The sequence below is a fragment of the Phyllostomus hastatus genome, unplaced genomic scaffold, assembly GCF_019186645.2.
Source record: "Phyllostomus hastatus isolate PE091 unplaced genomic scaffold, TTU_PhHast_1.1 phas_contig_38, whole genome shotgun sequence".
Taxonomy (NCBI): domain Eukaryota; kingdom Metazoa; phylum Chordata; class Mammalia; order Chiroptera; family Phyllostomidae; genus Phyllostomus; species Phyllostomus hastatus.
The window spans coordinates 17,584,479-17,701,756 of record NW_025333869.1 but is presented as its reverse complement, the minus strand read 5'-3'; the positions used below and the strand labels follow the sequence as shown (position 1 = coordinate 17,701,756).

General features: G+C 42.5%; 3 protein-coding genes and 2 pseudogenes across 6 annotated transcripts; 1 reads left to right on the top strand and 4 right to left on the bottom strand.

Annotated features, from left to right (window-relative positions):
- Positions 1–6,856: 6,856 nt before the first annotated feature.
- On the bottom strand, positions 6,857–9,883 carry LOC123820969 (annotated as a pseudogene).
- Positions 9,884–22,094: 12,211 nt separating this feature from the next.
- On the top strand, positions 22,095–66,736 carry SFTPD (surfactant protein D). Of its 3 annotated transcripts, none has more exons than XM_045842139.1 (8): positions 22,095–22,224; positions 44,953–45,154; positions 61,754–61,870; positions 62,134–62,268; positions 62,587–62,703; positions 63,056–63,172; positions 63,799–63,882; positions 66,167–66,736. In XM_045842139.1, exons 2-8 carry the CDS (start codon positions 44,956–44,958, stop codon positions 66,541–66,543), a joined length of 1,146 nt encoding a protein of 381 aa, XP_045698095.1. In that variant the 5' UTR covers positions 22,095–22,224; positions 44,953–44,955; the 3' UTR covers positions 66,544–66,736. The 3 variants fall into 3 exon arrangements, with proteins under 3 accessions (XP_045698095.1, XP_045698096.1, XP_045698094.1); XM_045842138.1 differs by lacking the exon at positions 22,095–22,224 and adding an exon at positions 42,729–42,843; XM_045842140.1 differs by lacking the exon at positions 44,953–45,154 and having other exon boundaries at positions 22,107–22,224.
- LOC123820959 lies at positions 30,122–30,438 on the bottom strand (annotated as a pseudogene).
- Positions 66,737–81,736: 15,000 nt separating the features above from the next.
- Positions 81,737–84,768, bottom strand: LOC123820974 (mannose-binding protein A-like). Its single transcript, XM_045842171.1, is given in 4 exon segments — positions 81,737–82,188; positions 82,861–82,935; positions 84,072–84,188; positions 84,588–84,768. Coding segments are annotated over 4 exon segments (732 nt in total). The 3' UTR covers positions 81,737–81,829.
- A 20,227-nt stretch (positions 84,769–104,995) lies between these two features.
- Positions 104,996–108,729, bottom strand: LOC123821029 (pulmonary surfactant-associated protein A-like). Of its 2 annotated transcripts, XM_045842302.1 has the most exons (5): positions 108,238–108,729; positions 107,207–107,401; positions 106,804–106,923; positions 105,957–106,034; positions 104,996–105,492 (listed from the first exon to the last, which is right to left on the bottom strand). In XM_045842302.1, exons 2-5 carry the CDS (start codon positions 107,376–107,378, stop codon positions 105,116–105,118), a joined length of 747 nt encoding a protein of 248 aa, XP_045698258.1. In that variant the 5' UTR covers positions 107,379–107,401; positions 108,238–108,729; the 3' UTR covers positions 104,996–105,115. The 2 variants fall into 2 exon arrangements, with proteins under 2 accessions (XP_045698258.1, XP_045698257.1); XM_045842301.1 differs by lacking the exon at positions 108,238–108,729 and having other exon boundaries at positions 107,207–107,455.
- Positions 108,730–117,278: the final 8,549 nt, after the last annotated feature.

Below are 117,278 nucleotides of genomic sequence, written 5' to 3'. Positions count from 1 at the left end.
CTTGCATCCCTGGAATGAATCCCACTTGGTTATGGTGTATGATCTTTTTGATGTATTGTTGGATGTGGTTTGCCAGTATTTTGTTGAGGATTTTAGCGTCAATGTTCATCAGCGATATTGGCCTGAAGTTTTCTTTCTTTGTTGTGTCTTTATCTGGTTTTGGAATTAGGATGATGTTGGCCTCATAAAAAGAGTTTGGGAGATTCCCATCTTTTTGGATTTTTGGAATAGTCTGTGAAGGATAGGGGTTAGCTCTTCCTTAAATGCTTTGTAGAATTCTCCTGTGAAACCATCTGGTCCAGGGCTTTTGTGTGTTGGGAGTTTTTTGATTACTGCTTCAATTTCTTTTGTTGTTATTGGTCTGTTCAGGCTTTCTGCTTCTTTTTTCATTGAGTTTTGGAAGATTATATTTTTCTAGAAATTTTTCCATTTTATGTAGGTTTTCAAATTTTTTGGGCATACAGTTCTTTGTAGTAATTTCTTACAATCCTTTGTATTTCTGTGGTATCTGTTGTAATCTCTCCTCTTTCATTTCTGATTGTGTTTATTTGGGTCTTCTCTCTTTTTTTCTTGATGAGTCTGCTTAAAGGCTTGTCAATTTTGTTTATCTTTTCGAAGAACCAGCTCTTGGATTCATTGATCCTTAGAATTGTGCTTTAAGTCTCTATATCATTTAATTCTGCTCTGGTCTTGGTTATTTCCTTCCTTCTGCTTGCTCTGGGCTGCCTTTGTTGTTGTTCCTCGAGTTCTTGAAGACTTAGGGTTAGGTTGTTTGTTTGGAATGTTTCTAACCTGTTTAGGTGGGCCTGTATCGCTATGAACTTCCCTCTCAGGACTGCCTTGGCTGTGTCCCATAAGTTTAGGGTTGTTGTGAGTTCATTTTCATTTGTTTCCAGAAACCTTTTGATTTCTTCCCTAATATCATTCTTGACCCACTCATTGTTTAATAGCATGCTATTTAATCTCCATGATTTTGAGTGTTTATGGTTTTTTTCCTTCGGGTTGGTTTCAAGCTTCAGTCCCTTGTGGTCTGAGAAAATGCTTGGTATGATTTCAATTTTCTTGAAATTCTTGAGGCTTGTTTTGTGTCCTATCATGTGGTCTATCTTTGAGAATGTTCCGTGTACATTTGAAAGGAATGTTTATTTAGCTTCTTTTGGATGGAGGGTTCTGTGTATATCAGTAAAGTCCATTTCATCAAGGGTATTGTTCAGTGCCACAATATCTTTGTTGATATTTTGTTTAGAAGATCTGTCCATTTTTGATAGTGGGGTGTTAAAATGTCCCACTATAATTGTGTTGCTGTCCATATCTTTCTTGAAGTCCTCTAAGATTTTCTTTATGTATTTCGGTGCTCGTATGTTGGGTGCATATATATTTACAATATTTATGTCTTCTTGATGGATTCTTCCCTTGAGTATTGTGAAGTGACCTTCTGGGTCTCTCTTTATGGCCCTCTTTTGGAAGTCTATTTTGTCTGATATGAGTATTGCTACCTCAGCTTTTTTTTCCTGTCCTTTTGCTTGGAAGATTTGTTTCCAGCCCTTCACTTTCAGCCTGTGTAGGTCTTTTATCCTGAGGTGGGTCTCTTGTAGACAGCAGATATGTGGGTCATGTTTTCTTATCCAATCAGCTATTCTATGTCTTTTGATTGGAGCACTTAATCCATTTATGTTTAAGGTTATTATTGATAGGTACTTATTCATTGTCTTTTATGTAGGTGTGTTCCTTTCTCTTTCTGTCTCTTCTCCTTCCCTTCCTTAAAGCAGTCCCTTTAGAATCTCTTGCAGAGCTGATTTGGTCGAGGTGTATTCTTTTAGATTTCTTTTGTCTGGGAAGCTTCTTATTTGGCCTTCTATCTTGATTGAGAGCCTTGCTGGATATAGTAGCCTTGGTTGCAGACCTCTGGTTCTCATTACCTGGAGTATTTCTTGCCATTCTCTTCTGGCTTGGAGTGTTTCCATTGGGAAGTCAGCTGTTAGCCTTTTGGGGCTCCCTTGTATGTTACTTCCTTTTTCTCCCTTCCTGCCTTTTAGATTCTCTCTTGGTCTTGAAATTTTGCCATTTTAATTATGATGTGTCTTGAGGTGGGCCTCTTTGGGTTCCTCTTGATTGGGACTGTGTTTCCTGGATTTGTGTGACTTTCTCTCTCATCAAAGTAGGGAAGTTCTTCTTCATTACTTGTTCAATTAGGTTTTCAATGCCTTGCTCTTCTTCTTCTCCTTCTGGTATCCCTATTATATGGATATTATTACGTTTCATATTGTCTTGCATTTCTCTTGATCCCTCTTCATTCTTTCTGAGCCTCTTTTCCTTTTCTTGCTCTTTCTGGATGTTGTTTTCTACTTTGTCCTCCAGCTCGCTAATCCGATCTTCTGCTTCATCAATCCTGCTTTTCATTCCTTCTTGTGTGTTCTTCAGTTCAGAAATTGTATTCTTCATTTCCTCTTGACCTTTGTTGAGAGTTTCTATTTCCTTTTTCATGTTTATATAGTTTGCAGTGAGATTGATGTAGTTTCCCTCTAATTTCTGATAGCTCATTTTGAGTTCATTGAACTTCCTGATAATCATTGCTTTGAACTCACTATCTGATAGTTGAGTTGCCTCTATTTCATTTAGCATTTTTCCTGAGGCTTCCTTGTTTCCCTTCAATTGGGGGTTGTTTCTTTGTGTCTCATTGTTTGTGTGTTTCTTCTTTTTTCTTCTTGTTTGTTAAATTGATCTGTTCTGATTCTCTGTAATTATGGTGTGAACTTCTGTGGTAGAATATTTGTGAGATTCGGTGGTGCAATCTCCTGCGTGTATCCTGGTGTTCACAGCTTCCCCCTACTCTTTTTTTGTGATCATTTGGAGGAGTAAGGCAAAATCATTTAAGACAGTAAGACAATCTACTATGATATTTACATAAGCAGCCAGTAGAGAAGAGATGGGTTATCCTTTGGCTCCTTATAGTGTTAACTGTGATCCTCCACCCCACTATCCACGTTTTAGAAAGGATGGAAAGAGGGTAAGACTCTTATTGGGGACGAGAGGATTGTTAGTTGGATCTAGAAAGCTGTGAGGCTGTGAGAGGTCAGATTCTAAGGTAGGGTTGGATTAAAGATTAGTATATAGGAGTAGTGTGTAAAAGAATAGAGACAATCCCCACAATAGTATAGTTCAGAAAATTGCAAATTGGGCTGAGATCAGGTAGGGGTATTGAGTAGTATTTACAATTGTATAGACTAGGTCTTATTAACAGTAATAGTAAAGTGACAGTCTTGTGGCAGAATCGATGAGGTCTAGATAACAAGAATAAAGAGTATAGAACCTTGAGAGGTGTACTAATGGAACACAGATGAAGGATAGTAACTTATCAATACATTGTGACTGAGATACCAGGGGGAACCTATCAAATGACAGTATAACCAGCCAAACAAAGAAGATTATACAGAAAGAAAAAGAATACCAAAATATTATTAAAATAAAAAATGTCTGAAAAGTGAGAAAAAGATAATACAAATTTACAGTAACTTGCAAGATTGAAAAAAAGGAAAGAAAAGCAGAAGATATAGTGCAGGAGAGATAAATTTGGAGTGGAAAGAATAATATTAGGATGAATGGAAGAGAAACATAACGGATTGCGAGGTATAAAAATAATACGAATTGAAAAATAAAATGTCACATAAAACACAAAATGAAATCAATCAACCAACAACAGCCACAAAAACCAAACCAAACCAAACCAAACCAAACAAAACAAAATAAAAAAAACCTCTTGTTGGTTTCTAACTGCCCAGACCAGTTTTTCTGATCTTGCTGGCTTCAGCTGGCTGGGGGACCTTTGAAATGCTTCTCTCTCTTCCCCACCAGATCTCAGCAAGTCTGTCAGGTACCCTGGGCGCTCCCGAGCACACTGGCTCTCCGGATCTCACTTCCACGTTCTTCCGGACTCCGGGGTTCTGCAGGGTTCCAGCTGTATGATCTCAGGAGGCACCTGCGACGTTTTGTGATTCACAGTGCCCCCCGCCCCCAGGAATCGTAAAAGGGCACACCCCTCCCTCAAACTTTTGAGATTCAGGGTCTAGGATTGCCCTAAGCACCTCGCCACGACCCTTCCAGGTTCACAGCACACGAGAGTCAGGCTTCCTGATGGTGCGGGAGCCGAGCCCTTTCCGGCTCCGTGTTCCCCGCTGAACCGCACTCCAACCGGGCTAGGGGTTGTGGCGCCTTTCCCGGCTCCCCCAGTTGGGCTGGCTGGAAATTTCTGAGCCACTAGGGTAGGAACGCACCAAGCGCCATGTCCCTCCCGGGATCACAGCCCGTGATTCAGGCCTCCCTATGGGGCGCGAGCCCAGCCCCTCCCGGCTCTGTACTCTCCACCTATCTGCACTTCCACCGGGCTAGGGGTGCAGGTGCCCTTCCAGGCTGCCCCTGGTCCTGTCGGCTAGAGTCCCTCACTTCTCCCAGGTCTCTGGGCGGATGTTCATAGTCCCTGGGCGATTTTTTCCCAGTCCAACTGGCCAATCTGTTCCTTCAAGCAACACGTTCTCCCCTGGAGTTGCTCACCTCCCATATTCGGGGGAGGGAGCAGCGACTCCACTCTCCCGGGAGTCCTGAGGCAGACCCGGGAGCACCGGGCCTGGGGCCTGCACACCCCTAGACACTGCGCTGATCCCTGGGTCCCTTTTGTCCTGAAGCAGTTTCATTACCTTCTGGTTTTTCAGTGATAGCAATAATTTTTGATGTCCTGCTTTCAAAAGTGATTCGTAACCTAGTCCACTTGCTCTGTTTCTCCACCAATCAGTAAGTTTCCCTCCTCTTCACAGAAGCCGAGAAAAACGCTGCCTAGAGTAAAGCCACCATCTTCCGTCTCTCCATTTTCTATTTGCCTTAATGCATGGTTTGATATGTGTCTCTACACTTTAAGCAGTTTCCCATTCCTTTGGTAAGCAGTGTGGATTTGAATTGAAAATAGTGAATTGTTCTGCTCTGCATAACAAATTTTTTTTGTCTTTACCCCAAGTGCAGGGGTTAAGAAAAGAGACTTGTGGGGTTAAAAATTCAGTGACATGACAGTTTAGGTATGCTAGAGGGCATGGGCACAGGTCCTGTCACCCTCACCCTGTAGCCCTAATGGCTTGTACATGTCCCAATCCAACTCTCAGCCTAGACCCAACAGTTCTGCAGCAGGAGGGCACCTGGAAGAGATCTCTCCCTATGTGCACTCCTCGCTATTCTATCCCCTCATCCATTTGGGGATTTTTGGAATGAGTGTACCCACTCAACAAATACTCATGAAGCACTTACTAATTATGAGGTGCTCTCCCTGGTAGATGAGATACAAAGAAAAATAAAGTGGAAATGAATTTTAACAAACATATTTCATGAAGGGCCCATTTCCCAAATCTCGTATTGTGAATGGCATAGAATTGGAGCTACGATCCACTCTCTCCCCACAGTGTGCTGCATGGGCTCTGCAGAATCTCAGCCCACTGACCCAGGGGTTGCTAAAAGCCATGCAGGGTCATGAGCAGGACTGTGGGCCTACAGTGTCAGAGTCCTGCTCAGAGGGAGGTTTGAGTTGCTGACTGGGTGACCCACAGGGTGTGAACCTCACTTTGGGGAGTTTTTCCTCCTGTCTCTACCAATAAAGGACCCATTGACCTATAATGGGATGAGGATGTCACAGAAGGAAGCGGTGCTGAACACAGAGAACCTGAGACCAAGAGTGCCCTGTGAAGAGGGTAGTGAGGAGTCTGCCTGACCATTGGCCTCCCCAGTGATGATGCTGCATGTGCCACAATGTCAAATCGGTTTCCTAAAATATGCAGGAAGGGAAGGCTGCCTTTTTTTCCTCAAGACCACCCTAGTGACTATAAGGAGATCATAGCCACTTGGGCAGGATGAGCAGATTCCTGAGACTAATCACTGTCACCTACACTGGTGTGGAAGAAAACATTCTATGGAAAGTATCTTTGCAGGGATTTGTGATCATATATTTCTAAGAGGGAAGGCCATGGTGAATAGTCACACTGAGGCATGCAACTTTTTTAGTAAAAGGTTTACCTTAGTCTTAAGCAAGCTGTGTCCATTGTTTCTGGGCATCTAGGGTAACACACCTTTGAAATGCCTATTTTCAGACCCCTCAAGAGAAAAACACCCTCAAGAGGATACATAATCTTGTTAACTATCTTGTAATCCATTCCCCACCTTGCTTTCATTCACCTTTGTGTAATCTTCCTTACCTTCCCTCCTTAACTCCAAATGCATAAAAAGAACCTGCAGAGTGTCATTCTGAGAAGCATGAATGCTTCTCAGAATGTTGTCTTGCTTCAAGTATCCTTTGTTTGGTTCAAATAAACTTTTATAAAAATTCTCTACAGGTTTGGAAGTTCTAAGATTGTAATTGCATACTGCCAGGTGATACATTCTGGTGGTGAAGGGTGTTCTGGTGCAGCTGACGAACAACTAAAGACAGTACCCGTGTCATAGATAGGGCTGGGCTAGCCATGGGAAGGAACCAAGGGTAGGAGACTTTGGCATCAATAGTGGTGGCACTTGGACAAACAGGAATTGGAACTTTTGGAGGCTGAGATCTGCTGCTGACTCTGACACCCATGTGGCCCTTTATTGGTTCCTCTGGGGGGTTTGTAGTGTCCTCACTGGAAAGGAGAGGGCTAGCCTGGGCCCTTTCTATGGTTGACTGTGACCCAAAGCTGTGCTCTTAGGCAGGACAGAGGGTGTCCTTTACCACAAGCAGGACCAGAAACCTTCATGTCCCACTTTTAGCCACTTTTCACTTCCTCATCCCACAATCAAATACATCACTTCCTTTTCCTCCCAACCACGCGAAGGAATGAATCAACACTGGGCATGAGAAAACCATCACTGAATTCTCTTGTAGAGCAGCAGAAAGCTCTGCAGAGGGCCAAGGATGGGTTGAGGTATGCCTCTTCAGGCTGGGAATTCAGACAGCCAGGTAGGAGGAAGGGCAGGAGACATCATTCCATAGTCTGTCTGTTCGAAGGGCCACACAGTCCTCCCCTGAGCCATAGTCGTTTGGCTCATCTTTCTTCCAGTTGCTGTAGGTCAGTCCCCCTCCTGTCATATACACAAACTGGCCTTCGGTCACTTCATCTGTGATGCCCAGGAAGGCACTGTCCTCAGCCACATGCTGGATGGCCTTGTTTTCCTCAGCACTCTTGGGGGTTGCCACGGTGGCCTGAAGCTCAGTGCACAGAGCCTTCACCTTGGAAAAAGGCATTTTTTTCACCATTGGTCACATAGAGCTTCTTTCCAGATCTTTTGCCCAAGGAGAATGTTTGTACTGAAATCACAAAGGAGGGAGGGGTTGACTTCACTTGGAGGCCAGCCCAGGACAGCAGGCACAAGGGCCCTTGACTGGGTACTGAGGTCTCTGAAAAAACAGCCTGTGCTCAACCTCCTGACCACCTGAGGTCACATCCTAGTAAGGAAGAGCTTCTCAGTGGTGGAGCAAGGCCCTGGCAGAAAGCCTGATTTCTCCTGAGATGTCCTACCCTTGAGACAGTCCATGCATTACAAACTGGGCTGGTGCAGGTGTACATAGGAAAACATATTTGGGCCTGATATCATGCTTAGATACCAGGATAAGAAAGAGGCATGGACAGCCATCTGAGTACAGTGGATGCTGAAGAAGGAGCAAAGATTCTTGAGTCAGCCAACCTCCATGCAATCTTTTCTTTATTGCTTCTCAGCTGTGTGCTGTTGGATGAATTATTTATGAATCCTAGACTGTTTTCTGTCACTTGTAAATAAAATAGGTATAATACCCACAAACAGTGTTGGTGAGAGGATTGAATGAAACCATATTATGAGAAAATGCAAAACTAGCCCAGGCCTTGTTATAGAATAAGTATTCAGATATGTTAACTCCCTTCCACCCTCCTGAAATCCTAGAGCAGTCTGAAGAAAAAGGCAAGAGTTAGGAATACAGTGTGTGAAGAAAGAAGGCTTACGTTTTTTCATGTGGTACAGTTGTGACTTCAGGTGCCTTATCTCTCTCTCTACGTCAGCCAGCGTAGTCTCAGCAACTGCAAGGCAATGTGGAGAAGGGTATGTATTGAGAAAAAGACCCTAAATTGGAGAGCACAGTATTTCTGTGTGTGGGGGAAGCTCATTTAGAAGTTATGCTTATTGCAGAAAAATAAGAAAATAAAAGGAAAAGGGAGAAAATAAAAACTGTATTCCTGCATTTGCAGATATAATTCATAACTCTTATAAATTATATGTCTGAAACTAGTAGTACTAACAACAACTTCTAAACAATTGGTCTGGATCCTTTTCTTCACATAGTGCTTAAATATTGTAATACTATAATTATTTATCAAAAAATGCTTCCCTGGCCAGGTGGATCAGTTTGTTGGAGCGTTGTCTCCTACACCAAATGTTTGCGGGTTCCACTCACCTAGGGCACATAGCTAGGTTGTGGGTTCTGTCCCCGCTTAGGACACTTTCAGGAGGCAACTGATTGATGTTTCTCTGTCACATGGATGTTTCTCTCTCTCTCCCTCTCTATCTTTTCCTGTCTCTCTAAAATAAATGAACATATTTTTGGGTGAGGATTAAAAAATAAAACCTAACTCATTCCTTTTTTTGAAAAGTTTTCTTCATCATTCTCTCTTACTTGTTATTCCAGGCAAACACTTTAATATTTTTATAATAGTGATAGGCCTGTGGACAAATATTAATATGTGGTCATCATTTTTCTTTTGTTGTTACTAATTACTTTATTTCACTCTGAATCAGTTGCTTTATTGAGTTGCTTTATTAATTACTGTATAGAAGCAGAGCTGTTATGAAGCAGTCCATTTTCATGCCACTCTTGTGACAATAGACTTAAAGTGAACACCCTAGAGGACCTATTTCCTCCCTCGCATCCTGGAGCCTCACATTGCACTGTTCCAGCTGAAGAAGAGCAGGGGTCCATCTTCTGCAATGGCCTGCTCAGGGGGTGTGGTTGACAGTGGTGGGGAGTCTGTACTCAGGCACCCATGGGAATCCCTTCAGGCCCCAAGTAAGACTGGGAGGAATGAGAGTGCTGGGTCAGGAAGCAGAGGTGAGCATCTGCCAGTGGGGCATCAAGAGAAGGGTCACCTCCCCACTAGCCCTCAAGTTCCCAGGGCTCTGGGTCCCCTTAGCTCACACTGTGCTGGGATGAGGTCCTTACCTGAACTGCCTCCATGATCTCCTTTTTGTCCCTTTAGTCCTGCTAACCCAGGAGGTCCTGGAATTCCTGGAGGCCCCATTTTCCCTGGAAGGTCCTGCAAGCCTCTGGGCCCTTGCCCTGTTGGAAGATGAAGGAGATGTGACCCTGTGGCTGTTGCTTATTCTCTTCCATCAAATGCCCTGTACTAGATTCACAGGAGTGCAGAAACCACCAGCACAATAGTGGTGACCTGAAAACAAAAGATCCTCCTGCATCCCAGGAGCAGGTACCCAGACAGGCAGGACACCCCTCGTTAGGGACAACCACACCTCATTAATTCCCGTGTGGAAAGGTGGGATCCAGGAGAACCACAGAAGCATTTTTGTTTTGGAGAGAATGAAATTGTACAGGAATTATTCTGTTATTCACCACCCATCATAATGGAAGGTGAGCCTGCTCATGGCTCTTTGCTAGTTCCCTCCTAGGGAACAGTCTTTTCTTGGGAGTAGAGATTTAAGAATCAGACAAGCCTGCTGTACCTGGTTCTCCTTTTTCTCCTTTGGGTCCATCTCACCCATCTCTGCCTGGAGACCCATTGGTGACGGGGATGCCACAGGTAATTACTGAACAGGTCTTCTGGACATCCCTCACAGGATTTTATTTCTGAGCAAGACACTGTCACAGAAGGACAGGAAGTGCTGAAAACTGGAACATGGTCCTTACCTGGTAGTGGAGTAAGTCAAGGAAAATAATTTCATCTTATTTCATTTAGTCAACATTTGCTACCCCTCTGGTATGTTGGGCCTATGCTCAAGACAGCACACACAGAAGGGAATTCACAACCCTTGACTCTGAGTTACTCCCAGGCTACTGAAGAGACAGACAAGTAAAATGTGTTAGAATTAGTTCAGTGTTAAAGCAAAGGTAGATGCAAGAGGACTGTAACAGGAGCCTGCTCTCCCTGGGCTTCAAGTGCCCCTGTGGTACAAGGTATAAGGTTAGGCAGTTTGTATGAGAGCCGATGGGATCTGGACATGACAAACTAGCTCTGTTCCTGGGGGTCTCCCACCAGGGGAAGTTCATTACCTGTGTGAGCTTTGGCTCCTCTCTCAACTCCATGTTTTGAGGACCAGTTGAGGCTGTCTCCCTCTTCTTCCCCTTCCTATGGGCCCTAAATCTAGACACAAAATATAGCAGGTGACATGAGGTCCCACAACACCCATTTCTTGGTGGGAGCTCGTTTATGACATCCGTTCTTCCATTTCACATAGAAATCCCTATTTTATACTTTGGTGCTCCACCTACCCTCAGAACCTCAGCTGTGCTCCAAGAACCTGTCATACATTTTGTCTAAAGTCCCTTTAGACAGGCCCTTGCTGGGTGCTCAGGACCCAGAACACCCCGAGGCAGGGCTCAGAGCCTCAAAAATAACAACAACAACAACAACAACAATAATGACTTCTTTGACCATTGATTGTGGTCTCATGGGACCTTAATTTGCTCTATTCTTTTGTTTGAAATTTTCTACTGTGAGAATTTATTTATTTACTTATTTATTTAGCCATCCAGAACCCAGGCTCCTAAAATTTCTGTTCACATTGGGCCTGGTAGGATTTTAGCTCCTGCTTCTTCTCCTGCCAGGATCTTCTTCTGTATGCCACCCAAAGATTACCCCACCTCAAAATTTCTCTCATTGCCCAAATTTGAGCATTCAAATAAATAATAGTATAAATGTTTTATAACATATTAAATAAAAAATAATTCAAAATTAATGCTGATATCTCCAACATTAGACATAAAAATAAGTAAAAATTGGATGGGTGAAAAAGGGAAACTCTTTTGAAGAAAATGCCAACTAATACATGTCTTTGTATATTGATTCACTCACTTAAATTTATTCATTCATAATTGAAAAGAAGTATTTATTTTATTTTTTTAGTTACCAGCGATCAAAAGAAGAAACAATAGTGACATAACCTCTCCATTCTTGTTTTCCTTCTGCTCCTCAAGGAACTGATTAGAAGGATGTGAATGAGTCTTTTGTTTTCCATTAATGATTCCAAACCAAGAACAAAATAGGTGTCAAGTAACTCAACAATGTAAGTTGATGCACTGGACCATACCTCTAGGGTAAGATTTCACTGAGAGGCTGGAGAGGCCACTGGAAAGAGGCACTAGTGTGCTGTGGCATTTCCTATCACAAGTGAAGCCCAAAGAACAGCTTCAACAGAACCACTTGGAGAGCATGACAAGAGTCCCCTGGAATTTGGGGGGAGGGATTAACATGATTCAAAAGTTGAAAGACTGCTGACTTTGCCTGATGGGTGCATAGCTGCGCTGGGAACAGCATGCACTAGTGATTTCTAAAAATTGATTTTAGGATAGAGAGATGAGAGATGAGAGAGAGAGAAAGAGAAAGAGAAAGAGAAAGAGAAAGAAGTTGATTTGTTGTTCCACTTATTTATGTATCCATTGGTTGCTTCATGTGTGTGCTTGGAACAGAGATCAAACCCACAACCTCAGCATATTGGGACCATGCTCTAAACATCTTATCTACCTTTCCAGGGCCTGCAGTTGCAGATTTAGCCCAGTGATGGGACAAAGAAACTATTACTATGAGCCATACAGATCTTGTGTAAGGGCACTGGATTTGGGTGGGATTAAAAGGGACCCAGGCCTAGAGGCCTGACTAAATGGAAGAAGAGAACTCAATAAAGGAATTTTCCCCCAATCATAGGCTCTGAGGAGAAACTGCAATGGCATATTGGAGGATGTGTCTGAAGAAACCAGAAGAACTGCAGAAGGGAGATCCCAAGTGATGAGTGGTATCCTAAAAACCAATGGGAACACCTCCAGAGAGAAGAGCCAACACTGGTATGCAACATCCATAGTGCCCAACTATCAGCAGATCACAAGGCAGACTGTGTCCTCTTGCCCCTATGCTTCCACCACCCTTAAGGGCCACAGGCAGCTGATAGTTAATAGGAAATAAGGGTGGGAGATGAAATATCAAATAAGTTCTCTTCCTCACAGCAGGATCCTGAAGCCCTGCTTGATGAAAGCAGACACTCTGAATAGATAAAAGTTTACAGTTTTAGTAAATTGATTGGACTAGACTGGAAAATGTCACAAGGAAAATCTACTCAACTGCTTCAGATTTCATCCAGGCCTAGGGTGGGAGACAGATAACGATCTACATGGTGAGTGTATTTGGAGAGGGGTGAGAAAGAATAAAGCTGGTTTCTGTTCTTCTCCAGGAAACTCTAGCTTATTTAGGACTTCGGGACAAGATGGAGGCATTGGTAGATACCCTTTGCCTCCTTGCACAACCAGAAGAAGGACAACAAATTTAAAAACAGAAGACAACCAGAACTGCCAGAAAATCAAACTGTATGGAAATCCAACACCTAAAGAGTTAAAGAAGAAACATTCATCCAGACTGGTATGAGGGGTGGAGACCAGCAGCTGGGGCAGAGGGGATGCATGGCAAGGTGGTGGCAGGAGGACTGAATGAGCAAGGCAGAGAGTGGTGGTCCCACATTTGTATGCAGATAAACCAGGAGGAACAACTGGGGAGCAAGACAGACCACACAATCCAGGGTTCCAGCACGGGAAACTAAAGCCTCAAAAACTTCCGGCTGTAAAAACCTGTGGGGTTTGAGGCGGCAGTGGGAGAAACTTTCAACCTCACAGGAGAGCTTTTTGGATGGTCCACAAGGTCCAAGAATATATGTAACCCCCCACTCCCCACTGGGAAATTAGCACCAGAAGGACCCAATAGTTCTGGAGCCCTCTTTTCTCACAAGACCCAGCACTTCACATGCTCCCCACCAGGCTACTAGCCAAAAGTCTCAAAAGCTTCCCATGTCCTTATCTGTGCAGGATCTGAAATATGTGGCCATCAACCTATATATAATAGTTCAGGAAAGCATGTGTCATGTTATTGTGGATCACAGTGAAACTCAGAAAAGGCACAAGTCTTAATAGTCCAGGTAAAGTCTAGGTCTGCAAGGCAGCATCTTGCAAAGAAGTCTTTTGCAGTTCCGGAGTCAGCTAGAGCAGACACAATGACAGCAGCAGTGTATGGCTTAATTCCTTACTACAGACAGCATGTCTCTTCCCTCACTATTGCTCCCAGAATGGCCAAGAGGGCTTTTGCTTCCCAAGCTACATGGTCTGGGAGCTCAGCGCAGCTCCTACATCCTGCTTTTCTTCTCCTTTCTAATCCGTGCCAGAGAGAGAGAGAGAGAGAGAGAGAGAGAGAGAGAGAGAGACCCCTCATGGCTCTCTTACTTCCTTCCAACTACATGGTCAAAAGAAAGTGGCTGCCCCACACTTGAGTTTAAATCTCTGCCCAGGATCTTCCTCCATAACCCCATTTCCAACTCCTCCCACAACCCGCTGTACTTGCCAGCCCTCCCTTATCTTCTTCCTTTGTCTGGCTGCCATTGTTAGTACAGGCAGGGGTGGCCTGGTGACAAAGGGGAACTTCTTTCTTGCTCTCCTGCAGGTACAGCAACAAGGGAGCCACCTTCCTCCTACATCATGGGTTAAAGTCATGCCCGTCTCCCAGAGCACAGCAGGCAAATTATTTAGCATGACTATGAAGTTAGCCAGCTATCACTGATATGCAAAGTAACTCTCAATTGTACTCTGTTTCTCCCTCCCTCAGGCCAAGTTTATGGGGAATATTCTCTATATTCCCTATTACAGTACCTGCTCCCACCACCAAACAGGGAAAGACCCTGGCTTCTCAGGGTCTCCAGCCGCAACGAAAGGTGCAGGCAGCCCAGTGCACTTGTGCTTTTTTCTGGGATCTAGTCTTCTCTCCCTCAGCTCTGAGTGCGTTGAATGGAATGCTCGCTCCCCTTGCTGCCTTTATCGTGTAATTGCCAAAGGAGAGGGTGATAACGGTGAACCAGAACAGACTGCCCCTCTGGAAGTAAGCCTCATTGCCCACTGCCAACCCCATCCCTGGGAATACACGGCAAGGTACTGCTTTGGGTGGATGTGGAGGCTGGGTTGGGGGAAGGGGCTGGCCGGTGCTCCTCCCTCCCTCCCCCCTCCCTTCTCCCCTTCCCTTCACCTCCTTGCTGGCATCATCTGCAGAGTAGACCCCCCTCCCCCTCAGTGTCACTTGGCCACGTTTAAGATAAAGGTGTGGAAATAGGTGGTGCCTTACGCACACATCTAATAATCACGAGTCTAATTTTTGAACTTCAGCTCTGCTGGTGCTGTGACAAACAACGCTGTTCCTTTTGATCAGACATGTGGAACCACAGGGCCAGCAGTCAGGACAGGGGCTGTGGAGTAGGTATCCTGGGCTTAAGCCCTGGTTCGGCGGCCAAATTTTTGTGTGTAAACTTAGACTAGTTAGGTAGCCCGTTTACGTTTAAATTTATCTCCTAACTCGCCCTTTCTGCCCTTTCCACATGTGACAGGGGCAGCTAAATTCTTTATCCTCCAGGTCTGCTGTATTGCCATCACCTCCCGGTTGGCAGAGAAATTGCTTACCTCATTATATACTTTATCTCTCTCCCCTCTAAGTGAATTGATTAATGACCTAAACATTGAAAATAGTGAAGAAAATATGGAGAAGAATTTTACAACTTTTGAGATAGGGGAAAGAAACTTGAGCAAGCAATTAAAATTTAAAGCCAATGAGGGAAAGATTGAACACTTAACTGCATCTAAATTTAAAACTTCATTCTTATGAAAGTCACCATAAAATTGAAAGACGTGGATGAATGAATTCTTTAACTCGTATAATAGACAGATGAGTAAAGGATATGAATTGGATATCCTTAAAAGAAAAAACATGAATGGCCAGGAAACATGAAAAGATGTTCAACCTTAAGGCAGTTTGGGAAGTGCAAAATAAAGCAAAAGTAAGATGCTGTTTTTCCCCATAAGACTGGCCTACAAAGTATGAGGACACACTATAAACAATGGCAATTAAAAGTGGTTGGTATTTGAAACACAAATTAAACTTTCCATTTTAAGTCAATGGAAAATGATACTCCAGAAATAGATCTGACATACAAGGAGAACCAACCATTTATTTTATGATAAAGCTAACATTTCAAACTAAGGTGGAAAGCATGAACTATTCATTCAATTTTTTCAGATGATTAATTATCTATTTGGGAAAGATATTTTATATTCTACCCTCAACCCAACATCAAAAAACAAATAATACAGGATCATGAGCTGAAGAGGTAATAGCTGCTTAGGGGATGGGTATGTGCGGGTACAGCAAAAAACCTCACACTTTCCCAGGAGCACGGAAAGTGGGAGTAATCTAAACACATTTATGGGAATATGGATATCATTGTGTGTCCAGAGAATTAGGATCAATTTATTGTTGCAAGAAGAAACAATATGAAATTGAATGAAGGAAGGTAAAACTAAAAAGGCAGGTAGTAGTGTGCTGGTCATTAATGGCAGTCAGTGTCAAATTGAGGAGTTTGTTTTAGTTTTTCCCTTTATTTTTATTGTTGACACTAATACAGATGTTTCCATTCTTCCCCCTGCTTCACTTTGCCATCCTCTACCCATCCCCCGCTGTTCATCCCCTCTGGTCATCACTGCACTGTTGTCTCTATCTACAAGTTATGAATATATGTTCTTTGGAAAATTCCTTCACCTTCAGTTATCCAGTCTTTCAACTCCCTCCCTTGTGACAGCTGTCAGTCTGTTCCATGTATTAATACCTTTGTTTCTATTTTGTTTGTCAGTTTATTTTGCTAATTAGATTCCAAACATAAGTGAGATCATATTGTGTTTGCCTTTCTCTGACTGGCTTATTTCACTTAGCATAATACTCTCCATGTTCATCCATGCTGCTATAAAGGGTAAGATTACCTTCTTCTTTTCTTTTTTTTTAATCTTCTTTTCTTTTTAAGATTTCATTTATTTATTTTTAGAGAAAGGGGAAGGGAGGGAGAGAGAAATGTCAATGTGTGGTTGCTTCTCATGCGCCCCCGACTTGGGACCTGGCCTGCAAGCCAGGAACATGCTCTGAATGGGAGTCAAACTGGCAACCTTTTGGTTCACAGGCCAGTGCTCAGTCCACTGAGCTACACCAGCCAGGGCAGATTACCTTCTTTTTCATGGCTGAGTAGTATTCCATTGTGTAAATGTACCACAGCTTTTTTATCCACTTATCTACTAATGGGCACTTAGGCTGTTTCTAGGTCTTGGTTATTGTAAATAATACTGCAATAAACACGGGGGTGTATGTATGTGTTTATGTATTTATACATTTATTTATTTGTATTGTATTTTTTCCATTGCCATTTATTCCCCTTATACTTCTACCCCCACAATCACCACCCTGTTGCCCATGTCCATGAGTTCTTTTCCCTTTTGCTCAATCCCTCTATCCACCAACCACCTCCTTCAAAAGCTATCATCCTGTTCTCCATGAGTTTGTCTCCATTTTGCTTGTTAATTCAGTTTGTTCATTAGATTCCACATATGAGTGAAATCACATGGTATTTGTCTTTCTCTGACTGCCTTATTTCACTTAACATAATGTTCTCTAGGTCCATCCATGCTGTCACAAAGGGTAAAATTTTCTTTTTATGGTTAAGTAGTATTCCATTGTGTAAATGTCCCATAGTCATTTTATCCACTCATCTATTGACAGACACGTGGGCTACTTCAATATCTTGGTGATTGAAAATAATGCTGCAATGAACATAAGGGTGTTTTTGTTCTTTTGAATGAGTGTTTTAGGTTTCTTTGGATATATTTCCAGAAGTGGGATCACTGGGTCAAAAGGCAGATCCATTTTTAATTTTTTGAGATATCTCCATACTGCTTTCCACAGTGGTTGCACCAATCTGCATTCCCACCAACAATGCAAAAGGGCTCCCCTTTCTCCACGTCCTCACCAGCACTTATTGTTTGTTGATTTATTGGATGAGAGCCATTCTGACAGGTATGAGGTGATATCTCACTGTAGGTTTAATTTGCATTTTTCTGATGATTAGTGACATTGAACATCTTTTTTTGTCTGGGCTCACTATTTTATTTTATTATTTAAAAAATTTAAATGAATTTTAAAGTATATTTTATTGATCATGCTATTAGTTTTCCCAATTTCTCCCCCTTTTTCCCAACTCCACCGTGCACCTCCCCACCCTCCAGCATTCCTCACCCCTTATTTGATGTCCATGGGTTGTACATATAAGCTCTTTGAATTCTCTGTTTCCTATACCATTGTGACCTCTCTCCACTTATTTTATGCCTACCAATTATGCTTCTTCTTCCCTGTACCTTTTCCCCTCTATGCCCCCTTCCCTCCTCCCCACTGAAAACCCTCCATGTGATGTTCATTTCTCTGATTCTGTTCCTGTTCTGGTTGTTTGCTTAGTTTTTGTTTTCATTGTTTGTCTTTTCTTTTAGGTTCATTTGTTGATAGTTGTGAGTTTGTTGTCATTTTACTGTTCATAGTTTTGATTTTTTTTCCTAGATAAATCCCTTGAACATTTCATATAATAAGAGCTTGGTGATGATGAACTCCTTTAACTTGACCTTATCTGGGAAGCACTTTATTTGCCCTTCCATTGTAAATGAAAGCTTTGCTGGATAGAGTAATCTTGGATGTAGGTCCTTGCCTTTCATGACTGTGAATGTTACAGTACAAAAGGGGGGGCCAAAGGCAGTACAGTACAAAAGGGGGGGCCAAAGGCAGCCAAGGCAATATACTGTTACCCGAAAGGAACCCCCCAGGTTCGTTATGTCCACTGTCAGAGGAAAGACATCTGTCAATGCCCGAGATTCATGAAAAGGAAAGGAATTTATTATTCATTTGAAATAACACAAAGTAAAGTTCCCCACAAATGCACACAGTCCTCCCAGCACCCTCCATGTGGCAAAAGGGAGCACTTCCAAAGCCTCATGATCCTCTCACCCAAGACTCATGGTTCCAACCAAGACACCAAAGCCATGTAGTCCTAAAGAGAGGCGTGGTCCCCAAAAGAGAGATGCCCAATGGCTGCTGTGCCTCCGTTTAAATCCCAGCGCCAATCTTCCTCTGCAGCCCCATTTCCAGCTCCTCTCACAATTGGCCACAGCTGCCAGCATTCTGGGCAGGTGTGGCCCTGTGGTATGGAGCCAATTATCTCCAAGCTCTTCTGGACCCTATTATGAATCCCTATTTGGGGCTCCTTCTTGGCTGCACCCTGTTACATGAATACTTCTTTCCAGCTCCTTCTTACCTGCAAGGTTTGTTTTGAGAAATCAGCTGATAGTTTTATGGGAACTCCTTTGTAGATATTATGGCCTTTCCTCTTGCTGCTATTAAGATTTTCTTTTTATTTTTAATCTTGGGTAACTTAATGATGATGTGCCTTGGTGTGTGTGTTCCTCTTTACGTCCAACTTCTTTGGGACTCTCTGGGCTTCCTGGACTTTCTGGAAATCTATTTCCTTTGCCAGATTGGGGAAGTGTTTCTTCATTATTTGTTAGAATAAGTTTTCAGTTTCTTGCTCTTGTTCTTCTCCTTCTGGCACCTCTATAATTCAGATATTGGAATGTTTTAGGTTGCCTCAGAGGTTCCTAAGTCTCTCTTCACTTTTTTGAATTCTTGTTTCTTAATTCTGTTCCACTTGATGTTTATTTCTTTCTTTTGTTCCAAATCTTTGCTTTGAGTCCTGGTTTCTTTCCTGTCACTGTCAGTTCCCTGAATATTTTGCTGTATTTCATTTTGGGTATCTTTCATTTGTTTTTCATTTTTTTGACCAAGCTCAATCAGTTCTGTGAGCATTTTGATTACCAGGGCTTTAAATTCTCCATCAGATAGGTTGGCTATCTCCTCATCACTTAGCTCTCTTTCTGAAGTTTTGCTCTCTTCTTTCATTTGGGCTATATTTCTTTGTCTTGGCACACCAGTCTGGTTGTTCTGTTCAACTGTTTCTTTAATTCCTTGGTTGTCAGAGCTCCAAGCAATTTGATTTTCTGGCACCTCTGGTTGTTTATTGATTTTAGATTGGTTGTTATCCCTGTTTTGGTTGTGTGAGGAAGTGAAGGGTTTCTAGCTATGCCTCCATTTTGGCTGGAACTCCTCTAAACATCTTTTTATACATCTATTGGCTATCTGCATGTCTTCTATGAGGAAGTGTCTATTCAAGCCTTTTGCCCATTTTTAAATTGGATTATTTTATTATTATTATTATATTTTTGGCATTGAGTTTTATACATTCTTTATAAATTTTGGATATTAACCACTTATCAGATGTATTGGCAAATATGTTCTCCCATTGCATGGGTTGTCTTTTTAATTTGTTGATTGTTTCTTTGCTGTGCAAAAACTTTTTAATTTGATGTAGTCTTATTTGCTTATTTTTTGTTTTCCTTGTCTGAGGAGTTGTATCTGAAAAAATATTGCCATGAACACTGTTTGAGATTTTACTGCCTATATTTTCTTCTAGGATTTTTATGGTTTTGGGTCACACATTTAAGTTTTTAATGCATTTTGAAGTTATTCTGGTGTGTGGTGTAAGAAGGTGGTCTAGTTTCATTTTTCTGCACATATCTGTCCAATTTTCCCAACACCATTTATCGAATAAACTAATCTATGTCAAGTATTAATTGATTATAAAGGTGTGGTTTTATTTCTGGGCTCTCTATTATGTTCCATTGATCTATGTGTCTGTTTTTATGCCAGTACCATACTGTTTATTAAAATGGCCCTTTAAAAAATATATTATTGACTATGCTATTACAGTTGTCCCATTTTTTCTCCCCTTTATCCCTCTCCACCCTGCACCATGCCTCCCTCTAGTGTCCCCCACCACCCCTCTTAGTTCATGGCCATGGATTGTGCATGTAAGTTCTTTGTACTCTCCATTGCCTATACTGTTCTTAACATCCCTCTGTTTATTTTGTGCCTACCAATTATGCTTTTTATTCCCTGTACCTTTTCCCCATTCTCTCCCTCCCCCTCCCAGCTGTTAACCTTCCAAATGATCTCCCTGTCTATGATTCTATTCTCGTTCTAGTTGTTTGCTTAGTTTTTTTTTTTTTTATGGTCAGTTGTTGATAGTTGTGAGTTTGTTGTCAATTTAATATTCATAGTTTTGGTCTTTTTCCTAAATAAGTCCCTTTAACATTTCATATATTAAGGGCTTGGTGATGATGAACTCCTTTAACTTGACCTTATCTGGGAAGCACTTTATCTGCCTTCCCATTTTAAATGTTAACTTTGCTAGATAGAGTAATTTTAGATGTAGGTCCTTGCCTTTCATGACTTTGAATACTTCTTTCCAGTCCTTCTTGCCAGTAAGGTTTCTTTTGACAAATCAGCTGATAATCTTATGGGAACTCCTTTGTAGGTAACTGTCTCCTTTTCTCTTGCTGCTTTTAAGATTCTCTCCTAATAGTGTATTTTGCTATTAGGTAGCATGATTCTTCCAACTTTGTTCTTTTTTCTCACAATCCTTGTTGCTATGCAGGGCCTTTTGTGGTTCCACATAAATTTTTAAAATATTTTTTTCTTGTTCTGTGAAATACGTCATTGGAATCATGATGTAAATTGCATTGAATCTACAGATTGCTTTAGGCAGCATGGACATTTCTCAGGTAGCGTCAGGTAGTATATTGTATTAGTTAGGGTTAGATATGGCTGTGAGAAAGTAAACCCTTATTCCCCCCCCCTCAAAAATCCAGATGTTGACTTCCAGGGCTGGTTTGGGGGCTGTCATAGGGTGCTGCTGCCTGTTCTTATTGTACCCCTACCAAGCTGGTGTCTTGTGGCTGACCCTACCAGGCATCCTCCCTCCTGGGTGAATAATTTTATACTTTCTTGTGGAATATTGCTACACATTTTATACAATTTGACAGAAATTAATATCTCATTAGTAAACAATATTTCCTTATAGGGTAGGGAAGAAAGGAAGCAAAAATGCCTAATAATTTCCCTTTGAGCACATACATTGAGAGAGAAAGAGGAAAGAGTACTATCTATGGTCTTTGTAAAAATAAAAACAAAGAAAAAAATGACCAAAGTTTGGCTATAAGAAACACATTAGTGCTAATCTCAGCATAGAACAATGGTGTGAGTTCAGAAATATTTATTGAATAAATGAGTGAGTCAAATATCCTGTTTCAAACATCTATATAATAGGAAAATGTTACATTTTTGATGTAGGCAAACTGAAGGCTATGCAGATTTTGGGACATTTAAGTTTAACTTTTAATGTCAGAAAAATAATGGAGAAAATAAATTAAAAATTCATGGGATACAAAAGTGGAGATCAAGTCTCAACAGTCTTGGGCGGTGGGACCCAGGAGAAAAATATTTAAGGAAAATGAAGTTACTTTACACAGTAGCCAATCCCTAAAATTACCTGTTGTTATTGTTGCTTAAAAAAAAACTCAGATGATCGTTTTAATCAAATTGCCAAGTTGATCAACTTGTGTTTGACTAAAGTATTTTCTTCTAAAGTCTCTTAGGACTTTTCTTTGTATTGTTGGGAACAAGGAAATTAAGAACTAAATTTAACCTTAATAGACAAGAACCACATTGTAGCTAAAAAGAAATGATAAAAGAGACAAAGTACAGTTAAAGCAAACATCCTGTGTCTAGCAGACGCTCTCCCCTGGGTAGGCTAGATAAGCAGTGCTTTGTAGTTTTTAATGAGAAAATAGAAAACTAGCTAGCTAGAGCCAAGAGATTACTAGGTTAATGAACAAACATCCTGCCTTCTCGCCTTATGAAAGAATGCTTGGTTTGAAATTCCCGCGTGTGGTCTTTGTAAGTGAATTACTAACTGCCACGTCTGCTTCTGTATAACGCTTGCTTGCCCGCCCATATATAAGAACGTAGTTGTAAGCACTCGGCGCAGCTCTCGTTTGCAGCTCCTTGTGGGCACTGTGTCACTGGACACTTTGAGAGTTCGCCCCTGCGCAGGTTAAACTTGGCCAATAAAGTAACATCTTTGATACCCTGAAAGTCTCTGATATTTGTTCTCGCGTTTGCTGGATGCTACATTTTGGAGGCCCCAGCGAGATCACAGGTCGGAGACTGAAGGGACGGTTTGAGCCGGGTGAGTAGTGAGGATCCTCTTTCTGTTTTCGGTTTCGACTCCGGAGTAAGGAAACTACCGTGTGGTGGTAGGCGGGATGCCGCCTGGGAGTTTTTCAGTTACTGGGAAAGAAAGTTCAGTGACCGGTCACATTAAAGAGGGAACTTTTGCGCCACGCCGCACTGAGATTGAAATATTTGAGTGTGTGAGTGAACGAGCTTGTGAGTGACTGTGTTTGTAGCCCCACGGGGAAACCTACAGGGCATGAGAGGGCCCTAACCTGTGGTTCTGTTACGGGGTGCAGCCAAGAGGGGGGGGACCCCAAATAGGCATTTGAAATGGGGTCCAGAACTCAAGGTGTCCAGGAGATTTTAAGATGTCTCCACCCCCCTCCCCCACGGTGTGGGTTGGGGGAAGGGACAAATGGAGCAGGGCCATTGAGATCTGTTTTGCATAGCAACAGCCTTGCAGCTACCCTCTGGCGTGGTCATTTAACATATCTATAGCCTTTGGCTGGTCGCTTAGATATGTTAAATAGCTGTGATCATCTCTGAGCCAGGGGAATGGAAGTAACTTCCTCACCAAGACGTGACTGGGGTAGATCCCCCAAGCTACAGCACCTGCGTGGGAGCTCAGAGAAGATTGGCTCCAGGACATGGGGCCACACCTGCCCAGACTCATGATGGCAGCCCAGTAAAGCTGGAAGGATACGAGTTCTGGCATGTGAAGCCGAGTGTGGGAGGAGTCGGAAATGAGGCTGCAGAGGAAGACTGGCCGCAGGGTTTTAAAACCCAGACTTGGCGGCCATTGGAGAGAGAGAACCATGAGGCTTTAGCAGAATGGGGAGGACCTCAGCCATTGAGAGAGAACCATGTGGCTGTGGAGGTGCAGAGAGGATCACGGCCATTGAAAAGAGAACCATGTGTAGCCCTGAGAAGGAGAGCCATGCACAGCCTGAGAAGGAGAACCATGCGGCCATTTGAAGAGAGAACCACGCGGCTTTAGCAGAGTGGAGACTCCCGCATCCCAGAGAGGGAGAACCACGTGGCCTTGACAGAGTGGAGACTCCCGTGGCCCTGGGAGAGAGGACCACGTGCCTGTGCCAGAGTGGGGACCCCCACAGCTTTAGAAGGGGGGAACCACCACCTGGTTTTAGCAGAGATCCTGGCGACTCAGCCGAGGGTGCCGGGGAACCCAGGGAGGTCTCCCAGTCGAGATGGAGGACTAACTAAGAACCAGAGGACTGCCTGAGCCATGGACTTCTATTTCCTTTCCTGAGATACGGTACTCTGGACTGGGCAAAGGGGGAAGGAAGGAAGGACTGTGACTGTGTTTGTGGGTGTTTTAAGGGACTTTGGGATTTTTGATAAAGACATTAGGTCACTACTTTAAGTTAGTATAGCATTAAATAAACATTTCCTTTCCTTTTCACGAATCTCTGGCATTGAGAGACATCTTTCCTAGGGCGGCGGACATAACGGACCCGGGGCCTTCTTTCAATAATAGTATATTGTCTCAGGCCCCCCTTGTTGTGTTCTGTAACAGTTCCTGTGTTGGGTCATACGGCATAACGGCTGGCAGTCTAACCCGGACTCTGATCGGGCAGCCTTAGCCAAGATCGACATCACCTCGTGGGAGGGCAGGCCAGGCGGGCGAGCGACTGTGTTCTGTGTCTTGTTTTGTCTGCGTGTTGTGTCACAAGTTGACTTCTGAATTACATGCCTAATTCGTGTGTGAGGGATATTGCCTTGTCTGTCGCCTTGTTGTTTTGTATTATTTGTCTCTTCTCCTATCTCCTGGACCTCATCAGAATGGGCCAACAGGAGTCGGTGCCGGGATCCCCACTTGATTGTCTGTTAAGGAGTTTTTCCGATTTCCAGCAGCGAGCACGAGGGTATGGAGGACCCCCACCAGATCCGGAATTTTTAAGAACCTTAAGCCAGCTCGAGTGGCCCACTTTTGATGTTGGATGGCCCTCGGAGGGGACCTTTGACTTGCCCACCCTTTTTGCTGTTCGAGCCACAGTATACAGGGTTCCCCATCCAGATCAGTTCCTCTATATAGATGTCTGGGTCGACATTGCCACCGAGCGGCCCGATACATCAAGAAGTGTCAGGGTGGAAATCAGAAAGGGAGGCGGGCGGTGTGCCTAGCATCAGTGGGGAATAAGGTAAAAGGGAGGGGAACTGAGACCCCGGTCACCGCATTAGGCGGGCCCCCGGGACGGTCGAGACTGTACCCCGTCTTACCAGGGCCACTGGAGGACCATTTAGATCCTGTGAATGCACCCCCGCCTTATCCCTGGAAGGAGGAGCCTGATTCTTCCTTGCAGGAGATAGGTGGATTTTCCAGCCCGCCACATACGTGAGGGGGAACTCGCTATGGAGTGGCCGTGGGAGGTGCCGCCATCTTGCCACTCCGGGAAGCGCCCCTGGCACCGGATGCGCCGCCGCAGGCACCCCCACGGTTAATCTATGTTCCCTTTTCCACTAGTGATTTGTATAATTGGAAGCACCAGAATCCCCCGTTTTCTGAGAAACCCCAGAGATTGATTTCCCTCCTAGAAACCATTTTTAGGACTCACCAGCCAACTTGGGATGATTGTCAGCAGATTTTGCAGACTCTCTTTATATCAGAGGAAAGAGACCGTATTATAAGGGAGGCAGCAAAATCTGTATTAGGAGAGGACGGGGAGACAATAGCTGGTAGAAGTGAGATCGAGGACATCCTCCCCTCTCAACCCCCTGCTTGGGACCCTAATACTACTGGGGGAAGGGACGCGCTCCTCCAGTACTGCCCGGTTCTGTTAAGGGGATTAAAGGCAGCAGCAAGGAAGCCTACCAATTTTAGCAAAGTCAGTTAATGGCTCAGAGAAAAGAAAATTTACATATGAAAGATAGAAGGTCAGAGGAGAGGGGCCAAGAAGATCTAGGTATTAAGACTGCTGCAGGCTGGTCAGAGTTCCTGCAGCCCCAGCCGATCCACACCTGTGAGTGAAATGGGAAAAGTGCGCCTGAACTGGCATCGCTATCTTGAATCGGTCAAGAAACCAGATTCAGTGGAGGAAAAACCCCTACTGGGGCAGGGCAATATCCTTTTGGGAGAATTTTTTAGTGAGAGTAAGGCCAGAAGGCCAGTCTGCTAGATGTTATCTGGCACATACTCTGTTTTGTACATTGAATCTGTTAAACTGGAAAAACTCAAACCCTTCTTACGGACATAACCCTGCTAAAATGACTGATTTGATTGTGTCAGTTTTTTTGCCACTTATCTTCTCAATTGGGCAGACATAGGAGCCTTATTGAATTCTTTGCTTCAGTAAGGGGGGATGAGCAGAGGCTGGTGTTGGATAAGGCAAATGAAAAGGCTTGGAGATTAAACCAAGAAAATCCAAATGGGGCTCTGGGCCTTCCCAGGGCAATACCTATAACTGAGCCTAACTGGGACCCTTAAGGGGATGGCCTTTCTCTCTTAGAGCATTATAATGCATCCCTAAACAGAAAGTCTAAGTACTGAGTTTAAGTATAATCCTTCCCAGTGTGGGAAAGGAACCAGGATTAAAAAAAAAAAGATTAATGGTTAAATCTGAATGTGTAAAAATTATGTGTAAAGAATGTGAAAGTTTTAAACCTGGAGTAAAGGAAACCTGAATTGTTTTCTGGTTTTGCAGGAAACGAGCAAGATTTCTAACATTGGTGTTGTTTCTAATCAGAAACCTTCTGTACTTTAAGACCTAGGAAAGGTTGCCTGTAACCTGTTGGGGAGGATGCCTTTGCCACTCGGGACCCAGGCAGGGTCATTTGGGGCTGATAAGTGCTTCAGCCATGGGCAAAGCAGCATGTCTCTGCCAAAAGACCGGGCCTGAAGAAGCATGTCTCTGTGCAAGAGAATGCCCCTACCTGTGTACTGTTCTGGAAACTCTGTGTTTTGGATTTTGCTCTGTATCTGCTCTAAAAAAGAAATTAAAAATTCCAGGGAAGGTTAAAACTTCACACTCTATAGGAAAGTAAATAGGAAAGTGAAAGATACGTAAATGAAAAAGGTGTATAAAAGAAAGAATAAAAGGTTTGTAAATGTTAAAAAGGTCCGTGAAAAACTGTAAAGATAAATGGAAAAGTGAGTTTTAGAAAAAAATTTATGTGGTATGTGTTAGTAATGAAAGGTGTAAGGCATAAAGATACAATCTTGGTGAATATCAGAAGCTGTATAAAATAAAGGGTTGTGAATGTTGCAGAAGGTCTGTGGAAGTGAAGGTTTTGAGAAGCCTGGTGGATATCAGGAGGGAAAGGATTTTCCTTCACGCTTTGTATTTTTCTCCCTACCTGATCCCTCCAGAATTTGGCATTCTGAAGGAGTGAGTGATAATATAAGGTTTCTTTGCATAAAACCAATAAGACCGGTCGTTAATAGTGGTTTTGTTAGCTGAAACTTTGACTGGAATGTCACGCCTGAAGGAGGCATGTATGGGTTCTGGTCGTCACCAGAAAGCCCTGAGGAACTGGGATTGACTTGTGAAGCTAGCATAAGCCCACGAAAAAGCCTGGTACTTTGGTTGGCTGTGTGGTTCATGGCAGTCTTTCCAGGGAAGGAACGCGGTTGCTTTCATGAAAGATGGCCAAAAAGGAACCTGTAAGCACAATTGAAGCATCAAGGATTTGAGTGAAACAACTGGTACAGGTGAAGCCAGATGGCAAATGTGTGACTCTGCTTCTGTGCTCCACGGGGGTGGACTGAGAAGTCAATCTAAAGGCTCCCTGTGTGAGTTCCAGCAAGGTAGACTCAAGGATCATAAGTGATCCAGGCTGCTCTTGGTGTGTTTATGCAAACAAACAGTCAAAATTAAAAGCGGGACTCAAAGTAATCCCCGTAATAAGTGAGGGTGATCTTAAGGAGAAAAATTGTGGTTCAAGGAAAATCACAATGCTTAGTATTGGACATCAAAATGGTGCAGCTAACTGTCTTAAAAGTTTGTTTTCATTTGAAAGTTGAAAACTGGGTTTGTAATATCACCGAAGATGTACAATTTACAGGTATGGAGGACCTGTGAAATTGCCATTGCTAAATGTTATTGCAGGAAGGACCTTGCAATTGAGTGTGTTCCCAAAAGACAGTCTCACAGGCACAGAGACTGGTTTGGGGATTGTTGTGTGAATTTAACCTGTATGTTCTTCTGTTTTCATAGGGCATATGCCTATGACTTCATTACCTGAGTAACTGGTTGAATGAGTGAGTGAATATAAACCTCGCTTAGGGAGCCCATTTTCATCATCACCCCCTGAGACTCAACGGTTTGGCTAAACTGAGTGGTTGGGTTAGCAAATGGTTTGGGCGGTCTGTGGGCTTCACCTAAAACTAATTTTGCCTTTTCTGTCTTGATGGCTTGGACAAAAAGGGCCCAGGTATCTGAAAGGAGGGAAATCCTAACATATTCCCCTCAGCCCGAGTGAAGTATAGCAGGCCACAAGTTTCGGATAGGTAAAGCATGCCTAGTACACCTTCCTCCTGATAAGCCATTCTTTACTTAAGCCCCTGCCTTTGTCATTTAGTGGTTATGATTTAATTGTGCCTTCCAACTCTTTCCAAATCTGTCACCTCCAGAAAATAATCAGGATGCCAACAGTCCAGTAATGCCAGCCTTTGGACACCGAGCCTGCGACTTCCTAGTGACAGCCAACTGACCAGGATTCTGTAAGGTCCATCCCCTTACAGGAAGGACTCCCTCTGTGCTGCACACGCCCCCCCCCCCCTTTCAGACACCCCTGACCCATGGGTGGGTAAAACAATGTCCATTTTCCAGCCGGAAGCAGTTACAAGAAGATGAGACCTTCGTCCATTGTCCTTTAAAAGAATTTAAAGTGGGTATATCTAAAAGGAGGGTGCACCCAAAGGGTCCCCAAATAGAGATTTGGAGGACAAAATCCCCAGAAAATCAATTAGAAGAAAAGTAGACTGGACCTTGGGATATACTCCTGCTAGCAATCACTATAGGGCCCTACATTTTAAATAGGGTCATAGCCTTTATTAAAGAAAGAATAGAAGTAGTAAAGCTAATGGTTGTATCCCAACCCTATACTATGATTCCTGATGATGAAGAGTCAAGGGTTTGACAATCCCCAAGAGAAAACGGGGGAATGTTGGGAACAAGGAAATTAAGAACTAAATTTAACCTTAATAGACAAGAACCACATTGTAGCTAAAAAGAAATGATAAAAGAGACAAAGTACAGTTAAAGCAAACATCCTGTGTCTAGCAGACGCTCTCCCCTGGGTAGGCTAGATAAGCAGTGCTTTGTAGTTTTTAATGAGAAAATAGAAAACTAGCTAGCTAGAGCCAAGAGATTACTAGGTTAATGAACAAACATCCTGCCTTCTCGCCTTATGAAAGAATGCTTGGTTTGAAATTCCCGCGTGTGGTCTTTGTAAGTGAATTACTAACTGCCACGTCTGCTTCTGTATAACGCTTGCTTGCCCGCCCATATATAAGAACGTAGTTGTAAGCGCTCGGCGCAGCTCTCGTTTGCAGCTCCTTGTGGGCACTGTGTCGCTGGACACTTTGAGAGTTCGCCCCTGCGCAGGTTAAACTTGGCCAATAAAGTAACATCTTTGATACCCTGAAAGTCTCTGATATTTGTTCTTGAGTTTGCTGGATGCTACAGTATCACCTGAAGGAAATGTATAGGTCAGGAGGGCAGAAAGTATGTTAGTGCCTGGAAATAGCCTAGCTTGATTAGAGAGCTAAGAGTTGGCAGGAAGCCACAGAGATTAGAAGGTGAGGCTGAAAGGGAAGTAGTGGCCGGTCATGAAAGTCCCTCTTAGGCACTCTAGTAAGTTCTCACTTTTCCTTGCAGGTGGTAATTGGGAATCAAAAACATAAAGTTTGCTGGATGTTGGTTTTCTGAGAGCAGAGCCTACATTTGCAGGGCTCAGTATACACCTGGTATATGTTGGGCTCTTGCTGTTATGAGGTATATGTCAAAAGCACAAGGGACTCAGTGGATATCCCTTGAAGCCAAGCTTAATATTAAGGAAAAGAATATGAAGGGAAAAATGACTTAGGGAGGAAGATTAACCATAAGAGTGAGCAATTTAGGAGCTAATTTGTTGACCTCTGCCAGTGAGATCTAAATAATGGAATGAAACAGAGGCACGATAGACTGGGGTTTCAAAAAGAATGTAAAAGCAACGAAGTGAAAGTCTGGTAAAGTGTTTTGGAAGCAGCTTGATGGAGAAGGCACCAGGAAGGTCGCCACCTGGTGTGAGCTCAGGGTACTGAGAAAAAATAAAACCAAAAAGAGCTGATCTGAATTTTGGATTGCTGGGGGAGAAAAAAAAAAGCTAGAGAAATTAGTTTAGGTTCTACCTTATTTTTGGTTTGCTCTGCTCTTTTAGTCTTCAAAGTCCTTCAATACTTACAGCTCCTCAGATATTCTTCTCAACTACCTCAAAACACCTAGTACTGCCCAAATGGACTGGTTGTCCATTACAGGCCAGCTGTCACGGCCTGTAATTCCAAGCAGCAGCATAGGACCTATCTGCAGTCATGACTCATTAAAATGACCTCCCATATTCCCTCTGTCCATCAAGTCTGCTCCTCATGCTTCTTCATTGTCATTGGGGAGACATGACCTATGCTGGAATCAAATCAGACACATGGGTACTCCCTCCACTTGCACATCAGCCATTGACTTCCCCAGTGAATAACCTTACTTTCACCTGCTCTATGTTCCTTTGGCATTTTCCTCTTCTTAGAGTTTGACCTCAAACAAGTTAATCTGTCTGTCCTTCCTTTTCCTCATGTATCGGAGTCCTTGGTGATTTTAATGCTCATAGTGTTTTTGGCAGCTAGAATTAAATTATGTATTTATCTGTTTATTAATTTTATTTTCTGAACAGGTTTTATTACACAGAGGGCATGGGGCTCAGTCCTTCTTGGTTGCTGCCTTCCTCATGGCTGCAAGGACATTACTTAGCTCCTCTCTTTTCCTCTTGGCATGGATGTGTGTCCCCACCCTTTTATGATGAATTTCAGGGCCCTCTTGTCCTTAGAGACCTCAGGCAGCTCCATACCATATTGTTCATAGGGGGGAAAGCCACACACTTCTCTGATCATGTCCTGCACAAACTTTCTGTGCTTGATGAGGTGCCCTTGGCGGTGGTTGTATCTAGGCTTGCTCATGTTCTTTGTCTCTTTGTGGCCCTTGTTGAGGCCCATGGCCATGGGGTAGCAAAGAGCCATGGCTGCTGTTCCTCAATGGCTGCTGTGGCGAAAGGGTATTTTATTAAATTTATTGGGTGACATTGGTTAATAGAATCATATAGGTTGCAAGTGTATATTTTTATGACACATGATCTGCATATTACATTGTGTGTCCACCACCAACCCAAAGTCAAATCATCTTTTTTTTCAATTATTTTTTATTGTTGTTCAGTTACAGTTGTCCTTATTTCCACCACTCCCATTACTCTCCCCTGCTGTGTCCAACTCCTACCCCTGAAGACAATCCCCAGCTTATTGTCTTTGACCATGGGTCCTTTGTACATATTCCTTGACTTGACCCTTCCCCTTCTCTTCCCCATTATCCCCCTCGCCACTCCCCTCAGGTCACTGTTGGTTTATTCTTTATTTCTATGTGTCTGATTCGTTTTTGCTCATTTGTTTGTTTTGTTTATTAGGTTCCATTTATAGGTGAGATCATATGGCATTTGTCTTTCACTGCCCGACTTATTTCACTTTGCGTAATGCTCTCCAGTTCCATGCATGCTGTTGCAAAAGGTAGGAGTTCCTTTTTCCTTTCTGCTGTGTAGTATTCCATTGTGTAAATGTACCAGTTTCTTTATCCACTTATTTCCTTATGGGCACTTAGGCTGTTTCTACCACTTGGCTATTGTAAATGGCACTGCTATGAACATTGGGGTGCATAGGTTCTTTTGAATTGGTGTTTCAAGATTCTTAGGGTAGAATCCCAGCAGTGGGATCAGTGGATCAATAGGCAGTTCCATCTTTAGTTTGTTTGAGGAAAGTCCATACTGTTTTCCACAATGGCTGCACCAGTCTGCATCCCTACCAACAGTGTACCAGGGTTCCCTTTCCCCATAGCACTTGTTTGTTGATTTGTTAATTCTGACCTATGTGAAGTGGTATCTCATTGTGGTTTTAATTTGCATCTCTCTGATGCCTGGTGATATTGAGCATCCTTTCATATGTCTCTGGACCCTCAGTATGTCCTCTTTGGAGAAAGGTCTGTTCAGGTTCTTTGCTCATTTTTTAAATTGGATTGTTTGTCTTCCTGGTGTGGAGTTGTGTGAGTTCTTTATATATTTTGGACATCAAATCTTTGTCTGGGATATCATTGGCAAATATGTTTTCCCATATAGTTGGTTCCCTTCTCATTTTGCTGATGTTTTCTTTAGCTGTGAAGAAGCTATTTAATTTGATGTAGTCCCAGTTGTTTATTCTTTTCTTTATTTCACTTGCCCTAGAGGACATATCAGTGAAAATATTGCTTCATGGGATATCTGAAATTTTCCTCTAGAATTTTTATGGTGTTGCAGCTTATGTGAGTCTTTTATCCATTTTGAGTTGATTTTTGTGTATGGTGTAAGTTTGTGGTCTTTCCTTCCTTCCTTCCTTCCTTCCTTCCTTCCTTCCTTCCTTCCTTCCTTCCTTCCTTCCTTCCTTCCTTTCTTCCTTCCTTCCTTCCTTCCTCTTTCTTTTTTTACATTTACCATTCTAGATCTCCCAATGTCATTTGTGGAACAGGATATTTTTATTCCATTTTATGCTTCTGTTTCTTTTGTCAAATATTAATTGACTGTAGAGACATGGGCTTATTATGGGCTCTGTATTCTGTTCTATTGATCTGTGTGTCTCTTCTTATGCCAGAACCGGACTGTTTTGATTACAGTGGCCTTATAATATCATTTGATATCAGGTATTGTGATCCTTCCAACTTTCTTCTTCTTTCTAAGACTGCTGTAGCTATTTGGGGTCATTGGTTCCATATAAATTTCTGAAACATTAGTTCTAATTCTGTGAAATATATCATTGGTATTTTAATAAAGATTGCATTAAATCTGTAGATTGCTTTGGGTAGTATGGACATTTTAATGTTGTTGATTCTTCCAGTCCATGAACACGGTATATGCTTCCATTTGTTTGTGTCTTCCTTATGTTTTTCATCAGTGTTGTATAGTTTTTTGAGTATAGGTGTTTTACCTCCTTGGTTAAGTTTATTCCTAGGTACTTTGTTTTTCTTGTGCTATAGTAAATGGGATTCCCCCCGCCCCTCCAGTTTCTTTTTCTGACACTTCATTGTTAGTGTACAAAAATGCCTTCAATTTCAGAATATTGACTTTGTATCCCGCTATTTTGTCAAATTCACTTATTAGGTTGAGTAGATTTTGGTGGAGCCTATAGGGTTTTCTATGTACACTGTCATGGCAACTGCAAATACTCACAGTTTTACTTCCTCCTTTCTAATTTGGATGCCTTTTATTTCTTTTTCTTGTCTTACTGCTGTGACTAGAACTTCCAATATTATGTTGAATAAAAGTGTTGAAAGTGGATGTTCCTGCCTTGTTCATGATATTAGCAGGGAGAGTTTTAGTTTTTGCCCATTGAGTATGATGTTGGCTGTAGGATTCTTGTATATGGCCTTTATAATGCTGAGGTATGCTCCCTCTATTACCCCTTTGCTGAGCATTTTTATCATAAGGGGGTGCTATAATATCAAATGTTCATTAGTGTCTATTGATCAGTGCCTATTGATATTATCATGTGATTGTTTAAGTGTATTTTATAGATTATGCTATTACAGTTGTATTTATTCTCCCATTTGTCCCCCTCCATCATGCACCACCCCTCTCTCTCTAGCATGGCTCCAACCCTTTGTTCATGTCCATGGGTTGTACATATAAGTTCTTTGGCTTCTTCATTTTCTATGCTATTCTTAACCTCCCCCTGTCTATTTTATACCTATCAATTATGCTTCTTACTCTCTGTATCTTTTCCCTCATCCTCCCCCGCCTCCTCCCCACTGATAACCCTTCATGTGATCTCCATTTCTGTGATTCAGTTACTGTTCTAGTTGTACACTTAGTTTTAGTTTTTGTTTTTTTAGGTTCAGTTGTTGATAGTTGTGAGTTTGTTGTCATTTTACTGTTCATAGTTTTGATCTTGTTTTTCTTAGATAAGTCTCTTTAACATTTCATATAATAAGGCCTGGGTGATGATGGACTCTTTTAACTTAACCTTATCTGGGAAGCACTTTATCTGCCCTTCCATTCTAAATGACAGCTTTGCTGGATAGAGTAATCTTGGATGGAGGTCCTTGCCTTTAGTGATTTTGAATACTTCTTGCCAGTCCCTTCTTGCTTGTCAGGTTTCTTTTGAGAAATCAGCTGATAGTCTTATAAGAACTCCTTTGTAGGTAACTCTCTCCTTTCCTCTTGCTGCTTTTAAAGTTCTCTCCTTATCTTTACTCTTGGGTAATGTAATTATGATGTGCCTTGGTGTGTTCCTCTTTGGGTCCAACTTCTTTGGGACTCTATGGGCTTCCTGGAGTTGCATGTCTATTTCCTTTGCCAGATTGGGGAAGTTCTCCATTATTTTTTCAAATAAGTTTTTCATTTCTTGCTCTTCTTCCTCTTCTTCTGGTATCCCTATGATTCAGATATTGGAATGTTTAAAGTTGTCCCAGAGGTTCCTAAGCCTCTCCTCATTTTTTTTTAATTTTGTTTCTTCATTGTGTTGTGGTTTAATGTTTATTTTTTCCTTCTGTTCAAATCATTGATTTGAATGACAGTTTCCTTTACTTCACTGTTGGTTCCTTGTATATTTTTCTTTTTTAAAGTATTTTTTGTTGATTATGCCATTACAGTTTTCCCAATTCCCCCCCCCCCATCCCCTCTCTGCCCTGCACAACCCAACCCTCCAGCATTCCCCCCACTTAGTTCATGTTCATGGGTTGCACATATAAGTTCTTTGACTTCTCTGTTTCCCACACCATTCTTAACCTCTCCCCATCTATTTTACGTCTACCAATTATGCTGCTTACTCCTTGTCCCTTTCTCCCCTATTCTTCCCCCCCTCCCCACTGAAAACCTTCTATGTGATGTCCATTTCTCTAATTCTGTTCCTGTTCTAGTTGTTTGCTTAGTATTTGTTTTCATTGTTGTTGTTGTTTTTTAGGGTCAGTTGGTAGTTGTGAGTTTGTTGTTGTTTTACTGTTCATAATTCTTTAATTTCTTAGATAAGTCTCTTGAACATTTCATATAATAAAACCTGGGTGATGATGGACTCTTAACTTGACCTTATCTGGGAAGCACTTTATCTGCCCTTCCATTCTAGATGATAACTTTGCTGGATAGAGCAATCTTGGATGTAGGTCCTTGCTTTTCATGACTGTGATTACTTCTTTCCAGACCCTTCTTGCCTGCAAGGTTTGTTTTGAGAAATCAGCCGATAGTCTTATGGGAACTCCTTTGTGGGTAACTCTCTCCTTTCCTCTCACTGCTTTTAAGATTTTCTCTTTATCTTTAATCTTGGGTAACTTAATGATGATCCTCTTTGGGTCCAACTTCTTTGGGACTCTCTGGGCTTCCTGGACTTCCTGGAAGTCCATTTCCTTTGCTAGATTGGGGAAGTGTTCCTTCATTATTTGTTTGAATAAGTTTTTAATTTCTTGATCTTGTTCTTCTCCTTCTGGCATCCCTATATTCAGATATTTGAACATTTAAAGTTGTCCCAGAAGTTCCTAAGCCTCTCTTTATTTTTTTTTGAGTTCTTATTTCTTCATTCTGTTCCATTTGGATGTTTATCTCTTTTTTTTTGTTCCAAATCTTTGTTTTGAGTCCCGGTTTCCTTCCTGTCACTGTTGGTTCCTTGAATATTTTGCTTCATTTCACTTTGGGTAGCCTTCACTTCTTCCTGTTTTGTGTCTATACTCAATCATTTCTGTGAGCGTCCTGATTACCAGTGTTTTGAACTCTGCATCTTATAGGTTGGCTATCCTTTTATGTCTTAGTTCTTTTTTTCTGGAATTTTGATCTGCTCTCTTATTTGGGCCATATTTCTTTGTTGTGGTACACCTTTTACATTATTAAGGGTAGAGCCTTAGGTAATTGCCAGATGTGGGCAGCCCACTTTGCTGTGTTGTGTCACTATTTGTGGGGGATGTGTCAGAGATGGAACAATACTACTTGCTCAGCTCTTGTCCCACTTTCAGTCACTTTCCCTGTTACTCTGAAGTGAAATGGGCACTTCTGGTGCTGATTCCTGGGTGGATGGGTTTTGTACATTTTAGGACCCTGTGGACCCCTCTAATGGACCCTTATGTAAGACCGGGAGTATGTCCTACCACAGCCCCCACAGGTTTTTGCAGCCAGAGGTTTTGAGGCTTTATTTCCCTGCACTGGAACCCTGGATTGTGCAGTCAGTCTGTCTCGCTTAACAGTTGTTCCTCCTGGTTTATCTGGATGCTAATGTGGGATCTCCAAGTCCATCAACCACTTCCTTGCTGTGTGTCCTCTCCACCCTGGCTGTCTGTCTCCATCCCACCTACCAGTCTGTGTGAATGTTTCTTATTTAACTCCTTGGTTGTTGAACTTTCATACAATTTGACTTTCTGGCAGCTCTAGTTGTTTTTTTGTTTTTAAATTCAGTGTAGTCCTTCTTTTGGTTGTGCAAGGAAGTACAGTACATCTACCTACACTTCCATCTAGGCCAGAAGTCTCATGCAATTTTTGTCTTTTATTTTGTTTATGTGATGTATTACATTTATTGATGTGCAAATATTATACCATCCTTGCATCCCTGGGATGAACCACAGTAGATACTGGTGGTGATTTTTTTTAATGTGCTGCAGGATCTGGTTTGCCAATATTCTGTTGAGAATTTTAGCATCTATGTTCATCAGCAATATTGTCCCATACTTTTCTTTCTTTGTTGTGTCTTTACCTGGTTTTGGAATGAGGATAATACCAGCCTCATAGAAATAGTTTGGCAGTCCTCCCTCTTTTTGAATTTTTTGGAATAGTTTGAGAAGGATAGGAGTTAGCTCTTCCCTAAACATTTGGTAAAATTCACCTGTGAAGCTGTCCAGTCCAGGGACTTTGTGTGCCAAGAGTTTTATAATTATGGCTTCAATTTCACTAGTTGTTATCACTCTATTCAGGCTTTCTGTTTCTTCTTCATTCAGTTTTGGAAGATTATATATTTCTAGAAATTTGTCCATTTTGTCCAGGTTGTCAAACTTCTTGGCATATAGTTGTTCATAGTAATTCCTTACAATCCTTTGTATTTCTGTGGTATCAGTTATTATTTTTCCTCTTTTGTTTCTGAATTTATCTATTTGAGTCCTCTCTCTTTTTTTTTGTGATGAGTCTACTTAAAGGCTTGTTGATTTTGTTTTTATTTTCAGAGGACTATATCCTGTATTTATAAATCCTTTGAATTGTTCTTTTAGTCTCTATGTCATTTAATTCTGCTTTGATCTTGAATATTTCCTTCCTTCCCTTCCTGGACTTTGTTTGTTGTTGTTCCTCTAGTTTTTTTTTAAAGATTTTATTTATTTATTTTTAGAGAGAGGGGAAGGGAGGGAGAAAGAGAGGGAGAGAAACATCAATGTGTGGTTGCTTCTCATGCCCCCCTCCCCCACTGGATATCTGGCCTGCAACTCAGGCATGTGCCCTGACTGGGAATCGAACCAGCAAACCTTTGGCTCACAGACCAGCACTCAATCCACTGAGCCACACCAGCCAGTGCATGTTCCTCTAGTTCTTGTAGATGTAGGGTTAGGCTGTTTATTTGAAAATTTTCTATAATTTTTTCTGTAGGCCTGTATTGCTATGAACTTCACTCTCAGGACTGCTTTTACTGTGTCCCACAGGTTTTGGGCTGTTGTGTATTCATTTTATTTGTTTCAGGAACTTTTTGATTTCTTCCTTGATCTAATTGTTAACCCACTCATTGTCTAGTAGAATGTTATTCAGTCTGCATGAATTTGAATGTTTTTGAGTTTTTTCCTTCAGGTTGGTTTGTAGATTCAAGCCATTGTGATATGAGAAGATGCTTCCTATGATTTAAATTTTGTTGAGTATGTTGAGGCCTGTTTTGTGAGCTACCATGTGGTCTATCTTGAAAATGTTCCATTTGCTTTTGAAAAGAATGTGTATTTACTTCTTTGAGGTGAAAGGTTCTGTATGTACCAATTAAGCCCATTTGATTTAGAGTGTTATTCAATGCCACAATATCCTTGTTGATTCTTTGCTTGGAAGATCTATCCATTATTGACAATGGAGTGTTAAAATATCCTACTATGAGTGTGTGTTGCTATTGAGATCTTTTTCGAAGTCCTCCAAGATTTTCCTTATATATTTTGGTGCTCCTGTGTTGGGTGCATATATGTTTATAAGGGTTTTATCTTCTTGATGGTCTGTTCCCTTAGGTATTATATAGTGTCCTCCGTTGTCTCTTTTTATGGCCTTTGTTCTTAAACCTATTTTGTCTGATATAAGTATTACTACCCCATCTTTTTTCAGGTCTGTTTGCTTGGAATATTATTTTCCATCCCTTCACTTTCCGTCTGTGGAGGTCTTTTGTTTTGAGATGGGTCTCTTATAGATAGCATATATTCAGTTCATGTTTTTTTACCCATTCAACTACCCTATGTCTTTTGATTGGAACATTTAATCCATATACATTTGAAGTTATTATTGATTGGTACTTATTCATTGCCATTTTCCCCTTCGTTCTTGTATTCTTCTCTCTCTCCCCCACCCCCCCTTTATGAATCTTCTTAAAATAGCTCCTTTAGCATGTCTTGCAATGCCGGGTTGGTTGAGATGTGTTCTTTCAGCCCTTTTTTTTTTTTTGTCTTGGAAGCTCTTTATTTCACTTTTTATTTTAAATGAGTGTCCTGCTGGGTAGAGTAGTCTTGGTGCAGGTCTTGCTTTTCGTTACTTGGAATATTTCTTAGAATATCTTCTGTGGTAAGAGACCTGTGGGATTCAGTGCTGCAATGTCCTTGATTGCCTGTGCTTGATGCTCTTATGCTGCCCTTTATGCATTTTATGTGATTGTAATTAGATTTTAGCTGTTTTTGGTTCATTCTTTGGTGGTTTCTTCCCTTTGGCTGACTGACTGAGAGTCATTCCACCCTCTATATCTTATGTACTGTTGTACATGTTCTGTCAGAACAAAAACCAAACAGCCCAGGAAACAGGCCCACACCTGCAAAGATATCCCCCACCCATGCTTACACCATCGACAGTCAGTGTGCCTGTATTAATAAGGGTGTAAAGAGATTAACACTATTATAAGAAAAGAAAAATGAATATGAGACAACTAACTTTAAGAAAAGAGATTTTATGAGGGTAAAGAAAGGGGCAATAATAAGAGTAAGGAATAGAGACAAGGAAAAGCAGGAAAGAAATAAAATTTACTTTGTAACTGAAAAAAGGAGAAGGGAAGGCAAAATGGAGTAAGAGAGGAGAAGCATGTAGAAGTAGGTTAAAACCAAAATTTAAAGAAAAAATACATATATTTGTATATATGTAGTGAGAGAAAAAACAGATAACAACAGCAATATATATATATTATGGCTCTAATTGCAGAAAAATCTCCACCACAGAAATATCAACAAACAATGAGCTAAGATTTATATAGGTGGAATGGGAATGAGAGGGCATAAGGAAAGAAGAGCTTAAGAGATGTCTAGAGGAAACAAGTTAAATTGTGGAAGGATAGAGGGAGAAGAAAACTAAGAGTGTGGGATGAAAACCCAGCTGAGACAGGGAAAAAGTAATGTTTAAAACAAAAAAAGGGAAGGGCACGAGGAAGGCAAAATGGAGTAGGAGAGGGGAGGAATGAAATTTGAGATTTGAAATACAAAGATAGTAATTACCAAGAAATAATGTTGAAGAATAGTATCAACAACCTCCTTATCCACTACCTATGAGCAAAGATTGATATAGGTGGAGAGAGAATAAGAGTATTTTAAGAATGGGAGAAGGAATATGAGATAACTAATGACAATGACAAATGGTTTTGAGAGGCTGGAAGGGGCAGAAATAGTAATAGTGCAGAGTAGAAACAAGTCATAGCAAGAGGGAAAATAGAATTTAAAACAAAAATCTGAAGGAGGAGGAAAGAGGTAGTATGGAATAAGAGATAGGAAGAGCAATATATGAGATTTGAAGTAAACTGTATTATAAAATCTGGTGCCATATTATGCTCAAGCTTGAAAGACATGAAATGAAAGTTAAATTGCTTTGCAGGAGAGAAAACAGCATCTTACTGCACCTGTCTCTATTTTCTCTGCTCTGCTGGGTTTGGTAAATTGGGGCTGGAGGAGCTGTATAGCATGTAGTGTCTGGCGAGGGGCTTTTTCCTCTTTCCCCTCAGAAAATGTATGCCACAGGAAACTCCTGGGCCTGACCTTGTTGCTCTGCCAGACCTGCAATCCTGCAGGTGGGTGTTGGGTTTACCTGTCTGTGAAAGGCTCTGGCTGACTAGTCCAAATCCTAGTCATTCATCTCCTGCCTTCCAGACCCAATCCTGCTACTCTCCTGCAGAAGGTTCAGCCCGAATTCTCCACTTTGCTCTGCCCTCTGCTTCTGAGCCATGTTGGGTCCCATTCCTTCAGTGTATTCTCTGCCTCTGAGTTTTCTGGTTAGCAAAGCTGCTACATCCTGGTCATGTGAACAAGCCTGTGTGCCCATGTCCCTACCAAGCCTTGGGTACACCTTAGTTCCCCTTTTAAAAGAGTGTCTCTGTGGTCCCTACACTGTAGTGTGGGTCCCTGTGGGTTCTGTTCTCCATGAGCTCCCTTTTGCCCAAAATCACACAGTCTCTTATGGTCAGGCCTGGTCATCTCTTTATAGGCCCTCCGACAATTTCAGATAAAGTCTCTCTCTGAATTTTTCTGGGATGGTGTTGGGAAGCTCTTCTCAGGTCTGTAACAGAAGGTGGTGACATTCCTTCTTCCTCCAGAGGTCTTCAGCCTTGGGCTGGCCTGTTCCTTTCATGCCTTTTCTTGAGCCTGCACCTCCTAGGGCTTCTGTTGCTGTCCTGGGAACTTGTGGGTCTTGAGCCAATCTTCAGCTGCCCCAATTCTGTGCAGCCAGCAGTGCTGGGCTGGACAGGGGTGGTGGTCTGCCTGGAAAGTGTGGGTCATTGACTCCTGGTCAGCCTAGAAAGCCTGGGTCATAGCCCCAGGGCACCCTGCAGGCAGGCTGGGTCTTGTGTACTCCTATGCACTCCCCACACTCTCCTCTGAGTATGCTCTCACTCCCAGATATTTTCACTCACTCTGCTTTGTGTTCTGACTTCAAATCTGGTCTGTTTCTGAGAGAAGATGGAAGAGTGGCCTGCTACTCTGCCACCATCTTGGATCCTGGCATTCAGTCTTTAAATAAATAAAATCTTAAAAAATATATATTGGGGTGACACTGGCTAATAGGAACACATACAAGTGTACATGTGTTTCAAGTGTACATTTCTATGATACAAATCTGCATATTTTCCTGTGTGTCCACGCCCAAAGTCCAATGATCTTCCATTACCATATATTAGGCCTCTTTCACCCTCCACCACCCCTCTGGTAACCACCACACTGTTGTCGGTGTCCATGACTTTCAGTTTTATATCCCACATTTGAGTGAAATCATATGGTTCTTAGCCTTCTCTGACTGCCTTATTTCATATAACATATTCTCAAGGTCTATCTATGTTAGGGGTGTCAAACTCATTTTCATCAGCCTCATGGTTGCCTTCAAAGGGCAGAATGTAGTTTTAGGACTGTATAAATGTAATTACTCCTTAACTAGGGGCAAGGAGCTCGGCACTGCTGCCAGGTGGAAACAAGGTACTAGGCTGGATAAAATAAGGTGGAGGGCTGGATTCGGCCCATGGGCCTTGTGTTTGCCACCTGTGATCTATGCTGTCACAAGTGGCAGTATTTTGTCTTTTTTATGGCTGAGTAATACTTTATTTTACATATATGTAAATAACAGGATTATAAAGTTAAAAATAAATATTTCTCCAAATCACAAAAGCTATTTTGGAAGAATTGTTGAAGTGGCCCTTGGATTTTTTTTTTTTTCAGTTCACAAGTGATTTGATATTTGAAGTTCAGAAATAATTTGGAACTTTCCAGGTCTGGGCTATGGATGAGACTTGACCCTGCTCCGTCTCTGTTCATGTGAGCTCTATTTGTATCAAGATGTGGAAGAGGAGCCTGGCTTCTCTAACTTGGTTGGAAACAATCCCAAGGTCATCAACAAAGACTAAGATAAAAAAAGACTAAGAATTACTTTTGGGAAATATTTAATCTGGAATTTTCAAATCCAAACTTTATTAAGAACTCCTCTTCACTTTGTAGGCAAAGAGACAGATTTTGAGTCTCTCAGTTTACAGTGAGGGGGTTTCCCTGTGTGAAGAATTCACAACTGTAATAATACTCAGATACTTCAACTTGCTGGAGTTTGAAGATTAGATTAGCTACTATGTGAAAAAAAATTATTCAGACTATGGGCAAAGAAGAATCAAGATCCAACCTCAAGGAGAGTAACTGAGAACAACAATACTGTGGCACCCATGGGGCAAGAATTGAAGTCAAGGTCTGGGGCTAAGTGTTTGGAGCCAGGAGTTAAGGTCAAATAATAGAAAATCAGGCTAAGGTGAGGAGTCTAAAACTATTGTTTTGAATGTTTGTGTTCAAAGTTCTTATGTCAGTGATTTTCAACTGTTTTCATCACAGTAACCAGCACACATAAACTAATTATTAAAAGCCACACTGAAAAATATATTTTTGCTGACCTGACTAAGAAAAATAGGTATAATTTTGATTCATTCACAATATGCTCCACAGTCACTGGAAGTTAGAATTTCCTGGGGATTGGCTACAATAGCGTATCAGCAGCTCAGGACTCTAAACTGGTTACTACAGCAATACTCAGGGACAGCCCAGCTAAGAAAGTGGAGAAATGGAGACAACGAAGTTAAGGGAAGTCCATCCCACAAAAGCCAAGTGAGGGGCTCTCTAACATCTAGAGCAGGAAGCAAAATAGTGACCACTGACAGGTGGCAGCTTTTCTAGCCTCACAGACTGCTGCTGCCTCTGCAACCCCTCACTTGCCCCACCCCTGACCCAGATATGTCAAGAGCTCCTAGCTCTTTCCCATTACCTGAATGGTATGTTGAAGTGAAGGATGAAGACAAGTTGGCACAGCAGGTCCTGGCTCTAAATCTACAGATGCAGGATGCTTTTGCAATAGTCGTGACTCATTGCACAATTCACTGGTCTTCTCTGGACCTCGTATCCCTGGATATTTGTAAAATCCAGACACTGAGGATGTGACTTAACTCACAGAACTGCAGTATGGTGCAGGTGAGACTATGGACTGAATGTGTTTTGCATACCCTAAAGTGATATGTGTATAGTGCTAGGAATATTGGTGGCAGGTTTCCAGAACCCAGGTGGGGGTTGAGTGAGTCAGCAAGAAAGAAAACCACCACTTCCTGAAGAGTTCTCAAAGAGTAGGGCTGGGCAGCTGGGGTTTCAGGGCAGCATAAACAGCCAGTGCCTGCCAAGGAAAGGCTAGTTTGCTTGGAGATCCTGGAGTCCCAGAGGAAGCAATCGTGAGTGTCTCTGTCCCTGCCTCTCATGTTGTTTTCCCTGTGCTGAGTGAATATCCTGAGGCCCATCAGGGGTGGTCTGTTTTACTGGTGTTGAGGAAGGCAGTAGCTGTTCTGATCTAGGAGGGGTGGGCGTGGATGTGAGACAGGGACAGATTTGGGGAATAAGGAACACTCTTCTGCCCCTCACTCTGCTTCCTTTGCTCAGTGGGAGATTTGCTTTCTAGACTGGGGTAAGGTGGGTGAGTGGGATGTGACACCCACACAGACCCCAGATGCCATTGTCTGGAAGCCTCAGTTGGAAATGCAACTCCACCTTCTGTCCTCTCCATCCCTGATTTCTTCATCAGAGAACGGTTGTGAAGGAGAAGCAGTCTGGGAATTCATGGGCCCGGGTTCTAAGCCTATCCTTGTACCAACAGCCTGTGGGACATAGATAAAGATGTTTCTCTCTTAGCCTCAAGTCTTTACTTAACACATATACTGACTGGACTAGGTCATTGATTTCCAACCAATTTTTAGAGGAACTATTTATTTAAATAAAATTTTAGTCTGAGATCTTGACATAAACTGAACACTATGTGGGAAGGGGCTCTGGCTCTGTCCACTCCCTGTATAGGCCCAGCTAAGAGGCCTCATCTAAATCCTAGGTCTAAAAACTTGTGAGTTAGCTTCCACCAAGGCCACTTTCTGCTACAATGGACAGTGGTGCTTTCTGTGCTATTGTGAGCTGTTGGGCAGAATTCCTACTGCTTTTCATTCTTCCCCAGACTTGGGTGCAGAGCTCCAGAATTACAGCTGCAGACCAGGCAACAGTATCCTTGCTCTGGCCTTGGTTCTCTGGTGCTCACAGCTGAGCCTCTGCCACAGCAAATGCAGCAAGTCAGCTGCTGTTGGCTTTTGAGCTTGACTGGGTATTTGTAGAGACTCCCCAGATGACTGAGGAAGTGGTGAATTCAAAACGAAAAAGGCCTCCTGCAAACTAAGATCCTTCACAGCCCAGAATCACCAGCAACTAGAGACAAAAGCACTTCTCTGGCCAGGAAGCCCCTTTCCTGACTCCACCTCCAGTTGCCTGGTGACCCTCTTCACCTTTGCACAGATCCCTCAGGCCTTGTCCCAGCCTCTGCCACTCCCATGAGCTCTTTCCATGCTCATACTCTACAATTTCTCTCAGGGACAAAAGAAGGTGAACATTGGGAATGAGCAGGTCTTGCACCCACCCTGATCTCACTTAGCCCCCAAGTCCTTCGCCCATGGTAACTAGACATCCTACTGGACATCAGTTCTTTCCTGCCCTAAAACTACTCTGTCCTTAACTGATCACATCTCATGTGCCCTTCATCCCTGAGGTCCCTCTCCCAAGTCATCTCAGGTAGACTGAACAGGACTCCAGGTGTCCCAGGATCTCTATAGCTGATAATAGAGTATCGCTGAGAACTTTTTCCTTGGGTATACCTGGAACTTTCTTCGTGGAGACAGGGCCTAGTCCAGGAGTGGCCCAATGACCTGATGAACAGGCAGCCATGTACCTATGTTGCGCTCAGGACAAGAGTCACTAAGTATTCTGGCTAAGTGGTTGAGGACTTTAGCTTCTTTTCAGACCCACAACACAGACTGCCAATGCTAGTCTATCCAAGGCCACAGGTGACAGGAAACTGATTTGCCTTTTTGGAGCCAAGCCAACCACCTTAATGATACAGACAGGGAGAAGGAGTTTCAAGGAGAGGAAAGGTACTTCCCAAAGGCACTTGATAAATCCTTCCTGGTGGGACAGATGGCCTCAGTGAGGAGTTCTACATCCTAGCCACTGTCACTGCTGGTGGCAGTGACCAAGGGAAGTCACTAGAAGGGACAAAACAGGACATCTGAGAAGAGGTAGATGATGCTGTGAACCCATGTCTGAGTTTTAGCTAGGTAACCATGCCCTCCCAGACCAGGCTGTGTGACTACTTGTCCTAAACTGCTTTGGGGGTCCTGCTGCTCCTGATCCCAAAGATGGGGAGAGGAGGTAGGAGATGTGCCTCCCCTGACCTCTAGGAGCTGTGCTAAGCACTCACCTATGTTCTAGAACTGAGAATGTGTCCTTTCTTTTCCTATCCATCTGCCTAGGCCATGCCTCTCCTCTTCTTCCCCATGCTGATACTGCTCACTCAGCCTCCAAGGTCACTGGAAACAGAAATGAAGACCTATTCCCAGAAAACAGTGCCCAGTGCCTGCACCCTGGTCATGTGTGGCCCTGTGGAGAACGGCCTGCCTGGTCGTGATGGACGAGATGGGAGAGATGGCCCCCGGGGCGAGAAGGGGGATCCAGGTAGAACTGGGACCATGGGCTTGTCCTAGGGGGATGGGGTGGGCTTTGGAATTATAACCAACTCAGCAACCCTGGATATTGTACTGTGGAAGCCTTGGAAATGGACACCCACCTCCTTGAGAAGGAGAAGTCCCCTAGATACTCAGTTCATCTAAAACAGTGCTTTACCAGCTGCCAAGTGACTGGCTGTCCTTAGCCTCCATACATCTCCCCACATCACCCAGCTGCCCTGATTTCTCCCCTGGGATCTTCTGATTCTTCTCACCTCCCAAACAAGCAAATAATGGGTAAATAACTGGTGTTTGGGCCACTCTAGAACCATGCTCTGGCACTTAGCAATTGTTCATTGTGGTTAAATAGGGCCTGTGCATGGTGTTAAATATCTAATGAAGCTCTACTGCATGAGAGTGGGAAGAGATGAGGCTCAGTTGCCCATACTCAGACCTGATCAAAAAGATTTGTTCTAAATATTCTACAGAGAATAGAAAAGGGAGCTCACATTTCTTTGATCAGTCCTATGCTTGGGCATTCCCTTCTATATTCATTTAATCCTAACTATACAGGACATATTAACCTCATTTGACAGGAAATAAAATTGTGACTTAGGGAGGCTAAAATATGGAAGGTGATAAAGCCCTGGGCTTCTGTGTCAGACAGACCTGTGTTTGATTGCTAGCTCCATCTCCACAGCTGGAACTCCCATGACAAGCCACTCAGTGTCCCTGAGTCTCAGTTTGCTCATTCTGTAAGTGGAAGAATATCCATCACAAACTGACAATTGAGACAAAGCTTTATTTTTTGTTGAGTGTTCAAGATAAAGTTGCATCTTCCAACTGTACCAACACGTGAATTCTCCTGAGCTTTGCAAAGGTACTATTTATTATTAAGGGTATTATCAAAGGAATACTTCCCCATAGGGGATAGTCTGGGTGTGACTGGCAAAAAGGGAGACTTCAAGAACCAGCAATGGGCATGAAGGGACCATTGTGACACTTGGCTTCAGTTATAGGAGAATCAGTTGTGGCCTTTATCTTTCTGGAGTGTGCATTTTGGTGATGAAGGAGGAAGATGATGTTTAAGCTGGAAAGAATAGGTAACATTGCCAGGCTTTGTAGGGTGAGGAACAAGCAAGTATCCATTTGTCCTTTACAGAGAGAAGGTGGCTCCCAGTGGGAATGGACTGGGTCTTGAGAAGGCTGCCTGGAAGTGAACTCCGAAGAAGGGTGGTTTTCACGGTGCCAGCTCTCTCTCAGAGAATCCCAGCTCTTTCTTGGAGAATCGCAGCTCTCTGTAGCACCCAGAGGGACCCTGAATTGAATCCTGGGGAAGGCACCCTTTCCTAGGTGGTCCTCTAACCTGTGGCATGGGGTCTGGCTGAGGCCTCCCTTTCTTCTGCATGTGCCTCATGCACATCCCAAGCCTAGGGTTGGTGCTTGGAGAGAGAACAGTGCACACTAGGCCTGGGGGCCCAGGCTCCACACTGGCTTCTTAATTCCAGGCACATTAGTCACTTAATCTTAATGGGTCTGAGAATTTATTGGAGCACTCTAGTAGCCTCAGTACCCTCACGAGGTAGGTCTGGGTGCGACTTGTGACACCTGCCCTGCAGATTCTGATGCACGTGGTCCCAGGAAGCTGCTGTAAAGGACAAGATGGGCCTGAGATGAGAGACCCTTGAGCAGAGGTGGAATGTGGAGCCCAGGTTTCCATGGTGATGCCCAGACATACCATTGGAGGGCCAATGAGACCTGGGCCCTGCTTTGTAAGCTGTATTTACAGGGACAATTCGCTTAGTTCTCAGCATCTAGATTGTTGCCCAGAGGATTCAGCAGAGTGCCCCCGGGAACATGCACCTCCCTTGGAGAAGACCACACACTTCACAGCAGCCCACATGGCCTCTCTCTTCCCCTGCTTACTTGTCTGATCTTGTCGCCTTCTCCACCTCCCCACAGTCCCTGGGCTCCCACCACACTGGCCTTTCACTGATCTGTCAGTACACTTGGGGGGCCTGCCTCCCCAGGGCCCTGTTACTGCTCTTCCCAGAGGCACACTCCTCACCACCTTCCTAGCCTCACTCACAAACCAATAGCTTCTCTGACCACCCACTTAGAAGATACACCTGACAACACTCTCCACACTTAATATCTGTTTCTGTGAAGTTGAATTTAAGCTTCATGAGGAAGGGATCTGAATTGTCTTTCTCTTTCTCTATTATTGCCCTGCATTTAGGACAGTATGGTGTAGAAGCTCTGAGAACACTGTGGAATGAATGAATGTGAGATGCAAGGAGAAGAGGAGTTTCGGTACAGTTGAGAGTGACCACACTTCTGGTCCATGAAGCTTCACTTCAGGTGCAATTAGAGTACAGGGATACATCTCTTGGGGAAACTAGGATGCAAAATTAGTACTTCAGGAGACATGAGTGCTTGCTGATGAGGGTGTGTCTTCTCCATCTGAGTGCTCTCCTGGCATCCATGCTTGTGTGCTGAGGATGGGTCACCTTGAATGTGCCCTTCTATGGGTTGTCTTCTTCTCTTGGCCCATCTACCTGTTGCCATGTTGGCCAGGATGAAACCAAACGGGAAGCTCAGCCTGGGGTCAGGGCATCTCTGCCCCGCATAGTGTGCTGTTGAATATGAAATATGGGACTCATCCTGGAACCCTCCATGTTCCATTTCATTCCTAGTGAGGACTGTAACTGGAAGCAGAACACCATGCCCAGTACACAGCCTCTTAAAGGCACCAGTCCTCCACCACCAGCACATTCTTGCCCCCAGGCAGGTCTGACCCAATCCTGCCCTGAGAGCAGGATTTCCAAGTCTGAAATGTCACCTCTCCTCTACAAATCTCTCTGCATCCTTTTCACCCTTTAAGTCCTACTTTGTCCTTCAGTAAAAGAGCTCTGAGACTGTATGTGTGTGCTGGAGTAGGGGTGCTGTGAGTGGTATCTCACATATTGGGGTGAGGGGCATCTCACATATTGTCTTCCACACTCATTTCCCATGCTTCCCAGTTTCACATTCTGCTGCAAATCCCTTGCAGGACTGGACCTAGTGGTAACGTTTGCATCTCACCCACTGCCAGGCATGAAGTTCTGTTCCATAAATGGTTTCTTAGTGAACCAATAAATGGAACAATGAGCAAGTGGACAAATATGTGAATGAACATGATGGCACCACCTGTCAGTATTTTTTTTTTAAATTTTATGCTGTGTTATACCATCAGTCTTTCTAATTTTTAAAATTGAATTAGTTGGGCTAACATTAGTTAATAATATTATATAGATTTCGAATGTACAATTTTATTATACATCATCTTGTATATTGTGTTAACCACTCCAAGTCAACTCTCCTTCCATCACCACTTATCCCTCTTGTACCCTGTTTAACCTTCCCCGCATCACACCTTTCCTCCTGGTATCTTTTTACGCATGAATGTTTATAGCAGCTTAATTCACAACAACCAACAGATGGAAACAAATCAATGGTAATCCACTGAAGAATGTACAAATAAAATGTGTTCTATCCATACAAAGGTGTATTTTTGAGACATAGAAAGGAATGAAGTATTGAGACATGCTGCAAAATGGACAAACCTCAAGAAGTCATTCCCAGTTAATAAAGTCAGACATGAGAGGTCATATATTATATATTTTCATTGATATGACATATCCAGAATAGGTAATAGAGACAGAAAGCAGAATAGTGATTAGCGATACCCAGGGGTTGGAATGGGGGAGAGGGAGATAACAAGTGGCTGTTTAATGGCTGTGAGGTTTGCTTTTGGGGTTATTAAATGTTTTAGAACTAAATAGAGGCAGTAGTTGCACAACGTTGTGAAGGTGCTAAATGCCACTGAACTGTATGTGTTCTTATTTTTTATTCTTTCAGTTTTGTCTTTTTGATCTTTATTGTATTTTTTACATTGCCTTTTAATCCCCTAATACCCCTCTCCCATGAACCACTGAACTGTCTCCTTTAATAGGGTTATTTTACATTATATAAATTTCACCTCAATTAAAAAAAATCACCAAACTCATAGAATTGCATTTAAAATTTTTTTGTTTTTTAATATATTTTATTGATTATACTATTACAGTTGTCCCATTCCCCCCCTTTATTCCCCTCCATCCTGTACCCCTTCTCCCACCTGTATTCCCTACCCCCCTTATTTCATGTCCATGGGTCATACATATAAGTTATTTGGCTTCTACATTTGTTATACTATTCTTAACCTACCCCTGTATATTTTGTACCTACCATTTATGCTTCTTATTCCCTGTACCTTTTCCCCTCTATTCCTTCCCCACCTCTCCTTGCTCATAACTTCCACGTGATCTCCATTTCTTTGATTCTGTTCCTGTCTAGTTGTTTGTTTACTTTCTTTTTTTTATTTTTTTAGGTTTGGTTATTGGTAGTTGTGAGCTCATTGTCATTTTACTGTTCATAATTTTGATCTTCTTCTCCTTAATAAGTCCCTTTAACATTCCATATAATGAAGCCTTGGTGATGATGAACTCCTTTAACTTGACCTTATCTGGGAAGCACTTTATCTGCCCTTCCATTCTGAATGATAGCTTTGCTATATAGAGTAATCTTGCATGTAGGTCTTTGCCTTTCACGACTTTGAATACTTTTTTTCCAGTCCCTTCTTGCCTGCAAGATTTCTTTTCAGAAATCAGCTGATAGTCTTATGGGAACTCTTTTGTAGGTAACTGTGTCCTTTCCTCTTGCTGCTTTTAAGATTTTCTCTTTATCTTTAATCTTGGGTAATGTAATTATGATATGCCTTGATGTGTGCTTCCTTGGGTCCCACTTCTTTAGGACTCTCTGAGCTTCCTGGACTTCCTGGAGGTCTATTTCTTTGATCAGATTGGGGAAGTTTTCCTTCATTATTTTTTCAAATAAGTTTTCAATGCCTTGCTCTTTCTCTTCTCCTTCTGGTACCCCAATGATTTGGATGTTCTAATGTTTAAAGTTATCCTGGAAGTTCCTAATTCTCTCCTCATTTTTTTGAATTCTTGTTTCTTCATTCTGTTCTGGTTGAATGTTTATTTTTCCCTTCAGCTCCAAACTGTTGATTTAAGTCTCAGTTTCCTTCCTATAACTTTTGGTTCCCTGTACATTTTCCTTTATTTCACTTTTCATAGCCTTCACCTTTTTCTCTATTTTTGTGACCATACTCAACCATTTCTGTGAGCATCCTGATTACCAGTGTTTTGAACTCTGCATCTGACAGGTTGGCTATCACTTGGTCACTTAGTTGTATTTTTTTTTTTTTGAGATTTGATCTGTTCTTTCATTTGGGCCTTGTTTCATCTGGGTGTGCCTATTACATAGTAAGGGGTGGGTATTCACCAAGGTGCGGCAACCCACATCACTGCGTTGTGATGCTATATGTGGGGGAAGGGTCTGACAGGGAACAATGCTGCCTGCTTAGTTCTCGGCTTGCTTTCAGTCACATCCTGTGCTACCCAAAAGCCAATTGGGCCCTTCTGGTGCTGATTCCCAGGTGAGTGGGCTTGTGTACATTCTAGGACACTGTGGATCTCTTCAAGGAACTCCCCTGTGAGGCTGGGTATTTCTCCCACTGCCACAACCCCCACAGGTTTTTCAGTCAGAGGTTTTGAGGCTTTATTTCCCTGTGCTGGAACCCTGGGTTGCCTGTTTTGTCTCACTCCCCAGTTTTCCCTCCCAGTTTATCCTCACACTAATTTGGAACCACCTGTTCTACCAGCCACCCCCTTGCTGCCTCCTCTCTGCCCCAGCTGCGTGTCTCCACCCCTCCTACTGGTCTGGATGAATATTTCTTCCTTAATTCTGTGGTTGTTGGACTTCCATACAGTTTTATTTTCTGGCAGTTCTGGTTGTTTTAAAATTTGTTGTTGTTTTTCTTTTGGTTGTATGAGGAGGCACAGTGCATCTACTGATGCCTACATCTTGGCCAGATGTGTCAAAATTCTTTTTAAAAAAATTTATGTATTTATTTTTAGAGAGGGGAATGGAGGGAGAAAGAGACAGAGGGAAACATCAATGAATGGTTGCCTCTTGAGCACCCCATATTGTGAGCCACCTCATATTGTGAGCCAGGTTGTGGGACCTGGGTCACAACCTGGCATGTGTTCTGACTGGAAATCCAACCAGCAACCCACTTTGATTCACAGGCCAGTGCTCAATCCACTGAGCCACACTGGCCAGAGTGAGCATAAAATTCGTAAACATTTATATCCCTTTGCTCTCTTTAGTCTTTTGGAGTACATCTTGTATAATTTTAGGCTTCTGTAGCCTTTCTTGAGGTAATATGTCCTTTTTTAATGTTTGGTTATTTTCCCAATAGAAAAACAATATGTGGTTGCTGAAGATAAACATAAAGAAGAAAATTAAAATTATCTTAATTGTGCCACTTAGAAAAAAAAACAACTTAACACTTTTGTGTAAGCCTTTTATATGGTTTTTCCAAAATGTATTACATGTGCACATGCCCTACAATGTCTGTACATGTGTAGTAAACAGAATCATATTGAACATAATTTTTACAACATACATTTATTTCTTAATTATGCATTAGATAGTAATTTTGGTCTGTTTTCTAAGGGTTCAGGAGGATGTTACATAGCTTTATCTATTTTTCTTTTAATTTATTGTTGTTCTATTACAGTAGTCTGCTTTTCTCACCCTCTCCCCCCAACTCCAGCCAAACCCACCTCCCTTCCTTGCTTCCACCCTCCCCTTTGGTTTTATCCATGTGTTCTTTATAGTAGTTCTGGAAAACCCTTCTTCCCACTGACCCCCACCCCACCCCACCTTCTGGCTATTGTTAGGTTGTTCTTAGTTTCAATGTCTCTGGTTATATTTTGTTTGTTTTTTTCTTTTGTTGATTATGTTACAGTTAAATGCGAGATTATAGGGTATTTGTCTTTCACCACCTGGCTTATTTCACTTAGCGTAATGCTCTCTAGTTCCATCCATGCTGTCACAAAGGGTATAGGCTCCTTGTTTCTCTCTGCTGCATAGAATTCCATTGTGTAAATGTACCATAGTTTTTTGATCCATTCATTTACTGATGGACACTTAGTTTGCTTCCAGCACTTAGCTATTATTGTAAATTGTGCTGCTATGAACATTAGTGTGCATAAGTTCTTTTGGATTGGTGTTTCAGGATTCTTAGGGCATAATCCCACCAGTGGAATTGCTGGGTCAAAAGGCAGTTCCATTTTTAGTTTTCTGAGGAAATTCCATACTGTTTTCCCCAGTGGCTGCACCAGCCTGCTTTCTCCACTCCAATAGTACACTAGGGTTCCCTTTTCTCTGCATCCTCTCCAACACTTGTTTGTTGATATGGCTATGATGGCCATCTGACCAGTGTGAAGTGATATCTCATTGTGGTTTTAATTTGCATCACTCTGATGGCAAGTGATGCTGAGCATCTTTTCATGTGTCTGTGGGCCCTCTGTATGTCCTCCTTGAAGAAGTGTCTGTTCAAGTCTTTTACCCATTTTTAATTGTTTTTTTTGTCTTCCTGGAGTGGAGTTGTGTGAGTTCTTTATATATTTTGGAGATCAAACCCTTATCTGAAGTATCATTGGCAAATATGTTTTCCAAATAGTTGTTTCTCTTTTCATTTTAATGCAGCTTTCTTTAACTATGCAGAAGCTTTTTAATTTGATGAGGTCCCATTTGTTTATTCTTTCCTTTATGTTCCTTGCTTTAGGGGACATATCAATGAAGATGTTGCTGCATGAAATGTCTGAGATTTTCCTGCCAATGTTTTCCTCTAGGACTTCTATGGTGTTACAACTTATATTTAAGTCTTTTATCCACCTTGAATTTATTTTTGTGTATGGTGCAAGTTGGTGATTGAGTTTCATTTTTTTGCATGTATCTGTCCAGATCTCCCAACACCATTTGTTGAAGAGGCTATTTTTACTCCATTTTATCGTTCTTCCCCCTTTGTCAAATGTTTATTGGCCATAGAGACTTGGCTTTATTTCTGGTCTCTCTGTTCTGTTCCATTGGTCTATGTGCCTGTTTTTTATGCCAGTATCAGGCTGTTCTGATTACAGTGGCCTTGTAATACAGTTTGATATCAGATATTGTGATCCCTCCTACTTTGTCTTCTTTGTCAAAATTGCTGCAGCTATTTGGGGTCATTTATGGTTCCATATAAATTTCTTAAACATTTGTTCTAGATCTGTGAAATATGTCATGGGTACTTTAATAGGAATTGCATTGAATGTGTAAGTTGCTTTGGGTAGTATGGCCATTTTGATGATGTTAGTTCTTCCAATCCATGAGCATGGTACATGCTTCCATTTGTTTGTGTCTTCCTTAATTTCTTTCTTCAGTGTTGTGTCATTTTCTGAGTACAGGTCTTTTACCTCCTTGGTTAGGTTAATTCCTAGGTATTTAATTTTTTTGGTTGCTATATCAAATGGTTTTTTTTATTCCTGATTTCTGTTTCTGATATTTCATTGTTGGTGTACAAAAATGCCTTTGATTTCTCAGTATTGACTTTGTATCTGGCTGTTTCCCCAAACTCATTTATTAGGTCAAGTAGTTTTTTGGTGACGTCAATAGGATTTTCTATGTATACTATCATGTTATCTGCAAACAATGACAGTTTTGTTTCTTCCTTTCCAATTTGGATGCCTTTTATTTCTTTTTCTTGTCTGATTGCTGTGGCTAGGATTTCAAATACGATGTTGAATAGGAGTGGTGAAAGTGGGCACCCTTGTCTTGTTCCTGACCTTAGTGGGAAAGCTCTAAGTTTTTGCCTATTGAGTATGATGTTGGCTGTAGGTCTCTCATATATGGCCTTTATTATGTTGAGGAATGTTCCCTCTGTTCCCACTTTGCTTAGTGTTTTTATTGTAAATGGGTGCTGTACCTTATCAAATGCTTTCTCTGCATCTATTGATATTATCATGTGATTTTTGTCTGTTTATGTGGTGTATTGTTTATTGATTTGAGAATATGGTACCATCTTTGCATCCCTGGGATGAATCCCATTTAATGACAGTGTATGATCTTTTTAATGTATTGCTGGATGTGGCTTGCCAATATTTGTTGAGGATTTTAGCATCTATGTTCATCAGCAATATTGGTCTGAAGTTTTCTTTCTTTGTTATGTATTATCTGTTTTGGGGATTAGGATGATGCTGGCTTCATAAAAAGAGTTTGGGAGTCTTCCATCTTCTTGAATTTTTTGAAATAATCTGTGGAGGATGGGGGTTAGCTCTCCCTTAACTGCTTTGTAAAACTCCTGTGAAACCATCTGGTCCAGGGCTTTTGTGTGTCAGAAGCTTTTTAATTACTGTTTTAATTTCATCAGGTGTTATTGGTCTGTTCAGGTTTTCTGCTTCTTTTTCATTGAGTTTTGGAAGATTATATTTTTCTAGAAATTTGTCCATTTTTTCTAGGTTTTCAAATGTCTTGGCATATAGTTCTTCATAGTAATTTCTTACAATCCATTGTATTTCTGTGGTATCAGTTGTAATCTCTCCTCTTTCATTTCTGATTGTGCTTATTTGGGTCTTCTCTCCTTTTTTCTTGATGAGCCTGCTTAAAGGCTTGTTGATTTTGTTTATTTTTTCAACAAACCAGCTCCTGGATTTATTGATCCTTAGAATTGTGCTTTTAGTCTCTATGTCATTTAATTCTGTTCTGATCTTGGTTTTTTCCTTCTTTCTACTTGATCTGGGCTGTCTTTGTTGTTGTTCCTCGAGTTCTTGTAGGTGTAGGATTAGGTTGTTTATTTGAAATGTTTCTATCTTTTTTAGGTAGGCTTGTGTCACTATGAACTTCCCTCTCAGGGCTGACTTTACTGTGTTTCATAAGTTTTGGATTGTTGTGAGTCTGTTTTCATTTGTTTCCAGAAACTTTTTGATTTCTTCCCTCGTATTATTCTTTACCCATTTTTTGTTTAATAACATGCTATTCAATCTCCATGATTTTGAGTGTTTTTTTTTTCCTTGAGGTGAGTTTCTAGTTTCAGTCCCTTGTGGTTGGAGAAAATACTTGAAATGATTTCAATTTTCTTGAATTTGTTGAGGCTAGTTTTGTGTCCTATCATGTGGTCTATCTTTGAAAATGTTTCATGTGCATTTGAAAAGAATGTGTATTTTGCTTCTTTGGGATGAAAGGCTCTATATATATCAGTTAAGTACACTTTATCTAAGGCATTGTTCAATGCCACAATATCTTTGTTGATATTTTGTTTGGAAGAGCTATCCATTTTTGACAGTGGGGTGTTAAAATCCCCTACTATAATTGTGTAGCTGTCAATATCTTTCTTGAAGTCCTTCAAGATTTTCTTTATGTATTTGGGTGCTTCTATGTTGGGTGCATATATATTTATAATGTTTATGTCTTCTTGATGGATTCTTCCCTTCAGTATTATGAAGTGACCTTCTGGGTCTCTTTTTATGGCTGTTTTTTTGAAGTCTATTTTGTCTAATATGAGTATTGTTACCCTGGCTTTTTTTCCCCTGTGCATTTGCTTGGAATATTTGTTTCTAGCCCTTCACCTTCAGTCTGTTGTGTCTTTTCACTGGGGCACTTAATCCATTTGTGTTTAAGGTTATTATTGATAGGTACTTACTCATTGCCATTTTTTTGTAGCTATGTTCCTCTCTGTTTCACTGTTTTTCTTCCTGTTCTTAAAGCAAACCCTGTAGCAATCCCTGCAGAGCTGGTTTGAAGGAGGTATATTCTTTGAGGCTTCTTTTGTCCTGGAAGCTCCTTATTTGGCCTTCCATTTTAATTGAGAAACTTGCTAGATAAAGTAGTCTTGGTTGCAGGCCTCTGGTTTTCATTACTTGGAATATTTCTTGCCATTCCCTTCTGGCTTGGAGCATTTCCATTGAGAAGTCAGCTACTAGTCTTATTTGGGCTCCCTTTTATGTTACTTTCTGTTTCTCCCTTGCTGCTTTTAAGATTTTCTCTTTATTTTGGAATTTTGCCATTTTAATTCTGATGTGTCTTGAAGTGGGCCTCTTTGGGTTCCTCTTTGGGACTCTGTGTTTCCTGGATTTGTGTGATTCTTTTTCTCATCAAATTAGGGATGTTTCTCATCATTACTTTTTCAAACAGGTTTTCTATCCCTTGCTCTTCTTCTTCTCCTTTTGGTATCCCTATTATATGAATATTATTATGTTTCATGTTGTCCTGCATTTCCCTTAACCCTTCTCCATTATTTCTTTGCCTCTTTTTTTTCTTGCTCATTCTGGGTGTTTTTTTTTCTACCTTGTTCTCCAGCTCGCTGATTTGATTCTCTGCTTCATCTAGACTGCTTTTGATTCCTTCTACTGTGTTCTTCAGTTCAGAAATTGTATTCTTCATTTCCTCTTTCCCCTTGTTGATAGTTTCTGTTTCCTTTTTCATGTTGATGTAGTTTGCAGTGAGATCATTGTACTTTCCCTGTGGTTTCTGGTAATTCTCTGTGAGCTCATTGAGCTTCCTGATAACCAGTGGTTTGAACTCAGTATCTGATAGTTGACTTGCCTCTATTTTATTTAGCATTCTTTCTGAGACTTCCTCCTTTCCTTTCATTTGGGGATTGTTTCTTTGTCTTCCCATTGTTTGTGAGAGTCTTCTCGTTAGCCTCTGCTTCTTAAATTGATGTGTTCTGACTCCCTGGGTTTATGGTGTGAACCTCTGTGGTAGAATACCTGTGAGATTCAGTGGTGCAGACTCCTTGATCTCCTGAGTTCACTGGTCTTGGGCTGTCATTTGTATTGGGTCTTTGTATGTCTTTGGGTTTTGATTGTTGTTGGGTGTTTCTTTGGTGTGTCCTTCCCACCAGCTGGTTAACTGAGGGTCACTCCATCTACCACATCTTGTATTCTGTTGTGCAGGTGTGAACAGGTTGTGTTGAAGCTGGTTCTTCTGTGTGTATGAGGTTTTGAGACTTCTCTCTTGCTCTTGTTCAGTTGTTTGTCGTGGGTAATTTCTCCACTATTTAGTTGTATTTCCAGGTCAGTCCTGGGTTGAGTTAGTGTGGCTTCTATTTCCTCCTTCACCTTCTTCTGTTGTTATTTGTTGGTGGTTCCTTTGTTGGTGGGTTTCCTCTTCCAGTAGGTATCTTGCTGTTTACAGCGTCCACCTAGTCTTGCACATTCTATGGAGCAGGAAGGTGATATTTGTCACACTCTCTCAACTGTTGTGGTGCCCCCTCTTTGGGTTGAACTGTGGTCTTTTTACCATTCCAGGTTTTATTGTTTCACATTTGATTTTTCAATGTCCTCTACCATTTTTGGTCTCCAATCTTCATATATGCTGGGGTACTGTTGTCTATTTGCTCTGTTCCTCAGTAGATTGGCTAGGTGTTTCACCCATGTGAAGGAGGAAGTAGACTCCATTCCTACTTATCTTGCCACCATCTTGAGCTTTTCTGTTTTTTAAATTGATGTGTAAGAGTTCTGGCCAAGATGGAGGCATAGGTAGAAAACCTTTGTTTCCTTGCACAACCAAGAGGAGGATAACAACCAATCTAAAGTCAATGAACAACTAGAAGTGCCAGAAAATCAAACTGTGTGGAACTCTGACAACCAAGGAATTAAATAGTCAACCAGAGCAACCATACTGGTAAGAACCTGTGGCAAGGCAGTGGATTGTGTGGGCAGGGCTGGCTGAGAGAAACCGTGGTGAGGTGGTGGACCGCATTGGCCAGGCTGGCTGAAGGGGAAACTGAGACTCAGAGATGATTCTGGACTACTGTGGCTGCCACCATGGGAGAAACTCCCAGTCTCACACTATTTCATTGGAAAGTAGGCTAGAGCCAAGCAGGTGAGCTTCATTTTCCCCTCCATAGCCCGTCCCCCACAGGCAGCACCACAGTGCAGCAAGGAGTGTTGCAACTGCCTAAGTGAATACCTAAGGCCCCATGGCCTTACAACTTAATAGGTGTGCTGAGACAAAGAAATATGGCCCAAATGAAAGAACAGAGCAAAACTTCAGAAAGTGATGAGAAGATAGCCAGCCTATCTGATGGAGAATTTAAAGCCCTGGTAACAAAATGCTCACAGGACTGATTGAACTTTGTTGAAAAAATAAAAAAAAAACAAATGAAAGATACCCAAAATGAAATAAAGCAAAATATTCAGGGAACCGACAGTGACAGGAAAGAAACCAGGACTCAAAGCAAAGATTTGGAACAAAAGGAAGAAATAAACATCCAAGTGGAACAGAATTTAGAAACAAGAATTTAAAAAAGTGAAGAAAGACTTAGGAACCTCTGGGACAACCTGAAACATTTCAATATCTGAATTATAGGGGTCCCAGAAGGAGAAGAACAAGAGCAAGAAATTAAAAACTTATTCAAAGAAACAATGAAGGAAAATTTCCCCAATCTGGCAAAGGAAATAGACTTCCAGGAAGCCCAGAGAATCCCAAAAAAGTTGGACCCAAAAAGGAACACACCAAGGCCCATCACCATTAAGTTCCCCAAGATTAAAAAAATAAAGAGAAAATCTTAAAAGCAGCAAGAGGAAAGGACACAGTTACCTACAAAGGAGTTCCCATAAGACTATCAGCTGATTTCTCAAAACAAACCTTGCAGGCAAGAAGGGACTGGGAAAAGTATTCATAGTCATTAAAGGCAAGGACCTACATCCGATATTACTCTATCTAGCAAAGCTTTCATTTAGAATGGAAGGGCAAATAAAGTGCTTCCCAGATAAGGTAAAATTAAAGAAGTTCATCATCACCAAGCCATTATTATATGAAACGTTAAAGGGATTGATCTAAGAAAAAGAAGATAAAAACTATGAACAGTAAAATGACAACAAACTCACAACTATCAACAAATGAACCTAAAAGATAAACAAAAACAAAAATTAAACAAACAACTAGAACAGGAACTGAATCAGAGAAATGGGCATCATATGGTAGGATTTCAGTGGGGAGAGGGAAGGGAGGAGTAGTGGGGGAAAGTACAGGGAAGAAGAAGCATAATTGGTAGGCATAAAATAGAGAGAGATCAATAATGGTATAGGAAACAGAGAACTCAAAGAACTTATATATACAACCCATGGACATGAACTAGGGTTGGGGGAATGCTGAAGGGTTGGGGGTGTAGGGCAGAGGGGGACAAATGGGGAAAATTTGGGAAAATTGTAATAGCATAATCAATAAAATACACTTAAAGTACAGCATAGGGAATGCAGTCAATAATATTGTAATAACTGTGGTGTCAGGTGTGTACTAAAAATATTTGGGAGACCATCTTGTAAAGCACATGCAGCAAACACAAGGCCCATGGGCCAAACCTGGCCCTCCACCTTGTTTTATCTGGTCTGATACCTTGTTTCTACCTGGCAGTGGCACCTAGTTCCTTGCCCCTAGTTCAGGAGTAGTTGCATTTATACATTCCTAAAATTACATTTGGCCCTTTGAAGGGAGCTGTGAGGCTGGTGTGGCCCCCGGTGAAAATGAGTTTGGCACCCCTATTGTAAAGTATATTTTTGTCTAACTACTAGGCTGTATACCTGGAACTAATACAAAATAACATTGAAGATCAACTGTAATTGTAAAAGTACAGTTTAAAATATGGTACAAAATAAATAATGTATCATAAAAATAAATAAATTGATATGTGATTGACATATACCATGGTATTTGTTTTGGGTATGCAAAATAATGACTCGATATTTGTAAGTATATATTGTGAAATGATCATCCATTACTACATACATTGTTCCTTGTGATGAGAGTTTTTAAGATGTATTCTCTTGGCAACTTTTTAATATACAATACAGTATGATGAAATATAGTCACCACTCTGTAAATTACCTGCCTAAGGATTAATTTATTTTAAAACTGGATGTTTGCACCTTTTCATCACTTTCACCTGTTTTGCCTGCCACCCATCTCCTGCCTCTTGCAACAACCAGTAATCTTATTTCTGCATTTATGAGTTCAGGTTTTGTTGTTTTGACTTTTAGGAGCCACATATAAGCAAGATCATACTGTATTTGTCTTTCCTTGCTTGACTTATGTCAGTTGCCATTATCCCTCAAGCTCCATTCATGTTGTTACAATTGGCAGGATTTTTTCTTTTTATGGCTGAATAATATTCCATTGTGTATGTGTGTGTGTATCACATCATCTTTATCTATTTACCCATTGTGGCCACCTACCCTGTTTCCATTACTTGGCTACCATAAGTAATGCTTCAATGAATGTGAAGGTATAGATATTTTTTCAAATGAGAGTTTAATTTCTTTTGAATAAGTTCCAAAGTTTCTATCTTTAATATTTTGAGGAAACTGCATACTGGACTTCATAGTGTCTGTACTATTTTACAATTCCACCTACAGTGTGTAAATATTTGTATTTCTCTATGTCCTCACCAACACTTGTTACTGTCTGTCTATTTTATTTTATTTATACTTTGGGAGGAGGTTATGATTTTATTTAATTTAAAATTTAAATTTAAGTATAATTGTCAAATAAAATTGTCAAAAGTTCAAAGTGTACAATCTGATGATTTTACATATGAATACATTATGAAAGGATTCTCACTCGAGTTAATTAACACATCCATCACTTCACATATTAACTCTTCCTTTTTTTGGTGAGAACATTTTCAAAAAACTTTTTTTCTATTATATTATAGGTGTCCCAATTTTCCCCCTTTGCCCTCCTCTGCCCAGTTCACCCCTTGCTCCCACAGTCAATCCCCACACCATTGTCCATGTCTATAGGTCATTCATACATGTTCTTTGACTAGTCCCTTCCTTCTCTTTCCACCATTTCCCCCCACCCTCTGGTCATTGTCAGTCTGTTCCATGCTTCCATGCCTCTGGTTCTATTTTGCTTGTTAGTTTATTTTATTCATTAGATTCCTCTTATAGGTGAGATCATATTGTGTTTGTCTTCCACTGACTAGCTATCACAGAGATGTAAATTAAAATCACAATGAGATGTCACCTCATACCTGTCAGAATGGCCATCATTAATAAATCAACAAACAACAAGCTCTGATGCGGATGTGGAGGAAAGGGAACTCTAGTGCACTGTTGGTGGGAATGCAGACTGATGCAGCCACTGTGGAAAACAGTATGGAATTTCCTCAAAAAACTAAAAATGGAACTGCCTTTTGACCCAGCAATTTCAATGCTGGGATTATACCCTCAGGATCCTGAATCACCTATTCGAAAGAACTTAAGTACCCCTATGTTCATAGCAGCGCTAACAGTAAATGAGTGGATTTGCATTTCCATGATGACTAATATCAGGTGTCAGTCCTGATATAGAGTGTGGTTCTAGAAAGGGGAAGACAAGGAGTCCATGATCAAGGATAAACGCTGACAGATTGTCTGCTGTAAATACTGCAGCCTTGGGGTAGGAGAGGGCGCAATACACAGAAAGGCAGACGGGCCTTAGCTTGAATACACCTCCAACTCCTGCAAGCCAGTTTCCTCACCTAAAATGGGAATGTGGACACCCATATCCTGGAGCACCACTGGACCAAGGAGTGTGGAGGTGGAATGTCTGCACCCTGTAGAACCCTGAAGGAATGCCAGGGAACTGACCCTGCAGGAGCTGGCTCCTCCTAGGCCTAGGGTCTGGTGTATGCCCATTTCTTCTGTTGCTACAGGTTTACCTGGAACTGTAGGACGAACAGGGATGCCTGGGCCAGTTGGCCCAGTGGGGCTCAAAGGGGACAATGGCGCTGCTGGAGAACCTGGACCAAAAGGAGACTCTGGGCCACCTGGTGAGCTGCTGGGTATAGAATGCAATGTCTGCAAGTGGTGCTGCTGCAACTAGGTTATGTTGGTAGGCATGCACATATTCCATCCCAGGAAGAAGTTTGTTCTGAAGGTGGCCCTGGATTATTACAGGAAAGGCTGCAACTACTATTGGACTTCATCTGTAAGATGGTGCTGCTTCTCTGCCTTCATTATTGCTCTTATCTTTTCATGCACTCCCCCTTCCAAGAAGGATTAGTGCACTGACTAGGCGGGTCCTTTTCCCCAGGACTCCCAGGACCTCCAGGACCTCCAGGATCTCCAGGTTTGCCTGGCTCACCTGGAAGAGAGAGTCCCTCAGGAATGCAGGGGAACATAGGACCTCAAGGCAAACCAGGCCCCAAAGGAGAGGCTGGGTCCAAAGGTAGGTGGTTGGTACATGACCAGTCTGGAAAGGCGAAGGGAAGAATGTCAGTGGCAGACCATGATGTAACCAAGATATTCTCAGAGTGCCAGGAAAAGCCCAGATAATCAGTACTGGGTCAGCCTTACTGTGACCCCTTCCTCCATATTAATAATACTTTCCTGTTAGCTTCTACAGAGGAACCCAGGCAATAAGGAGCACAGTCTCCCCAGTTCTCTCTCTCACCACAGAGCTCTGGGTGAGAGCTTCACAGCTGAGGCAATAATGCATGCTGCACACACTCTCAGCAGATTTTGTACATATTTGTTTCTTTCTCAGGAGAAGTGGGTGCCCCAGGCATGCAGGGTTCTGCAGGCACAAGAGGTCCCCCAGGTCTTAAAGGAGAGAAAGGTGCCCTTGGTGAGCGTGGAACCCCTGGAAATGCTGGGGATGCAGGTGAGTGATGAAAAAAGCTTGGGCAGGCCTTCAAAATCCCATGTCCACTGGAAGCTGTCAATGCTCGTCCCTTTACTATTACCCTCAAGCAGGTCAGGGCTGGCATTATTGGGCAGTAGGGAAAGTCGGCCTGCCAGGAGGGTCCATCACTGGCCATGAGGAACTCTCTGTCCCTGGGGGTGGGGATGTGGTGTGAGCCACAGGGAGTCTGTATACAGGGAAGGTTGGTTGCTGGGTGATGGAGATGGTCCATGTACAGACAGGGAATGTGGCTGTGTTTGGAACAGACTGTGTGAGGGTGAAAATGCTGGGAAATGTGCACAGAGCTCACCCAACTCTTCTCTGATCTCAGGGCCTGCAGGAGCCATGGGCCCACAGGGACCTCCAGGTGCCAGGGGTCCCCCAGGACTGAAGGGGGACAGAGGTGCTCCTGGAGACAGAGGAGCAAAAGGAGAAAGCGGGCTTCCAGGTAAGGTAGCCTCCCTTAGCTTTGGGAACCCCCGACTAGTGGGGGAGGGAGGAGGGCTCTCTTCAGCTCAGGATAGCCCCTCCACTCAGTGGTCAGTGTGTTTCAGGCGTGCATGAAAAGCAGACAAGGCTGACAGGCTGGAAGGCAGGAAGATTGGGCTCTGGTTTTAGACTCTGTTACTTGGTGCAGGGTAGGCCTGAGCAGTTTTTCCCATCTGGTCATTTGGACAAGCACAACTCCCATTCCATTCACTGGATAACTTTGAGCATCAAATAATCCAGGGATGGGAAGTACTTGAGGAGTGTGCAATCCTGTCCCCCTACCCCACCTCCCAAAGGAAGTGCTGTCAGATTCTCAGAATGTGAAGTGACAGTGTCATCTGGATCAGTGTCAGTGGGGTGCAAGGACCTGCTCAGGGGGACAGTTTGTTCACAACAGCAGCACAGGAAATGTTGTGGGCAGCAGGGCCTGTTGTGTCAGCAGATGTGGGCTTTGGGGGGCCAGTCCCAGCTCCTTACTCTACCCCCAATAATGCCAGCAACTGGGCACCCTTCCCTTGAGGCCCAGACTCTGAGCCAATCCCTGGCTGTGCTGGACTAGTCTTCAGTCTACTCCTCTCTCTGCAGACATCACTGCTCTGAGGAGGCAGGTGGAAGCCCTACAGGGACAGGTACAGCGTCTTCAGGGTGCCTTCTCTCTGTACAGGAAAGGTGAGTTCCTGGACCTGGACCTGAACTTGAGCCAGACACTGGGGATAGGCCCCAGACTGGGTCTGTGTTTTGTTTTGGAGTTGGCTGGGTCTGAGGCAGGCATGGGTCTGGGACTGTAGTGGGATGGGGTGACTGGCTAGACCTGGGACTGGGGCAGGGAGTGGGGCTAAGGCTAAGGATAAGGGTGGAACAGAGCAGTGCAGCCACCTGTTCTTGGAACTGGAAGTAGATGCAAGGGGCAAGTAGCTGGATGTGTCCCTTATCATGAGTTCAGTGGGCTGGCAGAAGCGTGGTCAAGGCTATGCGGCTCCAGAATGCCCCCAACATCACAGTCAACCGTGGCCCAAGCCTAGCCCAGGGCAGTCCAGCAGACCTTCACTCTTGCTGACCCTGTGTGGGTCTCTGTTATATATGGGGACACCCAACTACCCAGGATACATTCCTTAGCTCTGTGGGGCTAGATGTAGGAACACCCCAAGATGTTGCTGCCCAGCCCACAGCAGCAGAGACTGCAGACTCTGCTCTGAGAGTTGGGGCTGGGATGCTGTCCTTGGGTCAAGACTGGTGAGAGCCAGATGTTCACATGTGGCCACTGAGAATCTCACCTGAGGCATGCCCTGGGTGTGGTAGGGAACTGGTGGTCTCTGGCTCTGGGTGTTCAAAGCAGACATTCCTCCCAAAGCCTGGAATGCTGAGGAGTCTGAGGCCTCCAGGAGCACACACCCAAGTGCCCTCTGCCTGTGGGGATCTCCTCCTCTCTCCCTATTTTGCTCCCCCCGACCCCTGCTCTCCCTGATGTCACCTTTGAATTCAAATCATTCAGCACATCTCACTGATCCAAAAAAAGAAGAGTTCCTGATGGAGGAAAGCATAAAGGGTGAGGCACAGGGTTGGCTCTAGAGCACCTAAGCCCACTAAGTACCTATGTATCAAGGATTTGCACATGTACTCACTCACTCATATGCATTTATGCAAACAAAGGCAAATTTGTGACATGCACCTGCCACACATGTATTACTTACATACTGGCACTCACTTCACATGGTCTGCACACATGAGCACACACACTTATGCAGGCACACACAAATATTCACACAAATTCAGATGGACCTCTCAAGTACTTTCAGATAGAACATGGCCATATTCATGTATACACAAGCATACCCTCCCAGTGCATATAATGGTCTGTGACCTCTTCTGCTGATCTTGTGCAGGGCTTTTCTGGGTACCATCTTGAACCTGTGGATAATGTGCACCCTGAGCCCTTGTGGAAGGTACTCACAGGTCAAGGGCAGTGGGTTGGGGTGCAGCCTGGGCTCCTGACCAGCCCCATGAGGTTGGGGTACAGCCCTCTCAGGAGCCCTGGAGATTTTTATGCATGAATTCAGTAGTCAAAGGGATGGAATAAAAACAGATAATTGAATATCACATAGGAGATGCTTTTATAAAATATATTTTCCATTTAGAGATGAGAAATTGGAAGCCCTGTAAAAGGAATTGACTTTCCCTTGTCCGCCTGGACAGTCATTGTCAAGGTGGGGTGAAACAACCTGGCTTTCTGATTCCCAGACAGGGCTCTGCAGCACTGATTCTCTCTCTGTCCCCCACTCCCTCTTACACAGATCAGATGCCTTCAACACCTCACCCAGCACTCTGGCTTCACCCACATGTACACCATAAGGCCAGCACTGGGCTGCACATAGTGCAGAGATTAGCACATCACTGCTCTGAGATGGCCCACCCATTGTTCTCCTTTCCCACACCCCACACACAGCGCAGACCTTCTGACAATGACATGTGCCCTACTGTTACGTGGGTTCCAAGTGAGATCAGAGGGAGCACCTGCATTGTTATCCATGGTCTCAGAGACTGGCCCAGGCTGCAGGGTGCCATTCCAATGGCTAAAGTTGTTCCAGCTCTAACCAGTAATTAGAAAACCAATTCTGACATGCAACGTTGGGTAAAATAGAAAGAGCATGTGTTAGCTTTAGTGTCAGATCAACTAAGTTTTAATTCCTAACTACATTCGATGGTTACATGACAAGGAGCCTCTTACTTAACCTTTGAACCCTGGGTTCACACCTGTAACTAGAGACCCCAGAGTCACCTTAATAGAAAGCCTTGTAAAGTTGGGGCTACTCTGGTACCAAGTGTTTCACTTTTGTCCTATCTGGTGCCCTGATACCCTGTGTGGGAGGCCTGGACCTCTGGTTGGAGCACAAGGGTCCCCTGAGCTTTGGCTGGGTGTTGTCAGAACCTAAAGCCAATTGTCCTCTTCTGTTAGTGGGTCTGTTTCCTGATGGCCGAGTTGTTGGAGAGAAGATATTCAAGACAGGAGGCTTTGAAAAATCTTTTCAGGATGCACAGCAAGTATGCAGACAGGCTGGGGGGCAGTTGCCCTCCCCACACTCTGCAGCTGAGAATGAGGCCTTGCAACAGCTGGTCGCAGCTCAGAACAAGGCTGCGTTCCTGAGCATGACTGACTCCCAGACAGAGGGCAAGTTCACTTACCCCACAGGGGAGTCCCCGGTGTATTCCAACTGGGCCCCGGGGGAGCCCAACAACAGTGGTGGGGAAGAGGACTGTGTGGAAATATTCGACAATGGAAAGTGGAACGATAAGTCCTGTGGAGAGAAGCGCCTTGTGATCTGTGAGTTCTGAGCCACCCAAGGTGGATGGGGTACTCGTGGCCCAGAAGCCTGGCCAGCAAGTCAGGGCCCAGACCTGTGAGCTGCCAACATCCCATCAAGAAGATGACACCTCTGCTGGCCACTACTTCTCCACAGAGCCATGGGATGAGGCCAGAGGTAGGGCTCCTGTGGAACACCTCTCTCAGAATAAAATATGAATCTGGCATCACACACTGGCTGACCTGTCATTGGAGGAAGGGACAGCCTGCATTCCCAGTCCCAACGGATAAAATTGGGTGTCAAAGACTGCCCTGTCACAAAATCCAATGGTTCTTCTTCTGCCCTCTGTGTTCTCAAACTGTCAGACACAGAAGTGCCCCAGCTACTCAACTTCTCTGTTATTCTTCCTTCTCTTGTCTACTATTCTTGCTTTTATCTTTATGGCTGTTCTTGTCATCCTCTTTTGCTAGCCCCTGCTCCTCTTCATTTATCTATCTATCTATCTATCTATCTATCTATCTATCTATCTATCTATTTATAGAAGGTAAGAGAGAGAAAGAGAGGGAGAGAAACATCAATGTGTAGTTGCATCTAGTGCAGCACCCTCTCGGGACCCAGCCTGAAACCCAGGTATGTGAACTGACAGGGAATTGAATTGTGGACCCTTCAGTTTGCACACAGGCATTCAATCCACCGAGCCACACCAGTCAGTCTGGCTTTTTTTCTTGACCACTTAATGGTGACATGCTGAAGCCTTAAACCTCCCTTCTCTTTTCTCCTTACCTTCACCCCAGAAATGAGCTCATTCTGTCTATGGCTCAGGTTCCTTCCATTGATGGCATCCAGATGTGTATCCCTGCTCTGAACCTCTCCCTGAGAGCCCCAGCTCTAGCCAATGCAAGCTGAAGCCCAAGGGCTGGGAGGTTCTAGTGGCTCCATCTTGCTTCAAGGCCTGAGCCATGGAAGCTGTACAGCACAATCGGTAGATATGGAAAGTCATCTGCTCCCTGGACAGACTGCAAGGCCTTCCATCACATAGCCTCCTCCTCATCTTGCTACTCAGGACCTATTTCTATCTGTGTCAATATGCCTCCTGGATCATGGAAAGGAATACCACTTGGATAATCCTAATGCCATTTGAAATCTCAGGCACAGAGGGCATCCAGCCATGCTCACAGTCCTCCTCGAGACTGACAGTTTCAGGAGGTTCTTTTCCCTACTTTGCCTCAGAAACAACCTAGGCAGATCGCCTTCCTCATTGTACAGATATGGAAACCAAGACATAGAGAGGGGAGGAGACTTGCACAGGGCCACAGGTTGTATCAGTGCTGCAGCCTGGCTGTGTGTAAGGTCTTCTGACTCCAAACCTTATACTTTTGACTTGTAAATTTTTATGCCAAATATCCATGTATATTAGTTGAATTAAATGGCACTTGTGTTTAAGGAATTGGAACGACACCAGCATGAACTATAGGCTCTTAGGAGGGAGCAACAAATACCCCTTCCCTAGACAGGAAAACAGCCACTCTCCTTTGCTCCCAAAACTGGGAAAACTGTTCTTTTTGGCCCTTTATGATGGGACCCCTAATCCCCAGCCCACTTCCCAACACTTCTGTAATTACATTGCTTATGTAGGACAGCATGTGTGAAAACAAAAAGCCTTACCTTCTAATAGCACACAGCACATGCTCTCTGCTAAGAATGTTTGCTGTTACTGAAAACAATCCCCAGTTCCTGGCAGTTTCTGAAATATGTCAGTTATGCAATAGTGAGCAAATAATCTTCAGTACAGGGGCCACAACCAGACCCAATGAGCTGGGGAGCTTAGAAAGGCCCCTTTTTCATTGCAAATAAAATTAAAAGAGCAACTGGATATGGTTTAAGCAAAGAGGAAGCATTCTTCCTGAGAATGAAGAGTTCTGAAGTGGCTCAAGGACTGGGTTGCACAAGCAATGCTGTGTGTCTCTCCGTGTCTGTGTCTCTCCTGACACCCTCACCTCTTTTCTGCCTTTTCACACCTCCTTCTGTTTTTGCTCTCTTGACTGTGCAATCATAGGGAATCTTGTGTCACACAAAGGTCAGAACGGTTGCTTGATATCAAATCAAAATTCCTGTGGAAATGAATTTCCCTATCTCAGATGCATATCTCTGGTCTGATAAACAAAACCTGGGGTTGACCAGACAACAATATGGCTACTAAAATGCATGCTAGGTCCTGCTGGTCTGTGTAGACCCTCTAAAAATGACAACTACTCACCCCAGAACTTAAGCCAAACATTTCTTGACAACAGTGTAGGGAAAAAAATGGCATAAATATGTGACTCAGGAGGAAGAAAAAAAATCTCTTGTGGTGTTGAAAGCCAGTAGTATTGAGATCCCAAGTTCTAGAAAGAGGCTTCAGATCCACCCAACATGGGATCTGGTTTGTTCTCTAGTACACAAACAAGAAAGAATGGTGACTTGGAGTCTATAGACACAGCCCCTCTGAAGCAGAGAACTAAGGCAAGTATTTCAGAAAATTCAGGTCTTAACCCATCCTGAGCACAGAAACTTCTCCTGCACTCACATTTATGGGCTGAGGTTAACACAGATCTTAAACACTACTGGACCCACCCCAACCATAAGTAGCCATGGTCTCTATTTAGTAGCCTAGGTGCCAAGTGAAGGCAGGACTTACAACTCAAAAGTTGTTGTTACCCCTTACAATGCCAGGTGGCATCATGGGAGCAGACTGGGGTCTTTCTATGTCTGGAAGGTAACAACCACAGCAGTTTCATAGGGAAGCTGCTGTTCAGTTAATAGAATATTCTCAGATCACTTCCTGTTCTCAATACTCCTGCCACAAACTAGCTCACATCCCACAATGAAGTGACATGGAGGGCACTGTAAAGCTTGCTTTCTTAGGATCTTACCTTTGTTTTGAATTCCCTTAATGTAAAACACTGACATCTGAGTTGCTTAAGTTTAAGGCATTCTCAATCACTCTTGTCTTCCAGGTATCCTTAATTCAAATTTAATGGTGTGCTTTGTGTTTTTAAGTTACTTGTGATTTCTATACTAGAGCCAAGAAACCAGGTATCCATTGGGGGGACAAAATATTAAGTTAAATAAGTCAAATACTTATCCAGGCTACTGGTCATACCCTCATAGATGCTACAGCCCTACACATGCCTAACATTGGGGATAAGCTGTAGACTTGTGTTCCTGTGCACAGTTGAGATGCTCAACAAGTAGATTTGAAATGAGTGGATGATTGTCAAATCTTGTGGCCAGGAAAAGAGAAGAGAGCCATCTCTTGGTGCAATCACCAAGCTGCTCAGGGGCCAAGACACTCATTATTGTTCAATCAAATTGTAACTGTTAAGACTCTATATGGCTAATAGCAGGTATCCTGTGGTAGATTTTACTGTTTTTTTCCCCTCAATTTCAATAAGAGAGACCCTATAAAGGCAGGTGTGTGACCAGTGTTGCCTCTGGGTGGAAACAAAACTGGCCAGTACACAGTTCTGAAGGGTCCACTTTTCCACGGCTGTGGTAAGAGCAGAAGCATCAGTGGTGATGATGTTATTGTGTAACCCAGCATCCTGGACACCTGAGCCAATGCACGGAGAACAACTGTCTTTGAAGATCACTTGGATGGATCTACCTGGGCCTGGAGTGAGATTTGGGGGTTGTTACTTCAGCATAGGTAGCTCCATCTTTACTGGATAATTTTAGAATATGAACCTATTTGACTTCCATTTACTTAAGCAATGCAGTCTCTCTCAGACCACCTGACTCAAACAACTTTGAGCCACAAAGGCACTCACAAGGGCCCTCCCTGCATGAACAAAACAGCACTTTTTGTATTTGTTTAGTAAGTAGACAGAGTGAATAAATGAAAGAGTTGAGTGAAGGAAATTCCTGACTATAGGGATGAATAAAGAGTTTTTAAGATGTTTCTAGGCTCTGTGGTCTGAGGAAATAGCAGTGTGGCCCCACTGCCAGCCTTCCTGCACTTACATTAAATCCCTGAATAGCTGGGGCCATGCTAGGGCCAAAAAGTCAGGTGACAATTTCAGGCCAAGCAAATACTTTTCTGTGACCAGCAAGCTGGATCAGGGCAGGAAGGGGTGTGTAAAACCAGTGTGAATTTAGGGAAGCCCAGCACACTGACCATGGCTACAGAGGACCTGAGAGGATAGGAAGAGGATGAGGATGTGAATTCTCCAAAGACTGAGTTCCAAAAAAGAGTGGGGCTGGGAAGACCTCATCACGAGGTCTTTTGAAAGAATACACATCCCAGAAGAGTCAGAAAAATAATTAAATAACATTATGAGAATGGACTTGTTCATCTTACATTAAAAAGTCTTAGAAAACTAACGTAATTGCAGTAGAGTGTTACTGACATAGGAATAAGTAGAACAATGTAAAAACCACCCAAAATACCCAATATATACACACACATATACATCATACATGCATGATAAAAATAGATTAACCCCAGCAACCACCACAGTTGGGGGGGGGTGAGGTGTAAGGGGACTAAATGGAAATGGAAAAAAAATACAATAAAGATAAAATTTAAAAAATAGATGATCAAAATTACAAGAAAATAATGAACCATTCCATTAATAACTCTGTTAAATGGTTAAGCATTTAGCAGAAAAATAAAAACAGATTCTTTTACTTATATGTATTAAATTAAAAATCTGAACAACTTAGAGGCAGTAATTTATATAGTCTTGGATAGAAGAACTATCTAATCATGATATCAGAGAGGAAAACACAAAGCAAAAATGTCTCATCTGACTACACAAAAAAATTGTAAACCTTCTCTTCATAAAACAACAGAAGAAAATAAAAATGATTCATTTCAAAGTATGCAGCAGAAAAATCATTAACAAAATGATGAACAGCTAAGTAGTAATGGGAGGGGAAATATGTAAGAATGAAATTTCATAAAAGAAATACAAATGGCCAATAGTGATGAAACATAAAAAATGTACAATCTTAGTAGTCACTAAAGAAACTCAAACAGCAGTAAGTATCCAAAATTTATGGACTGGAGTTAGAGCTACATTCAGAGGTAAATATACTTTACTTTCATTATTAAAAAAATTAAAAAAAAGCATGGACATTGAGTGTGGTGTTAAGGCACCTCTGACTCATCTGTCCATCCTCCCTCTCAGACCCAGTGGGTGCTTCTGCCTCTGGCTTCCTCAGAACCCTTTCACATGGTGCATCCAAACTGCACACCACACTTTCTGGTCCCTGCCTTTGGAGTGCTTGGGATCCACATGTCATCAGTGTTGGGGGGAGAGGGTCACAGAGGAACAGACACAGATCACAAGCAAGGGTCAGCTCAGGAGGGCAGGATTTGTCTGCAGAAGATGTTCTTGCTGGGGAAAAGGTCACACATACAGCTCTCCATACGGAATCTGATAGTACTTTTGGGACTGCCAGTGTCATAGTTTCTTATGTGAACAGGAAGCTGAACTTGGCAGAAGTGCCAGGCAGGGCTGGACAATGAGTTGTTTTCCTCACACCTTCTCAGATCCCTTGACAATAGCTGCAGGGTTAAAATGGCTTCCAGGGGCTCATCTGGGCTGAGTAGAAAGCAGTTGATTACTATGTCTGCCACTGACATGGGAAAGGAGATGGGCAACACGTGTGCTAGTGTTTGCCATTCTTGGCTTAAGAAGACCCTGCTCTGCTGCACTTGAGGGAACCCAACCAGGGCGATCCCCTGAGCTGCATCAGTGAGCCAAGTGAGGGCACCTCCGGGAACTCTGTGAGAATCCTCGTACTTCCATCAGCTGGACCTCCAGGAAGTGCAAGGACTGTGACATAACACAGACTGACAGCTGGTGGGACAACAGTGTCACCTCCATTTGAGACCTGCTGGAGATCCCCACCATCTCTCTGCATGCCAGGCCCTGTTGTGGTGTCCTCACAGGTCCCAGGGCAGCCTCTCTAGTTTCCTTGGTTACATACAGGTCCTCAGCCTGACCTCCACTGCACTGTTGAGAGAACGTGGGGTCAGCACAAAGATCACAAGTAAACTCTTAGCGATGTTCTCCAGAAGATCCCAGTTCAGAGAAAAGTGCAGACTCTCCCGCTGATGCTGAGGGGTGGGGGGCGGGAAAGCCTAGGGCTTGTTTCTGATTGCCCTTCACAGCCATCCCTCAAAAGTTTGCAGAGGTAGCTCAGGGAGATGCCTGCACATCCACCCTCCACAGGGCCAGTCCTGTCCCCACAGGGTTTCTGGATCAGCCTAGACATCGAAATCTGGGGCAAGCAGACAAAATATAGGGTCAAGATGGCATCTGGGTTCTGCTCTGAAGAGCTCACAGTGAAGGTTTGAAATGAGACAGACACACAGATATGGAACTGAGAATTCCACCAGTACCAGGGCTTTGTGGACAGTGAGGGCTGTCTGGTCACCAGTGACAGTGTGCGTCTGGGTCTGTCTGTATGGAGTAGGATGTTTAGGGAGGGAATTCCAAGTGGGTATATGAACCAAGTCAGAAGGGGAGAGGAGGAAACTAGGAGCATCAAAAGCTGCACCCAAGGAGCTCATGTGGCCTCCTCACTCACTTGGCCTCCCAAGTGAGTCTCTCTGAGTTTGCTAGCCCTGTCTTAGAAATACCAGCAGAGGGCAGCATGAAGCCACAGCTCCAGGTGCCCAGCTAAAACCAAAGACCCTAGAAAGGGGGCTGTGCCCAGAGTCATGGTCCAGCATAAGTCTGGCTTCTTCTCTCTTGGATCCAGCTTGGAGCTGAGTCAAGCTCCAGGGAAGGGTGTTGGGTCAATCATTATGGGAGAGGAATGCAAATCATTCATTCATTCCACAGTATTTGAGAGTGAGGTGGTCCTCAAACCTTTTCTAGGCCCTGGGATTGCCTAGTAGGACATAGTTCATCATACTAATCATAGTAACTACAAGAGCAGATGCTGGCATGGCATTTACTGCAGGCCAGTGCTCTCCCAGCTGCCTTCCTTGTATCAGTCCAGTTGTCCCTCAGAACAACCCTGTGAGGTGGGCACTACCAGTCAGTAACCCACTTTTACCAAGCAGGGAACTAATGCACAGGGTGTATGTGACTTGCTTGGGATCACATGAAACGAGGTGGTGGAGCCAGGGTTTGAGTCCAGGCAGCATGGCTCCAGAGTCCTCTTAATGACATTGCTACACTGACAAACTCAAATAAACGGTCAAGATGATTTCAGGCATCTACATTCACTAACAAGAAAATAAAACAGGATGTTATAAGGGTCATGGGGTTTGGAATAACCTTCGATTCAGTGGTCAGATAGAGACCTGGAAGGGGAGGACAATGGTGCCAAGGGGACGCAAGACCTGGTGGCAGGATGGGATCATGTGGGTCACCCACACAATCTCTGTTGAGACCTATGGCCCCAGTGTACAGCTCAAGTCCTCTTCGTGGGCCCACTTGTCTATGACCAAGCACCCAGAGGTGATATACCTCACCTAGAGCTCCGCAGTGATGGGTGTGCAGAGAGAGGCACCAGGTTATGAGTTGGGGGAAAGGCAGGGGTTGGGACCCCCTCACAGCAGGATGCTGGGGATTTCAAGCACTGAGTCTGCTGGTTTCTATACAGAAACTGATACACCCATACATGCACCCCCAAATTCATGTGCACACAGTTCCCCATCAGGTTTCAAGTGCCCAGTGCCCCGTCTTCTCTGACATTCCCCAGAGCAGTTCTAGGCCCAGACCTAGAGCCTGAAGTCAGGAAGCAGTCAGACCCTGGCAATGCACAGGGAAGGATTTTGGCCAGCAGTTGCTTTTTATTGTACTAGTGGGGCACTGATCATTGAAGGAGATCACTTGGGGTCTGACATACAGAGTTCAGCAGAACCCCCTTCCCTCATGTAGGGTTTACAAGGATGCAGAAGCCCTGGCCTCCTGGCTCCAGGGCTCCCTGTAAAGGTGAGAGGCAGGCAGAAAGCATCTATGGTGATGGCATTTTCTTGAGCAGCTGTTTCCCAAGCTGGCCGAACACTTGGGTCAACTAGGGGGCTCAGAAAGTGAAGATTTCTGATCTTGATCCTCTGGATCCAGAGTGGAACCAGCTTGATCCTATGAATTCGTCAAGCCTTCTGAGCACTTCTGCTGGCCACTCCTTTGAAGAGCCACTGAGGGTGGCACAAGTATCTGCTTGCCAGGACATGGCAGGCTGGACCTTGTGTTTGCAGTGACTACCTCAACCCACGTGTTTGCTTAGCTAACAAATGACTACCTGCTTCCTGCTTCTTTTGAGCACCACACTTGTGCTTTCCTGGAAAAGGCACTGGCCCATGGTTAGGACACTCCCCTCTGTACACACACAGATTGCAACCAGGATTGGAAGCACCCCTTCCCCAGAGGGACCCTGCCCTGGGCTCCTCCTCTCTTCCTAGCACTCCATCAGTCACTCAGGGTTACTAAGACAACATCACTCTCCAAAGTGCACTTCCCGACAACTCCAGCCCAGCCCCTTGATGACATTTGGTCTCTTCCTGGCTGATGAGAAACAAAATCCCTGAGTCTTGTCAGACTCAAAAGTACAGATCAGTTACACAACTGTGAACAAACAGCCCTGAGGTCAGAGGCTCTCTGCCACATCCATATACAAGGTCCAGGGTCTGACTATGGCCCCTCCTGCTGGGGGGTCTCTGGCAGCTGCACAAAAGGGAGAGTCTGGTCCAGGGCAGAAAGGAGGTTTGACAAATGTGAACTCGAGGCCTTTAGCTGGTGCTCCAAGTCCCTATTCTCTGGCTGGGGCCTGGCTGAGAGAACAGCAGCGCTACTGGACTCTAAAGAGAGATTACTGTACAGGAGTGAGACCCTGCAATTTCAAGATCAAGGCCAAAGACTTGGCCTTCAATGTTGCAAGTTTGGTAGCTGTTTTCACTGTGGCAGAGGAAGCAACCCCAGTGACTTTTTTAAAAAAATAGAATAACAGCTTTATTACATCTGATGTCACCTTTAATGATTACATTATGAGAAGAGTTTGAATTTAGGGATTATATCCCCTGATAAAAAGATGTGTAAAAAATCCTGCTTCATATGAATTAACTTGAAAGTGTTCAAACACTTTATGATAGATTTTCCATAATGCAAAGCAGATTGAAGACTAAAAGTAGACTGTTCTAACATATTTTCCTCGTAGAGCAAATCCTGTATCTCTAATCTTACAGGAGACCGTTGACTTATGCATGTCACTTAAACTCACAGCTCCCATCTGGACCAGGGTTGATTGGCCATTCTAACTTACTCAGACTGGCTTTCTGTGGACTTGAGAAATAGGTGATTAAGTGTTCAGGGAACAATTACTTTGGACTAAATTGACACCTAACAAAAACTAAAAACAGTTCTCATATCCCATAGCTTTTGCTCCTGAAATGGGCCCCACAGAACTGAAACTGTGTGTGACCACTGATTCTTTCTTCTCGAGAAGGGAGAAGCCTTGATAGACCAGTGGAGATGGGGGATTGAGGCCCAAGGAGCCAACATGCCACTCAATGTATTAGAGAGATGCTTCCAAACCTGAATTTCCCACCCACCCAACTACCTCTCTTTCAGCCTCTCATAGCATACATGACATTTGGTCCCTGTGCAAGAGGTGGAATCATGGTATGTCCCTTAGTGAAGGGAACTGCCTGCCCTCAGCTCTTGAGGGAGGGAGAAGACTGTCTGGAGAGTCACCATGAGTCCATAATTTCTCTCTGTTTGCAAAGTCCTGGGAAGCCTGGATGAATTGCCGGTGCTATATTTGGATTCTCATGAGAATCCTGTATCTTTATTTTATTTATTTATTTTTAATGGGCTAAAGATAGTTTATTCAATAAATGGTGTTTGGAAAATTGAACAGACATACAAAAAAATGAAACTAGACCACCTTCTTTTGTCACACACGAGAATAAATTTAAAATGGATTAAAAACTTAAATGTTAGGCTCGAAACCATAAGTGTCCTAGAAAAAACATAGGCTATAAAATCTCACATATTGCTCATAGCAATATTTTTTCTGATATTTCTCCTTGGGCAAGTGAAACAAAATAAAAAAAAAAACAATGGAATTACTTCAAACTAAAAAGATTTTGGACAGCCAAGAAAAATTTCAACAAAGTGAAAAGACAGCCTAATAAACGCAAAAACATATATGCTGATACATGTGAGAAAGGGTTAATATCCAAAATTTATAAAGAACTTAGGAAATTTGCCCTGGCTGGTGTAGCTCAGTGGATTGAGTGCTGGCCTTGGAACCAAAGGGCTACCGGTTCAATTCCCAGTCTAGAGCATGTGCCTGGGTTGCAGGTCAGGTCCCCAGTGGGGGGCGCACGAGAGACAAAGCACACATTGATGTTTCTCTCCCTCTCTTTCTCCCTCCCTTCCCCTCTCTAAAATAAATAAATTAAATATTAAAAAAAGAATTTAGAAAATTCAACACCAAAATAAAATAAATAAATGATCCAATGAAAAATGGACAAAGGACCTGAATAGACACTTCTTCAAAGAGGACTTAGGGTTGGTCAATAGACACATGAGAAGATGCTCAACAGCACTAATGATCAGAGAAAAGTAAAGTAAAACCATAATGAGATATCAGCTCACACCTGTCAGAATGGCCATCATCATTAAATCAAGAAATAACAAGCCCTGGCACATGAAGAGGAAGGGGAACCCTTCTGAACTATTGGTAGGTCAATAAGATTTAAGTCACTCTTGCTTTTATTTAATGGTTTCCCTTCTTATCTTGTAGTCTAGTGGTTTATATTTCTTTTAAGTATATTTTAGTGATTATGCTATTTACAGTTGTCCCATTTTTACCCCTTTATCCCCTGTACCCTGCACCCCTTCCCACCCGCATTCCCCCACCTTAGTTCATTTCCGTGGGTCGTACAGATATGTTCTTTGACTTCTCCATTTCCCATACTATTCTTAACTTCCCCCTGTCTATTTTGTACCTACCATTTATGCTACTTATTCCCTGTATCTTTTCCCCCATTCCTCCCCTACTCCCCCACTGATAACCCTCCACATGATCTCCATTTCTGTGATTCTGTTCCTGTTCTAGTTTGCTTAGTTTGTTTGTTTTAGGTTCGGCTGTTGATAGTTATGAGTTTGTTGTCATTTTGCTATTTATAGTTTTGATAATCTTTTTCTTAGATAAGTCCCTTTAGCATTTCATATAATAAGGGCTTTGTGATGATGAACTCCTTTAACTTGACCTTATCTGGGAAGCACTTTATCTGCCCTTCCATTCTAAATGATAGCTTTGCTGGATAGAGCAGTCTTGATGTAGGTCCTTGCCTTTCATGACTCTGAATACTTCTTTCCAGTTTCTTCTTGTCTGCAAGGTTTCTTTTGAGAAATCAGCTGATAGTCTTACGGGAGCTCCTTTGTAGGTAACTGTGTCCTTTCCTCTTGCTGCTTTTAACATTCTGTCCTTATCCTTAATCTTGGGTAATGTAATTATGATGTGCCTTGGTGTGTACTTCCTTGGGTCCCACTTCTTTGGGACTCTCTGAGCTTCCTCCATTTCCTGGAAATATATTTCCTTGGGAAAGTTCTTCATTATTTTTTCAAATAAATTTTCAATTTCTTGCTCTTGTTCTTTTCCTTCTGGTACCCTTATGATTCAGATGTTGGAATGTTTAAAGTTGACTTAGAGGCTCCTAAGCCTTTCTGCTTTTTCTTTTTTTAATTCTTGTTTCTTCATTTTGTTCTGGTTGATTGTTTATTTCTTCCTTGTGGTCCAAATCTTATATTTGAGTGCTGGCTTTCTTCCTGTCACTGTTGGTTCCCTATGCATTTTTCTTCATTTCACTTTTCATAGCCTTTACTTTTTCCTCCCTTTTGGGACCATACTCAAGCATTTCTGTGAGCATCCTGATTACCAGTGTTTTTTGACCTGTGTGTCTGATAGGTTGGCTATCTCTTCATTGCTTAGTTGTATTTTTTTTCTAGAGCTTTGATCTGTTCTTTCATTTGGGCCATTGTTTTGTCTGGGTGTGCCTGTTGTGTTGTAGTAAGGGGCAGAACCATAGGTATTTCCAGGGCAGGGCAACCCACATTGCTGTGTTGTGGCACTGTATGTGGGGGAGGGGTCCAATAGGGAACAATGCTACCTTCTCAGCTCTCTGCCAGCTTTCAGTCACTTCTTCCACCATCCAAAATCAAATTGGGCCCTCGGGCACTGATTCCCAGGTGGGTGGGTTTGTGTATATTCTAGGACCTGTGGGTCTCTCTGATGAACTCACCTGTGAGGCTGGGAGTTTCTTCTGCTGCCACAATCCCCACAGTTTTTTTTCAGTCAGAAGTTTTGAGGCTTTATTTCCCTGCAGTGGAACCCTGGGTAGTGCAGTCTGTCTTGCTCCCCAGTTGTCCTTTCCATTTTATCTGCATAGAAATGTGGGACCACCCACTCCACCAGGTACCACTTAGCTGCATGCTGTCCCAGCGGCTTGTCTCCACCCCTCCTACCTACCTGGAGAATGTTTCTTTGTTAACTCCTTGGTTGTTGGACTTCCATGAAGTTCACTTTTCTGGCAGTTCTGGTTGATTTTTGTTTTTAAATCTGTCATTGCCCTTCTTTTGGTTGTGTGAGAAGGCACAGTGTATCTTCCTATGCCTCCATCTTGGCTGAAAGTAGAATCCTGTATCTTTAGATTAATGTCACATGTTCTTGAGCTAACATGCATGGGTCCCACTGCTTGCTGATAAGAGTTAATAAGTGAATACAGGGAGATAGTTGCCTCAGTTCTAGATGAGGGGAGAACAATGGCAAGTGGCTAAATTTAGAGAGAGGAGCTCTGAAAAGATAATAGGTGCTAGAGCGGTAAGAACAGGCCAAGGAGAAACCTGAAAGGGGAATGGAAGAATCTGAGTGTGTCCTGCAGATTTTCATTGTAGTTTCCCTGACTGAGGGGGTGATCATTACATACTGTGAAACATCCATGTGAAGTACATGACTGCTTCTTTTACAGATTTATAGGCTGAAGATATTGTCCTCTATGCACAGTATATACAAAGAAGATTCCCCTCAGGGTAGACCATGCTCACTGCTCCCCTTCACATAAAATAAGAAGAATAATGTACTGGTTACCCATCTGTGTTCTCATTGCTTTTTTGGCTATGAGAAAATTTAGGTGTAACTTTTATTCTTGGTTGCAGTAATTTTTTCTCTGAGTCATCTTATGTGTATCCTCTTTTCTTGGTAAGTTTGTGGTCTTTCCATTTTCTATTTGCCTTAATGCATGGTTTGATACGTGCCTCTACACTTTAAGCAGTTTCCCATTCCTTTGGTAAGCAGTGTGGATTTGAACTGAAAATAGTGAATTGTTCTGCTCTGCATAACAAATTTTTTTTTGTCTTTACCCCAAGTGCAGGGGTTAAGAAAAGAGACTTGTGGGGTTAAAAATTCAGTGACATGACAGTTTAGGTATGCTAGAGGCCAAAGGCACAGGTCCTGTCACCCTCACTCTGTAGCCCTAATGGCTTGTACATGTCCCAATCCAACTCTCATTCTGGTCCTGGCAGGCCTGCAACAGGAAGGCACCTGGAAGAGATCTCTCCCTATGTGCACTCCTCGCTATTCTATCCCCTCATCCATTTGGTGAATTTTTGAATGAGTGTACCCATTCAACAAATACTCATGAAGCACTTACTAATTATGAGGTGCTCTCCCTGGTAGATGAGATACAAAGAAAAATAAAGTGGAAATGAATTTTAACAAACATATTTCATGAAGGGCCCATTTCCCAAATCTCGTATTGTGAATGGCATAGAATTGGAGCTACGATCCACTCTCTCCCCACAGTGTGCTGCATGGGCTCTGCAGAATCTCAGCCCACTGACCCAGGGGTTGCTAAAAGCCATGCAGGGTCATGAGCAGGACTGTGGGCCTACAGTGTCAGAGTCCTGCTCAGAGGGAGGTTTGAGTTGCTGACTGGGTGACCCACAGGGTGTGAACCTCACTTTGGGGAGTTTTTCCTCCTGTCTCTACCAATAAAGGACCCATTGACCTATAATGGGATGAGGATGTCACAGAAGGAAGCAGTGCTGAACACGGAGAACCTGAGACCAAGAGTGCCCTGTGAAGAGGGTAGTGAGGAGTCTGCCTGACCATTGGCCTCCCCAGTGATGATGCTGCATGTGCCACAATGTCAAATCGGTTTCCTAAAATATGCAGGAAGGGAAGGTTGTCCTTTTTTCCTCAAGACCACCCTAGTGACTATAAGGAGATCATAGCCACTTGGGCAGGATGAGCAGATTCCTGAGACTAATCACTGTCACCTACATTGGTGTGGAAGAAAACATTCTATGGAAAGTATCTTTGTAGGGTGTTGTGATCATATATTTCTAAGAGGGAAGGCCATGGTGAATAGTCACACTGAGGCATGCAACTTTTTTAGTAAAAGGTTTACCTTAGTCTTAAGCAAGCTGTGTCCATTGTTTCTGGGCATCTAGGGTAACACACCTTTGAAATGCCTATTTTCAGACCCCTCAAGAGAAAACACCCTCAAGAGGATACATAATCTTGTTAACTATCTTGTAATCCATTCCCCACCTTGCTTTCATTCACCTTTGTGTAATCTTCCTTACCTTCCCTCCTTAACTCCAAATGCATAAAAGAACCTGCAGAGTGTCATTCTGAGAAGCATGAATGCTTCTCAGAATGCTGTCTTGCTTCAAGTATCCTTTGTTTGGTTCAAATAAACTTTTATAAAAATTCTCTACAGGTTTGGAAGTTCTAAGATTGTAATTGCATACTGCCAGGTGATACATTCTGGTGGTGAAGGGTGTTCTGGTGCAGCTGACGAACAACTAAAGACAGTACCCGTGTCATAGATAGGGCTGGGCTAGCCATGGGAAGGAACCAAGGGTAGGAGACTTTGGCATCAATAGTGGTGGCACTTGGACAAACAGGAATTGGAACTTTTGGAGGCTGAGATCTGCTGCTGACTCTGACACCCATGTGGCCCTTTATTGGTTCCTCTGGGGGTTTGTAGTGTCCTCACTGGAAAGGAGAGGGCTAGCCTGGGCCCTTTCTATGGTTGACTGTGACCCAAAGCTGTGCTCTTAGGCAGGACAGAGGGTGTCCTTTACCACAAGCAGGACCAGAAACCTTCATGTCCCACTTTTAGCCACTTTTCACTTCCTCATCCCACAATCAAATACATCACTTCCTTTTCCTCCCAACCACGCGAAGGAATGAATCAACACTGGGCATGAGAAAACCATCACTGAATTCTCTTGTAGAGCAGCAGAAAGCTCTGCAGAGGGCCAAGGATGGGTTGAGGTATGCCTCTTCAGGCTGGGAATTCAGACAGCCAGGTAGGAGGAAGGGCAGGAGACATCATTCCATAGTCTGTCTGTTCGAAGGGCCACACAGTCCTCCCCTGAGCCATAGTCGTTTGGCTCATCTTTCTTCCAGTTGCTGTAGGTCAGTCCCCCTCCTGTCATATACACAAACTGGCCTTCGGTCACTTCATCTGTGATGCCCAGGAAGGCACTGTCCTCAGCCACATGCTGGATGGCCTTGTTTTCCTCAGCACTCTTGGGGGTTGCCACGGTGGCCTGAAGCTCAGTGCACAGAGCCTTCACCTTGGAAAAAGGCATTTTTTCACCATTGGTCACATAGAGCTTCTTTCCAGATCTTTTGCCCAAGGAGAATGTTTGTACTGAAATCACAAAGGAGGGAGGGGTTGACTTCACTTGGAGGCCAGCCCAGGACAGCAGGCACAAGGGCCCTTGACTGGGTACTGAGGTCTCTGAAAAAACAGCCTGTGCTCAACCTCCTGACCACCTGAGGTCACATCCTAGTAAGGAAGAGCTTCTCAGTGGTGGAGCAAGGCCCTGGCAGAAAGCCTGATTTCTCCTGAGATGTCCTACCCTTGAGACAGTCCATGCATTACAAACTGGGCTGGTGCAGGTGTACATAGGAAAACATATTTGGGCCTGATATCATGCTTAGATACCAGGATAAGAAAGAGGCATGGACAGCCATCTGAGTACAGTGGATGCTGAAGAAGGAGCAAAGATTCTTGAGTCAGCCAACCTCCATGCAATCTTTTCTTTATTGCTTCTCAGCTGTGTGCTGTTGGATGAATTATTTATGAATCCTAGACTGTTTTCTGTCACTTGTAAATAAAATAGGTATAATACCCACAAACAGTGTTGGTGAGAGGATTGAATGAAACCATATTATGAGAAAATGCAAAACTAGCCCAGGCCTTGTTATAGAATAAGTATTCAGATATGTTAACTCCCTTCCACCCTCCTGAAATCCTAGAGCAGTCTGAAGAAAAAAGGCAAGAGTTAGGAATACAGTGTGTGAAGAAAGAAGGCTTACGTTTTTTTCATGTGGTACAGTTGTGACTTCAGGTGCCTTATCTCTCTCTCTACGTCAGCCAGCGTAGTCTCAGCAACTGCAAGGCAATGTGGAGAAGGGTATGTATTGAGAAAAAGACCCTAAATTGGAGAGCACAGTATTTCTGTGTGTGGGGGAAGCTCATTTAGAAGTTATGCTTATTGCAGAAAAATAAGAAAATAAAAGGAAAAGGGAGAAAATAAAAACTGTATTCCTGCATTTGCAGATATAATTCATAACTCTTATAAATTATATGTCTGAAACTAGTAGTACTAACAACAACTTCTAAACAATTGGTCTGGATCCTTTTCTTCACATAGTGCTTAAATATTGTAATACTATAATTATTTATCAAAAAATGCTTCCCTGGCCAGGTGGATCAGTTTGTTGGAGCGTTGTCTCCTACACCAAATGTTTGCAGGTTCCACTCACCTAGGGCACATAGCTAGGTTGTGGGTTCTGTCCCCACTTAGGACACTTTCAGGAGGCAACTGATTGATGTTTCTCTGTCACATGGATGTTTCTCTCTCTCTCCCTCTCTAACTTTTCCTGTCTCTCTAAAATAAATGAACATATTTTTGGGTGAAAATTAAAAAATAAAACCTAACTCATTCCTTTTTTTGAAAAGTTTTCTTCATCATTCTCTCTTACTTGTTATTCCAGGCAAACACTTTAATATTTTTATAATAGTGATAGGCCTGTGGACAAATATTAATATGTGGTCATCATTTTTCTTTTGTTGTTACTAATTACTTTATTTCACTCTGAATCAGTTGCTTTATTGAGTTGCTTTATTAATTACTGTATAGAAGCAGAGCTGTTATGAAGCAGTCCATTTTCATGCCACTCTTGTGACAATAGACTTAAAGTGAACACCCTAGAGGACCTATTTCCTCCCTCGCATCCTGGAGCCTCACATTGCACTGTTCCAGCTGAAGAAGAGCAGGGGTCCATCTTCTGCAATGGCCTGCTCAGGGGGTGTGGTTGACAGTGGTGGGGAGTCTGTACTCAGGCACCCATGGGAATCCCTTCAGGCCCCAAGTAAGACTGGGAGGAATGAGAGTGCTGGGTCAGGAAGCAGAGGTGAGCATCTGCCAGTGGGGCATCAAGAGAAGGGTCACCTCCCCACTAGCCCTCAAGTTCCCAGGGCTCTGGATCCCCTTAGCTCACACTGTGCTGGGATGAGGTCCTTACCTGAACTGCCTCCATGATCTCCTTTTTGTCCCTTTAGTCCTGCTAATCCAGGAGGTCCTGGAATTCCTGGAGGCCCCATTTTCCCTGGAAGGTCCTGCAAGCCTCTGGGCCCTTGCCCTGTTGGAAGATGAAGGAGCTGTGACCCTGTGGCTGTTGCTTATTCTCTTCTATCAAATGCCCTGTACCAGATTCACATGAGTGCAGAAACCAGTACAGTAGTGGTGACCTGAAAACAAAAGATCCTCCTGCATCCCAGGAGCAGGTACCCAGACAGGCAGGACACCCCTCGTTAGGGACAACCACACCTCATTAATTCCCGTGTGGAAAGGTGGGATCCAGGAGAACCACAGAAGCATTTTTGTTTTGGAGAGAATGAAATTGTACAGGAATTATTCTGTTATTCACCACCCATCATAATGGAAGGTGAGCCTGCTCATGGCTCTTTGCTAGTTCCCTCCTAGGGAACAGTCTTTTCTTGGGAGTAGAGATTTAAGAAGTCAGACCGGCCTGCTGCACCTGGTTCTCCTTTCTCTCCTTTGGGTCCATCTCGCCCATCTCTGCCTGGAGACCCATTGGTGACGGGGATGCCACAGGTAATCACTTAACAGGTCTTCTGGGCATCTTCATAGGATTTTATTTCTGAGCAGGACACTGTCATCACACACAGAAGGACAGGAAGTGATGAAAAGTGGAACATGGTCCTTACCTAGTAGTGGAGTAAGTCAAGGAAAATAATTTCATCTTATCTCATTTAGTCAACATTCGCTACCACCTCTGGTGTGTTGGACCTATGCGCAAGATAGCACACACAGAAGGGAATTCACAACCCTTGACTCTAAGTTACTCCCAGGCTACTGAAGAGACAGACAAGTAAAATGTGTTAGAATTAGTTCAGTGCTAAAGCAAAGGTACTTGTGAGAGGACTGTAACAGGAGCCTGCTCTCCCTGGTCTTCAAGTGCCCCTGTGGTACAAGGTATAAGGTTAGGCAGTTCCTATGCATGAGAACCTATGGGATCTGGACATGACAAACTAGCTCTGTTCTTGGTGGCCTTGCACAAGGGCAAGCTCATTACCTGTGTGAACTTTGGCTCCTCTCTCAACTCCATTTTTTGAGGACCAAGTGAGCTTCACTTTCCCTCTTCTTCCCCTTCCTATGTTCCCTAAAGCTAGACTCAAACTATTGGAGGTGAAGTGAGGCTCCACAGGGTCCATTTCATGGTGGTAGCTGTTTTATGACATCCCTTCTCCCATTTCACATAAAAATCCCTATTTTACACTTCAGTGCTCCACCTACCCTCAAAACCACAGCTGTTTCCCCAGAACCTGTCAGTCATTTTGTCTAAAGTCTCTATTTAGTAATGGACCCTTTCTGGGTGATTAGGACCCAGAGTGCCCTAAGGTAGTGCTCTGACCCTCAAAAGGAGCCTTCTTTGATCATTCAATCTTGCCACATGAGACTCAAATTTTCTTTTTTTTGCTTGGTTTGAAATTTTCTACTGAGAGAATTTTTTTTTTTTTTTGCCAGCCAGAATGCAGGCTCCTATAATTTTTGTTCATACTGGGCCTGGTAGGATTTCAGATCCTGCTTCATCTCTTGCCAGGATTCTCTGCATGTTGCCCAGAGGCCTACCTAGCTCTGTACCCCCATCTAGCTGCCAGATTCCCCCAAGTCTTTGCTTGGTCTGATTCCTTTTACAGGAAGCCTTGGCAGCTCAGCCCCTATGGGCCTTTGCCTCTGCTTCTCTCTCACTGCTAATCTTAATGTTGCTGGTAACTAACTACTCATGTGCCCATGTCTACCCTGTCAGTTCCCTTAGGCATTCCTTTCCTCCAGGACTCAGAAGTAGTGAGCTAGAAGGAACCTTTGTCACCTTCTTCTCCCCCCCCCCCCCACTTCCTTGATTATACTGGAGGCCAAGGTCAAGCTTAAACACACTCCACTTTCATCCTTTCCTTTGGCTGAAAGGATCACCTTTCAGTGTGCAGATGGTCAGGTGGATTCAAGAAGAACATAAATGCTATAGATCAGAAAGAGATACAGAAGCCCTGAGTGGGCCTGACAACCCCACCACAGCCCCTGCCTCCATCTCACCAGTATGAGGTCAAGTGGCCAGACTCTTGGCCCTGGACTCCACCTCTAATTCCAGAAATGACTTACTAGGGACTCCTCAGAGCATGAAGACTGTGGTAGGCAAGCTGTCTTCCAGCCCAGGTTTCTGGCAGATGCCTCAGCAATGTCAGGTCTAATTAACCTGGTGACCAGGGGCAGTGGACTGACCTTCAACCCAGGTTAATAGACAACAGTCCTTAGAACTTCTTTATGCTGGGTAATTCTCCAGGGTTGCTGTGGGCTTTCCAGCCTAGCACTGGGAAGCTCTCTATTTTAAACCCTAAACTTTTCCTTCTACTGCCCCTTCCCATGCATCCATGTCTATAGCTCAGCAACCAATCCTCTAGAATCACAGATTTTCAGGATATTTCCCTTATATTTTAATATAAGAGGCATGCATTGACATTCTACCAAATGCATACTTGTGTGTGTGCTCACGTGTGTATATGTGCACACGCAGGCACACACCTCTGCGTCTGTTCTAACTACTTTACCCTTCCATGTGTGTTTAGCTTAGTGACAGCACTGACTCACTCATTCCGATCTTCTCATTCAGAACATCTATCAAATGTCTTCCTTGGGCATGTCACAGGGTTATGCACAAGGAGAAGTATTTGTAGGTAACTTACATTCAAAGCTGAATGTGGCATTTGCATTGGCTGTTCTGGCCTAGAACTCTTTTCTCTATCTTTGCAGAATTGTTTGTGTTCATTCAGATTTCAGCTTAAATATTATCTCTGGACAAAGGGCTTTTCCCTAGCCATTTAACTTTAAGTAGCCCCTCTGTCATGAAATTGTAATTCTCCACTTAGCTTATAATTTATCTCTATGTAAAATAATCTTTATTTGGTTGCACATTATTGACCATCTGATTCCTTTAGAACAGAACAAAAGTATTCTTCAGCTGCTGTATTTCCACCTAGAAGAGTGTCTGGAAACAGAGCTAATGCTTAATAGACATTAATGGAACAACTGAATCCTCCAGCATCATGTTCTAAAAGCAGCCCTCTTGATTCCTCTACAGCTAGAGTGAACATCTGTGACCACCTTTTCAGTGTTCTTACTTTTATAGGACAAGAGCTTTATTTGATTCACCTCCTTGTCTCTAAGGTGCAACCCAGGGTTGGGTACACAGAAGGACCCACTGAGAGAATGAGGAGAGAAGTAGAGACCATGAATGGCACAGATACCAGACCAGTGCATGGCTCTTCCATGCCTTGGTTTCCAGGGCTATCAGTTAGTATTGCCAAAGCCTAATCAAGTGACCTTTTTCAAGTCCCTGACCTGACTTTGATTTCTATCCTCCCCCAAACTTACATTCCCTCTTTAAAACACTTAGTCTTATCAAATGACTCAAAAGATTTGCTTTTTTTCCTGAAGTAAAGCAGGAACTGGACCACTTTTCTTTGACTATGCTTTGTAATTGGTGTTTTGACTTCTCAAAAGTTATCAGTCTTGTGTACTCAAGTCCTCATGCCCTGCTCAGCAGCCCACTCAGGTTCCTATTGTAAAGGAACCTGCCAGGCACTAAGGGGGACCATTGTAAAGATGACTCCTCTCAGGAATGTGTTTCCTAATGCCATTGACACAACTTTAAAGGGCCCACAGTCTCAGATAACAAGGAACATTCAACCCATAAAGCAAATGAACAGGCCTCCCAGAAAGGTGGAAATTTGAAACTGAGTGACTTACCTAAAACCAGAACCATACATGTGCTATAGACTTAGAGAAAGGGGTCTTGGGATAGAAGGGAGAGGATAAGGCAGGAGGAGGTAGGAATGTGCACTGCCAGCAAAAGGACAATAAGAAAGCCTTGACTTTATAATGGAAAATGATCCTCTTTTGAGCTCACATACCCACAAGTATGTCCTCTCATTGATCTGAAGATTGAATGTATGCTATTATTTTTATTTGCTATAATTATAATTAATAAATTTTCCTGTGTATGTCAAATGAAAAATTGTATTTCAAGTGTCTCAGCTCATCACAACCTAGTCCACTGTGGGGGCATACAAGCAATGAAGGACCTTACCCTTAACCCAGGAATCTCAGGATCTGTTCAGATGGAACCAGGTAAATTTAAATTCACCTTGCAAAAATTATCAAACACAGTAGGAAATAAGTAGAATGAAAGATGACTGAGATGACAAACCTTGGAAATAGTCCTCCAAGTGAGTATCCAAGATGTTGGCACACTAGGTGGATGTTATACTTGCCTCCTCCCAGGGCCACACTGGAATTAAAACTAAAACATAAAATAATCAACCTGAATACCCAACCAAAGAATAGCTGAATAGAAGTCTCACAAACAAGAATTCACAGAAGAAGCCACGATGAGACTGGTAGGAAGGATGGAGAGGTATAAAGGGCTGGCCCCACTCCCATGGGTATCGGCTGAGAATCCTGATGGTTATCTTAGCAGCAAAGCTTCCCCCCTAAGGAGCATGGGGTCTCAGTTACACATTAGGTTCCCCATCCCAGGGCATAAAAGCCAGAAAGAAGTGCCCACATAACACCTGGCTGTGAAAATCAGCAGGGGTTTTGTCCATTGGGAGACAGAGGAGTTTGCTAGAGTCTCAGGTACCCTCTTAAAGAGCCAATGCACCAAATCTTATTTGCAGTGGTTCACCCTGGGCTCTGGCAGAGGAAAGGTAGAACAGACTAGAAGTCATGTGAGGCTCTCCTCACATGAGCCTGGTGTTCATGGCTCTGGGGAGAGAGGTCAGGGCACAGTAGCTAAGACCGCTGTGCTGAATCATTCTTCCACCCTGTAGATGCCATCTTTCTTGGGTGGAACATGCCTCTTCCTACAACATCAGCCTGAGGGAACACCACAGCACCACCATCTGGACTCCTTGTTTCCCCACCCTGCAGAGATTATGCCCTGCTAAGGAGTCAGTTGCCTGGCCCAGGGTGTCAGGGTGAGATCCAGGCAGATTCAGGGGTCTCAGTGACTGAGCAGTGTAGCTTTGGGTCAGGAACCATTTTTCTCACTTTCCAATGAACCTTACCGACACCTCCCCCTCACAGGAGATATTCTAACTCCACCCTCAGGGGGTCGAGATGGCCCCCACACTCTCAACTCCTGGTGGCCCCACCCGGCTGAAGTCTGGGGAGAATCTGGGACAGACTGAGTTGTGTGTCTCTGGGGTGGGGGCTGCTCCGCCTACCTTGCCCCAGGCCTGACTGACACCTCCCCCTCATACATGATCCACTATCCCCACATTTCTGACTCCCCAAACCTTGCCCTGTTGAGCTCAGTTATAGGGAACCATTCCTCATGGTGTGGGGAATGTAGACCAGCACCTGACTTGGAAAGTCCCAGTAGGGAGTGAGGCGGGACACAGGACCCACACCTATGGATAGGTTTTCCCATGGGAATCAGGTCTGCATTGTACCTAGGCTGCTATGAGGCTTGCTTTTGCTAAAACTCCCTCACCCTGGATTGAGGCAGCAAATGTTTACTGCATATCTTTAAAGTAACTTCCTAAAATCTGTAGTAAACCTCCCAAGTATGAAGGTTAACCAGTTCAACCACCTTCCCCTTGCATCTGAAACATCCTTCTCTTTGAAGTAATTAGCAACATTCTTTGCTTTGTTATCTGTAAAAGGTAATCACCTACAGCAAACCTGTGCATAGTAAAGGAAGACCATCCTCAATGTAATGTACCCAGAAAAGCAATAAAAACCTATCAAGGTGGGGGTCAGGAGCCCTCTCACTTAGAGAGTGGCCATGCCATCCCTTTTTCTCCACAGGACTTCTGTAGTCCATGTGAATTTGTTCATCAAAGCCACAACACCCAGACCCCGTGGGCTAGAGTCCACATCACTCAGTCTCCTGTCAGAATCTTGGACAGACTGAATTGTGTGGCTCTAGAATGGGGATCATTTTTTCCCTCACATGCCTGACCAGTGCAGAGCCCTCCCTTCATGTGGCCAAATCTCAGGCTATTTGGACATGATAAGCTCTGCTGGCATCATCCTGATGACTCCCTGAGACTCTACCTTGCCACAAAAGTCTGTAGGCATCTGGTGGCTGGCTACTAGAATTAGTATACCCTGGGACATTTGCTGTGTGGCCTTAGGTCTGGCACTGGCACTGAGTTTGAACATGTTTCATTCTGGTAAACACCATTCTCTCCTTCCTGGTGACTCACTGAGAACATACCTCATGTAACTAGAGTACCACTAGAACCTCTTTCAGTGACTGAGCAAGCCTGTAAGGCAGCCAGCAGGTAGATGCAGTCAGAGATGGATCTCAGGGTGTCTTGGGAGTTTGCTGACCTGCTCCTGGGCCTGGTGCTAGTAAAAGCTGGCTTTGTTGTGCAGGTTGGTCCTTCCTGTACACATCCAGTCCCAGCAGAGGCAGCTACAAAATGTGGATCACTTCGTAGCCCCAAACAGGTTTCCTAGGGTCAATCACAGGCAGTGTGTGACATTGGTCTGCATCACAGCCCCTCCCAAGGGACCCCAGGACCAACATATCCAGTGACCAGCTTCAGACAACATCATAGCAGGATCCAATTAGCTTTACAAATGGAATATCCAAAAGGAGATCTTGGCAGGCACAGACCCTACTGAGGTAATTCCACTCTGTGTAGTCAGCAGTTCATGTGCTGTGATCAGAGTTGATCTTCACAGCCAGCCAGCCTGAGAGTCAACCACACACACAAATGAGTCAATAGCAATCAAGAGTCAATTACAACAGAAGGGCCAACATAACCCACATAAGGGACATACATGGAACACCAAGATCAGGCAATCAAGAAGACTGTACCACTGTGTCCCACAGGATACCTACTACATAAGGTCACCCTATGAAGACTAGGAGTCATAGAAAGCCTATGTAATACATAGAAACAAATACAAAAACACAGCCAAAATGGGGAGGTAAAGAAACAAGCCCTAAATGAAACAACAGGAGAAATCTCCAGAAAAAGAGCTAAATGAAATGGAGGCAAGTAATTTATCAGATATAAAGTTCCAAAAAATGGTTATAAGGATGCTCAAAAAACTGAGTGACAACTTAAACAAAGAGATAGCAAGCATAAAAAAGGACATAGAAACACTTTTTAAAAATTCAGTTGTAAAAGAAGAATATACTAAAAGGAATAACAATAGGTTGGATGGAGCAGAGGATCAAATTGGTGATTTGAAAGACAAAGTAGCAGAAAGCACCCAACAGAGAAGCAAAATGAAAAAAGAATAAAAAAAAATGAGAATAGTTGAAGGGACCTCTGGGACAAAATGAAACCTAAAAACATATTCATCATAGCAGTAACAGAAGGTGGACAGCAAGGGATCAAGAATTCATTTCAAGAAATAATGACTGAAAACTTACTTAGTCTGTTGAAGGCAAAAGACATACAAGTCCATAAAGTTCAGAGAGTCCTAAACAAGATTAACCTGAAGATGCCCACACCAAGACACATCATAATTAAAATGGTAAGATTTGAAGACTAAAAGAATCTTAAACACAGCAAGAAAAAGACAGTCACCTACAAGGGAGTTCCCCTTCTGTCAGCTGATTTCTCAACAGAAACATTTCAGGTCAGAAAGGATTGGCATGAAATAGTCAAAGTGATGAAAAGCAACAAAATCCAATCAAGAATACTTTACCCAGCAAGGCTATCATTTAAAATAGAAGGAGAAATAAACAGCATCCCAGACCAGAAAAAGCTAAAGGAGTTCATTTGCCACCAAACCAGTATTACAAAAAATGTTAAAGGGTTTTCTAGAAGGAGGAGGAGGGGAGGAGGATGAGGAAGAGGAAGTGAAGAAGAAGGAGATGAAGAGTAAGAAGAAGGAAAGGGAGGAGGAGGAGGAAGAGGAGAAGAAGATGAAGAAGAGGAACACAGCTAAAAGAATAAAATGACAATAAATGCATACATATCAATAATCACCTTAAATGTAAATGGCTTGAATGCTCCAAACAAGACACATAAGGTAGCTGAATGTCTTGGCTGGTGTAGCTCAGTGGATTGAGTGCCAGTCTGCAAACCAAAGAGTCAAAGGTTTGTTTCCCAGTCAGCATACATGTCTGGGTTGTGGGCCAGGCCCCCAGTAGGGGGCGTGTGAGAGGCAACCACATATTGGTGTTTCTTTCCCTTTCCCCTCTCTCTAAAAATAAATAAATAACATCTTAAAAAAAACATAAGGTAGCTGAATGAATAAGAAAACAAAACCCATATATATGCTGACTAGAGACATGAATGAAATATACAAACAGACTGAAAGTAAAGGAGTGGAAAAAATATTTCATGCAAATAGAAATGAAAAAACTGGGTAGCAATATTTATATTTGACAAAATAGACTTTAAAATAAAGGCTGTAGTAAAATACAAAGAAGAATACTACATAATGATAAGTGGAATAATCCAACAAGAGGATATAACCCTTGTAAACATTTAGGTACCCAACATAGGAGCACCTAAATATATAAAGCAAATCTTCATGGACATAAAGGAAGAAATGGACAGTAATACAGTTATAGTAGGGGATTTTTAACACCCAATTGACATCAATGGACAGATCTTCCAGGAAGAAAGTCAAAGGAAACAGAAGCCTTAAATGACACATTGGATCAGTTGGATTTAATTAATATCGTCAGAGCATTTCACTCCAAAGTAACAGAATACACATTCTCTTCAAGTGCACATGGAAAATTTATTAAGACAGACCACATATCAGGACAGACAAAAGGTCTCAATAAATTTAAGAAGATTGAAATCATATTACATATCTTCTTTAACCACAATGGTATGAAACTGGAAATTAACTGTAAGAAAAATTGAAAAACACACAAACACATGGAGGCTAAATAACATGTTACTAAACAATGAGTTAGTTAACAATGAGATCAAAGGAGAAATAAAAAAATACCTTGAAACAAATGAAAATAAGAACACAACCCAAAAATCCATGGGACGCAGAGAAAGCAGTCCTAAGATGGATATTCATAGCATTATAGGTGTACTTCAAGAAACAAGAAAAATCTCAAATAAACAGTCTAACTTTACACTTACAGGACTTAGGAAAAGAACAGCAAAGCCCAAAGTGAATAGAATAAAGGAAATAATAAAAATCAGGGAAGAAAAAAAATAAAATGGAGTCTAAAAAAGCAATACAAAAGACCAATGAATCCAAGAGCTTGTTCTTTGAAAAGATAAATGAGATTGACAAAGCTTTAATGGGATTCATCAAGAAAAAAAAGAGAAAGGAACCAAATAAATAAAATAAGAAATGAAAGAGGAGAAGTAACAACTGATATGACAGAATTACAAGGAATTTATAAAAATATTATGAACAAGTGTATGCCAACAGAGTGGACAATATATTAGAAATGGATGAATTCTAGTAACATACAATTGTCCTGAATTGCACAAGGAAGAGTTAGAAAATCTGAATAGACCAATCACAACTAATGAAAATAAAGCAGTAATAATAAAAAAACTCACAACGAACAAAAGTTCTAGCAACAAAGGCTCCACAGGTGAATTTTACCAAGCAATCTAAGAACTAATACTTCTCCTTCTAAAAGTATTTCAAAAAATTCAGAGTCAGGTAAGTGTTCCAAGTTCATTTTAACTTTTTCCAGATTTTTTTCTAATTTTTTTTTATTGTTGTTCAAGTACAGTTGCCTCCATTTTCCCCCACCACTACCCCCCCACCCCTCCACCCCCCACCTCCCACCCTCACTTCTTCCTCGCTTTGGTTTTGTACATGGGTCCTTTATACATGTTCCTTGACAACCTTTCCCCTTCTTCCCTCCATTATCACTCATCTCCATCCCCTCTGGTTACTGTCAGTTTGTTCTTTATTTCAGTGTCTCTGAGGATATTTTTTTGCTTGTTTGTTTCATTGATTAGGTTCAACTTATAGGTGAGATCATATGGTATTTGTCTTTTACCACCTGGCTTATTTCACTTAGCATAATGCTCTCCAGTTCCATCCATGCTGTTGTGAAGGGTAGTAGCTCCTTCTTTCTTTCTGCTGCATAGTATTCCATTGTGTACATGGACCATAGTTTTTTGACCCAATCATTTACTGATGGGCACCTAAGTTGCTTCCAGCACTTGGCTATTGTAAATCGTGCTGCTACAGACATTGGTGAAACACCAGTTCAAAAGGACCTATGCACACCAAGCTCATTTTACAAGGCTAGTATTATCCTAATTCCAAAACCAGATAAGGATACTACAAAGAAAATAAATTATAGGTCAATAACTCTGATGAACATAGATGTTAAAATACTCAAGAAAAAAAGCAAAGGGGAAGAATCACAGTCCTGGAAAATTTTGCCTTATGGACCAGTTTTCAGAAATGTATCCATTTCTCTTGGTGGGAAATAGCTATAATTTGATTTTATATGGTAAAACCATATAAACTATATGATATATGGTGAATGGTAAGGTGTGGTTTTGTATTCAACTTTTAAAATAATAGGTTTTTTAAATTTAGAGATGGTGGCAAGAGAAGACGGAGCAGTGTTAACTTCCCTCTGCACACAGGTGAAACACCTAGCTAATCTTCTGAGGAACAGAGTGAACAGCCAACAGTAACCCAGCATATATGAAGATGGAAAACCAAAAATTGTGGAGGACACTGAAAAATCAGATGAGTAGATGGGAACTGTGAACACCAGTACACCTGCTCGAAGAGGAAACCCACCAACAAAGGAACCACCAACAAATAACAACAGAAGAAGGTGAAGGAGGAAGTAGAAGCCACACTAATCTCAATCCAGGACTGATCTGGAAATACAACTAAATAGTGGATAATTACCCACAACAAACAACTGAATAAGAGTGAGAGAGAAGCCTCAAAACCTCATACACACAGAAGAACCAGCTTCAACACAACCTGTTCACACCTGCACAACAGAATACAAGATGTGGTGGATGAAGTGACCCTTAGTTAACCAGCTGGTGGGAAGGACACACCAAAGAAACACCCAACAACAATCAAAACCCAAAGACATACAAAGACCCAATACAAATGACAGCCCAAGACCAGTGAACTCAGGAGATCAAGGAGTCTGCACCACTGAATCTCACAGGTATTCTACCACAGAGGTTCACACCATAAACCCAGGGAGTCAGAACACATCAATTTAAGAAGCAGAGGCTAACGAGAAGACTCTCACAAACAATGGGAAGACAAAGAAACAATCCCCAAATGAAAGGAAAGGAGGAAGTCTCAGAAAGAATGCTAAATAAAATAGAGGCAAGTCAACTATCAGATACTGAGTTCAAACCACTGGTTATCAGGAAGCTCAATGAGCTCACAGAGAATTACCAGAAACCACAGGGAAAGTACAATGATCTCACTGCAAACTATATCAACATGAAAAAGAAAATAGAAACTATCAATAAGGGCAAAGAGGAAATGAAGAATACAATTTCTGAACTGAAGAACACAGTAGAAGAAATTAAAAGCAGTCTAGATGAAGCAAAGGGTGGGATCAGCAAGCTGGAGGACAAGGTAGAAAAAAACAACCAGAAAGAGCAATAAAAGGAAAAAATACTCAGAAAGAATGAAGATATGTTAAGGGAAATGCAGGACAACATGAAATGTAATAATATCTGTATAATAGGAATAACAGAAGGAGAAGAAGAGCAAGGGATAGAAAACCTATTTGAAAAAAGTAATGATGAAAAACTTCCCCAATTTGATGAGAAAAAGAATCACACAAATCCAGGAAACACAGAGTCCCAATCAAGAGGAACCCAAAGAGGCCCACTTCAAGACACATCAGAATTAAAATGGCAAAATTCCAAAATAAAGAGAAAATCTTGAAGGCAGCAAGGGAGAAACAGGAAGTAACATACAAGGGAGCTCCAATAAGACTAGCAGCTGACTTCTCAATGGAAATGCTCCAAGCAAGAAGAGAATGGCGAGAAATATTCCAAGTGATGAAAACCAGAGGACTATGACCAAGACTACTCCATCTGGCAAGGCTCTCAATTGAAATGGAAGGCCAAATAAGGAGTTTCCCAGACAAGAAGCCTCAAAGAATATGCCTCCTCCAAACTAGCTCTTCAAGAAATGCTAAAGGACCTGCTTTAAGAACAGGAAGAAAAAGAGTGAAAGAGAGAGGAACACAGTTATGAAGGAAGTAAAATATCAATGAATAAACACCAATCAATAATAACTTTAAATGTAAATGGATTAAATGCCCCAATCAAAAGGCATAGGATAGCTGAATGCATAAGAAAACATGACCCATACATATGCTACCTACAGGAGACCCACCTCAGAACAAAAGACTTACACAGACTGAAAGTGAAGGGCTAGAAACAAATATTCCAAGCAAATGGACAGGAAAAAAGAGCCAGGAGCAATATTCATATCAGACAAAATAGACTTCAAAAAAACAGCCATAAAAAGAGATCCAGGAGGTCACTTCATAATATTCAAGGGAGGAATCCATCAAAAAGACACATACATAGTAAATATATATGCGCCCAACATAGGAGTACCCAAATATATAAAGAAAATCTTGGAGGACTTCAAGAAAGAATTTGACAGCTACACAATTATAGTAGGGGATTTTAACACCCTACTGTCAAAAATGGATAGATCTTCCAAACAAAATATCAACAAAGATACTGAGGCATTGAACAATGCCCCAGATCAAATGGACTTACCTGATATATATAGAGAAACTTTCATCCGAAAGAAGCAAAATATGCATTATTTTCAAATGCACATGGAACATTTTGAAAGATAGACCACATGATAGGACACAAAATAAGCCTCAACAAATTCAAGAACATTGAAATCATTCCAAGCATTTTCTCCAACCACAGGGAACTAAAAGTAGAAACCAGCCTCAAGGAAAAAAAACACACAAAATACTCAAAATCATAGAGACTGAATGGAATGCTATTAAACAATGAGTGGGTTAAGAATGAGATCAAAGAAGAAATCAAAAAGTTTCTGGAAACAAATGAAAACAGACTCATAACAGTTCAAAACCTATGGGACACAGCAAAGGCAGGGCTGAGAGGGAAGTTCATAGCAATACAGGCCTACATAAAAAAGAGAAACATCTCAAATAAACAACCTAACCTTATGCCTACAAGAACTCAAGGAACAACAACAAAGACAGCTCAGAGCAAGTAGAAGGAAGAAAATAACCAATATCAGAGCAGAATTAGATGATATAGAGACTAAAAGCACAATTCTAAGGATTAATAAATCCAGGAGCTGCTTCTTTAAAAAGATAAACAAATTCAAAAAGCCTTTAAGCAGGTTAATCAAGAAAAAAAGAGAGAGAACCCAAATAAATACAATGAGAAATGAAAGAAGAGAGATTACAACTGATATCACAGAAATGCAAAGGTTTATAAGAAATTACTATGAAGAACTGTATGCAAAGAAATTTGAAAACCTAGGTGAAATGGACAAATTTCTAGAAAAATATAATGTTCTAAAACTAAATGAAGAAGAAGCAGAAAGCCTGAACAGACCAATAACAACTGACAAAATTGAAGCAATAATAATAAAAACTCCAGAGCCTGAGCAGATGGTTTCACAGGAGAATTTTACAAAGCTTTTAAGGAAGAGCGAACCTCTATCCTTCATAGACTATTTCAAAAAAATCCAAGAAGACAGAAAACTCCCAAGCTCTTTTTGTGAAGCCAGCATCATCCTAATCCCAAAACCAGATAAAGACATAACAAAGAAAGAAAATTGCTGGCCAATAACACTGATGAACATAGATACTAAAATCCTCAACAAAATATTCACAAATCATATCCAGCAATACATTAAAAAAATTACAGTACAATCAAATGGGATTCATCCCAGGGATGCACAGATGGTATAATATGGGCAGATCAATAAATGTGATAAATCACATAAACAAAAGCAAAGACAAAAATTACACGATCATATCAATAAATGTGGAAAAAGTATTTAATATGGTACAATGCCCACTTATAATTAAAACACTCAGCAAAGTGGGAATAGAGGGAACATTCCTCAACATAATAAAGGCCATATACAAGAGACCTACAGCCAACATCATACTCAATGAGCAAAAACTAAAACATTTCCCACTAAGATCAGCAACAAGACAAGGATGTTTGCTTTCACCACTCCTATTCAACATAATATTTGAAGTCCTAGCCACAGCAATCAGACAAGAAAAAGAAATAAAAGGCATCCAAATTGGAAAGAAGGAAACAAAACTGCCATTGTTTGCAGATGACATTATAGTGTGCATCAAAAATTCTATAGATTCCATAAAAAAACTGCCATACTTATTAAGTGAGTTTGGAAAAACAACATAATACAAGGTCAATATTCAGAAATCAAAGGCATTTTTGTACACCAACAATGAAATATGAGAAACAGAAATCAGGAACAGAAACAGGAAACAGAAATCAAACCATTTGATACAGCAACAACAACAAAAAAATAAAGTACTTAGGAATAAACCTAACCAAGGAGGTAAAAGACCTGTACTCAGAAAACTACACAACACTGAAGAAAGAAATTAAGGAAGACACAAACAAATGGAAGCATGTACCATGCTCATGGATTGGAAGAATTAACATAATCAAAATAGCCATAATACCCAAAGCAGTTTATAGATTCAATGCAATCCCTATTAAAGTACCCATGACATATTTCACAGATCCAGAACAAACACTTCAAAAATTTATATGGAACCATAAATGGCCCCAAATAACTGCAGCAATTTTGAGAAAGAAGAACAAAGTAGGAGGGATCATGATACCTGATATCAAAATGTATTACAAGGCCACTGTGATAAAAACAGCATGGTACTAAGAACAATCTGACAATAACCAGAGGGGAGTTGGGAGAATATAATGGGGGGAAAGGGGGGATGGGATTTCAGGAAAAACTGTGAAGGACACACAAACAAAACCAAGAGGGGGTGGAATTAGGGGAGGGAGATGGAGATGGCTGGGGGGGGAGTAGTGGGGGGGAAAATGAAAACAACTGTACTTGAACAACAATAAAATAAAATAATGAAATAAAACAAAAAAATTAAAGAATGAAATCTTACCTTTTGTTACAGCATGTATGGACCTGGTGGGTATTATGCTAACTTAAGTAAACCAGTCAGAGAAAGACGAACACCACATGATCTCATTTATATGTGGAGCCTAGTGAACAAAGTAAACAAATGAACAAAATAAGCAAACATACAAAATAAAAACAAACTCATAGATACAGAAAACAGATTGACAGCTGTTAGAGTGGAGGGTTTGGGGGACTGAGTGAAAAATGTGAAGGGATTAAGCAAAAAAAACCACCAAAAACCTAAAATCTCATAGATACAGACAGTAGTGTGAATAGTATAGTGATTACCAGAGGGAAAGAGTAGTGGGGAAATGTAGAAGACAATAAAGGGGGGAAAATGGTGATGGAAGGAGAATTGACTTTGCGCTACGAACACACAATACAATATAGAGATAATGTATTACAGAATTGTACAGCTGAAACCCATAAAATTTTATTAACCCACATCACCCCAATAAATTCAATAAAAATTTTAAAAAATAGTCTGACTGCTGACTCTGTGCAACAGATAATATTATTTTTAAAATATAGTATAAATATAGAATAAATAAGTAATAAATAGAAAAATTGAAATAAATTAATAAAAATAAAAATATGTTTAACGAACTACAGCAAGAAAAACAATAAAATAAAAACAGATTTTTTTGCAAAAAATAATAAATTAGGCAAATATGACTATTATAGTTTGAATTATTATTGCCCACATTTAACTTCTCCCTATCATAGAATTTTATATTCAAGTCCTTTGTAGAGTTTCCCACTAGATAGAGTACATGGAGTAAATACCTCAATCCTTTTGATATTTGGCTTGGTTTTATGACAGTGAGCAGACATGAAAGGATCAGCAGTTTTAAATGTGCTTGTAGGCTTAACATGGCCTCTTCTTGCTTTTTCCAATTATGGAAAGAATATGTCCCTGGTAGCCACTAATATTAGAATAATTATGTGATGTGGAACAGACACTTACCCACCTAAAAGACTGAAGTAATAAATAGCTATTAGAATTTAGCCAAGCATTGATGGTTAATAGCACAGTCTCTGAAATCTGACTTCCTGTTTTTATAGTCCAATCCTACCATTAGCTGGCTGCAAGATCTTTGACAAATCACTTTCATTTCTATTTGCATCAATATTCTTCTTAGTAAATTGAGAGTAATGGGGTTAAGGAAGATGACATGAGTTAATGCAAGGATAGTGCCTGGCACTTAGTAAATGTAATGAGAGTAGCAGGCACTAGACCGAGTAGAGTATATTCTAGGAATACAAGAATTGTTTGACATCAAAAAATGAATTCATGTAACTCACTAATTTAATTTTTGACAAGTTTAAGAGTCTCACTGCAGATATGTAGAATCTTAAAGCTGTAAGCTCTCCCTTTTCTCAAAACTAATACATGGTCTCAAAATTCTTCATACATTTCCTCCCAGACTCCTGCAATGAAAACTTTCTAGAATTGATTTAAAACATAATCAAAATGCATGATTATTATCCCACAGTTTTGTCATTGAGATCCTAGTTTCATCTTTGATTCATCACTACTTTGGCCATAGAGTTGTGTCTTCTTGAAGTGAAGGGTGCACAGTAGCTTTCTCTCTTATTTCTTTGCATATGTAAAGTGTAGAGAAAATGATGGTGCCAATGGTGGATAGTACCTGCTCACAGAAGAACCACATATCACTGGAGACAATGTTACTTCTTGGTCCACTCTAACTGGTTGTTGGGTCTCTTTATTGACTGATTACAAATGACAACCTTTCTCAGGAGCTAGTTATTCAGACAAGGGACTCTGTAAGGGTCTATAACTGGACATTCCCTACCTTCAACATCATATCAGTGGACATTTCAATTCATAGTCTCTTGTTCTTTCAGTCCCCATGTCCCTGTTTCAAGGGAAGCAACATGCTCATGATTAGAGTTTAAACCCTGGCTAACTTGCATGATATTCGCACAGCCCCAGGGAAACCATCTGAGTGATGGAAATACACATTGTCCCCAAACAGTCCTGCTCCCAGTTCTATTCTCCCATTTTCCATCTCCCCATGCCACAGCAAGATGAGGCCATCTGCTGATTTAGTATTTCAGTAATTTTAGAACAGGATATAATACCTGCATTTCTGCCTCAGGTAACTTAATCAGGGAAAGCAACGTAATTTGGACATCTCTATTTGCCAAGATTGGGAGGAAGATAGTATAGTCTCTTCCCTCAGTCCACAGGGAGAGAAGAGGAAGGGACAACTTCCATTCAAGATGGACCAGCCTTCCTTCCCCTCTTTACGGATCAAGGGGCTGGGAATTATTAAGTCACTCATGTTGAACAGACCCCTCCTTGCAGGTTCCATAGTTGGGTCCCTCGGGCATTTCTACAACCTTAAAATATGAGGCACGTAAAGCCTCTTACTCTCCCCTGTGAGATCCAGATGGTGGCACCCAGGAACAGTAGATGACTCAACCCACACTAGACACCATTTTAGTGTTATTAGATTAAAAGAAATGCCAAAGAATCATCTGATAAAGTTCAATACACATTCATGATTAAAATGAAGCACAGCAAGCTAGGAAAAAACCCCTAAAACAAGGAACATTTTCTATGATACAGTATTGGAAGTTATACATTCAGGGCCCCACCCAAAAGATATCTTTTATCATTGAATATCTTCAACAACATATAAGGGCTCCTGGCACCTTTAAAATAATATATAATAAATGTTAATTAAAAGATGTATGAGACTACTCCACACAATTAAGAAGACAGTTTAATTTAAAAAAATATATACTATCCTCAAATCAGGATTTTCTCCTCATTTTTTTGAATTCTTATTTCATCATGCTTTCCTACTTGGTTGATTCTATCTTCCTTCTGGTCCACTGTATTGTTTTGAGACCCAGTTTCCTTCCCTTCACTATTGGCTCTCTTCCGTTTATCTTCCTGCATCTCTTTTATGGTATCCTGCATCTTTTCGTCTAATTTGCACCCAAAATCAACCAATTCCATGAGCTTGCTGATCACCAGTGTTTTGAACTGTGCATCTGATAGACTGGCTATTTCTTGGTCGCTCAAAAGGATGAGTTCTGGGGCACAGATTTGTTCTATTTGAGCCATTGCTTTTTTGGTATGGTCGTTCTTGTTATGGTAAGGGGCAGAGCCTTAGGTGTTCACTGGGGCTGGGCACCCCAGTCACTAGATTGTGACCTTGTATGTGGGGGCGGGTGTGGGAGTGGGGACGGGAGGAAACAGTGGTGGTAGTTCCGTTCTCCTGGGATCTCAGTCCCTTCTCTGGGATCCTGAGCTGCGAGCTCTCCCCTGGTCCACAATTGCTGCCTTACTGGGTCCACTAGCCGCAGCTTGCATACTCAGGGACCACCACGGCGTTCTTGTGAGCCGCCAAGTTTTCCCTGACCTCCGCGCTCTGCCGACCCGCGTCCGCCCGGCTTGTCCTCTCGGCCCGCCTACCAGTCTGGAAGTACGGGTCTACTTCAACTTCTTGGCTGTCCGACTTCCATTCAGATAAATCCTCTATCAGTTCTGAGTGTTATTCTAGCTGTAAATTGTTGTTCTAATCTTGGTTGTGCGAGGAGGTACGGTGCGTCCACCTATTCCTCCATTTTGCCAGAAGTCCCAGGATTTTCTATTATATGTTTTTAATAAAGAATATTTTCAAAATATATATAATATTAACAATATATATGAAAGTTTGGGGCCTGAAAGGAATTGAAAAGATCACTGGATTCCATTCTATCTGCTACCAAACAAGCTTAGGCTAAGAGAGAGTAGTATCTTTCAGGTAGAAGTATTTTCTATTTGACACTGGTAGTGCAATAAAAAAATTAATCATAATAAATAAGCAAAATTTCTATCATTAATAAATATAATCAAATATTTATAAAATATAAAATGACCAATTATATTAGAAATATTAGGGGATAAATGAGAATCCATGAAGGTGGCTCAATATAAGTTCAACAAAAAAATAAATCTTATAAACCAGCAATAATTAATTTAAAATGTGATAAAGTGACATTGTAACAATAGCAAATAAAACCATAACATAAAAAAGGAACCTAATAAGAAATGAGAAAACATCAATTTTTAGAGGATTAGACTGTTCATCTGTAAAATAGGGAACATATACTTCTCCTTGCTCTTTGAATTTTGGGGAAGGTTCAATAATTTGTCTGCTGGGCCCTAAGCACATGTAGGAAGGTGACCAGATTAAAAATTACCATTCACAAAAGAGTGAAAAATATTTCTGCTCATTCCCATTTGGCTTTGTGGGTTTTGGTCCACAGCTTACTCTTGCTTAAGAAAAGAACTATATGCAGTGAGGAAGAGCATTCAAAGATGAGAAGGTGGGAGAAGTGGGAACCTTTCTGAAATGGGACATGTATATGGTTGCTTCCTTAAGCCAGTAGGGACATGATACTATTCCCACAGAGCACTAGGGCATAGTCCCATTGCATGCATACCTGAGACTGGGGTGGCTCACAGAGACCTGGGACAGCCCTGGTTATAGAAAACATCCAGGTGGCCAAGTGAGAAATGGAAGACATGATATCACCACCCAAAATGGACTACATAGACTTAGAGCAGGAGTTATCTTAATTCCAGACATCAACACTGGTATTTTTCCAGATGTTTTCTGTATTTCTTTATTTGCCCAGAAAACCTGTGAGTGGAGAGCAAGTTGCCCTCCCACTCAACAAAGAAAGCATAACCTGAGACTGAATTTTCCATTTTTTAGGTAAGTGGGGGCTCAGAGCCAGTTAAGTTGATTTATAATAATACAGAAATATAATGTTTCTTGGAACCAGAGCAATGGAAGCTGATGTTAACACATGCATGAATTATTACACTTAAATCATCTCTGTTCAGTGAGAGAGTAGGGTGGATACGATTATAAGCTTCAGGTCCAGGTAGATGGGTTTGAATCAAGTCTCTGCCACTTGTTCTATGTAATAAAACTCAAAAACATTTAATTTCTTTAAGTTTCAGTGTCCTCATTGTGTCTTCAGTGTCTTCAGTGACCCTTAAAGACCCTAAAAGACATGGAAAATAATGCTCATCCCATGGCATTTAAATATTTAATAATTTATTTGCCAGAAGTGCTTGTTAAGGTGTTTGGTACATAGCATGTGCTCAATAAATAGTCAGTGGTATGATGAGTGGTATGAACACCTCATGAGATCTGAAGTTGTGTGGAGATATGAGCATCAGCAAGAAGTCACTTGGGTTATATTTGGGGTGGGGGTAAGATCTTCTCTGGAGGTATAGACTATTTGCTTTGAGGTTGGGGAGTTGAGTTGACACCCAAGACTCAAGGGAGTGGATAATGTACGCCAATCATTATGGTTGGGTTGGCCTTCACTATGCTGGGGCACCAGTGATGCTCTGACATCATGGAGAGCTGCTTCTATCATATGCTCAACCAGAACTGATAAATCTTAATGAGACTGGGTAGGCAGTGGGCTGCAGAGAAAGAGTAGAGGGGGCCAGGAAGCAAGCACCTCCTGTGATTTTGGAGGGAGCTTCCAACCCAGCATCTCACTGTTGCCATCTATAAATGAACTGAATATGAAGAGGAAGAAAGAAGTCTCTGTCTCTTGACACAGGGCTAAGTTAGGAGTGGCTGCCTAAAGTGCAGTGCTGAGAAGGAGATCCAGGGGGTATGTCAGACTAATTAGTGATCTAGGGGGAAGCTGATGTTAACAGCTTCTCAAGTAGGGCTCTACTCGAGAGAGGAGTCACCTCCTACTTGAATAGCCACAAGTAAATTTTGTTACAAAGGAGTTATAGCATTTCATATATCAGGTGGATCTGCAGGATAGAAGCTGAAAAGCAAGGCAGGACCCTATCTCTTCCATGGCCTTGATGCGTGGTCAAAACTCACAGATGGCTAGTCGGTACTGCAGGCAGCTCTTATCATTCCACTGCCCATCTGTGTACATCTCCACACACTTCTCTTTACCCTGACCCCTAGGCTCCCCTGGGTACCAGTTGGTATAATTCACAGGGGTCCTATCCAGGTAGTAGAAGACTCCAGAGATAGGGTCCCCAGCTAGACCCAGGTAGGTATAAGTGTTGTGCTTCTTCACAATGCTTGCAATGGCGTCATTCTCTTCTGGGCTCCTTGGGACTGCAATGCTGCCACCAACTCTGTCACATAAGTCTCTAATGGCATCAAAATTGGCTGACTGCCCATTGGTGGAGAAGATCTTCTCTCCCACTCTCAGCATGGAACCCTGCAAACTGAGGACTGAGAGCAGAGGAATATGGGTCAGGCCACTGGCCTCTTTGTCTCACTTGGGCTCTGCCTTTATACTCTCTCCAGTCTCTTCATCTCTGCCTCTGTCTTCCCTCCATCTTCCAATCCTAGTCTTTCTAAATTCTCCTCTGTGCTTTCATCATTTTATTCATTCACTTATCCATTTAACAATTATTTTTTAAACTGTCTTATTATGTGCCCAATATTGCAATTTTCTGGGATTCAATAGAAAGCAAGATAGGCAGAGAACTTGCTTTCCCATGACATGAGGAGCTAATCTATCTCCACCTCTGTCTGCTTTGGGCCATCAAAGACATCAGAAAAGGGAAGCATCATTATTTTCCCCAGAACATGCATGTCCACACCCATACTAGGTTCTGGAGCTTGGTGCTGAAGATGAGGAGAAATTAGGGAGAGCCCCACCCTGTGTTATATGTCCCTAAGAGGCCCCTTACCTCCTGTTGACTGCCAGATTTGATGCCTCAAGTTGTGGAGTGTGTTTTGGAGCTCCTCATCTAGATAAGCTGGAAGCCCTGTAGAGAAAACCCCATACAGTATGAGGGCAAGCCAACAGAGACCTCAGTTGCTGCCAAGCAGGTGTGATACCACCTGCAAGCCTGACATTCTTCTCTCTATTTGTCCATACCCACTGTGTAGGCCCGAAGTTGTAAGGGTCCATTACAGTGGAGTGTGTTTCCATACTCCCAAAACATGTATCCTTTCATGCAGACTTGTACCTGCTGAGCCTATCTCTCCTCTCCTCTCCTGCCACAGTTTTTAATGGCTCTGTCTGTTCACTTCTGTGGGTTTCTCTAGTTTCTGCGCAAAGGTCCCTGTCCCAAGGGTAAGTGTGGTTCTCTTTGTACTTTCCTGATGGATCTTGATTACTGTTCAAAGCTTTGGAGTTTTCCTCTGCATATGGGGCTCCCAACCACACCATCTGCTTGGATCTTTGGTCCACAAGACCCACTATACTTTTCAGAATGCCCCCAGCACCTCACCCCTAGGAAGGGACTCCCCTGCCTCCCAGTACTGCTCCCTTTTCTACACCCATCACCCTGTGCCTCCCATCACAGCAGCTGTGTGTATGGAGCACTTTCAACACCCATCAGTCCCTGCATTGTGGTCTATTACCCATACTCTTCTGATTTCTCTCCACAATCCTGTAATCTCTTATTTAGATTGAGCAATATGCCCTTTGGGAGCCTCCACAGTTTTGTCTGATCCCCATCATCTCTCATGTGACTATGTCATGGGCACTGTGTTCAGGTTGCCATTGCCCACCTTCCCCACCTTGCTCACCTGGAGGGCCCCTCTCACCAGGTTCTCCCTTTTCTCCATGCTCACCAGCAATGCCAGGGGCTCCAACCAGCCCATCACGCCCAGGGAGGCCTGGCATTCCTCCAGGGGGGCCCATGGGGCCTGTAGAGAGAAGGGGACATGGATATATGATATCTATCATCCATAACAAGGTTAGATTGGTGTGCCTGGACCTCCATTATTAGCCAGGCTGACTCATCTGTTAGCACGGAGGTACTTTGAGGAGAAACCCTGCAGGGGTGTTCCAGTCTAAGGGCTCCAGGAAACTCCCACCATGCCCCACCATCCAGCTGACCCTTGGACCAAGTCTAGAGCCCTGAACACACTGGGCTCCTGAAAACAGGTCACTGTCCCTCAGCTGAAGAAAGGGTCCCCCAGCCAGTACCTGGAGGTCCAGGGTCTCCTTTGATTCCATCTCTTCCATCTCTGCCTGGCAGGCCATGTGACCCTGGAGTGCCAGGGATGCCTGAGCTTCCAACACAAATTTCCTTCACTTCGCACTCAATGCCAGAGACCATCAGTAGGATGAGGGAGAGGGCCAAAGAGCACAGCAACATGGCTCCTGTCCCAGCTGCTCCTCCTGCAGAAAGAAAGGGCTGCCAGACCATCTGAAGCATTTGCAAAAGTCTCCCCTTCCCTCCCATGGCTGAGCCTCCGGGCTAGGGCAGGTATAGGCAGGAGCTCTGGGAAGACCCAAATTATTATTGGAAACTCCTAGCATCATCTGGCATCTAACATAGTCTCATGCCCCATTGGTCTGGCTTGGGGTGGTGTCATACCTGGGCAAGTGAGGAGGTATAGGGTAAAAAGATCTGGAGAGTCAGGGCGCCTAGGTTCTAATGAAGTCTCTGCTTGTACCTTGTTGTATGACCATGAGGAACTCACTTCACCATTGCTAACTTCAGCTAAAATTTCCTTGCCCTGGAGACAATCCTAACCTGTCCCTCTTGGGAAGAGGATGTGGCCATTCATCTACTCTGTCTCTTATCCTCTCAGCTACCCTCTTTTCAGGTACTAAGGGACCATGTTCCTGAGAATGAATGAAGATAACCAGGGTCCATGGCCTGGATACTCCAAGATAGTCAATGATGGGGAGACCCCCTCCCCCTGCTGGGGTAACCCCTTCTCCTTGGCAGGCTGTTCTTTGCAACGTGCCCCCCCTCCCCGACCCTTAGCAGTCCCTGCTGAAATCCTGGTGGGAATGGACCTAGCTGAGGAACCCAGCAAAGTATAAGGATATTTGCAAGCCTTTCTGCTTGCACCATCGTTAAAATTTTGTGAAACAACTGCAGGGGTGTGGGTAGAGGCCCCCTTCTTCCCAGCCTGGCTCTGAGTTAAGCCTATGACTGATGGGCTGGTTCTCACTGTCTCCAATGTGTGTATTGGAGAACACCCAGGAGATGGAGCTTAACTCACCTACACACACAGAGCCTACGTGGATCTCTACCTCCAGGTCATAGTGGAGAGGTAGACTGCACCATTTATACAGATGCAGACTTCCCCTGCAGCCTGGAGAGGCTCCTGTCACAAGGACCTCTATGCCAGGGAGGGCCAGTCAGGAAGAAGTCTTATTTACACAGCACATTTCTTCACAGAGCACTCAGGCTGGAGGGGTACTTAGGAAACCTGCTAAAGAGAAACTCCAGGTCTGTAAGAAGGGAAATTGCTCATGGGCTAGAGGCTCCCCACTCTTCATAACCAGTTTCCAAGCAGTGCAGGATAAGAGTACTTACACAGGGCTAGGAAGCCCTCCCCCACCTGGACTTCCCCCCACTATCCTGGCTGGTGATACTTACATGCAAGGATCATCATCCCCCAAATGCCCACTGCCAACAGAGAATATCAAGGCTAGATTCTTCCCAGGAGAGCAAAGAAGCAGATTAACAGCATGCAAGGATATATCCACGTGACTCCTCTCTGGGGCCATGCTAGCTCCAGAGCCTCTTTAACTCTTGGAAGGTTCCATGTGGTCCCAGACAGTGGAGAGGCCCTGATTCAAGTTGAGGGTCATCAGGTTGATTTGGAACAAACTATCTGTCATGGGATGTGCCTCAGCAATGAGCTTCCAGGCCTCCCAGCTCGTGCTTCTAGAGCCTGTGGCTGAGTTGGTGGCCATGTGGTTCAGAGTGACAGGTAATGACGGTGGCATTACAGGTAACACATATTCCCCTTTGCTCTGCATTGACAGATTCAGCTATGGGGAGCAGGGCAGGGCCTGAAGTCACAGGAGAGCAGCAGGCTCTGCCTTTGGCCATGGGTGATATCTGATAATCTGCAATGATGACGTGTTTAAGTGGTGAAATAATATGTGAAGCCCTAATTCATGATATTCCTTATTCAAGCCACTTGATTAGGAGGAAATCTCAAACAGTAGGATTGGTAACAGTGCAGAACTAAGACAAGAAAAAATTGCCATGCTTACTTGTTAGTGGTTTGAAAAGTCTCGAGATCCTCAGGAAGAGCTGGAGAACTTTTGCAGAGTGGGAGCTCAGCTAATGGAACCCCACTCTTGGAGACAGGAAGCCAGCCAGAGCTTACTTGGAGCACTGAGTGCTTTCAGCTGCCCAGCCACTGCCAGCCATGTGCCCCAGTGTGGGTGCTGGGCCAAGTGGGATGGAGGAGCCAGGGCCAGGGCAGGGCCGGGGTCAGCTGGGGAAGCACTTCCATCAAAAAGACTTCAACTCTGGTTGGGAGAGGGAGGCTGTTCTGCAGGTGAAGGAGCAGGAACAGAGATCTTCTAGGGAAGATTTTGAAGGGTCTGGAGAGAGGTACCTGGGATGTCCAGGGCCATGTGCTTGGCGGGGGAGGGTGTGGATTTGGGAGTCAGAGAGGCCTGAGTTGAAATTTGGAGCTGCCACTTATTATCCATGTAATCTTGGTCAGTTCATATAAATGTCAGCCTTGGTTTATCATTTTTATTATTATTCTGAAACAATATCAAAAACTTATAGAAAAGTTGCAGGTTTAGTACAGATTTTTTTTTCTGAATCCATTAAGAGTAGGTAGCCAATATGATAGATCCATCACCCCAGAACTTCCACACAAATATATTTTCCTATACAACCACAATAGAACCATCAAAATCTAGAAATTAACATAATTCAGATATTACTTTTTGTTAAAAAGTGATAGAATATCATGGGGCATTTTATTTAATTTCTTAAGTTAACTGTTTATCTAATCATTGAAGTCACTCACAAGTTTAGTGGCAACATGCAAATATATGCCATATACAATTCTAATAAAATGACTATTCAATTAGCTACCTGGCTTTACCGCCTTCATCCTGTGTCCCACCATTTTCCCTTCTGCAACCTCTAAAAAGAAAGCACTGCTAGTGCACAGAATTGAGGGGTGCTTTTCATGTCTCTCTTTTTCTGATCATGATTTTTCTTTGTTCTGGAGTGTTCTGCCTGCCCTTTCTGACACACACAGGAAAGAGGGAGATGAAGGGAGGGAAGGAATGAATGAGAGAGAAAAAGGGAGAGAGAGAGATTATTACCCAGGTCTCCTGAAGTCCACTTTAAATTCTCTGTCATAAGATTCCCACAGTCAGAAGTCTGTGCTTGTCTTCATTGTACATAAAGACAAAAGGATAAACAAATAAATTTACTGCTTGGATCAAGGTTTAATTGCAGGAATCTAGGAGGCAGTTCAACAACATGAAGGAAAAGAATTGAACCTGTTATTCACTGGTACAATTAACATATTCAATAAATAAATACATATTATATTGCTGCCTTTCCAATGAGTGTAATTTCATTAAAAATAACAACAAATAAACCTATTTCTTGTCCCCCAAAAATGACAATTTGTTAAAAAATTCACATTATTTATTTTTCTCTTAATTTTCTACCAACACAGCCTTTTCACCTTTCTCCCTGCCCTTAGTATTGTCAGTACTATCCCGCGTGCCTTCTGAACTCCAGAGAAGCACATCATGTCTAGGCTTTTTTTAACCTTATAGAAGTATAATTGACATAACATGAAATTTAAGGTATACATGTTGAGTTAATACACATAATCATGAAATGATTGCCACAATAATGTTAATACCCTCATCACCTCAAATAATTACCATTTACTTTTTGCGGTGAAAATATTTAAGATCTATTTTCCTAGCAACTTTCAAGTACATAATGCAGTACTGTTAACTGTAATCACCATGCTGCACATTAGATCCCCAGACCTGATTTATCTTTTAACTGGAAATTTGTACCATTTGACCAACATCTCCCATTTCTTCCACCCAGCCCCTGGTAACCACAATTCTACTCTGTGTCTACAATTTGAGATTTTCTAGGGTTCCACATTATATAAGTGATATCACACACTATTTGCATTTTTTCTGTCTGACTTATTTTGGTAGCATAATGCCTTCAAGATCCATCTACATTGTTGCAAATGGCAAGAACACCTTCTTTCTTGTGGCTGAATTTTTCAATTTAGATATAGTGTGTATACACACACACACACACACACACACACACACACACATATACACATACACACAAACATTTAGGTTGTTTCCATATGCTGGCTATCATGAATAATGCTGAATAATGCTGAAACGAAAGTGGAAGTGTAGGTATCTGTTCGAGATCCTGTTTTCTTTTCATTATCTGGACTATGAAACTAGTACAGCTGCCCAGGACAGTCCTTCAGTCCTGCTGTCCTCAAGCTCATTTTTGGTGTGTCAAATAACATGATCATTCTCTGAAAAGATGGGGTCTGAATTCAAATATTCTTTTATTTTTTTTCTTTTTTAAATTTTATTTTAATTATTGTTCAAGTACAATTTTCTATCTTTTACTCCCATCCCAGCCCACCCACCCAGCCCTCCCCACCTCCCTCCGATTTCAAATATTCTTTTAGAGTTTTCTGTTTTTATCATGGAAAAAACAAGATCTCACTGTATTCTCAAGGGCTTTGTTACCTGAACCTTCCATGTTGCTCCTGCCTCATTCCTCATGGAAGGTTTCAGGTCTCTGAATCCTGGGGCTGATCTCTGTGAAGCACACAGAACTCCCAAGAAGGAGCCTTTCCTCCTTCCCACAGGGAATGTGTGAGTCAGTTCTGCTCTCTGGCGTCCATATGAAAAACTGCAGCTGCATGATCTGTAGACCAAGGTCACATATCACCCGCCCTGTTCATTCATCCCACCTCCATGAGGGCTCCTTTGCATCAGGTGCCTTGATAGGATGGGAACCATAGTTTAAACCTCTGACTTACCCAGGCTGTATCCACGAGGATCCTGCTTACCCATGACTAGTCTGATAGATTCAATCTTTGCCCTGTGTGAGGGCTTTTCTGGCTAATTGTCCCATCCTAAGTTGCCCACAAAAGCTGGTATACTGTTATATACCTGGAGAAGCCTAATGTGAACCACTGTCCATTTCTGAGCCCCTGCTAGGTACCAGGCACTAGCTAGTAGGTCCATTTATGGTATCTCTCTGAGGCTCACTGGAGGGGAGGCTCCCTTCTAACAGAGGAGGAAACTGAGGCTCAGTGAGGTTCCATAACTTACCAGAGGTGGGCAGCCTGCAGATTCTAGAACTCGATTCAAACATTTTCCAGCCAACTCCAGAGCATCTTAGGTGTGATTTTCCTGAAGAACCCAGCACATTCTCTGCCCACAATGCCCACAGTTGTGAATCAAGCCCTGGACAGGGTGTCCCTAGACTGTTATTCTGCATAGCAGACCTCTTCCAAGCCTAAGGTCCTAAGACTGCTTACTGTATCATGCAGAGGCTCCATACGGCCTTGCTCTTTGCCCATAACCTACATCAATCCCTGGGCATGCTTGATCCTAGCTCAGCTGGACTGCTGGGCACAGAAACACACACTTCAATCCCCAACCCCAAGGCAGAAGGTGCTCCAGAGCTTGGCACAGGGTGCCCCAAGGCCCTTGGCACATTGTACAAGCAGTGGTGATATTGGGGAGGCCTCTTCACTCTAGATGACAAGAATGAGGGCCCCAGCAGCCCATATCCCTTGGTAAGGTGGAACAGAAATGAGAACCCCAGCCTGTATCCATCTTCTGCTGCCCTGAGTAGCTGAATTTGGTAAAGTCCTGGCCGGGGCCCTGACAACCAGAGTGCAGCAGCCCTGCAGGACTCAGACCACCAGGAGCCTCCTGGGCCTCTCCTTCTATACTCCTTCCCTCCACACAGTCAGCAGGGCACAGCCATTCTTTAATAAACTACTGTTTATGGAGACCATGAAGTAAACTCCACTGTTCTCTTACCACTGAGTGACAGAGAAGCACTGGCAGGGAGAAAATGCTCTAATATTTCTAATGTCTCTGGTGGTTGAACTGTCTCCAGATGTTTTTTAAGAAAGAGTGGATTGTGTCATCAAATTCAATATAACTCCTTGTGTTCTCTAGAAATTATATTTAATAGTTTAAATAACCACTATTTACTAAATTCTATCCAGGAGTTTATTTATAATACTGAGAAAAGGTAAAATCTAAAAAAAATCCAAGAAAAAAGTAAACACTTATATAAAAAGTTTTTACACTAAACACAGATATAGATAATTTTAAAACACATTTGAACAAAAGTGAGAGAGTACACAGTGCCTCATGGTGATTTGGGACTTGGACTAGCAGGATCATCTGCAGGCTCAGTGGAGCTTTGAGGCAACTCATTTCCATTTTCTGGATAAGGGTGTCCAGGGAAACCTCAGCCCATCAGGGACAATACAGAGGATGATGATTGTAGGAGGGTGCAGCCAGAGGGACCCTGAAAGAAGGACTTGTAATGGGGTTCAGAACCCAAGGTGTCCAGGAAATATTAGAAATATATATAGGCCTGGCTGGCGTAGCTCAGTGGATTGAGCGCGGGCTGCGAACCAAAGTGTCGCGGGTTTGATTCCCAGTCAGGGCACATGCCTGGGTTGCAGGCCATGACCCCCAGCAACCGCACGTTGATATTTCTCTCTCTCCATCTCCCTCCCTTCCCTCTCTAAAAAATAAATAAATAAAATCTTAAAAAAAAAGAAAGATATATAGGATGTCCTCACCCTCCACCACAGGTGTGAGTTGGAGGAAGGGACACATGGAGCAGGGCCATTTAGAGCTGTTTTGTATAGCAACTAACCTTTGCAGCTAACCTCTGGTGTGGTCATTTAACATATCTATAACCATTTTCTTTCCTTTTTCTTTTTTTTTTATCTTGAAAGTTACTGAAAATTTGTATTATCTTTTTTCTCACTTTTCAGACATTTTTTATTTTAATATTATTTTGGTATTCTTTTTCTTTCTGTATAATCTTCTTTGCTTGGCTGGTTATACTGTCATTTGATAGGTTCCCTCTGGTATGTCAGTTACAAGGTGTTGATAAGTTACTATCCTTCATCTGTGTTCCATTAATACACCTCTCAAGGTTCTATACTCTTTATTCTTGTTATCTAGACCTCATCGATTCTGTCACAAGACTGTCACTTTACTATTACTGTTAGTAAGACCTAGTCTATACAATTGTAAATACTTCTCAATACCCCTACCTGACCTCAGCCCACTTTGCAATTTTCTGAACTATACTATTGTGGGGGTTGTCTCTATTCTTTTACACACTACTCCTATATACTAATCTTTAATCCAACCCTACCTTAGAATCTGACCTCCCACAGCCTCACAGCTTTCTAGATCGAACCAACAATCCTCTCGTCCCCAATAAGAGTCTTACCCTCTTTCCATCCTTTCTAAAACGTGGATAGTGGGGTGGAGGATCAGAGTTAACACTATAAGGAGCCAAAGGATAACCCATCTCTTCTCTACTGGCTGCTAATGTAAATATCATAGTATACTGTCTTGCTGTCCTAAACCATTTTGCCTTACTCCTCCAACTGATCACAAAAAAGAGTAGAGGGAAGCTGTGAACACCAAGATACATGAAGGAGATTGCACCACTGAATCTCACAAATATTCTACCACAGAAGTTCACACCATAATTAGAGGGAATCAGAACAGATCAAATTAACAAACAAGAAGAAAAAAGAAGAAACACACAAACAATGAGACACAAAGAAACAACCCCCAATTGAAGGGAAACAAGGAAGCCTCAGGAAAAATGCTAAATGAAATAGAGGCAACTCAACTATCAGACAGTGAGTTCAAAACAATGATTATCAGGAAGTTCAATGAACTCACATTGAGTTTTCAGAAAGTAGAGGGAAACTACATCAATCTCACTGCAAACTATATAAACATGAAAAAGGAAATAGAAACTCTCAACAAAGGTCAAGAGGAAATGAAGAATACAATCTGAACTGAAGAACACAGTAGAAGGAATGAAAAGCAGGACTGATGAAGCAGAAGATTGGATTAGCGAGCTGGAGGACAAAGTAGAAGACAACATCCAGAAAGAGCAAGAAAAGGAAAAGAGGCTCAGAAAGAATGAAGAGGGATTGAGAGAAATGCAAGACAATATGAAACGTAATAATATCCATATAATAGGGATACCAGAAGGAGAAGAAGAACAAGGGATTGAAAACCTAGTTGAACAAGTAATGAAGGAGAACTTTCCTAATTTGATGAGAGAAAAAGTCACACAAATCCAGGAAACACAGAGAGTCCCAATCAAGAGGAACCCAAAGAGGCCCACCTCAAGACACATCATAATTAAAATGGCAAAATTTCAAGACCAAGAGAGAATCTTAAAGGCAGCAAGGGAGAAAAAGGAAGTAACATACAAGGGAGCCCCAATAAGGCTAATAGCCGACTACTCAATGGAAAAACTTCAAGCCAGAAGAGAATGGCAAGAAATACTCCAGGTAATGAGAACCAGAGGTCTGCAACCAAGGCTGCTATATCCAGCAAGGCTCTCGATCAAGATAGAAGGCCAAATAAGAAGCTTCCCAGACAAAAGAAGTCTAAAAGAATACGCCTCGACCAAACCAGCTCTGCAAGAGATCCTAAATGGACTGCTTTAAGGAAGGGAAGGAAAAGGAGAGAGGGAGAGGGAGGGAAAGAGAGAGAGAGAGGGGGAGAGAGAGAGAGAGAGAGAGAGAGAGAGAGAGAGAGAGAGAGAGAGAGAGAGAGGAACACACGTACATAAAAGAAAATGAATAAGTACCTATCAATAATAACCTTAAATGTAAATGGATTAAATGCTCCAGTCAAAAGACACAGAATAGCTGAATGGATAAGAAAAAATGACCCACATATCTGCTGTCTACAAGAGACCCACCTCAGGATAAAAGACCTACACAGGCTGAAAGTGAAGGGCTGGAAACAAATCTTCCAAGCAAATGGACAGGAAAAAAAAGCTGGGGTAGCAATACTCATATCAGACAAAATAGACTTCCAAAAAAGGTCCATAAAGAGAGATCCAGAAGGTCACTTCATAATACTCAAGGGAAGAATCCATCAAGAAGACATAAATATTGTAAATATATATGCACCCAACATACGAGCACCGAAATACATAAAGAAAATCTTAGAGGACTTCAAGAAAGATATGGACAGCAACACAATTATAGTGGGACATTTTAACACCCCACTATCAAAAAATGGACAGATCTTCTAAACAAAATATCAACAAAGATATTGTGGCACTGAACAATACCCTTGATGAAATGGACTTTACTGATATACACAGAGCCCTCCATCCAAAAGAAGCTAAATAAACATTCCTTTCAAATGTACATAGAACATTTTCAAAGATTGACCACATGATAGGACACAAAACAAGCCTCAAGAATTTCAAGAAAATTGAAATCATACCAAGCATTTTCTCAGACCACAAGGGACTGAAGCTTGAAACCAACCCGAAGGAAAAAAACCATAAACACTCAAAATCATGGAGATTAAATAGCATGCTATTAAACAATGAGTGGGTCAAGAATGATATTAGGGAAGAAATCAAAAGGTTTCTGGAAACAAATGAAAATGAACTCACAACAACCCTAAACTTATGGGACACAGCCAAGGCAGTCCTGAGAGGGAAGTTCATAGCGATACAGGCCCACCTAAACAGGTTAGAAACACTCCAAACAAACAACCTAACCCTAAGTCTTCAAGAACTCGAGGAACAACAACAAAGGCAGCCCAGAGCAAGCAGAAGGAAGGAAATAACCAAGACCAGAGCAGAATTAAATGACATAGAGACTAAAAGCACAATTCTAAGGATCAATGAATCCAAAAGCTGGTTCTTTGAAAAGATAAACAAAATCGACAAGCCCTTAAGCAGACTCATCAAGAAAAAAAGAGAGAAGACCCAAATAAACACAATCAGAAATGAAAGAGGAGAGATTACAACAGATACCACAGAAATACAAAGGATTGTAAGAAATTACTACAAAGAACTGTATGCCAAGAATTTTGAAAACCTACATGAAATGGACAAATTTCTAGAAAAATATAATCTTCCAAAACTTAATGAAAAAGAAGCAGAAAGCCTGAACAGACCAATAACAACAAAAGAAATTGAAGCAGTAATCAAAAAACTCCC

Bases quoted from the DNA above. Each gene is read 5' to 3' on its own strand.
- SFTPD (XM_045842139.1), top strand. From the start codon at position 44,956: ATGCCTCTCCTCTTCTTCCCCATGCTGATACTGCTCACTCAGCCTCCA. The intron at 62,269-62,586 runs GTAGGTGGTTGG...TTTCTTTCTCAG, and splicing joins AGGAGAGGCTGGGTCCAAAG to GAGAAGTGGGTGCCCCAGGC. The intron at 63,173-63,798 runs GTAAGGTAGCCT...CTCTCTCTGCAG, and splicing joins AGGAGAAAGCGGGCTTCCAG to ACATCACTGCTCTGAGGAGG.
- LOC123821029 (XM_045842301.1), bottom strand. From the start codon at position 107,438: ATGCTTCAGATGGTCTGGCAGCCCTTTCTTTCTGCAGGAGGAGCAGCT. The intron at 106,035-106,803 runs GTGAGCAAGGTG...TTTTCTCTACAG, and splicing joins TGGTGAGAGGGGCCCTCCAG to GGCTTCCAGCTTATCTAGAT. The intron at 105,493-105,956 runs GTAAGGGGCCTC...CTCTGCTCTCAG, and splicing joins AATCTGGCAGTCAACAGGAG to TCCTCAGTTTGCAGGGTTCC.